At 49.4% G+C, this 144,179-nt stretch overlaps 1 protein-coding gene across 1 annotated transcript; it reads right to left on the minus strand.

The window, feature by feature from the left end:
* Positions 1 to 13,603: 13,603 nt before the first annotated feature.
* Positions 13,604 to 107,033, minus strand: laptm4b (lysosomal protein transmembrane 4 beta). The gene is made up of 7 exons (XM_072468471.1): positions 106,763 to 107,033; positions 90,092 to 90,203; positions 77,003 to 77,076; positions 68,499 to 68,621; positions 67,537 to 67,635; positions 39,875 to 39,967; positions 13,604 to 16,245 (listed from the first exon to the last, which is right to left on the minus strand). The coding sequence occupies exons 1-7, from the start codon at positions 106,859 to 106,861 to the stop codon at positions 16,171 to 16,173; spliced, it is 675 nt and encodes a 224-aa protein (XP_072324572.1). The 5' UTR covers positions 106,862 to 107,033; the 3' UTR covers positions 13,604 to 16,170.
* Positions 107,034 to 144,179: the final 37,146 nt, after the last annotated feature.

Raw genomic sequence — 144,179 nt, forward strand, 5'->3', positions numbered from 1 at the left:
ATTCAAATACGGTAGCTGTTGAACAAAAGTTGCAAAAATAACGTTGACAATTTAACTTGTTGAGGCAGCACACAATTTTCTAACCGTGCCAAAGAAGCCAAGCCAAGTTGTCAAGTAATTAGTTTTCCGTTGATTCTCTGGAGAAACCGAGGCATAATGCTTCTAGTATTTCGTGTATTTTTATAACTTTGAGGAGGAGGTATGATTTGCCAAATATTTCATTTCCATTCTGAAATTTTAACTTTTGAATGTTGATTCAATTGGCCTAACTCACAGGATCTGATACGCTATTGCGGGGATTCTGAATGGAAAGCAGTGCCTGCTCTTAGCTGAAACGTACTGATCCAAACACTCACAGTATAGGGTAGATTTTCCATGGTCATTGCGACCTTCTGGGAGCAAGCGTGCACTTGGGTAATCAGGAGGGTGTCCAGATCACTCAATTCCTTTGCTTTATTTATTTATGGGGTGGGGCAGCAGCATCGACGCACGCTCAAAGAACAAAGAACAAAGAACAAAGAAAAGTACAGCACAGGAACAGGCCCTTCGGCCCTCCAAGCCTGTGCCGACCATGCTGCCCGACTAAACTACAATCTTCTACACTTCCGGGGTCCATATCCCTCTATTCCCATCCTATTCATGTATTTGTCAAGATGCCCCTTAAATGTCACTATCGTCCCTGCTTCCACCACCTCCTCCGGCAGCGAGTTCCAGGCACCCACGATCCTCTGTGTAAAAAACTTGCCTCGTACGTCTCCTCTAAACCTTGACCCTCGTGCCTTAAACCTATGCCCCCTAGTAATTGACCCCTCTACCCTGGGAAAAAGTCTCTAACTATCCACTCCGTCTATGCCCCTCAAAATTTTGTAGACCTCTATCAAGTCAAGGTGGCAGCCCATATGATAGGTCCTGCCCTACACCCCGAGGACCTGCCAGCCATCAGGCCGGGGAGTGACCCAGAGTGGGAGGCTGGCAAAGACCCAAGGTGCACAAGCGTCGTTAGTCGTTTGGCTTACATTAACACTGCAATGAAGTTACTATGAAATTCCCCTCATTGCCACATTCTGGCGCCTGTTCGGGTTGTTGCAGGGAAAAATCCCTTGTAACAGAGCAGTCAAGAGGCCGAGTCTCAAGGCCAGGTTCAAAGCGTTGTTCCTTATTGTACAATTACTGAAGCCTTCAGGGAGACCCACGCAGCCAGCTCAGAAACAGTGGCTTGGCCACGTTGATCTCGACAATTAAGCATTCGCTCTGGATTTTTATAGGAATCCAAATTCGAGCGGGAACATTTGCTCATACATAATAGTTAAAGGGTAGTTTTGATTTAGATCTCTCAGACAGGTTTAAACTGAGAATATGCATCTTTGTCAATTTGCATCTGTATGGTATGTGTCCGTGTTGATGAGATTATCTGTGCTTGCTCCGAGTGTCCATCCCTTCTTTAATGTGTTTCCCATTATCTCCCTGATGTGTCTCCTTAACTAAATCGACCTCCGATGTCTGTGGCTGTGCTATGCTTTTGTTTCTGTGTTTGCTAGATGAGGTGTTAATGTCATCTTTGTCCTGCTGTGTGTGTAGGGGACGCTAATCTAATCTATACATTTCTTTTATTCCTCCTATTCTGGTTTCTTTGCTTGCCTTGGCCATTTTATTAATATATTATTTCATTCTTTCATAAGTCTTTGCAATACAGTTGTGCCATATATCCCACTGCCAGGGTCTTGACTCGCAGATATCCCGATCTCCTGGCCATGGGGCCGTTTTAAGATGCAGCTTTGTGCTATTGCTGGGCAGAACAAGTGTCTTCCATCAGTGCAGAAGAGGATTTGAACGAATGTCCATCCGGGTGTCCCCTTCTGCATTGTGGGCACATTATATTATAAACGGTGCCAATCAGTCCAATAAAACAGTCCAATAAATGTTAAATGGTGCCAATCAGTCCAATAAAACAGTTTCATAAATGAAGAATGTTTGATGAGATGAGATAAAAATATGGTCTTGGAAAATGGCCTACTTCAGGGTACACAGAGGGAGAATTCAGAATGTCCAATTCACCTAACAAGCACGTCTTTCGGGACTTGTGGGAGGGAACTGGAGCACCAGGAGTAAACCCACGCAGATAGGGGAAAACGTGCAGACTCTGCACAGATCGTGACCCAAGCCGGGAATCGAACTCGGTTCCCTAGCGCTGTGACACAACTGTGCTAACCACTGTGCTACCGCGCCGCCCTCCAAGACAACTAGCGGAGAAGGTTTCGATCCATTGACCTCTGGGTTATGGGCCCGGCACGCTTCCGCTGCACCACTCTGATCCCTGTGGATATCAGACAGCAAGGGCCTCAGCAAGGGCATGGTGCGGCACCTCTTCCATGTCTCGCGGTCTTGGCACCTGTGCAGGAGGAGGATGCTCGCTCCCGGTGGCCATGATGATCACAGTAGACCTGAACCTTTATGCCTCGGGTTCATTCCAGGGCTCGAGCAGAGATGTGTGTCATTTCATAACCTGGGCGGCATGGTAGCACCGTGGGGGGGGGGCATGCATGGGCGGAGCCCGCAGTGCCATCGGGGGCCACCGTGTAGCCCATGGAGCCTGGATGGGCACGGGAGTATGTGCCATGCTAACAATGAAAACCGCTTATTGTAACAAGTAGGCTTCAAATGAAGTTACTGTGAAAAGCCCCTAGTCGCCACATTCCGGCACCTGTTCGGGGAGGCTGGTACGGGAATCGAACCGTGCTGCTGGCCTGCCCTGGTCTGCTTTCAAAGCCAGCGATTTAGCCCAGTGTGCTAACCAGCCCCTGTTGGACTTTCACCTCCTGCAGAGAATGGCATTCGGACACCAACCCGCGAAGCTGGCCGCAGTGGCGATGGCCGCAGCCCTGCAAGATGCCCTGCGGCCGCGTGCGCGGGGGCCCGCTCAGGGAGGAGGGGGAAGCTGCAGCAGAGGAACGGGCTGCAGAGGGGCAGGTGGCGGCCACACAGGCTGGAGGGCCGGCCGCCAAACAGGCCGAGGAAGAGGAGGAGGTGCCAGGGGAGCGCCGCATGAGGCCCCGCGTGTACCGGCGCCTCTTGTCATTGGCATGCCGACGGAGACTGCGGATGAGCAGAGGGACTATGTAACACGCCTGCCAAATGATAGCATGCCTGGCACCCCAGTGGTATGGGGAGGACACCCGCTCCCGGTGACCGTCAAGGTGACGGTTGCCCTCAATCTTTACGTGACAGGGTCCTTTCAGGTGCCGAATGGGGACCTGTCCGGGATCTCGCAGGCCTCGGCACACAGTTGCATTGGCGCCTATACACCCAGGCGGACCAGTACTTCCAGTCCCATGTGGACCAAGCCCACCAGGATGCCCGGGCAGCGGGGTTCGCTGCCATCGGCGGGATGCCCCGGGTCCAGGGAGTGATCAACGGAATGCATGTCGCCTACGGGCATGGACGGATAACAGGCCGCTGTTTACCAATCCCTGCATGCACCAGCTCCCTGGCTGGTGTAGCACACTGGGCTCAATCGCTGGCTTTTAAAGCAGACCAAGGCAGGCCAGCAGCACGGTTCGACTCCTGTGCCAGCCTCCCCAAGCAGGTGCCGGAATGTGGCGACTAGGGGCTTTGTGTGGTTTTCCATGCACTTTATCCTTTTGCATTGATACATTGAAAGAAGTGAAGTGGGGGCCCAGACCTGCTGGGTTATACCAGCTTGGTGGCTCTTTGTGAGCTGGAATACATTGAAGTTTCTCCTTTGTTTTTACTCTAACTTGCGTGTGTGTTTGTTTCAAAAATCTCAGAACGAATAGGAATCACTCTCCTGTGCCTTATTAAAATGTGACACAAAGACGGAAGTCATCATTTGCAGCATTAAATGGCTTCTTCAGTTTTAAATGGTTAAGTGCTCAGCCCATCAAAAACACTTTCATGGGATCATAAATGATAGAATGATACCACAAGGAGGGAGGCCTTTCAGCCCATCCAGTCTAGTGCTGGCGTGTTGGCAGAGTTAACCGGGTAGTCTTGCCCCCCTTTCCCGTTTTATCCCTCAATCAACGTGACGAAACCAGGTTAGCTGGCCATTATCACATTGCTATTGGTGGGATCTTGTGTGTGCAAAATGGGATTAGGGCCGGGATTTTTCGACTGCCCCCCCCCCCCACCACCACCACCATAAATACAATCATTGGGAGGAAATGCGGGACTTTCCCGCCGACAGCATTTCCAGTCTAGCCGAAGGGGGGTAGGGGGGAGAGACATGTAAAACACTGTAGACTTTGGCGGTGGAAGATCCCACCGGCGGCCGCCTCTGCTGCTGGAAAACACTCGGGAAAATCCTGACCAGGGAATAGTGTGGCAAAGGAGGAGGCCACTCGGCCCGCCGAAGCTGTGCTTGCTCTTTCCAGAAGCCTTACTCCTTCGGACACCCACCCTTCTGGTGATGGAAAACTACTCTCTCCCTGTTTACCCAAACAAGAAGCTTCACGATTTTGGACAACTCCTCCGAACCAAATGTACATAAACCATTTATTCTCCGGTAAGAGGAACAACAACTGCCCTCCCCAGTTTGCATCGACACTTTGCGATCCGATGATACTCACTGCCCCCTCGCGACTTGTTGCTCTCACCTGGATGGCTTTGACCCAGGACCTGGACAATGCTCTTGTCCTTGCATTCAACAACGAGATCAAGAACGTACAAATGACGGCAAACATCTGCCAGCAAATTTGTTTTCCCAGTTAAATTTCAGGAATACAGCATCGCCAAATATTATTGAACAAACCTTGGCGGCAACCTGTTTGGACATTCCACTCGGCAAAACCCTTTTCCAAGATTGCCATCCATAACTGTGCAAAGGGGAGCTAACCGAGACAGGGGGGGAATAGTAAGAATGCTGTCATATTAAAGTCAGTCCTTAAGGATGAGCCTGATACAGTTTAAGGTGGTGCACAGAGTGCATATGACTCGGGTGAGAATGAGTGGGTTATTTCAGGGGGTAGCAGAGGAGTATGAGAGGTGTGGGCAGGGACCAGCGAATCGCGCGCACATGTTTTGGGGTTGTGATACATTGGGAAGATTCTGGGCAGGAGTGTTCGCGGTCTTAGCCAGGATAGTGGAGGAGGAGGTGGACCCGGACCCTTTGGTGGCGATATTTGGGGTCTCAGAGAAGCCGGAGCTCATGGAGAGGAGGAAGGCCGATGTCGTGGCCTTCGCCTCTCTGATTGCACGGCGATGAATTTTATTGAAGTGGCGGTCGGCATCGCCACCGGGGATAGCAGCTTGGCTGGGTGACCTGTACGACTTCCGGCGGTTAGAGTAGATAAAGTATGAGTTAAGAGGCACTTCAGGGGGGTTTGAGGAAAGGTGGGGGATGTTATGACCGTGTTGAGGGGCTGTTCGTTGCAGGAGAGGGGGAGGGTAATAAAGGGGAAAAGTCTGTACAGACTGTATGGTTGATCGCTGGGAAGTATGTTTCCCGAGGTGTTTATTCACTGTAACCTGTTTTGATACATGTTTGTAATAAAATACATTTAAAAAAAAGTCAGACCTTGGCAACTTCTCCCCTGATCTTTGGTGGAATGCGACCAGAGCAGGACACATATTGACGGGTGCTGGAGGGCTTGAGGAATCTGATGATATGATTTAAGGCTTACCCATCAATTTTCCATCAGCCAATATTACCACTGCTCCCTACTTGTGGCTGACGAAGGCTGGGTATTGAGCAATTCCAGTTCTGTTTTAACCTCAATCGTGGCAAAGTTCTTGGAAGATCACTTGCTGACCCATTATTTCATTGTATTTACAGCTAGGGTTGTCACCCCTCCTGGATTGTCCTGGAGTCTCCGGGACACTGGCGTGTGAGACCCTGGAGAAAGATCATCGGGACAATAAAAAAGATTGGTTTTTTTGTCACTTTAAAAAATATTTCTCCTCACCAGATATAAAAATATTAAAAGGAGTGTGGGGGGGGGGGGGGGGGGGAGGGGGGAGTGAGACCATTTAGCTGACAGTCAAGTATCATCTTGTTGGGTAATTGTCTTTTGCTTTCCGCCTGGCTTGGGACGGTGGCGTGTCACTGGGACGGATGTGTCTGCAGTGATATCATGGTTGTGCTGTAATTCACCGACTGACCACTAGGAGTCTCACTAGTATATAAGTGAATGTTAGAGTCGGGTGACCTCAGACTTGCTGGAGGAAGCTGGAGAGAGGTTGCTTGTACTTGATCATGCTGTTATTCATCTGTTGTTTTGTCCATATCTGACCCACGGTTAACGTTAATAAATTGTTTATAGCTTTAGCTACAAGTGTTCTTGTAATATAAATCAGGCCATCCAACAAGAACATTACAGTGTTGACTGACTAATGGCTGGAGTATGGGGGCAGGTCAAGTGATGAAAACTCCAGGAATACATTTAATCGCAGTTGGTAGAACAGAAACAGGCCATTCAGCCCTAAGCTGATGTTTTGAGGGCTGGTTTAGCTCAGTGGGCCAGACAGCTGGTTTTTGATGCAGAACAAGGCCAGCAGCGCGGGTTCAATTCCTGTACCAGCTTACTCGAACAGGCGCCGGAATGTGGCGACTAGGGACTTTTCACAGTAACTTCATACTTGTGACAATAAAAGATTATTATTATTATGCTCCACAGGAACATAGAAACATAGAAAATAGGAGCAGGGGGAGGCCATTCGGCCTGTCGAGTCTGCTCTGCCCTCCATTATGATCATGGCTGATCATCCAACTCAATAGCCTAATCCCACTTTCCACCCATTTCCTTTCACCCCCTTCGCCCCAAGTGCTATATCTAACTGCTTCGTGAAACTAATGTTTTAGCCTCAACTTCTTCCTTCCTGTGGTAATGAATTCCACAGGCTGACCGACCACTCTCTGGGTGCGGAGAATTCTCCTCGCCTCTGTCCTAAATGTTCCCACAGCCTCAGACTGTGCCCCCTGGTTCTGGACCAACCCACTGTCAGGAACATCCTTCCTGCATCTACCCTGTCCAGTCCTGTTAGAATTTTACAGGTTTCTATGAGATGCCCTCTCAGGGTTGAGTGGCATTAGATTTAAAACTGAGATGAGGAGGAACTACTTCTCGCAGAGGGTGGTGAATTTGTGGAACTCGCTGCCCCATAGTGCGATGGTGTCCGAATCATTAAATGGTTTCAAGAAGGTGATAGATATATTTCTGATAAACTAATCGGGTTAAAGGAATATGGGGAACAGATAGGGAGGCGGAGTCGAGACCAGGAAGAGATCAGTCATGATTTAACTGAATGGCTCAAAGGGCTGAATTGCCTACTCAGGTGCTTATCTAGCTTTCCCTTAAACATATCTATGATACTTACCTCAACCTCTCCACATGGTAATTAATCCCACATTTTAATATTTCTGAGTAAAAATGTTCCCCTTGTGTTTAGCCATTAATAAGCTAGCCTCAGTAATGGTGATCAGGAGCCTATCGGATTGGTGTAAAAATCCATTTGGTTCACTAAGATCCTTTAGAGAAGGAAATCTGCCGTCCTTACCCGGTCTGGCCCACATGTGACTCCAGATCCACAGCAATGTGGTTGACTCTTAGCTGCCCTCTGAATAGGCCTAGCAAGCGATTCAGTTGAATAGAGATGGTGTTGCTAATTGTGTTTCTCTTAATTTGGCTCTGAAGATGGCGGCCAATATGGTCGCCTTCCTTAATTCTAATGACGTTCACTCTAGAGTCACCAGGTATCTTTCGATACCGCCACAAGGTTCAAAACCGAATACTGATCAAAGACTTGATACACCAGTTAGTTCAAACTCAATGCTCATTTATTTACATAATAAATGCTTGCTCTTCATTCACCTGAGGAAGGAGCAGCGCTCCGAAAGCTAGTGACATCGAAACAAACCTGTTGGACTTTAACCTGGTGTTGTAAGACTTCGTACCATTTATTTACACACAGAGTCAAATATACTCATGCATAAAACTCTACAAACTAAACTATCACTACTGCTAAAGCCTATACTTAGCTTCGGGCGCCCACTCAGTCAGAGGAACAATGGCTGTTGTTCGGTTCTGAGGCTGCTGCGGTCGAACTGGTATGGAATAACAGCTAAGGTTGTCTGTCTGGTAGCGTGCGTTGACCTTGGACTTACTTGTTCAGATGTTGCTGCTGGGCAGGTCTCTCCTCGGTGAGAGCTGAAGCCAAGACAGCGATTCTCTCTTGGGGGATCCTTCTTATACCCAAAAGGGGCTTCGTGTGTTTTTGGGCGGGCCTTGAACTTGGCCTCAATTAATTGGGCCATTTCCCAATTGTCCCTATCGATTTCCTCCAATAGAGGGATGGGTGCCCTGATGGCTGGGCGTGTCCTAGGTGGCCGTTGGCCTGCTTTGTTCTGGTCTCCTCTGGCGCCTGGGTGTCTGCCTTGGTATCATTTACTTAAATGTTACTCTTTTGTCCCCGGAGATGGCTCATTAGTATGGTAGTGGCTTTGCAGTTTCGCTCTTGTCTGGGAGCTGTGGCTCCAATCAACAGACAAATCCTGCACCTGCTTGCTTTCTTAGTATTGTCCCTTTTCCCTGCAATCTTTGCAAAGTGTCCATTTTGTAATCGGGAAGTGGCATCCCAGATGGCGACAATGGGAACATGAGAGGGAGCTCAGATTGGAGGGAAACAAAACTGGTAACAGGAAGTATCAAAGTAGAAAGTGTAAATAGAAGTCAGAGGAAGCAAAGACAAGCAACAAGTAGATCAGAGTGGAGAATAACATTGAAAAAGCAGAATTAAAAGAACTGTATCTGAATGCACAGAGCATTTGCAAAAGGGTGATGATTTGAATGCACAATTTGAGCTAAGTGGGCACGATTTAGAACATAGAACATACAGTGCAGAAGGAGGCCATTCGGCCCATCGAGTCTGCACCAACCCACGTAAGCCCTCTCTTCCACCCTATCCCCGTAACCCAACAACCCCTCCTAACCTTTTTTTTTTGGTCACTAAGGGCAATTTATCATGGCCAATCCACCTAACCTGCACGTCTTTGGACTGTGGGAGGAAACCGGAGCACCCGGAGGAAACCCACGCAGACACGGGGAGAACGTGCAGACTCTGCGCAGACAGTGACCCAAGCCGGGAATCGAACCTGGGACCCTGGCACTGTGAAGCCACAGTGCTAACCACTGTGCTACCATGCTGCCCGTAACTGCTATTTAACTGCTATTTTGGAGATGTGGCTGCAGGGTGACCAAAATTGTGCGCTGAATATCCAAGAGCATACGGCATTTGGGACGGATAGGCAAAAAGGAAAAGGAGGTAAAGTAGCACTGTTAATAAGCAATGAGATCACTACATAGGTCAGAGAAGGACACAAGGGGAACATTTTTACTCAGAAATATTAAAATGTGGGATTAATTACCATGTAGAGAGGTTGAGGTAAGTATCATAGATATGTTTAAGGGAAAGCTAGATAAGCACCTGAGTAGGCAATTCAGCCCTTTGAGCCATTCAGTTAAATCATGACTGATCTCTTCCTGGTCTCGACTCCGCCTCCCTATCTGTTCCCCATATTCCTTTAACCCGATTAGTTTATCAGAAATATATCTAACACCTTCTTGAAACCATTTAATGACTCAGACTCCACCGCACTATGGGGCAGCGAGTTCCACAAATTCACCACCCTCTGCGAGAAGTAGTTCCTCCTCATCTCAGTTTTAAATCTACCGCCTCTCAACCCTGAGAGGGATGAGAGGGCATCTCATAGAAACCTGTAAAATTCTAACAGGACTGGACAGGGTAGATGCAGGAAGGATGTTCCCGATGGTGGGTGTGTCCACCAAGATGTAGAATCAGTTTGGGTGGAGCTAAAAGCAGGAACCATTGTTGGGAGTTGTTTATAGGCCACCAAACTGTAGCGGTAATGCTGGGTACAGTATAGATCAGAAAATTAGTGATGTGGGTAACATGGGTAATACAGTGATAATGGGCAACTTCAATTCACACACAGGCTGGGTTAACCAAATCAGCACTAATGCTGTGGAGGAGTAATTCCTGGAATGTGTACGAGACAGGTTTTTGAAGTAGCATGTTGAGGAGTCAATTAGGATCGGGCTATTTTGAATTTAGACTTGCGCAATGAGAAGGGGCTAATTCATTGCTGAAAAGGACCCTTTGGGAAATAGTGACCATAATATGATAGATTTTCACATTAAGTTAGACAACGATATAATTCTGAAACTAAGGTCCTACATCTGAAGAAAGGAAATTATGAAGGTATGAGAGACAAATTGCTACGGTGGATTGAGAAAATACACTAAAAGATTTGATGGTAGACAGGCAATGGCTTGAAGTAAAGAAATACTACACATATATACTTTCCCCTGAGCACAAGCACCCAAAAGGGAAAGGGAAATCAACTGAGGTTAGCAAAAGAAGTTAAAGATTGCGTTAGATGAAAGAAAATGACTCATAACGATGCCAAAGGATTGGGAACAATTTAGAATCCAGCAAAGGAGGACCAAGAAAACGATTAAGGGAAAAGGGAATATGAATGCTAACTAATGCGGAATGCAAGGACGGATCGTAAAGGCTTCTTTAAGTACGTGAAAAGGAAAAGATTAGCTGGAACAAATGTGGGACCATTAGAAGTGGGGACATGAAATTCTATAGCGGAGAACAGGGAAATGATGGAGAAACTAAACAGTTACTTTGCATCTGTCTTCATGGAAGGAGTTACAGAAATTCTCACACCAATACAAGGCAACCAAGGGACTTATGAAAGTGAGGAACTAAAAGAAATTAGTATTAGTAAAGAGGCAGAACTTGAAAAGTTAACTGGATTGAAGGTTGATAAATCCCCTGGATCAGATGAGCTTCATCCCAATGTGTTAAAACAGATGGTTAGGGAAATAAAGGATGCATTGGTGGTTATCTATCAAAATTCTATAGGTTTGGAAAGATTCTTGTGGATATAAAAATAGAAAATGTAACCCCCACACTATTTAACAAAGAAGGAAAAGGGAGAATGGAAAACTACAGGCCTCTTAATTTGACACCAGGAGCCGGGAAAGTGTTTGAATCTATTATGAAGGATGTGATAATGGGACATTTAGAAAATAATTGTGAAATTGGGCAGAGCCAACATAGATTTATGAAAGGGAAATCATTATAGACAAATGTTTTGGGGAGTTTTTTGAGGTTTGATAAAGGAGAACCAGTGGATGTGGTGTATTTGGATTTTCAGAAGGTTTTTGATAAGATTCCCACCCAGGAGGTTATTAAACAAAATTAGAGCACATGGGATTGGGGGAAATATACTAATATGGATTGAGAATTGTTATACAGAAAGCAGCGAGTAGGAATAAACAGGTCACTCTCAGGATGGCAGGCTGTGACTAGTGAGATACCCCAAGGATCAGTGCTGGGGCCACAGATGTTAACAATCTATATAAATGATGTGGATGTGGGGACCAAATGTAATGGTCCGGATTCAGCACTGGCTGATGCTGGCAGAGAGATCCGCAATCGGGTGGCGAATCCAGCGTTGTCAAAAAAACAGGATTGGTGCCAGGCCAATGCTCCTGGTGGCGGCGTTGAGGTTCGCACCCCGTGCCAGCGGGAGGAGACAAATCGGTCACATTAACCTATTTGCGTCCTATTAACGGGCTGGGCACCTGATTCTCCACGCCTCCGTGATTCTCCGGTTCTCTGGGCCTGGATTCAGGCGGGCGTGGATTGGTGCAGGTATTTGTCAGCCTGGCCCTTGCGCGGTAGATCTCGCGGTGGGCCAAGGGGACATGTCTTTAAGGAAGGTGCCCCCAAAGTCCTTCGGAGGCCCCTTCCTCCCAACAATGCAATCTTTCCCACCCCACCCCCACCCCAGATACTCCCACCAGACCCTCCCATCTGGGTCCCCCAACCAGAGACCCCCACCAGAGATCCCCCAAAACAGAGCCACGCACCGGAGCACCGGCGACCTCATATAACAGAGACACCCCTCCCCCAGAACAGAGGCCTCCACGTTACAGATACCTCTGCTTGGAAGCTAGAGAGCAGTCCAGGCAGAGACAGTGAAGGAAATCACTGCTTTAAAACTCACCTGTCCCCTACACCTGCTGCCTCAGGCAGAGAAAGCAACAGCTGTAAGTTCCTAGAAAGTGTAAACCATACCTCCAGTGTTTAAATCCCCTCAGATCTTTGATCTGTAAGGTTTTCGCTCACATCAATGATAAATTGCTTCTGATGCCCATAACATTGTAGCGGCCAATTTTAATGCGTGCTACAAGCTCATTTACCTTGTTTTGTATACTGCGCGCATTTAGGTACAACACCCTCAGTCCTGCATTGACCACCTCTCTTCTCATAGTTGTCCCCTTATCTGCTGTGCCTGAAGCTGTATTCCTGCTGCTTTCCGTACTCTCTGTTCTATTGCTTGTTCTGGACACTTTACTAACCTCTCCTGACCCCTCCACCCCTTTAACCAGTTTAAAGTCCTCATCGTTAACCTGCATTCCTACCTTCTCCTTTAACTTTCATTTTCTAATTTTCCAATCCAACTGAACCCCTCCCAGGACTCTGGGCCCAGCTTGATTCAGGTGAAGACCGTCCCCTCGACCACCTCGAAGAACATGATCAGCAGGTGCACGGGAAAACCACCAGCCAGGCGTTCCCCTGGAAACCACACACCATCCTGACTTGAAACTATAATCACAGTTCCTTCACAGTCTCTGGGTCAAAATGCCGGAACTCCCTCCCTAACAGCACTGTGGGTGTACCTGCAACACATGGACTGCAGCGGTTCAAGAAGGCAACACATCACCACCTTCTCAAGGGCAATTAAGAACGGGCAATAAATCCAGCAAACAACACTCACATGAATGAATAATGAAGAGAAATTGTGTATTGAAACAGCGCAAAGGACTGAATAGGCAATGTCCTATGCTCATATTTGTCGTCCCTTCGCCAGAAGATTGGTCCAATGCACTTATCAGTAATAATTTTAAAGAGAGCAGTGTTTATTAAAGGTGCAATGTAAATATTGAAAACAAACGCAACAAAAAAGCAATTAGTCAAAGGAGCAGAACAGCGTCATCAAAGTAAGCCCTTTTTATTTTTGTTTTGTTTTTGTTTTGAGCAGTGAATGAGCTGGAACAGACAATACGTCAGCACACAGCCATTGGGTAGCCATGGCTGAATCTTCCGTCCTCGTTCGTGCCTGGGATTTTCCGATACCGCTGAAAGTTAATGGCGTTTTGGCTGTAGCGCCAAATGCCCCCTTCTCGCTTACAACGTGTCCCGTCACAGACGGGATAGGGGAGTCCCGCCCCATATTTCTAAAATTTAGGTCAAATAAAAGCATCTCAATCTTCCATCCACAGTTTTTCTTCATCATGGGCAGAGCGTGCAATCCAATTTGGGCCGTTGGTGTATAACGTGGACACATCTGTTGACCGCACAGCTGCCAGCCTTGCACTCGCGAAGCGAGATGTAATAACGTGAAGAGGTCAATTGGGGCATCTCACAGCCGGAATTAATTACCTGTCCTTTGAAACGTTGCCGGTAAGGTTCATGAACTAATTACTGCGTCCTTCCTGCTGACTAAGGTAATAAAGTGACACAGGAATCAAACACCAGACGTACAGGGTCACCTTGCAGAGGATTTATTAAACCGGGAGTATTTGCAGGAAAGGCTACAGGTATACAGACAGTCTTCAGGTAAATGTGCTGCAAGTTCATTCACTCATGGTGAGTTGCACAGTGTGTTGACAAATGATTCATTTTTCTGCTTTATTTCGTGGATGTAAACAGTTTTTAAAATGCTCACAATTCTGACCTAGTTTGAACTTGATTCATTTGAATGTTTGGTACGTGAATCTACCAGGAAGGAAGAATCAGCTCTAAAGTGTGATGTACAAAGAAAAGGTGAATAATATTCATAGTCAAACTGGATAAAAATAGAAGCAACATATGGGCGGGGTGGGGTGGAGGGGGGCAGGGTAGGAGGGGAGGGGAATCAAAACAGGGAGCAGAATTCAGGTCAGAAGTTGTTTAAATCAACAGTCCAGAAGCAAAAGAAAAACAGGAAATGCTGGAAAAACTCAGCAGGTCTGGCGGCATCTGTGGAGATAGAAACAGAGTTCATGTTTCAGATCCGCACGGCTCTTCTTCAGAGCTGAAGAGAGGTAGAAACGTGAAGGGTTTTACACTGTTGAAGAGAATAGGGTAGAACGGGTGGAGCAAAATAGAAGGCCCGGGGTGGGTGGGGGGGGGGGTCTCAGGAGAGATTTGACAAGGACGTCACGGACACAAGACAAAGTGTTAATGAGAGTGTTAAAGACTAAGGCAGGTGCTAATAGTGGCACATCGGTCAGGTAGCAGAATGTGTTAATAGCAGAAGAAGGGTCAGCGCTCTCTGAAAGCAAAACTACGAACAGGTTGATCATTGGCCCTGTGGGGAGAGAGAGGTAGGAGAAAAATTACAGCAAAATGGAGAACAGAGTTTATGGTCTGAAGTTGTTGAATCAACTCAAGGTTAAGTCCAAAAGGTTGTTAAGTGCCTAATTGGAAAATGAGGTGCTGCTCCTCCCGTTTGCAATGGGCTTCACTGGAATATTGCAGCAGGACCAGGACAGAAATGTGAGCATTAGAACAAGGTGGTGAGTTCAAATTGCAAGCGACAGAAAGGTCAGGGTCGTGCGGACTGGGCGAAGGTGTTGCGCAAAGTGTCACCCAGTCTGGGCGAAGTCTCCCCACTGTAGAGGAGACCACATTGTGAGCAGGGAATACAGCTGACCAAAATGAAAGAATTTCTGCTTCATCTGGAAGGAGTATTTGGGGCCTTGGACAGTGAGGAGGGAGGGGTGGGGGTAAAGGGGCAAGTGTTACACCTCCTGCAATTGCCTTGGAAGGTGTTGTGGGAAGGGGACGAGGTGTTGGAGGTGATGGAGGAGTAGACCAGAGTGTCACGGAGGGAATGGTCCCTACAGAAAGGTGAGGGGAAGACGTGTTTGGTAGTGGCACCTTTCTGCAGTTGGCGGAAAAGGCGGAGGATGATTTTGGGGGAAATGAATAGATTTAGTAACAGTCTGAACACAGGGTCGTCAAATGGTTATACCCCAGTGAACCTTACTCACCCTCAAGGATCTGAAATCAGTAAGAACCTTCCAGAAATATCTTGGTTGTTTACTGTTAAAAGGACAGCCATTGAGTCGGGGCAGATATGGAAAATTTGATAGTCTCTAGCTCGGGAGAGATGACCCTGCTTCTACACCTCGTAGAAGGCCACCACCACAATGATCCTTTGACTGCGGAGGCTGGTGGGGGTGAAAAGTGAGGGCATTGGGAAGACTTTTATGGTTCTGGGGGGGGAGGGGAAGGGGTGGGCGCAGAATGATGACAATAGATTTATTTATTGAAGCACAATACCGGTGTTCAAAATCGTGGAGGGCTTTGGTAGAGTGATTGAGAAGTGACTGTTTCCAACGTCAGGACGGCCACTTACAAGAGGTTGTAGGTTTGAGGGGATTGGAGCAAGCTGTTGTGATCTGGAAGGTGCTGTCTGGCAGGAGGTGGGAGCAGATCCAACCGTACCTCTCAAAGGGAATTGGATAATTAGTTGAAGGGGAGGAGATTTGCAGGGCTGTAGGGAAGGAGTAGGGGAGGGGGAACTAATTGAGCAACTCTTTCCGAGTGTCAGCACTGTCAGGATGGGCCAACTGACCTCTCTTCGTGCTGCACGATTCGATGTAATTTTGCTCTGAGTAGATCATCAATGGCAGGTCAACCATTGGCCCTTTATAACGGAGGGGGGAAAGTGTTGAACGACAAAAATAATCCATTCAAAACTTGCAGCGAATCAAAAGGCTCGGAATCGTTGACCGCCTCCTCACACCGACAAACTAGTTTCTTTGTCAAGATTCCAACTCACTACAATCATCTCCAAAATAATCGGGCGGGATCACAATAGGATTCATAACCAATCTGTAATGAATGCTAAAACGTCGATAAATGTTCTTGAATTATATTTTAAAACTGAGCAACCACAATACACAGCAAAAAAAAAAACAAGTCAAACTTTCTAGAAAGCTTCACTCCCAGAATAATGCAAACACTTTTCACAATGGAATGAAGTCTCTCTTGGATAGTTTTTGGTTTGACACCGTACGTATGTTGTTTCAATACTTGCACAGGTTTTTGCTGCTATGCTGACCTTTAAGCTGACATGTAAGGTGGAGCTGGATCTTTTGTCGGCATCGCGGCAGCTTCCTCATTTGGTGGCAAAAGGATCTAAAAGTAAACCAAAGAGACAGTTTATTAGGAGCAAGGCCGCGTGTTCCAATCCTCATTTGCTTCTGCACCATTCTAATCGTCTTGGGTGAAAGGACAGCCTGCATGCCTGTAGAGCCTTTCACTAACTCTGGACTTCGCAAAGCGGAAGGACTTCAGTGAGGGAAGCAGTTTTCCAAGTGCAGTCACTGTTGTGACGTAGCAAATGTGGCAGCCAATTTGGACACATCAAGCTCCCACAAGCAGCAACGTGATAACTCGACAGCACTTTCCAAACCGGCGACCTTGCCCACCTGAAAGGTTAAGGGCAGCAAACACACCAGAACATCCCCAAGTCCCCTCCAAGTCACTCACCGCCCTGACTTGGAAATATATCTGCCATTCCTTCACTGTCGCTGGGTCAAAATCCTGGAACTCTCTCCCTAGCAGCACTGTGGGCGTACCTACACCAGATGGACCTCAGCAGCTCAAGCCCTTCCTAAAAATAACATCAATGGGATCATTTACATCCCCCTTGAGAGAGCTGCCAGGATCTCGGTTTAACCCCTCGGGCTGGATTCTCTGGTCCTCCAGCTGCCTGTTTCTTGGCAGTGTGCCATTTGCTGGCAACGGGATTCTGTATTCCCGCCGCTTGTCAATGGGATTTCCCATTGAAGCTACCCCAAGCTTCTGGGAAACCCTCGGGCAGGGGTAGGCTTCCGACGGGAGCAGAGAATCCTAACGGGCGGAGAATTCCAGCTCTCATCTGAGAGACGGCGCCTCTGATAGTGCGGTGCCCCCTTGCTGCTAGCATTGGAGCGTCAGCCTAGATTTCTGTGCTCAAGGGAGATAAATCATTTGGTTGCATGGTGCACCGAAAACAACTCTCTCTAAATGTTGGAAAGACCAAGGAACTGATCATCGACTTCAGGAAGCGTAGCACGACACACACTCCTGTCTGCATCAATGGCTCCGAAGTGGAGATGGTCGATAGCTTTAAGTTCCTGGGGGTCACCATCACCAACAGTCTGTCCTGGTCCACTCACGTTGATGCAACAGTCAAGAAAGCCCAACAATGTCTCTACTTCCTACAGAAGCTAAAGAAATTCAGCATGTCTGCATCAACTCTCACAAACTTCTACAGATGTGCGATAGAGAGCATCCAATCCGGCTGCATCACAGCCTGGTGTGGCAACTGCTTGGTCCAAGATCGCACGAAACTGCAGACTGTGATGAACTCAGCTCAACGCATCACACAAACTTGCCACCCCCACATTGATTCTGTCTACACCTCCCGCTGCCTCAGGAAGGCAGACAGCATTATCAGAGACCCCTCCCACCCAGGCATTGCCTTTTCCAGACCCTTCCATCAGGCAGAAGGTACAGACGTCTGAAGACTCGCACATCCAGACATAGGAATGGCTTCTTCCCCAGAGCTACAAGACTCCTCAACGACTCCCCCTCGGACTGATCTGTTCCCTGTAAGAACACTATTCACGCGCCTTTTGCTGCTCTTACTCATGTATTTGCTTTTTTTGGCCCCTTGTTCTGCACTGTAACCAACCACTGTTTGTCGATGTACCATTTGTCAATGTTCGCTGTTGATTCATCTTTTTTGTCTACTATGTACGTACTGTGTACATTCCTTAGCCGCAGAAAAATACTTTTCACTGTACTTCGGTACATGCGACAATAAAAATCAAATCAAATCAAATCAAGTCTCTGGAGCGAGATATAAACCCACAAAATTCCGATTCAGAGGAAAGTGTGCTAGCCACTGAGCTGTGCCTGACTGAACCCATTATGGTGCTTGAAACATTTTAGTTTCCAGATAGAAGTATTCATTTTCAACAATGTAAATGCAAACTAAATTCAAGAGATGCTATTCACAGCCAAGACAGGGGATGATTTAAAGTGGTGAATCGCGCCAGTTTCTGTCGGCATTCTCTTTGAACGGAGAAGAATATCTTACAGAGATATTCCAGTTTCCAGCTGAATCCAGTCGGAGTGAGGACAGAGTGACTGCTGGGTAAGTAGTAAAGATTTAAATTGTTTGCGCAGGCCCATAACAGCTGATTCCTGTTCTCGTGTGGGGCGCAGTGGTTGCTGGTTAAGTGTTTTATTTTTACCTGTATTTAAGTTGGGCAGTTTCTAAACTGTAGACACTACACTTGTAGTGTCCCTCACCCTTCCACCTCCTTTAACCTAAGGGGTAGAGTGAATAACAGGGAAGCTCTTTCTTTCTTTTTCTTTTTTTATCGAGAGGGGATGGCAGGGAAGGCAGTGCAATGTTCCTCCTCCAGAATGTTTGAGGTGAGGGACGCCGTCAGTGTCCCTGCTGATTTCACCTGTGGGAAGTGCATCCATCTCCAGCTCCTCAGAAACCACGTTAGGGAACTGGAGCTGGAGCTGGATGAACTTCGGATCATTCGGGAGGCAGAGGTGGTCATAGATAGTAGCTTCAGGGATGTCGTTACTCTGAACAATCAAGATAGATGGGTGACGGTGAGAGGGGCTGGGAGGAAGCAGTCAGTGCAGGGATCCCCTGTGGCCGTTCCCCTCAGTCACAAGTATACCGCTTTGGATACTGTTGAGGGGGATGACCTACGAGGGGTAAGCCACGGTGAACGGATCTCCAGCACTGAGTCCGTCCCTGTGGCTCAGAAGGGAAGGAGGGGGAGCAGGCGAGCAATAGTTATTGGGGACTTGATAGTTAGAGGGACAGATAGACGGTTCTGTGGCAGCGAAAGAGACTCACGGATGGTATGTTGCCTCCCAGGTGCCAGGGTCCGTGATGTCTCGGACCATGTTTTCAGAATCCTTAAAGGGGAGGGGGAGCATTCACAAGTCGTGGTACACATCGGTACCAACGACGCAGGTAAGAGAAGGGACGGGGATTTAAAACAGGAATTTAGGGAGCTAGGATGGAAACTGAGAGCCAGGACAAACCATGTTATCATCTCTGGTTTGTTGCTATCACATGCTAGTGAGGTGAGGAACAGGGAGAGAATGCAGATAAACACGTGGCTGCAGGGATGGTGTAGGAGGGAGGGTTTCAGGTACGTGGATAATTGGAGTACATTCTGGGGAAGGTGGGACCAGTATAGACAGGACGGTTTGCACCTGAACCAGAGGGGCACCAATATCCTGGGAGGGAAATTTGCTGCGGCTCTTCAGGGGGGGTTAAACTAATTTGTCAGGGGGCTGGGAAAACGAGCTGTAGTCCAGAAGCCAGTGTTGAGAGTGGTGAGGTACTGAGGAGGGTATCAAGGTCGCAGGAGTGTACCGGCAGACAGAAAGGTGGGTTGAAGTGTGTCTACCTTCAATGCAAGGAGCATCCGGAATAAGGTAGGTGAACTTGGAGCGTGGATTGGTACTTGGGACTACGATGTTGTGGCCATTACGGAGACATGGTTAGAACAGGGACAGGAATGGTTGTTGGAAGTTCCGGGGTATAGATGTTTCAGTAAGAATAGGGAAGGTGGTAAAAGAGGTGGAGGAGTAGCATTGTTAATCAAGGATAGTTTAACGGCTGCAGAAAGGCAGTTTGAAGGGGATCTGCCTACTGAGGTAATATGGGTTGAAATTAGAAATAGGAAAGGAGCGGTCACATTGTTAGGAGTTTTCTATAGGCCGCCAAATAGTAATAGGGATGTGGAGGAAGAAATTGCAAAACAGATTATGGATAGGTGTGGAGGTCTCAGGGTAGTTGTCATGGGTGACTTTAACTTTCCAAATATTGATTGGAACCTCTGTAGGTCGAACAGTTCGGATGGGGTGGTTTTTGTACAATGTGTGCAGGAGGGTTTCCTGACACAATATGTGGATAGGCCGACAAGAGGGGGGGCACATTGGATTTGGTACTGGGTAATGAACTGGGCCAAGTGTTGGATTTGTTTGTGGGAGAGCACTTTGGAGATAGTGACCACAATTCGGTGTCTTTCACTATTGCAATGGAGAGGGATAGGGCCATACGGCAGGGCAAGGTTTATAATTGGGGGAGGGGTAATTATGATGCGATTAGGCAAGAATTAGGGAGCATAAGATGGGAACAGAAACTGTCAGGGAAAGGCACAAATGAAAAGTGGAGCTTGTTCAAGGAACAAATACTGCGTGTCCTTGATCGGCATGTCCCTGTCAGGCAGGAAGGAAATAGCCAAGTGAGGGAACCATGGTTCACAAACGAGGTTGAATGTCTTGTCAAGAGGAAAAAGTAAGAGTATGTAAGGATGAGAAAACAAGGTTCAGTGGGTCGCTTGAGGGTTACAAGGTAGCAAGGAATGAGCTGAAAAAAGGGCTTAGGAGAGCTAGGAGGGGACATGAGAAGTCCTTGGCAGGTCAGATCAAGGAAAACCCCAAGGCTTTTTACTCTTATGTGAGAAATAAAAGAATGACCAGGGTGAGGGTAGGGCCGGTGAAGGACCGTAGTGGGAACTTGTGCATGGAGTCAGAAAAAATAGGAGAGGCGTTGAATTAATACTTTTCGTCAGTGTTCACAAAGGAGAGGGGCCATGTTTTTGAGGATGAGTGTGTGATTCAGGCGGGTAGGCTGGAGGAAGTAGATGTTCTGAGGAAGGATGTATTAGCAATTTTGAAAAACCTGAGGGTCGACAAGTCCCCTGGGCCAGATGGGATATACCCAAGGATTCTTTGGGAGGCAGGGGATGAGATTGCAGAGCCTTTGGCTTTGATCTTTGAGTCCTCGCTGTCCACGGGGATAGTGCCAGAGGACTGGAGAGTGGCAAATGTTGTTCCTCTGTTCAAGAAAGGGAATAGGAATGACCCTGGTAATTATAGGTCAGTTAATCTTACTTCGGTGGTCGGGAAGATAATGGAAAAGGTCCTGAAGGATAGGATTTATGACCATTTGGAAAGATGCAGCTTAATCTGGGAGAGTCAACATGGATTCGTGAAGAAGGGTAGGTCTTGCCTCACAAATTTGATTGAATTCTTTGAGGAGGTAACTAAGTGTGTAGATGAAGGTAGAGCAGTTGATGTCGTATACATGGATTTTAGTAAGGCGTTTGATAAGGTTCCCCATGGTCGGCTCATGAAGAAAGTAAGGAGGTATGGGATAGAGGGAAATTTGGCCAATTGGATAAGTAACTGGCTATCACATAGAAGACAGAGGATGGTGGTGGATGGAAAATTTTCAGACTGGAGACCAGTTACCAGCGGTGTACCACAGGGATCAGTGCTGGGTCCTCTGCTATTTGTGATTTTTATCAATGACTTGGAGGAGGGGGCTGAAGGGTGGGTCAGTAAATTTGCTGATGAAAACAAGATTGGTGGAGTAGTGGATGAGGTGGAGGGCTGTTGTAGGCTGCAAAGAGACATTGATAGGATGCAGAGCTGGGCCGACAAATGGCAGATGGAGTTTAATCCTGATAAGTGCGAGGTGATTAATTTTGGTAGAAAAAATTTGAATGCAGATTACAGGGTTCTGAGGAATGTGGAGGAACAGAGAGATCTTGGGGTTCATGTCCACAGATCTCTGAAGGTTGCCACTCAAGCGGATAGAGCCTTGAAGAAGGCCTATAGTGTGTTAGCGTTTATTAAAAGGGGGCTTGAGTTTAAGAGCCGCGGGGTTATGCTGCAACTGTACATGACCCTGGTGAGACCACATTTGGAGTATTGTGCGCAGTTCTGGTCACCTTATTATAGGAAGGATGTGGAAGCATTGGAAAGGGTGCAAAGGAGATTTACCAGGATGCTGCCTGGTTTGCAGGATAGGTCTTATGAGGAAAGGTTGAGGGAGCTAGGGCTTTTCTCTTTGGAGTGGAGGAGGATGAGAGGTGACTTAATAGAGGTTTATAAGATGATGAGGGGGATAGATAGAGTGGATGTTCAGAGACTATTTCCACGGGTGGATGTAACTGTTACAAGGGGGCATGACTATAAGGTTCAGGGTGGGAGATATAGGAGGGATGTCCGAGGAAGGTTCTTTACTCAGAGAGTGGTTAGGGTGTGGAATGGACTGCCTGCTGTGATCGGGGAGTCGGACACTTTCGGAACTTTCAAGCGGTTATTGGATAGGCACTTGGAGCACACCAGAATGACAGGGAGTGGGATAGCTTGATCTTGGTTTCGGACAATGCTCGGCACAACATCGAGGGCCGAAGGGCCTGTTCTGTGCTGTTAAATAAAATTCTGTTCTATAAAACAAAAAAAGATGTATAGAAAGCTGATTGACTATTTTGCACCGAAATGTGATCACTAAATTTACTTATGACAAGACTGGGGAAAAATACAAAGCAGCAATAATCCTCTCAGAGTGAAGTTTAAAGCTGTTAAAGAACGGGAATAACAGTGAAGGTGGGCGGAAAGCTACTTGCAATAAAGATACACTTCACCAACTCTGTATCAATAATCAGGGGCGAAATTCTCCGGAAACGGCGCGATGTCCGCCGACTGGCGCCCAAAACGGCGCAAATCAGACGGGCATCGCGCCGACCCAAAGGTGCGGAATGCTCCGCATCTTTGGGGGCCGAGCCCCAACCTTAAGGGGCTAGGTCGGCGCTGGACGAATTTCCGCCCCACCAGCTGGTGGCAAAGGCTTTTGGTGCCCCGCCAGCTGGCGCGGAAATGACATCTCCGGGCGGCGCATGCGCGGGAGCGTCAGCGGCCGCTAACGGCATTCCCACGCATGCGCATTGGAGGGAGTCTTTTCTGCCTCCACCATGGTGGAGACCGTGGCGAAGGTGGAAGGGAAAGAGTGCCCCCACGGCACAGGCCCGCCCGCGGATCGGTGGGCCCCGATCGCGGGCCAGGCCACCGTGGGGGCACCCCCCGGGGCCAGATCGCCCCGTGCCCCCCCCCCCCCCCAGGAGCCCGGAGCCCGCCCGCGCCGCCTTGTCCCACCGGTAAGGTAGGTGGTTTCATTTACGCCGGCGGGACAGGCATTTTAGCGGCGGAACTTCGGCCCATTCGGGCCGGAGAATCGAGCGGGGGGGGCCCGCCAACCGGCGCGCCGCGATTCCCACCCCCGCCGAATATCCGGTGCCGGAGACTTCGGCAACCGGCGGGGGCGGGATTCACGCCAGCCCCCGGCGATTCTCCGACCCGGCGGGGGGTCGGAGAATCTCGTCCATGGTCTTCGCTTCCTCTCTCCCATCAAGCAAGGGAACAGCTACAAACATGTATTTTGCAGGTACGTAGAAAACAGTTCAATATGGAATCTGGATTAGAATCTAACGTCAATCTCAGTGCTGATCCCAAACAGAAATGGTGTAAAATGTTGGTTAACGTTTTGAATCCGGATGACTCTTTTTCAGCCTTTTGAGGAATAGTCAAAGACCATACAGTGCAGAAGGAGGCCATTCGGCCCATCCAGTCTGCACCGACCCACTTAAGCCCTCACTTCCACCCTATCCCCGTAACCCAATAACCCCTCCTAACCTTTTTCGTCACTAGGGGCAATTTATCATGGCCAATCCACCTAACCTGCACGTCTTTGGACTGTGGGAGGAAACCGGAGCACCCGGAGGAAACCCACGCAGACACGGGGAGGATGTGCAGACTCTGCACAGACAGTGACCCAGCGGGGAATCGAACCTGGGACCCTGCCGCTGTGAAGCCACAGTGCTAATCACTTGTGCCACCGTGCTGCCCATAGGGACCATAGTCGTAGGGACTCCAAACGTTAACTCTGCTCCTCTCCCCGTTGTTGCTGAGTTTTTCCAGCATTTTCTGTTTTTATTTTAGCTTTACAGAACCTGCAGTATTTTCTTGGTATTAATAAAAGATTAACAAAATCGTAGACATTTACGAGGCCATTCAGCTCTCACCATCGTAATGTCCAGTAATCTCATAGAGCCTTATAAAATTCTAACAGGATTAGACGGGGTAGATTCAGAAAGAATGTTCCTGATGGTGGGGGAGTCCAGAACTAGGGGTCACAGTTTGAGAATAAGGGGTAAAACATTTACGACTGGAGGTGAGGAGAAATTTCTTCACCCAGAGAGTGGTGAATCTGTGGAATTCACTCCCACAGAAAGTAGTTGAGGCCAACACGTTGTGTAATTTCAAGAAGGAATTAGATATAGATTATCATAGAATTACAGTGTAGAAGGAGGCCATTCGGCCCATCGAGTCTGCACCGGCTCTTGGAAAGAGCACCCTACCCAAGGTCAACACCTCCACCCTATCCCCTTAACCCAGTAACCCCACCCAACACTAAGGGCAATTTTGGACACTAAGGGCAATTGATCATGGCCAATCCACCTAACCTGCACATCTTTGGACTGTGGGAGGAAACCGGAGCACCCGGAGGAAACCCACGCACACACGGGGAGGATGTGCAGGCTCCGCACAGACAGTGACCAAAGCCGGAATCGAACCTGGGACCCTGGAGCTGTGAAGCAATTGTGCTATCCACAATGCTACCGTGCTGCCCTATATATAGCTCTTGGGGCTAAAGGAATCAAGGGAATGGGGGGGAAGGCGGGATCAGGGTATTGAATTTGATGATCAGCCATGATCATAATGAATGGCAGAACAGATCGAAGGGCCGAATTGCCTCCCCCTGCTTCTATTTTCTTTGTTTCTATGCCCATCCAGTCTAATCCCACCTTCCAGCTCTAGGCCCCCGAGCCTGGTAGGTTTTCAAACATGTTAGAAACGCGGCGAGGATTGCTGCGTCAATCACTTTTTCAGGCAGTGAGTTCCAGATCTCGACCATCCTCCGGGAGATACGGCAGGATTCTCCGACCTCCAAATCCCGCGTTTCTCAGCTGCGGGAGGTGGCGAGCCGGCGGCGGGGTTCGCTGCTCCTACCGCTGGCAATGGGAATTCTCATTGAAGTCACCTCACACCGTTAGGAAACCGGCGGGCAGGTTGCGTTGCCAGAGGGACCAGAGAATCCTGCCAAGATCCTCTTGAATCCCCAGGAACCTCTCTTACCTGAAATCCATGCTCCCTGGTTATGGACCCCCTCAAACAATGGGTATTGGGTCTTCCTATCCACTTAATTAATTTCAATTATGTCTCCCCTCAGCATCTTCTGCTCCGAAGAAGCAACGTCAACCGATCCAATCTTTTCTCATAACTAAATTTCCCCAGTCCAGGTAATATCCTTGTAACCAACTCCTCCACCCTCTCGAGTGCAATCCCATCCATCCTATACTGCGATGACAAGGTCTACCCGCAGTGCTCCAGCCCGGTCACACTTGCATTTAATACAAGATGGCTCTGGCATTTCCTTCGCCTGGAACCACCTCCTACTCATTGAGCAGACCAATTACTGTTGCCAACCTCCCCAGTATTGCCCTGGAGTCACTAGGAATGTAAGATGAATCTCTAGGACACTGCTGGGAGAAATAAAAAAACAGGAGGAAAGTCACAGAGGCAATCTAAAAAAAAGTCATTGGCCGAGATTCTCGGTCCTCTCTGTGGCGTGATCTTTGGCGGTGAGAGGAGGCCTGCCATTGACCAGTGGTGGGATCTTCTGGTCCCACCACTGTCAATGGGATTTCTATTGAATTCACCGCACGCCACTGGGAAACGCGGCGGAAGATCTTGCCCATTATTTCTTAAATAGTATTTTTTGGACACTTGTGTTTATTATTTGTGGGTCTCTAGCCCCGTACAGGCTAGATTGGGTAAGGCCAGCAGATTTCCTTCCCTAAAGGTGTTAGGAATGGACGGTTATGCTTTAAAATGTCTCCTTTAAATTAAGGTGAAATGGAAATCTGAGAGCGGACAGAGGTTTAAGGAGAATTCAGAAGTTGGCTATTTCCAACAGCCCAGCGCTCCTCCAGAGTGTCAACATATATTTTGTGCGCAAACCGTAAGATGTAGCAGTGCAAGTAGATCATTCGGCCCACCCAGTCTGCTCCCCCTGGAGTGGGTCTTGAACCCACGACTTTATGACTCCAGGATGAGAGTGCTAGCACTGAACCACACAAAAATCTGTTAATTTGAAAGAGGATTAGCAAATGCCGAACGTAAATGGTACATTGTGCAATTGTTATGGTGATATAATTTAAATGACTTTACAAACTCTGCCCATGCAATTTGGAAATACATTCCATTAGTGGAAACATTCAATTTTAACCTCTGATAGAATTTGCAGCTTCCAAAAATCATATTTCATTTAAATGCGATACTTAAAAAGGATTTGACTCAATCCCATTCCTTGGCATTGAATTCTTAATTGGCTGGCAGCATTGAAATAAGTTTGTCATTTACCTTTGAAGTGGTTTAACAGCTCAGAAAAGGGCAATTGGCCAAACTGATCTGTGCCAATGCTCCACACGAACCTCCTTTTTTGAATTAATTCCTGGGGATGCAGACGTCACTGGCTCAGGCAGCATTTCTCCCAATCCCTAATTGCCCTTGAGATGGTGGTAGTGGGCTGAACCATTGCAGTCCCGGAGGTGTAGGTACATCCCCGGTGCTGTTAGGGAGGGAGTTCCAGGATTTTCACCCAGCGGCAGTGAATGAACGGCGATATATTTCCAAGTCGGGATGGTGAGCGACATGGAGGAAACCTTGGGGTTCCCAGGTATCTGCTGCTCTTGTCCTTCTAGATGGTAGCAGTCGTGGGTTTGGAAGGTGTTGTCTAAGGAACCTTAGTGAGTTACTGCAGTGCATCTTGTAGACGGTACACACAGCAGCCACTGTGCGTCGGTGGTGGAGGGAGTGAATGTTTGTGGATGGGGTGCCAATCAAGTGGGCTGCCTTGTCATCGATGGTGTTGAGTTTCTTGAGTGTTGTTGGAGCTGCACTCATCCAGGCAAGTGGAGAGTATTTCATTACACTCCTGACTTGTGCCTTGTAGATGGTGGACGGGCTTTGGGAAGTCAGGAGGTGAGTTACTCGCTGCAGGATTCCCAGCCTCTGACCTGCTCTTGTAACCACAGTATTTATATGGCTAGTCCAGTTCAACTTCTGGTCAATGGTAACCCCCAAGATGTTGATTTTGGGGGATTCAGTGATGGTAATACCATTGAATGTCATGGGGCGATGGTTAGATTCTCTCTTTATTGCTACAGTGGTTGCACTTTAAAAGTACTTAATTGTCTGTAAAGCACTTGTTAAACCTCCCAATGGTTAGGAATATCTAAATGTAAGTTATTCTTCCTTTCTGTCCCTGAAGGTGGGCAGTAATTGTATGGTGCAAATATTATGTGTGAAACACATTCAATTTCTCAAACTGCCGTGGCAGGATTTGATCTCTGTTGAATTGCCTGGTTCATTCTGAGTGATCCAATAAAAAAATAGGTTCTGAACTCGTTGCATTACTTGCCCTGAGATATTTTGGTGCCAATAATAAAAAAGGTTTAGTATTGTCAAAGACCAATATCCTTAACTAAATGAGAACAAACCTTGCTTGGGGGAATAAAAGGGGACCCACCCGGACTTACAGCCTTTCCAAAAGTATCCTAGTCATTTGATGGTACAGATCTTCAATACTGCTGTAACAAGAGACATGTTGCCGTCTTGCACTTATCAGGACAAATGCAAGAATACCAAATTTCAAACAATCACAACAATTTATACTGCAAGAGTGATGGGTGCTGGTTGGTTGACTGATTGGCCGAAGCATTTCATTGAAGAAAACAAAGAAAAAGGGTCCTCGCGCTCACGGGTAATTTAAAAAAAAAGGAACAAGGCTTGACCATTTTCTATTTTCGGAGAGAACAAGTGGCTGTGTATGATGTACATTGCTTCTAGCAAGAGTAAATGAGCCACTTGCTTTCCCTATGGTAACGCCACACCAATCAGGGTCAAGTTACTAACTAATCAGCATCAACAATCAGATGGGGGGTGGGGGGGCATGCCAATGATTCTGTGGGGGGGGGGGGGGGGGGGGGGGGGGGAGTGCTGTAACAGTATTCTGAGATTGGGGAGCTCTTTAAACACGATGCCCCGGTCTTGGAGCAGCGGGACCTGTCCGCAAGATTAGTTCCGCCCCACTCAATTCCAGCCAGGAACCCGGTGAGCCGTGGAATGGCACGGAAGGCACGCTCCGAGCGCGAATCGCTCTGGTTTTCCCGCTGGAGGGAGTATTCAGTCTCCAATCAGGAGACTTGCGCCCATCATGTCTCTCTGTTCAGCAATATTCCACATACTAGTCCTTTGGTAATTATTATTCTGAAGAATTAGGCACCAAGTTGGCTTTGCTGGAAGTACAGAAAAAGGGAGGTATGAGAATATAGCCCAGCCTTACTCCTAGTACAATCTGATGGTTAAAAAACAGACAGCTACATCAGAGAGGACTCCCCAGCAGCGGGGCGGGCGAGGCAAGCAAAGAGTGTTAGATATCGGTGGGACTGGGAGATCTTGCCGTTGGCCTCTGCCACCGGAATCACACGTGTGTGTGTGTGTGTGTGTGTTTGTGAGGGGGGTGGGGGGCCCCTTTAGTCTTTCAGTGTTCTGACCACACACACTAGAAACTTCAGAGAGTCGTGAACACAGCCCAGTCCATCACACAAACCTGCCTCCCATCCATTGACTCCATCTACATCTCCCGCTGCCTGGGGAAAGCGGGCAGCATAATAAAAGACCCCTCCCACCCAGCTAACTCGCTCTTCCAACTTCTTCCATCGGGCAGGAGATACAGAAGTCTGAGAACACACATGAACAGACTCAAAACAGCTTCTTCCCCGCTGTTACCAGACTCCTAAATGACCCTCTTATGGACTGACCTCATTAACACCCGATGCCAGTGTTTATGTAGTTACATTGTATACCTTGTGTTGCCCTATTATGTATTTTCTTTTCTTCCCTTTTCTTCCCATGTACTTAATGATCTGTTGAGCTGCTCGCAGAAAAATACTTTTCACTGTACCTTGGAACACGTGACAATAAACAAATCCAATCCAATCCACTACAGAAAGGCAATCGCGGAGCTGAAGGCTGGAAACTTAATCCATTCGCCTTCCCCGTCATATCCAACCCATAAGCTGGGATCAAAGTCCCCACTTGCTACTGCAGCCTACTTGTCTCCTCAAGTGCTCGACAACACACGTATTTCAGGGCCTAAGCATCAACTTCATTCCTCCAGTCTGGTTTAAAGCTGGCCAAAGACAATTCGACAAGCCCTTGAAATATTAATCCACATGTCTTAAGTTAGACACAGGCTGCATTTACACAGCATTGATTTGAGGTGTTTATAAACTCAGTAAGAACAGGGACAGGTCGCCTGTCATTAAATAAACCACAAGGAATGCGGACGTTTACATTTCAAAGGGGTTTAAGTAAAAAGTAACCGGTTTTGGTCTCCTTCTCTGAGGAAGGATGTTCTTGCTCTCGAGGGAGTGCAGCGAAGGTTTACCAGACTGATTCCAGGGATGGCGGGACTGTCATATGAGGAGAGATTGACTAGGTTGGGATTGTTCCTGCTGGAGTTGAGAAGAATGAGGGGGGATCTCATAGAGACTTATAAAATTCTAACAGCACTAGACAGGGTAGATGCAGGGAAGATGTTACCAATGGTGGGTGTGTCCAGAACCAGGGGTCACAGTCTGAGGATTCAGGGTAAACCATTTCGGACAGAGCTGAGGAGACATTTCTTCACCCAAAGAGTGGTGAGCCTGTGGAATTCATTACCACAGGAAGTAGTTGATGCTCAAACTTTGAATATATTCAAGAGGCGGCTGGATATAGCACTTGGGGCGAATGGGATCAAAGGCTTTGGGGAGAAAGCAGGATTAGGCTATTGAGTTGGATGATCAGCCATGATCGTGATAAATGGCGGAGCAGGCTCGAAGGGCCAAAAGGCCTCCTCATGCTTCATCTTCCATGTATCTATGTAACCGTTTGACTTCATAACCGTGTGTGTGTGTGTGTGTGTGTGTGTGTGTGTGTGTGTGTGTGCCAGGTTCTGCCAACCAAAGCCACCCACTAGCCAATCAAAAGAGTGTGGACAGCCAACAACGGAGTATTATTAATGTAGGTTTATTATATTGCTGAGATAGGGTTCGTTTAGGACATAAGAGCATAAGAAAAAGGAGCAAGATAAATGGCCCAACGAGCCTGCTCCACCATTTAATTCGGTCATGTCTGATCTTGGGTTTCACCTCCATTTTCCCGCCCAATCCCCATATTCCTTAATTCCCTGAGAAACCAAAATTCTGTCTATCCCTTAAATGTACACAACGATGAAGCTTCCACAATCCTTTCAGTGAAGTAACCTCTCCCCATCTCAGTCCTAAATGGTCGGTCTCGGAGAATACCAGGTCGGGTCCGCTAAACATAGGCCAACGGTGACTGCTGTACGTGCGTTCCGGAAGGCATTGACGCCTCTGTCGAGGTGGCGGAGAATTGCGATTTGATGTCAAATCCTCGCCCGCCGCGATTTTAGGGCAGGGCCTATTCTCTGCCCAATCGCGTCTGGCGATTATAGCGTCAGCCAGCGGAGAATCCCGCCCACTGTCTCCTATCACATCACATTCCTCGTCTCTCCACCCAGTTGAATGGCATCCATCACCACAGTGCCACCATCAGTCCCCCTCATCCACCTTGCCGTCTCTCCCCATCCGTACAGTAGCAAGTACCTCCTGTCTGTTTGACAAAGACAGGGGCTGAGGCTCTTCCATCACAACCTGCCTGATCCGGAGTCACACCCTCCTGTCCCTGACTATTGAACAACTCTAAGGGTCTGCCTTGCCCAAGGAATGTGACTTCCTCCTGAAATAAAATGTCCATAACTTTTGTTTTGGTCTCCATCTCAGTAACCCTGAGCCGAAATGTCTCCAGCAAAGCAATAGCAATCTTTATTAGTGTCACAAGTAGGCTTACATTAACACTGCAATGACATTACTGTGAAAAGCCCCTAGTCGCCACACTCTGGCGCCTGGCCGGGGACACGGAGGGAGAATTCAGAATGTCCAATTCGCCTAACAAGCATGTCTTTCAGGACTATGGGAGGAAACCGGAGCACCCGGAGGAAACCCACGCAGACAGAGGCAGACTCCGCACAGACAGCGACCCAAGCCGGGAATCGAACCCGGGTCCCTGGCGCTGTGAAGCAACAGTGCTAACTACTGTGCTACCGTGCTGCCTAAGCTGCAGACACTAACTGCAGCTGTGCTTGCCCAGGATCACACTGGTGTTCAGGAGATCCCACACTCTACAGTCGCAACACACCACTTGCCCGCCTTTATAATATGTTAATTAATTAATTACTTTCTCATTAATGAATTTATACTTAATACACCCTTCTACTCCCAATACCCTTTACTACTGCTAGTAAATCTTAATACTACCAATATCCTTACAATTATTCATAGCTTACACACTCTTTGCACACCAACCAATTGCTTACTTATTTCCTTGTGATCTTGCACTTTGATTGTGTTGTTTTTGAATGGATCTTCGCCGTGTTTTCATTCTCCCACTGCTCTCGCCTCTCACCCTGTTTTCAAATAGACCCTACCCTCTTACACTGGGCGGAATCTTACCAGAATTTGACAAACTGTGAGGCTCAAGCAGAAAACTGGGCTGCAGCTCTCCAGTGGCACACTTTCCCCTCCAGATCTCTAAAGAAAAACAATGAGTGGGCGTGGTTTGCGCCGTTACTCTGGCGGGGACGGAGCCTGACAGGGTCGGTAATCGGCTCCACAGAGATCAGGGCACCATCTTTAAAAGGCGCCCCCCTGTTGGAGGCCATTTTCTGATACTGGACTATGATATAAATTATAGGTGGCTCTGTAGCTACATTTGTGCTCCTATATTACTTTTGAATAGTTCTGATGAGACAAAAGATACTCATTGGCTTAGATGCCTGTTTAGAAGAGGCAATTTGTAGAAATAGATAGTGTATACACAATGCTTGTTAATATCAGAAAGGACACAAACTGACTGTTAGCTATTAAAGCAATACTAAAGACGCAAAATGGCCGAACTAGCCACATTCCTGAACAATAAGTTACAAACTGGGTAAATTACCTCATGAGAACCCAGGGAGTATCTCAACAGCTGCTGATGACAGCTTCACAGAACAAGGAATGCAATCTATAAGCTCAAGGTCCCCCGCTGTAGACAGGACATATCCTTGTGTTAGTTTTGATTGATTTCTGTATGAAATTAGGGGCGGGTAAGACAACACCCACTTTAACCATATATGTGATAACTGGGATGCTAAGAAACTTGATTGACTGCATGTAATGAATTGTAACGCGAATATAGTTGATTGATTGTATGTAAATGAGAATACAACTAATTTCGCCCCTTGAATCTGTATATTAACCCAATGCGAACCTTAGCTCAAGTGAGAGAGAGGATTGCGAGACTGCGTAGTCTCCAAATCTTTCTCCCAGATCTGAAATAATAAACTGCATCTTGAGACTCATCCTCAGGCCTTTGTGGGAATATTTTCACCTCTAACACCCCGATCAGCACTGAAACATACTAGCCAATAGCCCCCACCACGGGGGCATCGAGTCTCTCCTCACCCCCACTGACAATTATCGTCAGCATTCCCTTCGGCCCTACTTTCCCCTGACAATCATCGCCGGCATTCCCCCATCACCACCACGGACGTATTGCTGGCACTCCCCGCTAGCCCTCCTCAGTGTCCCCTGCTCCCCCCACCACACTAGGGCCCGCCCCTAGCACTGTCCTGGCAGAGGTTGGCACTGCCAGGCTGGCACAATGCCAACCTGTGCCATGGAGCAGTGCCATGGCGCTGCCCGGCCATGCCCCTCCACCCCCAGGATCTATACATACCCCTGCTCCCCCCCCGGAGGAATCCCCTCGACTGATTCACGTTTGGTCAATCCTGTTGTCAACCTCGCTGACGCGACCTGAATATTTTGGGAGGGAGGATCATGTGTCTTGAGGCCCATTAATGCTATTTAAAGCCATTAAAATCTATTTAAATTAGGGTGTGAACCTGGTGATGTTGTCAGCGAGGAGCTGGGAAAATCAGGAAATGCCACAAACGTTTCCTGATTCTCTCTAGATATTGCGTCCGTGTTTCCAATCCCAAGCAAGACCCGTAGTGGCTCTAAACTGCCCCCAGTGTTTTAAAATGGACACATGCCTCTCACACTGTCTTCACCTCTCGCCACATTTTCCCTACATTTACACTCCACATTCGACATTTAGGCTACATTTGCTTCACAGCTCCAGGGTCCCAGGTTCGATTCCCGGCTTGGATCACTGTCTGTGCAGAGTCTGCACGTTCTCCCCGTGTCTGCGTGGGTTTCCTCCGGGTGCTCCGGTTTCCTCCCACAGTCCAAAGGTGTGCAGGTTAGGTGGATTGGCTATGCTAAATTGCCCTTAAGTGTCCAAAAAAGGTTAGGTGGAGTTACGGGGATAGGGTGGAGGTGTGGGGATAGGGTGGATGTGTGGGCTTGGGTAGGGTGCTCTTTCCAAGGGCTGGTGCAGACTCGATGGGCCAAATGGCCTCCTTCTGCATTGTAAATTCTATGATAATTCTATGATTTATTTTAACAGTATGTTATAACCTGCCTACTTACCATTGGCAGGGGACTAATGACAATCCCACAATCCTGTGGCAGTATGAGCTTCCCCAATGAGGGGGGCGGAGAAACCATTAGTAAACTCCTAGTATAACTAAAGCTGGCCAGTTTAGGAACCAGCAGGAAGGAGTGTGCAGCAAGGGAAGTTGCTGCTGCTGTTATATATATATATGTTATTGTAAATAAATGTTATTACTTTGTATCCTTAAATCTCTTGTGCTGGATTCTTCGTGGCCCTCACAAAACAGTACAAGTTCTGTCTTTACAGAAAATAACTTCCAACTTAAAATATACCCATTCAGATGCCCTGTTCAATATTAAAAGCAATCGACTCATACTTATATTGATGAAGTTGATAAATGTTAGTTGTGTTCATGTAACATGCTAGCTAATGACTACAATATTCAATTAGCTATCAACCATAAGTAATTATTGATGAAATAGCTAATCGGATATGTCGAACATTAAATGATTGGTGCATTATATTTCTTTCAGGCAACTAATTAAAGATTAAAAATTTATTCGATCTCCTCTTTCCCCTCTCTCCCCCACCCGCTGAACACAATCTCCATTTCAGGTCACTTCTCTACACTGTTAACTATCACCCTGGTCACTATTTTTCCTTCAATCAACCTCAGAGATAAACAGATGAAGTAATTATTATCAGATGGCTGTTTGTGCGAACTTGCTGTGCACAAATTGGCTGCCACGTTTATAACCTTCTCATTGACACTAAGTTTGAGTTCCGGTAGGGCTCCTGACATTTTACAGCATTAGTCCAAAAATAGACAAATTTGCTGAACTCAAGAGGTGAGGTGAGAGTAACTGTCCTTGACATCAAGGTACATTATACTGCGTGTGGCATCAAGGAGTCCTGGCAATGAAGTCAATAGGAATCAGGGGAAAAGCTCTCCTCTGCCTGTTGGAATCATACCTGGTACAAAGGAGGATGGTTGTGGTGGTTGGAGGTTCACAGAATCGCAGAGTCACAGAATAATACAGCCCTTCAGCCCATCGAGTCTGCACCGATGCATGGAAGACACCTGACCTGCCTACCTAATGCAAGTGCTCATCCAGGTACATTTTAAAGGGTGTGAGGCAACCCGCCTCTACCACCCTCCCAGGCAGTGCGTTCCAGACCGTCACCACCCTCTGGGTAAAAAACAATTTTTCTCAAATCCCCCCGCTCCTCCCCTTGAACTTGTGCCCCCTCAAAATTGACCCTTCAACTAAGGGGAACAGCTGTTCCCTATCCACTCTGTCCATGCCCCTCACAATCTTGTACACCTCGATCAGATCGTCCCACAGTCCAGCGAAAACAACCCAAGCCTATCCAATCTCTCTTCATAACTTAAATGTTCCATCCCAGTCAACATCCTGGTGAATCGCCTCTGCACCCCCTCCAGTGCAATCACATCCTTCCTATAATGACCAGAATTGAACACCGTGCTCCAGCTGTGGCCTCACCAAAGTTCTATACAACTCCAACATCCCTCCCTGCTTTTGTAATCTGTGATGTGCCGGCGTTGGACTGGGGTGGGCACAGTAAGAGGTTTTACAACACCAGGTTAAAATCCAACAGGTTTGTTTCGAATCACTAGCTTTCGGGGCAGAGCTCCTTCATCAGGTGAGTCTCACGGGGGGCAATTTAGTGTGGCCAATCCACCTACCCTGCACATCTTTTGGGTTGTGGGGGCGAAACCCACGCAGACACGGGGAGAATGTGCAAACACCACACGGACAGTGACCCAGAGCCGGGATCGAACCTGGGACCTCGGCGCCGTGAGGCAGCAGCACTAACCACTGCGCCACCGTGTCGCCCTCAGACTGCTTTAACCCTAGGCTCCTTCCATTAATTACCTCACTAAGCTGAACATAATGGGCAGGATTCTCCGTTAGCCGACGGCGAAATCGGGAAGGGCGATTGGGTGGAGAATCGGTTCTGACGCTGAAACCGGGGCAGGCGTCAATTTGACGCTAAATCGCTACTCCGTCACCTCGACAGCAGAATCGGTTCCGGAACGCACATACAGTAAACACTGTTTGCATTTCGTTAGCGGGCCCGACCCGGATTTCTCCGGGGCCTCCGCCATTCTCTACCTCCGATGGGCCGAGTTCCTTTTTTAAAATTGAACAATGACCTTTGTAATGACAGTAGTAATCAGTAAGTTCTTTGATTGCCGTTACCGCGCCCTTTGACATTCCCATGTAAATTCTTTTTTAAGAGAGTATTTTATTGAGGCATTTATAATTTTAACATTTTAAACAGAGATCCAACACATGCAAAAACCCCGAAATAACGCACTAAACTCCCCCCATCCCTAAACCTTAACTACCCATACACTAGATTCCCTGCCCTTATCCGGCCCTTCCATGGCTCCCCCTCCCACGCAGCAAAATCCGTCTCCGGGCCACCAGGGAGGCAAAGGCCAAAACATCGGCCTCTCTTCCCCCCCCTGGGCTCCCGGATCTTCGGACACTCCAAATATTGCCATCTCTGGACTCGGAGCCACCCTCCCTTCCAGGGCCTCTGTCATGACATCTGAAAATCCATGCCAGAATCCCCTGAGCCTCGGACACGCCCAGAGCATAGGTACATGATTCGCCGGGCTTCCCCCACACCTGTCCTCCACCTCCTCAAAAACCCTGCTCATCAGGGCCACCGTCATATGAGCCCCGTGGACCACCTTGAACTGGATCAGACTGAGCCTGGCACACGTCGAGGATTCATTGACTCTCCTCAGGGCCTTCTCCCATAACCCGACTTCCAACTCCCCTCCCAACCTTTCCTCCCACTTCCTCTTCACCTCCCCAACTGGGACCCCTTCCCACTCCATCAGTTCCTTGTACATTTCCGAGACCCTCCTCTCCCCAACCCCTGTTTTAGACATCACCTTATGATGGGCCGAGTTCCCGACATAGATTATCATAGAATTTACAGTGCAGAAGGAGGCCATTCGGCCCATCGAGTCTGCACCGGCTCTTGGAAAGAGCACCCTACCCAAGGTCAACACCTCCACCCTATCCCCATAACCCAGTAACCCCACCCAACACGAAGGGCAATTTTGGACACTAAGGGCAATTTAGCACGGCCAATCCACCTAACCTGCACATCTTTGGACTGTGGGAGGAAACCGGAGCATCCGGAGGAAACCCACGCACACACAGGGAGGATGTGCAGACTCCGCACAGACAGTGACCCAAACCGGAATCGAACCTGGGACCCTGGAGCTGTGAAGCAATTGTGCTAACCACTATGCTACCATGCTGACTGCCCGGTTTGCTTGTGCTTTTAAAAATCGTGAAACCGGCATGGTGGCTGCTGAGGGAAAGAGAGGGGGGGGGGTACGGAAAGTGTCCAACGTCGGTATTGTTTGCTGACAGTTGTGCCGCTGGCCGGGGGGCTTCTACCAGGTAGAGTAGCGGGGGGTGGCCAGGAGGTGGGCTGTGAGGTCGGGGTGGACGGGCATGGAACACCATTGTATCAGCTGGCACAGTAGCCATGCGCCCGCAGCTAACAGCCCACTGTGAACTTAATGACACGGGTCGTATAGTTGTCCCCCCAGGGCAACACCCTGGGTGCCCTCTGGCCCCTGCCGACCCATCAGCTGTCTTGGCACGCTCCAGCATAACCAGTGCCATATTTTTGGCTGGGTGAGTGTGCGCGGGGAGTGTAATGTGTATGTGCTCCGAGTGTCAATCACGGACCCGGCGAATCCCACACCGTTTTTCATTGGAATCGATTGTGTTCCACGTGGCGCCGCCCCTCAACGGTCGCGGAATCGGTCCAGATTTGGCGCCAATTTTTCTGTCGTGAAAGTCCACGCATTCTGCGTTGGCGTCAACACTGAGTCTCAGAAACGGAGAATCCAGCCCAATGTCTCTAATTATCTACTCCGTAAGGAACCCTCTTAATATTAAAGTCCATTAGCCCAAACTTTTACAAAGCTTTAATTGCACCTCTGGATACTATACCCATGGCTGTCTTTCAAACCAGGATTTTTAAAAACATGACAGCAGCAGTCACACAAACGGTATCCCAGGCTTTTAACCCTTACTGTGCCAAATACATATAATACACATATCTGAAATTGCAACATTCATCACACTCTGCCATGAGCAACATCATTTGGAGCAAAACCAATGTTTACTTTTATACTTTCTTTGAGTACTTTTTTCCACTGTTTTCAAAAATATTATCAGTTGCTCGGTGATACAGAACATGAATATTGCTGAAAAGAGAGACATGTTGTTGAGGTCTCTTGCATTGCACTCATCAGCAGCCTTTTGTCCTGTGGAGTAAATTGTTGTGATCATTTGAAATTTGACATTCTTGCATTTGTCCTGATGGGAGCAAGATGAAATCTCTTTGTCGACATGCCTCTCCTCTCAGTAAAATCAAAATATCGTGCACGGGGTTAAAGGCTACTTGATCAAACGTCAAGAATCATCCAATTTTGTGCTGTGAGGATGGACATGTTAGGTGACCAATGGCGGGGTGTGGGGGCAGGGCAGTTTGAGGTAGGAGGTCATGTGACTTAGATTGACATCATTCTATGCCTTCATGTTTTTATAGGGAAAGGGCGGGAATGGGGAATTGAGGAAGTAGTTTCAACCATGATCTTGCTGAACGGCCCAACAGGCTCGAGGGGTTGAATGGGCAACTCCTGTTCCTATCCCATTCCTCGAGGAATATGGCCAAGCCGAGTCAAGGGACAAGTTTGTCCTCCAGGGAGAAAGGAGATACTTGCCATAAATGTAGCTGATAATAGTTCTAATTGTAGAATTAATGAATGTCATTGGTGGAACAAGGGGCTGGAGCCCGATGCCTTTGACACAGTCTACAATTTTCAAAGTGCTGACAGAGGGGAAGGAATGGGGAACTTGCTTGTCTTAATTCCATGAGGAACTTTGTAAATGGGCCCGAGGATTCCAAATCCAAACATAACTACATGGTGCATAGCTGTTGTGCTCAAAGTGGAGCACGTTGGCACAGTGGTTAGCACTGCTGCCTCACAGCACCAGGGACTCGAGTTCAATTCCGGCCTTCGGTGACTGTGCGGAGTTTGCACGTTCTCCCCGTGTGTGCGTGGGTTTCCTCCGGGTGCTCCGGTTTCCTCCCACAGTCCAAACATGTGCAGGTTAGGTGGATTGGCCATGATAAATTGCCCCTTTTTGTCCACGGATGTGCAAGTTAGGTGGGGCTGTAGAGATAGGGTGGGGGAATGATGCAGACTCGATGGGCCAAATGGCCTCTTTCTGCACTGTGGAGATTCTATGGTTTTATGGAGCAAAGGAAACATTTTTTTCTGATATGGGAATTATGGAGCTGTGGGGGAATCTCACGCCTGATTGAGTACATTATCATTCTCCTTTTGTTCCCTTATGGGATGTGAGCATCACTGGAATACCAGCATTGGTTGCTCCTCCCTAATTTTCCTTGAACTGAATGGCTTCAGCCATTTCAGGGGGCATTTAAGAATCAACCACATTGCTGTGGGTCTGGAGTCACATACATGTAGGCTCCATGTGGCAGATTTCCTCCCATACAGCACATTAATGAACCAGATGGGTTGTTACAACAATTAATGCTAGTTCCATGGTTACCATTACTGAGGTTAGCTTTTATACTCCAGAATCATCAATAGAATTTAAATTCCTTCAGCTGCCATGGTGGGATTTGAACCCGTGTCCCCAGAGCATTAGCCCAGGCATCGGGGAAACTAGTCTAGTGACATTACCACTGCGCCATCATCACCGCATTACCTGTGGCCTGGCTGTGTAGACATTGCTCCAAGGGTTTATGCTGCTGCCCTTTGAGGTGCTGCCTACTCTCTTTGGCAAGGCAGTGGCTGCTCCCATTGTGGCTGCCATCCACCATTACCACTGGCAGCAGGCTGGCAAACCCTGCATTCCAGAGACATTCTGAGCTACGAATTCGGCTCCTGCCCAATTCGGGCATTTACAGTTCAAAAGTGCCTCACAGGGGCGGCACAGTTGAGGCGTGGGGTTGGGACCCGGAATTCATTGCAAATCCGCCCCAAGAAATGTAATCGAGCGGATTGTCTGAATTTCAAACAACGTTTTGCCCCCTGGTAGGAAATCTGCAATTCACTTCACTTTCTAAGCTAAGGGAGGAGGCAATCAAACTAACTTTCCCCCGGAGGAAAACATATCGCAAAATGAAATGAAACGTAAACCTGAATATTAATGCTCACCGCAGTGTCATTGGTCATGTAGACTAGAACATCTGTCAAGTGTCTACCATTGATGTACCTGTAGCAGTTCCACACGCAGCCAATTAGGTATGCCTAGAAAATACAGAAGGTTAACCTTTTAATTTCTATTTCGATACAGATAGATTGTCCACATGTTATGTTACACAACTTTGACAACCCCATTGGAATAATACCAGCCATAACCGTGTATCAAAATATCTTCAACATTTTAGGCTCGGTTTCTGAAATTGTTACTTATTTATGTTTGTTAGCACGGAGGAGAAAGTCTGCTCGGTTTTGTGAGCGTCGAGTGTCACTGCCAGGGCCGCAGGCTTTAGCTTTCTCTGACAACAACTTCTGGTAAGAGAGGACGTCTACCCCAGAACCACTGGGAGTGGAGGAGGTGCTTAGATTGGGGTTTCTCTATTGGTACACAGCTGGCGGGATGTCTTCCTCTGCCACATTGCCAGGCAGTGGTACCCACTCCGCTTTTTCAGATTGCCTCTGCTTCCCTGCCTCCCCACCCCACTCATTCACACCTCCTCGAGGCCTACCTTTGGTTTCTCTACTTGCCGCAGGACCGTCACCTTCTGCCATGCATCTTCATCCTTCTTCTAATTTACTCTCTCCTGCCTTCCATCCTATCACAGACTTTCCCTCTATTTCTTTCCCGGCCTCTACCCTTGCTTAAAAAAAAACTAGCCCAATGTTTATTTTAAATCTGGCGCTATCCAACTAAGCATCAGATCGTCTGAACCCTACTTCATCTGTTAGCATCATTGTGGGTGTCCTGGGTCAGGATTGATAGAGGTTTTTGGAGGCCAGGTTGTTGCTAAACCTTACTTTCATTGTACTGTAGTACAACGCTTAGCAGGAGGCTCTACATAGAACTGTCTCTCGGCATACTCTGTTGTCATGTGATCTTACATCACTGATGATGTAGGCTCTCTATTTACATATTTCACATATAGATTTCACTGCTGCCATGGGGGAATTAAACCCACATTTCCCTGGAGTACAAGCCCACAATCACTACAATCCCAGATCATATAGGGATAGCATTTGAGTGTGGAGACATTATGCATCGAATCTTGATTAGGCGACACTTAGCAGTGATGTGCAGTGTTCTGCTCATCGATTGCAAAATAGATATCGAGGTATTGCACATGGAGCAATGAAATATGTACAAAGATAATATCCCAACTACTTATTAATAAAGGATTTTAAAAATTCACGCATGGAATGTGCGCGTCACTGGCTGAGAATTTACCACCCTCCCTTATCGCCCTTCAATGGAGGGGCTTTCTAGGCCATTTGAGAGTCGACCACATTATTGTGGGTCTGAAGTCACATGTAGGCCAGACCGGGTAAGGACGGCAGATTTCCTTCCCTACAGGACATTAGTAAACCAGATTCCCAACAATCGACAAGGGCTTCAGGGTCATCACTAAACTTTTAATGCCAGGTTCTTCGGAAGATACATTGTATCGGCAGAATAAGTGCCTTTTCCAGATGGTGTGCATCATAAAACGTAGACCAATTCAGAAATAAGGAGCACCCCTATGTTTCTTGTATCAGGACAGCTGTACTTCTTCAGTGTGTTCTCAGTGAGAGGCTTTATTGAACTGATCTGAAGGTGTCTGCTTCCTGAGGCAGCCTCAGCGCATAGTCACATGATCACAGGAAGCCAGATGTGTTAGTTAGGCCGATTACATTTCAAAACAACGTCCTATTCTTTAAATTAGTGCCATGATGGTATCGAGGCAGACATGGTCTTAGTTTAACATTTCAATAAAACGAACACACTTCGGAGGGTGAACGCCTCCACCCCGTGTGTGAGGTTGGGGCTGATAGAGCTGAAGGTGGTGTATAGAGCGCACCTTACAAGGGCGAGGATGAGCCGGCTCTTTGAGCGGGGAGAAGAAGTGTGTTAACGTTGCGGGGAAGGCCCCGCAAACCACCTTCATATGTTTTGGTCCTGTCCAAAGCTGGAGGATTACTGGAAGGAGAGGTGTTTAGGGTAATCTCTAAAGTGGTGCACGTGAAACTGGACCCGGGGCCCTCGGGAGGCCATGTTCGGGGTGTCGGACCAGCCGGGGTTGGAAACGGGCGCGGAGGCAGATGTCGTAGCCTTCGCCTCGTTGGTCGCCCGAAGGCGGATCCTGTTAGGGTGGAGATCAACCTCTCCACCCTGTGCCCTGGCGTGGCGGGGGGACCTGCTGGAATTCTTGACGCTTCAAAAAGGTCAAATTTGAACTGAGGGGAAGGATGGAGGGGTTCTACAATTCATGGGTGTTATTCATTATGCAGTTTCGAGAATTGGATCACATCGAACATTAGGGGGGGTTGGGGGCTGGGAGGGTTGTGGGGAGGGGGACTGTATGTGTTAATGGTGACTATGGGTGATTCCTGATTCCTTTTTGTCATTTGCTTATGTTAACACGTGGGCCAATGTCTGGGGGTTGGGTGGGAGGATGGGATCGTTGATATTGATATGGGGATTGACACATTCATTACTGATTATCGTTTATTGTTGGGTGTAAATTTGGGAGAAAATGGGAAAAAGGAGAAGCATAAAAAATATTTTTTTAAATGACCATACTTTGGACGAAGTGGCACTCCCTCAGTACTGCAGTGGTACCTTACTAGATTTTGTGCTATGGATTGCATCTTGATCCCATAACCACCCCGCCCAGGCGGGAGAGTGTTGCACACTGAACTACGGCTGCCTCCCCATAGTAAAACCCAATGTTCAGATGGTGGGTGTGAGCTGTTCAAAGAGCATCTGGCGGCACAGTGGCCCAGTGGTTAGCACTGCTGCCTCACAGCGCCAGGGACCCATGTTCAATTCTGGCCTCGGGTGACTGTCTGTGTGGAGTTTGCTCTTTCTCCCCATGTCTGCGTGGGTTTCCTCCGGGTGCTCCGGTTTCTTCCCACAGCCCAAAGATGTGCAGGTTAGGTGGATCGGACATGATAAATTGCCGCTTAATGTCCAATCGCTAGGTGGGGCTACTGGGTTGCGGGAGATTGGGTCTAGGTAGGGTGCTCTTTCAGAGGGTCGGTGCAGACTCGATGGACCGAATGACCTCCTTCTGCACCGTAGAGATTCTATGAAAGATCTCCTATTGAGATTGCTCCCTGTTACCCCCTCCCATTTACTCACCTTGGTTGCTTCATAATAAAACCACAAACTCTGTTTTCATCTTGGTCCAGAAGTTTTCTTCCGTGTATTTTTACAATCCCAACATGGGTAGGTCAATCTCTGCTGCTGTTTAATGAGCAGGGATGTACTTTTGAGGCTGTATAAGGCTCTGGTCAGACCCCATTTGGAGTATTGTGAGCAGTTTTAGGCCCCGTATCTAAGGAAGTATGTGCTGGCCTTGGAAAGGGTCCAGAGGAGGTTCACAAGAATGATCCCTGGATTAAGAGCTTGTCGTATGAAGAACGGTTGAGGACTCTGGGTCCGTACTCGTGGAGTTTAGAAGGATGACGGGGGGGATCTTATTGAAACTTGCAGGATACTGCGAGGCCTGGATAGAGTGGATGTGGAGAGGATGTTTCCACTTGTAGGAAAAACTAGAACCAGAGGACACCATCCCAGACTAAAGGGACGATCCTTTAAAACAGAGATGAGGAGGAATTTCTTCTGCCAGAGGGTGGTGAATCTGTGGAACTCTTTGCCGCAAAAGGCTGTGGAGGCCAAATCACGGAGTGTCTTTAAGACAGAGATAGATAGGTTCGTATTTAATAAGGTGATCAGGGATTATGGGGAGAAAGCAGGAGAATGGAGATGAGAAAAATATAAGCCATGATTGAATGGCGGAGCAGACCCGATGGGCCGAGTGGCCTAATTCTGCTCCTATGTCTGATGGTCTTATGGATTCTCCGGTCCCCCAGCCGCCTGTTTCTCGGTGATGTGCGGTTTGCTGGCGGTGGGGTTATCTACTGCCCCTGTCGCCAATGGGATTTCCCAATGAGGCACCCCCACGCCTTTGGGAAAGCCACGTACGGGGGTGCACTGCCGCTGGGAAAAGAAAGAATCCCAACAGCTGGAGAACCCGGCCGATGTAGATTCAAATTTGATGAACCCATCTTAGTCTGGCAGACAGCATCAATCTCCAATCCCCGACACGAGACTGTAGAAGGGCTTGAAGCCATTCACCAGGACAAGAAAATACATAATTCCAGCCAGCACTAATATTATGCCATGAAGTGTGCTTATTCCAGATCCTTTAACATCAGTTTAATCCATTGATTATTAATTTTCTTTGGCCGCTGCAAGTATATTTATGTAGAAATTTCCAATTCCTAAAACAAATCTACTGCCAGGCCAGGTAGGAAGAATAAAACAGCTCATTATGGAAAGCATGAAGAGGCGACCATTCAAAATACACAGAAATGTGTTATTTTGACCTTTGAAAATTACAGTAGCCTTTCTACGCGATTTCCCTGAATAATCTGAGAAATGAAAACATACTCGTTCCATTATCTACTTTTCCCCTCTCCTCGAATGCACTCAAATCGGAATTTGTGTTTCGAGGGTACAGGGGTATTATGCTTATGAATGATATGTCTCTAAAATTGTTTAGTTTTATTTGAATGGGAGAATATCCAGTGACATAAGAGATAAGCTGCAGTAGGCCATTTGGTGGTAATTTTATATTCATTGTATTTAATTGCATGCAGGTTTTTTGACATTAACTGGGGATTCACCTGTATCCCTTTTAGGAGGAACAGACTGAAATTGAGGTGTGTCTTTTTAATGCAGATCTCAGCAGGGGGTGGCATGGTAGCACAGTGGTTAGCACTGCTGCCTTACAGCGCCAGGGACCCGGGTTCAATTCCGGGTGACTGTCTGTGTGGAGTTTACAGATTCTCCCTGTGTCTGCGTGGGTTTCCTCCGGGTGTTCCGGTTCCCTCCCACAGAGCAGGTTAGGTGGATCGGCCGTGCTAAAATTTCCCCTTAGTGTCCCAAGAATGATGGGGTTATGGGGATGGGTCAGGGGATTGGGCCTGGGTGGGTGCTCTTTGAGAGGGTCGGTGCAGACTCTTCTCCACTCTTCCCGTAACAGCCTCCCCGAACAGGCGCCGGAATGTGGCGACTAGGGGCTTTTCACAGTAACTTCATTTGAAGCCTACTTGTGACAATAAGCGATTTTCATTTCATTTCATTTTTCACTGTAGGGATTTTACGGATCTCTGTAAATAGGTGCTTGGAGAGGTGTGTGAAGATTGGGTCCAGTTTTATCCTTCCTCAAGCCTGCTCTGCCATACAGCAAGATCATTAACTCCATCTTCCTGTAGCATCCCCACATCCCTTAATTCCTTAAGTATCCAAAAGTCTAACAACATTTGTCTTGAATATACTCAATAACTGAGAGCCCACAGCTCACTGGGATGGAGAATTCCAAAGATTCTCAACAGTGAGTGAAAATAGTCTCCTTTCAGCGCTAAATGAGTGACCGCCCCCCCCCCCCCCCCCCCCACCCCCCATATTCTGAGGCGGTGATGGAGCCTACCCAACACATTTCATATCCTGATGAGAATGTCTACAAAATTCCTCTGAAAAACAAATCTTTTTTTTTCTTTTCTTTAAAAAAAAATAAATTTAGAGTAGCCAATTCTTTTTTTTCCAATTAAGGGGCAATTTAGCGTGGCCAACCCACCTGACCTGCACATCTTTTGGGTTGTGGGGGTGAAACCCACGCAGACACGGGGAGATTGTGCAAACTCCACACGGACAGTGACCCAGGGCCAGGATTCAAACCCGGGTCCCCAGCGCCGCAGTCCCAGTGCTATCCACTGCGCCACTATCTTAAAATCAAATCTAATAAAAATCCAAAATTCCTGACAATCTTTGCATCGCAATTACCTACCCTTAATCCTGTTGCAAAATACATCAACCAAAAAAATAACACACAACATTCTCAGGGCGGCACGGTAGCACAATGGGTAAAGCACTGTTGCTGCACAGCTCCAGGGTCCCAGGTTCGATTCCCGGCTTAGGTCACAGTCTGTGCGGAGTTTGCACATCCTCCCCGTGTCTGTGTGGGTTTCCTCCGGGTGCTCCGGTTTCCTCCCATAGTCCTGAAAGACGTGCTTGTTGGGTGGATTGGACATTCTGAATTCTCCCTCGGTGTACCCTGAACAGGCGCCGGAGTGTGGCGACTAGGGGATTTTCACAGCAGCTTCATTGCAGTGTTAATGTAAGCCGACTTGTGACAATAAAGATTATTATCCCTATCTGCATGTTTTTTACACAACCTAGTCCCTGTCCTAACCAGACATTTGTTGATCTTTTATGAAAGGTGTTGAGTGGTGTCAGTAGTTACTTTAATCGCATCTGCCCCATCATTCAATGGCTGATCTGATCTGATAATCCTTAACTCCACTTTCCCACCTTATCCCCATAAACCTCGATCCCCTCACTGATTAAAATGCTGTCTCTCTCAGCGTTGAACATACTTAACGACCCAGCCTCTACAGCTCCCTGCGGTAAATAATTCCACAGATTCACTCCCCTCTGAGAGAAGAAATTCTTCCTCATCTCGGTCTTAAATGAGTGACCCCTAACTCTGAGATTGCGCCCTCTGGTCCTAGACTCTCCCACAAGGGGCAACATCCTCTCAGCATCGACCTTGTCAATCCCCCTGAGAATCATATATGTCTCAATGAGGTTTTGGTTTAATTGTTAACCTTGTACTCATGTCTTTTAGTTTTGTGCTCAGGCTAGTGGCCTGGGCCCAACCATCTTCAGATGATTCATCAATGACCTTCTTTCCAACGAAAGGTCAGAAGTGGGGATGTTTGCGGATGACTGCACAATGTTCAGCACCATTCGCTACTAGGGGCAGCACGGTAGCATTGTGGATAGCACAATTGCTTCACAGCTCAGGGTCCCAGGTTCGATTCCCGGCTTGGGTCACTGTCTGTGCGGAGTCTGCACATTCTCCCCGTGTGTGCGTGGGTTTCCTCCGGGTGCTCCGGTTTCCTCCCACAGTCCAAAGATGTGCAGGTTTGGTGGATTGGCCATGATAAATTGCCCTTAGTGTCCAAAATTGCCCTTAGTGTTGGGTGTGGTTACTGGGTTATGGGGATAGGGTGGAGGTGTTGACCTGGTGTAGGGTGCTCTCTCCAAGAGCCGGTGCAGACTCAATGGGCTGAATGGCCTCCTTCTGCACTGTAAATTCTATGATAATCTATGATAATCCTCAGATACTGAAGGAGTCCATCTCCAAATGAAGCAAGACCTGGACAACATCCAGGCTTGGGCTGACAAGTGGCAAGTTACATTTGCGCCACACAAGTGCCAGACAATGACCATGTCCAATCAGAGAGAATCAAACCATCACCCCTTGACATTCAATAGCATCACCATCCCTGAATCCCCACGATAAACATCCTGTGAAGTTGGCATTAACCAGAAACTGAACTGGACTAGCTATATAAATACTGTGGCTACAAGAGCAGGTCAGAGGTTAAGAATCCTGTGGCGAATAACTCACCTTCTCACTCCCTAAATCCTGTCCACCATCTACAAGGCACAAGTTAGGAGTGATGATGTGGAGATGCCGGCGTTGGACTGGGGTGAGCACAGTAAGAAGTCTTACAACACCAGGTTAAAGTCCAACAGGTTGTTTCAAACACTAGCTTTTGGAGCACTACTCCTTCCTCAATTTAGGAGTGTAATGGAATATCCTCCACTTGCCTGGACAAGCGCAGCTCCAACAACACTCAAGAAGCTCGACCCAATCCAGGACAAAGCAACCCTCTTGATTGGCACCCCTTCCACAAACATTCACTCCCCCCACCACTGGCACACAGTGGCAGCCATGTGTACCATCTATAAGATGCACTGCAGTAACTCACCAAGGCTCCTTAGGCAGCATCTTCCAAACCCACGACCACTACCATCTGGAGGGGCAAGGGCAACAGATACCTGGGAACCCCACCAGCAGGAGGCCCCCCTCTGTGATGAACGGTTACTGTACTACTGTACCCTTGTCATCATGTAAGGTGATGTCCCCTTTAAGACCGGGCTTGGAACCCTGGGGGACTCTGCCTCCGGCTCCTCCCACCTGGGAGCTGTATCTAAGGGGCCGTCTTGTGGGTGGCACCCAGTTAGCACCCGTCTCGGCACCAGGCTGGTTCTTAGCTTATTAAAGCTTTCTTTACCGTTTTACTCTCTAAGCATCGTTATTGAGGGTACAACAATTTAATAAACGAAACTACATCAGGATGGACGCAGGCCTAAAGCTAGAGAAGCTCAATTTGTAAGCATGGCCACTGGAGGCAAAAGACATTTTTAAATGCTGGCTCCGATGTTTCGAGGCCTATCTGGACTCCTCAGAGATTCCCATCCTGGGGCCACTCAAGCTGCGCTTACTCCACGCCTGGGTGAGTCACAGAATCTCCGCCACGCTCGAAAAGGCGACTACTTATGAAGAGGCGGTCCAGTTCGTCAAACCCATCAACGAGGTGCACGCCAGGCATCTGCTCTCTACCTGCCGGCAGGGTTCGGGTGAATCGCTAGACGAATTAGTTGAAAAACTCACCGCGCTTTCCAGGGACTGTGACCATCAGGATGTGACAGGGGAAACCCATATGAACTTGATGAACTTAGAGCTTGGATTACTACTTGGAACTATGATGTTGTTGCCATTACAGAGACCTGGTTGAGGGAAGGGCAGGATTGGCAGCTAAACGTTCCAGGATTTAGATGTTTCAGGCGGGATAGAGGGGGATGTAAAAGGGGAGGCGGAGTTGCGCTACTTGTTCGGGAGAATATCACAGCTATACTGCGAGAGGACACCTCAGAGGGCAGTGAGGCTATATGGGTAGAGATCAGGAATATACTATCAGGGGTATACTACAGGCCTCCCAACAGCCAGCGGGAGATAGAGGAGCAGATAGGTAGACAGATTTTGGAAAAGAGTAAAAACAACAGGGTTGTGGTGATGGGAGACTTCAACTTCCCCAATATTGACTGGGACTCACTTAGTGCCAGGGGCTTAGACGGGGCAGAGTTTGTAAGGAGCATCCAGGAGGGCTTCTTAAAACAATATGTAAACAGTCCAACTAGGGAAGGGGCGGTACTGGACCTGGTATTGGGGAATGAGCCCGGCCAGGTGGTAGATGTTTCAGTAGGGGAGCATTTCGGTAACAGTGACCACAATTCAGTAAGTTTTAAAGTACTGGTGGACAAGGATAAGAGTGGTCCGAGGATGAATGTGCTAAATTGGGGGAAGGCTAATTATAACAATATTAGGCGGGAACTGAAGAACATAGATTGGGGGCGGATGTTTGAGGGCAAATCAACATCTGACATGTGGGAGGCTTTCAAGTGTCAGTTGAAAGGAATACACGACAGGCATGTTCCTGTGAGGAAGAAAGATAAATACGGCAATTTTCGGGAACCTTGGATGACGAGTGATATTGTAGGCCTCGTCAAAAAGAAAAAGGAGGCATTTGTCAGGGCTAGAAGGCTGGGAACAGACGAAGCCTGTGTGGCATATAAGGAAAGTAGGAAGGAACTTAAGCAAGGAGTCAGGAGGGCTAGAAGGGGTCATGAAAAGTCATTAGCAAATAGGGTTAAGGAAAATCCCAAGGCTTTTTACCCGTACATAAAAAGCAAGAGGGTAGCCAGGGAAAGGGTTGGCCCACTGAAGGATAGGCAAGGGAATCTATGTGTGGAGCCAGAGGAAATGGGCGAGGTACTAAATGAATACTTTGCATCAGTATTCACCAAAGAGAAGGAATTGGTAGATGTTGAGTCTGGAGAAGGGGGTGTAGATAGCCTGGGTCACATTGTGATCCAAAAAGACGAGGTGTTGGGTGTCTTAAAAAATATTAAGGTAGATAAGTCCCCAGGGCCTGATGGGATCTACCCCAGAATACTGAAGGAGGCTGGAGAGGAAATTGCTGAGGCCTTGACAGAAATCTTTGGATCCTCGCTGTCTTCAGGGGATGTCCCGGAGGACTGGAGAATAGCCAATGTTGTTCCTCTGTTTAAGAAGGGTAGCAAGGATAATCCCGGGAACTACAGGCCGGTGAGCCTTACTTCAGTGGTAGGGAAATTACTGGAGAGAACTCTTCGAGACAGGATCTACTCCCATTTGGAAGCAAATGGACGTATTAGTGAGAGGCAGCACGGTTTTGTGAAGGGGAGGTCGTGTCTCACTAACTTGATAGAGTTTTTCGAGGAGGTCACTAAGATGATTGATGCAGGTAGGGCAGTAGATGTTGTCTATATGGACTTCAGTAAGGCCTTTGACAAGGTCCCTCATGGTAGACTAGTACAAAAGGTGAAGTCACACGGGATCAGGGGTGAACTGGCAAGGTGGATACAGAACTGGCTAGGCCATAGAAGGCAGAGGGTAGCAATGGAGGGATGCTTTTCTAATTGGAGGGCTGTGACCAGTGGTGTTCCACAGGGATCAGTGCTGGGACCTTTGCTCTTTGTAGTATATATAAATGATTTGGAGGAAAATGTAACTGGTCTGATTAGTAAGTTTGCAGACGACACAAAGGTTGGTGGAATTGCGGATAGCGATGAGAACTGTCTGAGGATACAGTAGGATTTAGATTGTCTGGAGACTTGGGCGGAGAGATGGCAGATGAAGTTTAATCCGGACAAATGTGAGGTAATGCATTTTGGAAGGGCTAATGCAGGTGGGGAATATACTGTGAATGGTAGAACCCTCAAGAGTATTGAAAGTCAAAGAGATCTAGGAGTACAGGTCCACAGGTCATTGAAAGGGGCAACACAGGTGGAGAAGGTAGTCAAGAAGGCATACGGCATGCTTGCCTTCATTGGCCGGGGCATTGAGTATAAGAATTGGCAAGTCATGTTGCAGCTGTCTCGAACCTTAGTTAGGCCACACTTGGAGTATAGTGTTCAATTCTGGTCGCCACACTACCAGAAGGATGTGGAGGCTTTAGAGAGGGTGCAGAAGAGATTTACCAGAATGTTGCCTGGTATGGAGGGCATAAGCTATGAGGAGCGATTGAATAAACTCGGTTTGTTCTCACTGGAACGAAGGAGGTTGAGGGGCGACCTGATAGAGGTATACAAAATTATGAGGGGCATAGACAGATTGGATAGTCAGAGGCTTTTCCCCAGGGTAGAGGGGTCAATTACTAGGGGGCATAGGTTTAAGGTGAGAGGGGCCAGGTTTAGAGTAGATGTACGAAGCAAGTTTTTTACGCAGACCCTAACCTCAAAGTTCCTCCAGACCGCCCGAGCCCTTAACCTGACCTATAACGAGAAAAAATGCGTTTTCCACACAACCGTGCTAGCCCTCCTCGACTATGTCGTGGAAAACGGGGTCCTAGGTCCCGACCCCGACCGCATGCGCCCCCTAAAGGAACTCCCCCTTCCCCGCAACCTCAAGGCCCTCAAACAGTGCTTGGGGCTCTTCTCCTATTACGCCCAGTGGGTCCCCAAATATGCGGACAAAGCCCGCCCACTCATAAAGACCACCATATTTCCCCCCTTGGCTGAGGCTCGATTGGCCTTCAACCGCATCAAGGCCGATATCACCAAGGCCGCTATGCGCGGTAGACAAAACTATCCCCTTCCAGGTAGAGAGCGATGCGTCAGACATCGCCCTGGCTGCTACCCTCAACCAGGCAGGCAGACCAGTAGCGTTCTTCTCCCGGACCCTCACCGCCTCCGAGATTCGACACTCTGCAGTCGAGAAGGAGGCACAAGCCATTGTGGAGGCTGTACGGCACTGGAGGCACTATCTAGCCAGTAGGAGGTTCACCCTCGTCATCGACCAACGGTCGGTCACCTATATGTTCGATAACACGCAACGGGGCAAAATAAAATACGATAAAGTTTTGAGGTGGAGGATCGAACTCTCCACCTACATGTACGATATCAAGTATTGTCCAGGGGAGCTCAATGAGCCCTCAGATGCCCTGTCCCGCGGCACGTGCGCCAACGCGCAAGAGGAACGCCTGCAAGCCATCCACAATGACCTCTGCCACCCGGGGTTTACCCGGCTCGTCCACTTTATGAAGTCCCACAACCTACCTTACTCAACCAAGGAGGTCAAGGCCATGACCAGGGCTTGCCAGATCAGTGCGGAGTGCAAACCGCACTTCTACCGGCCAGACAAGGTTCGGCTCGTGAAGGCCTCGGGGCCCTTTGAGCGACTGAGCGTGGACTTCAAGGGGCCCCTCCCGTCCACCAACCGCAATGCCTATTTCCTCACCATGATCGATGAGTTCTCCCGCTTCCCATTCGCCATTCCCTGCCCCGACATGACCTCTGCCACCGTGATAAAGGCACTGCACAGCATCTTCACCCTGTTCGGTTTCCCCGCTTTATATCCACAGCGACTGGGGTACATCATTCATGAGCGATGAACTGCGTCAGTATCTGCTCAGCAAAGGCATTGCCTCGAGCAGAACGACCAGTTATAACCCGCGGGGAAACGGGCAAGTGGAGAGGGAGAATGTGACAGTGTAGAAGGCTGTCCTTCTGGCCCTACGGTCGAGAAGTCTCCCAGCTGCCCGCTGGCAGGAGGTCCTGCCCGATGGCCTACACTCCATTAGGTCGCTCCTCTGCACGGCCACGAATGAGACCCCTCACAGCTGATTGTTTATCTTTCCCAGGACGTCTACCTCCGGGGTCTCGCTTCCACCTTGGCTGACGGCTCCAGGACCTGTTCTTCTCCGGAGGCACACGAGGAGCCATAAAACGGACCCCCTGGTTGAGATGGTCCGATTACTACACGCAAAACCCAGTTACGTGTACGTCGAGTACCCCGATGGCAGGCAAGATACGGTTTCCCTCCGGGATCTGGCACCTGCTGGTTCCCCCACTACAGATGCCCCTTCCCTCGTAGCTCCCCTGCAGGACCCGGCACCCACTACAACACACCCCCTCCCGCCCCAATCCCTGTTGGTGGGCACCTACCCCGCGCGCCCCCTAGCGCCCCCCCTCTACACACCCCGCCGGCGCCAGCACCGCTACCCCTGGCCCCCACCTATTCCCCCTGCGCCCCGATCCCCTACCCCGACCCGGGCCAAGGCTCCGACCACCGTGCTCCCGGACGTACCCTCAACTAAGACGTCCGTATCCGCCGCACCACCGCCCGAGCTGAGGAGGTCGATAAGGACGATCAGGCCACCGAGACGAATGGACTTATGATGGCACTTCACCCCCGCCGGACCTTTTTTAAAACAGGGGGTGAATGTGATGAACAGTTACTGTACTACTGTACCCTTGTCGTCATGTAAGGTGATGTCCCCTTTAAGACCGGGCTTGGAACCCTGGGGAACTCCGCCTCCGCCCACCTGGGAGCCGTATATAAGGGGCCGCCTTGCGGGCGGCACCCAGTTAGCACCCGTCTCGGCACCAGGCTAGTTCTTAGCTTATTAAAGCCTTCTTTACCATTTTATTCTCTAAGCGTCGTTATTGAGGGTACAACACCCTCCAAGTCACTCACCACCCTGAATTGGAAATATATCGGCCATTTCTTCACTGTCGCTGGGTCAAAAGCCTGGAATTGTCTCCCTAACAGCACAGTGGGTGTGTCTACACCACATGGACTGCAGCGGTTCAAGAAGGCAGCTAATCACCACCACCTTCTCAAGGGACAAATAGGAGTTACAACAAATGCAGGCATAGCCAGCGAAGCCCACATCTCATAAAAATTAATTTTTAAAAGAGTCTCATTTAAGCCATTCCCAGCAGGGGCTGGTTTAGCACACTGGGCTAAATCGCTGGCTTTGAAAGCAGACCAAGGCAGGCCAGCAGCACGGTTCAATTCCTGTACCAGCCTCCCCGAACAGGTGCCGGAATGTGGCGACTAGGGGCTTTTCACAGTAACTTCATTTGAAGCCTACTTGTGACAATAAGCGATTTTCATTTCATTTTTCACTTGTATCTAAATTAATTTGACCAAACTCTGCAAATCTAAATCTCAAAGCCATCTCAATCTTCTTTTCTGTATGGAAAGCAAATTCAGCACAAGAATCTGTCTCTCTATCTCTTGCATTGGAACCATGGTTGTTCTTTCTTGAACTTTCCCAATACTGCATTATGTTTCTGAAGCTAAAATCCCGGACATGGAGTCACCCATGATTGAAACAAGGTTAAAACAACTTAATTTGTAGCTAAGTCTCATTAAAATGGATCCCTATGCACAGTCAATAATACTATCTCATGGTTGAATATATTCACTGGATAGCTAACCTTTTTCTATTTTTGCTAATAGGCATATTTTTCATCTACTCTGGATATTTACCCAACATCAAAATCCATCCAGACAGAAATTCATTTAGTTGGCCCATATGCCTGGAAATAATAACAACTTCTAACATGAGCTTCATAGAATCAATCATAGAATTTACAATGCAGAAGGAGGCCATTCGGCCCATCGAGTCTGCACCGGCCCTCGGAATGAGTACCCCACTTAAGCCCACACATCCCTATCTCAGTGACCCCACCAAACATTTTTGGACACTAAGGGCAATTTATCATGGTCAATCCACTTAACCTGCACATCTTTGGACAGTGGGAGGAAACCGGAGCACCTGGGGGAAACCCACGCACACACGGAAAGAACGTGCAGACTCCACACAGACAGCCACCCAAGCGGGAATCGAACCTGGGACCCTGGAGCTGTGAAGCAACTGTGCTAACCACTATGCCACCGCTCATCAAGTCAGATAGCTTAGTACATAGAACATAGAAAATACAGCACAGAACAGGCCCTTCGGCCCAAGATGTTGTGCCGAACCTTTGTCCTAGATTAATCATAGATTATCATTGAATTTACAGTGCAGAAGGAGGCCATTCGGACCATTGAGTCTGCACCGGCTCTTGGAAAGAGCACCCTACCCAAGGTCAACACCTCCACCCAACACCAAGGGCAATTTGGACACTAAGGGCAATTTATCATTGGCCAATTCACCTAACCCGCACATCTTTGGACTGTGGGAGGAAACCGGAGCACCCGGAGGAAACCCACGCAGACACGGGAAGGATGTGCAGACTCCGCACAGACAATGACCCAAGCCGGAATCGAACCTGGGACCATGGAGCTGTGAAGCAATTGTGCTATCCACAATGCTACCGTGCTGCCCTTAAGAACAAATAAATCTACACTATATCATTTTACCGTAATCCATGTACCTATCCAATAGCTGCTTGAAGGTACCTAATGTTTCCGACTCAACTACTTCCACAGGCAGTGCATTCCATGCCCCCACTACTCTCTGGGTAAAGAACCTACCTCTGATATCCCTCCTATATCTTCCACCTTTCACCTTAAATTTATGTCCCCTTGTAATGGTTTGTTCCACCTGGGGAAAAAGTCTCTGACTGTCTACTCTATCTATTCCCCTGATCATCTTATAAACCTCTATCAAGTCGCCCCTCATCCTTCTCCGCTCTAATGAGAAAAGGCCTAGCACCCTCAACCTTTCCTCGTAAGACCTACTCTCCATTCCAGGCAACATCCTGGTAAATCTTCTTTGCACCTTTTCCAGAGCTTCCACATCCTTCCTAAAATGAGGCGACCAGAACTGTACACAGTACTCCAAATGTGGCCTTACCAAAGTTTTGTACAGCTGCATCATCATCTCACGGCTCTTAAATTCAATCCCTCTGTTAATGAACGCGAGCACACCATAGGCCTTCTTCACAGCTCTATCCACTTGAGTGGCAACTTTCAAAGATGTATGAACATAGACACCAAGATCTCTCTGCTCCTCCACATTGCCAAGAACTCTACCGTTAACCCTGTATTCCGCATTCATATTTGTCCTTCCAAAATGGACAACCTCACACTTTTCAGGGTTAAACTCCATCTGCCACTTCTCAGCCCAGCTCTGCATCCTATCTATGTCTCTTTGCAGCCGACAACAGCCCTCCTTACTATCCACAACTCCACCAATCTTCGCATCGTCTGCAAATTTACTGACCCACCCTTCAACTCCCTCATCCAAGTCATTAATGAAAATCACAAACAGCAGAGGACCCAGAACTGATCCCTGCGGTACGCCACTGGTAACTGGGATCCAGGCTGAATATTTGCCATCCACCACCACTCTCTGACTTCTATCGGTTAGCCAGTTCGTTATCCAACTGGCCAAATTTCCCACTATCCCATGCCTCCTTACTTTCTGCATAAGCCTACCATGGGGAACTTTCTCAAATGCCTTACTAAAATCCATGTACACTACATCCACTGCTTTACCTTCATCCACATGCTTGGTCACCTCCTCAAAGAATTCAATAAGATTTGTAAGGCAAGACCTACCCCTCACAAATCCGTGCTGACTATCCCTAATCAAGCAGTGTCTTTCCAGATGCTCAGAAATCCTATCCTTCAGTACCCTTTCCATTATTTTGCCTACCACCAAAGTAAGACTAACTGGCCTGTAATTCCCAGGGTTATCCCTAGTTCCTTTTTTGAACAGGGGCACGACATTCGCCACTCTCCAGTCCCCTGGTACCACCCCTGTTGACAGTGAGGACGAAAAGATCATTGCCAACGGCTCTGCAATTTCATCTCTTGCTTCCCATAGAATCCTTGGATATATCCCGTCAGGCCCGGGGGACTTGTCTATCCTCAAGTTTTTCAAAATGCCCAACACATCTTCCTTCCTAACAAGTATTTCCTCGAGCTTACCAATCTGTTTCACACTGTCCTCTCCAACAATATCGCCCCTCTCATTTGTAAATACAGAAGAAAAGTACTCGTTCAAGACCTCTCCTATCTCTTCAGACTCAATACACAATCTCCCGCTACTGTCCTTGATCGGACCTACCCTCGCTCTAGTCATTCTCATATTTCTCACATATGTGTAAAAGGCCTTGGGGTTTTCCTTGATCCTACCCGCCAAAGATTGTTCATGCCCTCTCTTAGCTCTCCTAATCCCTTTCTTCAGTTCCCTCCTGGCTATCTTGTATCCCTCCAATGCCCTGTCTGAACCTTGTTTCCTCAGCCTTACATAAGTCACCTTTTTCCTCTTAACAAGACATTCAACCTCTCTTGTCAACCATGGTTCCCTCACTCGACCATCTCTTCCCTGCCTGACAGGGACATACATATCAAGGACACGTAGCACCTGTTCCTTGAACAAGTTCCACATTTCACTTGTGTCCTTCCCTGCCAGCCTATGTTCCCATCAGGAAATGTTGTATTGTTGGCATGACACCTCCAACAATGTCGCAACTCCTCGGCACTGCACTGGGGTGTCCACCTGGATTATGCACTCATGTCGTAGAATAGTCTTGGGTCCACAATCATTCCAATGTGGAGACACGGCCGCTGTGTATTGAACATAGTTAGGACTATTGGCTTGAAAAATTATACCTCCGGTATTGCCTACCCTTTTGACACCCCACCAGAATAAGGCCAGGAGAGGAACAAAAAAGTACCAAATGGGTAACTTCCCAAGTCTTTGGGGAGCTTAGTTTGTCAGCAGTGAGATTGAAAGCACGACACAAAAAATGTTCGATAGAATCATCGAATCATTACAGCACAGGAGGAGGCCATTCAGCCTGTCGTGTCAATGCCGGTTCTACTAAAGAGCAATCATCTGGTGTCATTCCCTCGCCTTCTCCCAGTAACTCTGCACATTCTCCCTTTTAAGATAATAATCCAATTCCTTCTTGAAAGCGTTGATTGAACCTGCCTCCACCACACTCCCAGGTAGCGCATTCCAGATCCTGACCACTCGCTGCGTGAAAATGTTTCTACTCTCATGTCTGTAGTGATATCATGGTTGTGTTGTAATTCACTGGCTGACCACTAGGAGTCTCACTGGTATATAAATAGGTCAGTGTTAAAGTCAACTGACTTCAGACTGGCTGGAGGAATGTTGAAGAGAGAGGTTGGTTGGCATGATTTTAGTGTTTTTCATCCGTTGTCTTGTATATAGTTTACCCACAGTTAATGTTAATAAATCGTTCATAGCTTTAGCTACAAGTGTTCTTGTAATAAATTAGGCCATCCGGCAAGAACATAATAATGACGCTATTGCTTCATTTTGCCAACTAATTTAAATCTGTCACCTCTCATTCTCGATCCGTCCACCAATGGGAACAGTTTTCTCCCTATCTACTCTATTCAGGCACTTTGAACACCTCAATCAAAGCTTCCCTTCCACAAGGAAAACAGTGTTGACTTCTCCTGTAACTCCAGAACCATTCTCATGAATCTTTTCTGTATTCTGTCTAATCATTTAAATTAATATTTGGATGTAGAATCGGGACAGAGTGAATACAGATGGAAAGGTGGACAGGGTACAACAATACTGACTTATTCTTGGTGTACAATAACTCTCCACTCCCCGAAGGGTCTCCCTCCTCAAACTGCACTCAGATCGGGGTTGTTGTACTATGAGGGCTCCACCCATTAAAGGGGAAGCCCCACCCTATTACCAGGAAAGTTTGTATTCCCTGGGGGTCATGGGGAACTGGATGTTCCACACCCCTTGACCCCTGTGGGGGTTGTAACATTGGAAATCACAGCAAGTCTTTAAGTTTCGAATATGTGTGTCAGATGCCCAATGCGCCTTGTTAGGCCTGAAATCAGAACAATACTCCTTAAAAATATGTTTCCTAGCTTTGTACAAGTAGAGCTATTCAACTTTCAATTCCGTTTTCCCAAAATACACTTAGCTGGAGTGTATTGTTGAAGGATTACTTTCTTGAAAATGATGATCATGGGTCATTAATAAAAATGATGAATTATGGGGCTAGAGGCAGAAATCGCTGCCAACAGCATATCTGCCGTGGAATTAAACCATAATGCCAAGCAAGGGCAGTAGCATCAAGCACGCATCTCTCTTGCAGCTCAATGGTCACTTAAGTAAACGGGTGTTGTGAGCGTTTCACCAGTAGTTATTCAACTGTAGTGTACTTCACTCTCCAACTGACCAGACAACACTTTCAAACCTTTATTGCAAGCCATAGCAAGGGTGCTAAGCTACTACTAGATGGCTTGCCAGTGTCATGAGAATGTTGCTTTAAGAAATGGCTAGCTGCTCATGTTACTGCAGTGATGTCAGAGAGTGGGTGGAGCTGAGCTCTGGTTCTGTTTTTTAGTTTCACTTTGAGAAAAGCTTGGGTGTGTCTGTGTCTTTTTCGTTTCTAAAAGTGTTGCAGCTGAAGTCAAACAAAGCCGTTGTACTGCTGGTCTCTCTGCCATCCAAAGACTATTGGTGAATTCAGAATTATAAATGCTATCAGTAGTGAATGTAAACCTAATGTGCTCCTGTTTAAAGGTTTGTTAAGTCTTTTGGATGTGAAAAGGGACAGCTTACGGATTACTTAGTGTTGTATTCTTTGGGGGGTTATCTTTGATTTACTGATTGCTAAGCTGTTCACTGTTTGTTTTAGAAAGGTTAACTTGAGTTCATAGAATAAACATTGTTTTGCTTTTTAAAAAATACTTGTCCATTTCTGAAGTACCACCCCAATAGAGTGGGCCCTGTGCTACCCATACCACAATCTATTAATAGTTGTGGGTCAGATGAACTCCATGATACACTTTGGGGTTCTCTAAACTCTGCCCCAATAACAAATTGGGGGCTCGAAGGGGATAATAGTCTATCTATTGGATTGGCTTAGTGAACTTAAAGACAGTGAGGGGTGAGCATATTGTGGTTGCTTATCAGGTGTGGTATTCTAGTTTAAGTGGGGAGTATGTTGTGGACAATGTCTCTTTCAGAGGCTCTGAAGTTTTGGGGGGTGGAGACAGTCACACGCAGTACCTTACGGGCAGAGACTAAAAGCAGACTGTTAGATTTGGCAAAAACATTGCAATTAACATTACCTGACAAAATGCGAAAAGATGAGGTAATTATGGCGGTGGCTAAGCATTTAAAGTTGCCTGAGATACACTTTGACTCATTGGAAATGGCAAAAATTCAGTTACAAATTAAACAAATGGAACATGAGAAAGAATTAAAGCCTCTTGAATACGAAAGAGATAGTGAGGAAAAAGAAAGAGAAAGGGAGATACAGATCAGGGAAAAAGATAAGCGAGAGTTTGAACTTCAGAAAATGGCCATGAAACATGACAGTCAGGATAGTGAGAAAGAGCATCTAAGTTGAAGGCGTGGTGGGGATCTATTTAAATATGTTAAAACATTGCCAACGTTTGACGAGAGGAGGTAGAAGCCTTTTTCATTTCATTTGAGAAGGTAGCTAAACAAATGAAATGGCCACAGGACATGTGGGTATTACTGATTCAAACAAAGCTGGTAGGTAGGGCTAGTGAAGTGTTTGCATCACTACCAGAGGAGGTATATGAGTCATATGAGGAGGTGAAAAAATCCATCTTAGGTGCATATGAACTAGTGCCTGAAGCCTACAGACAAAGGTTTAGAAATTTAAGGAAATAATTCATGGTACAGTTGTATATATATTGCATAGGACTTTGGTTAGGCCACATTTGGAATACTGCGTGCAGTTCTGGTCGCCACATTACCAGAAGGATGTGGATGCTTTAGAGAGGGTGCAAAGGAGGTTCACCAGGATGTTGCCTGGTATGGAGGGTGCTAGCTATGAAGAAAGGTTGAGTAGATTAGGATTGTTTTCGTTGGAATGACGGAGGTTGAGGGAGGACCTGATTGAGGTCTACAAAATTATGAGAGGTATGGACAGGGTGGATAGCAACAAGCTCTTTCCAAGAGTGGGGATGTCAATTACAAGGGGTCACGATTTCAAGGTGAGAGGGGAAAGGTTTAAGGGAGATGTGCATGGAAAGTGTTTTATGCAGAGGGTGGTGGGTGCCTAGAACGCTTTGCCAGCGGAGGTGGTAGAGGCGGGCACGATAGCATCATTCAAGATGCATCTGGACAGATATATGAACGGGCGGGGAACAGAGGGAAGTAGATCCTTGGAAAATAGGTGACAGGTTTAGATAAAGGATCTGGATCAGCGCAGGCTGGGAGGGCCGAAGGGCCTGATCCTGTGCTGTAATTTTCTTTGTTCTTTGTTTTGAATTTGGTTAAACATACATGGAGTTTGAAAGGCTCAAACAGAGTAATTTTGATAGGTGGATAAGGGTTTTGAAAATAGACCAAACATATGAAGCTCTGAGAGAAATTATACTTTTGGAGGAGTTTAAAAATTCAATTCCTGATGTAGTGAGAACTCATGTGGAAGAGCAGAGGGTTAAAACCGCGAGATTAGCAGCAGAAATGGCAGATGATTATGAATTAGTTCATAAATCAAAGCTTGGTTTCTGACATCAGTTTCAGCCTGTGAGAGATAGAAACTGGGGACATGGGAAATACTCAAGTGGTAAAGGTAAAGGTGATCTGATGGGAGACAATAAAGAGAGTGTACCTCAGATTGAAAAAGAAATCCAGGAGGGTGGAAAAGAAATGAAAAGTTTCAAATGTTTTCACTGCAATAAACTAGGCCATGTAAAGTCACAGTGTTGGTGGTTGAAGAAAAGCACTGGGAAGGCTGATGTGGTAAAACAGGATAAGACAGTGGGGTTTGTTAAAGTGGTAAAGGAAAGCCCAAGTGAAGCGAAGGAGGTGCAAAAGATTGTACAGCCTGATCAAGAGATGATTGATAAGAAGGTGCCAGATCTCTTTAAAGAATTTACTTGTGTGGGTAAAGTTTACTCATGTGTATCAGGAGGAGCAGGCAAAGAAGTCACAATTTTAAGAGATACGGGAGCTAGTCAAACTTTTTTAAAAAATGTTTTTATTCAAGGTTTTCCAATAATTTTTACAAAACACTTCAAAAAGGAAAATAATACAAAGAAAACAGGGCACTATGCCAACAAAACAACTTAACCCTCTAAACGATTAACAATTTAACACCCATCTCAAAGCAAAATGGGGCATGCGTCCCGTACAAAAAGAAAAATAAATCAGCCCCCCCCCCCCCACCGCCCCCCGGGTTGCTGCTGCTGCTGACCTCCACCTAACGCTCCGCGAGAAAGTCAAGGAACGGTTGCCACCGCCCGGAGAACCCCTGCAAGGACCCTCGCAAGGCAAACTTTATCTTCTCCAACCTGAGAAACCCCGCCATGTCATTGACCCAAGCCTCCACGCTTGGGGGTTTCGCGTCCCTCCACATTAACACGAGCCTTCTCCGGGCTACCAGGAAGGCAAAGGCCAGGACTCCGGCCTCTTTCGACTCCTGCACTCCCGGATCGTCCGATACCCCAAATATCTCCCCCCCCCCCCCGACTGCGCTCCAAGAACAGCCCCTTAACCCTCGGGGTCTTATTTGCCCACACAAATTCCATAATGCTCCTGTTTACCCGCTTAAAGAAGGCCTTGGGGATGAGAATGGGCAGGCACTGAAAGACGAACAGGAACCTGGGGAGGATCGTAATCTTAACGGACTGCACCCCTGACACTTAGCTCCTCCAACATCTTTTCCTGGCTCCTCGCATGCACCACAAACAGCTCGCTCTTCCCCACGTTGAGCTTGTATCCCAAGAAGTCTCCAAACTCCCTAAGGGTCTGCATGACCTCCCCATCCCCTCCACCGGATCTGCAATGTACAGCAGCAGGTCATCCGAATATAGTGAGACACGGTGCTCCCCCCCGCCCCCCCCCGAGCCAACCCCTCCAGTTTCTGGACTCCCTCAACGCCATGGCCAGCGGCTCAATCGCCAGGGCAAAGAGCAGGGCACCCCTGCCTCGTTCCACGGTACAACCTAAAATACCCTGACCGCAGCCGGTTCGTCGATGCACTCGCTACCAGGGCCTGTTACAGCAATTTAACCCACCCTATGAACTCCTCCCCGAACCCAAATCTGCCTAACATCTCCCACAGGTACGCCCACTCCACCCGGTCAAAGGCCTTCTCCGCATCCATTGCCGCTACCTCTTGTGCCTCCCCCCCTCCGAGGGCATCGTAATCACATTCAGGAGCCTCCGCACGTTTGTGTTCAGCTGCCCGCCCTTCACAAACCCCGTCTGGTCCTCATGTATCACTCCCGGGACACAATCCTCAATCTTGGTGGCCAAGATTTTTGCCAACAGCTTGGCATCCACATTGAGGAGCGAAATCGGCCTATAAGAGCCACACTGCAGCGGGTCCTTATCCCGCTTGAGGATAAGCGAGATCAAAGCCTGCGACATCGTCGGGGGAAGGATTCCCTTTTCCTTCGCCTCATTAAAGGTTCTCAGCATCAACGGGCCCAACAGCTCTGAGAACTTCCTGTAGAACTCAACCAGGAACTCATCCGGCCCCGGGGCCTTGCCCGCCTGCATACTCCCCAACCCCTTAACTAGCTTCTCCATCTCGATCGGGGACCCCAAACCCCCTACCTCAGGGGCTGTTTAGCACTGCGCTAAATCGCTGGCTTTGAAAGCAGACCAAGGCAGGCCAGCAGCACGGTTCAATTCCCGTACCAGCCTCCCCGAACAGGCGCCGGAATGTGGCGACTAGGGGCTTTTCACAGTAACTTCATTTGAAGCCTACTTGTGACAATAAGCGACTTTCATTTCATTCCACCCTGGGGAACCTCAGTTGGTCCAGGAACTGCCACATCCCCCCCCTCCCCCCCCCCCCCCTCCGGGGGTTCTGACTTGTACAACTTACCATAAAAGTCCCTAAAGACCTCATTTATTTTTGCTGGACTCCGCACCGTTTTCCCCCCTCTATCTCTGACTCCCCCAATCTCCCCAGCCTCCTCCCTCCGCCACAGCTGATGTGCCAACATACGACACGCCTTCTCCCCATACTGATACACTGCTCCCTGTACCCTCCTCCACTGGGCCTCAGCTTTCCCCGTGGTCAGCAAGTCAAACTCCATTTGAAGGCTCTGGCGCTCCCTCAGCAACCCCTCTTCGGGGGATTCCGCGTATCTCCTATCCACCCCCACCAATCTCTCCCTCTCCATCCTCTCCCTCTTCTCCCTGTGAGCCCTGATTGAAACTAGCTCCCCCCGACCACTGCCTTCAGCGCCTCCCAGACCACACTCACCGACACATCCCCATTATCATTGGCCTCTCCATTTCTTTGGATGCACCCCCGAACCCGCCCACAAACCTCATCCGCCAGCAGTCCCACATCCATTCGCCACAACGGGCGCTGGCCCCTCTCCTCCCCCACCCCCAGCTCCACCCAGTGCGGGGCGTGATCCAAAATCGCAGTGGCCGAATACTCCGTCCCCTCCACTCTCGGGATCAGTGCCCTGCTCACCACAAAAAAGTCTATTTGCGAGTAGGTTTGTGCACATGGGAGAAGAAGGAGAACTCCCTCGCCCTTGGCCTGGCAAACCTCCACGGATCCACTCCCCCCATCTGATCCATAAACCCCCTCAGGACCTTGGCCGCTGCCGGCCTCTTACCCGACCTCGACCTAGACCGATCTAGTGCCGGGCCCAGTACCGTGTTGAAGTCCCCCCCCATTATCAGATTCCCCGCCTCTAGATCCGGGATCCGGCTCAACATCCGCTTCATGAACCCTGCATCGTCCCAGTTTGGGACATACACATTCACTAGCACCACCCGGGCCCCCTGCAGCCTGCCACTCACCATCACATATCGGCCCCCTTTATCCGCCACAATACCCACCGCCTCAAATGCCACCCGCTTACTCACCAGGATTGCGATCCCCCTTTTTTTCGCGTCCAGCCCAGAGTGAAAAACTTGCCTCACCCATCCCTTCCTCAGTCTGGTCTGATCCGCCACCCTCAGGTGCGTCTCCTGTAATGTGGCTACGTCTGCCTTCAGCCCCTTTAAGTGCGCAAACACCCGGACCCTCTTGACCGGCCCATTCAAGCTTCTCATGTTCCACGTGATCAGCCGGATCGGGGGACTACCCCCACCCCCCCACCCCCCCCCCCCCCCCCCCTGCCGACTTGCCATCTCCTTTTTTAGACCAGCCACGTGCCCGCACCTCCCGCACTCTCCAGCCCCCCAGGCGGAGGCTCCCCGCCCCGACTCTCCCTCTTACCTTCAACTCCCCCTCAGTCAGCACAGCAGCAACCCAGTCCCCCCCCCCACATTGCACTCCCGTATGCCAGGTGACTCCTGCTGACCCCGGTCGCTCCCGCCTCGGTCTCCAATCCCCCTATTGGATTCCCGCTCGAAGTCTCCAGCCCTCCCCCCACTAAAGTGGGGTGGCCAAAGTCCCCCCCTCTACCCCACCTATAAACCAATGTGGACACCAAGCCAGTACATCCCTCCCCCCTTTTCGCGGGAAAAAGCCCACACTCCCTGCCTGGGCCGACCCCGCCCCCTGTGGAGCAGCTCCTTCCACCTGCAGCCTCGCCCCAATCCCCAAAGGCCCAGGGCCATAGGCCCACACAACCCCAGGAAAACGCAGGGGACAACCCCCCCAAACAAGCCCATATAAAGAAAAAACATCGCTCCCTCCCATTCCCCAGCATCCCCCATAACATGCTACAAACCATTAATTTGAGTCCAACTTCTCATTTTTGGTAAAGGTCCACGCCTCGTCCGGCGTATCAAAATCGTGGTGCCGGTCCTGGTACGTGACCCACAGCCGCGCCGGCTGTAACCGCCCGAACTTCACCCCCTTTCCGCGGAGAACCGCCTTGGCCCGGTTGAACCCTGCCCGCTTCTTGGCCAGCTCTGCACTCCAGTCCTGATAGATGCCGATTTCGGCGTTCTCCCACCTACTGCTCCGCTCCTTCTTTGCCCATCGCAGGACACACTCCCTGTCGGTGGAGCGGTGGAACCTCACCACCACGGCCCTCGGCGGCTCATTCGCCCTCGGCCTCCTCGCCAGGACCTTGTGTCCAGCTCCAGGGGCCTCAGGGAGGCTCCCGCGCACATCAGCGTACTCCGCATTGTAGCCACATACGCCCCAGCATCCGACCCCTCCACACCCTCAGGGAGACCCAGAATCCGCAGGTTCTCCCTCCTCGACCTATTCTCTAGGTCCTCGAATTTCACCTGCCATTTTTTATGCAGCGCCTCGTGCGCTTCCACTTTGACCGCCAGGCCCAGGATCTCATCCTCATTATCAGAGGCCTTCTGCTGCACCTCCTTGATCGCCGTCCCCTGCACCTTCTGGGTCTCCACCAGCCTTTCAATTGATGCCTTCATAGGGGCCAGCATCTCCGCCTTTAACTCCGCCAGGCAGCTTCTCAAAAACTCCTGCTGCTCCCGAGACCACTGGGCCCACGCTGCCTGGTCCCCGCCCGCCGCCATCTTGCTTTTTCGCGCCCGTTCTCCTCTCTTCTCTAGTGCCACTTTTTTTAAATCGCTCCGCTCCTGGTCCACTCCCTACAATGCTGGGGGAACCTCACTGCTTCCTTCCCGCACCGGGAATCGTCGTCCAAGTGCCGCTGGAGCTCCTTAAAAGGGCCCAAAAGTCCGTTCTCGGCGGGAGCTGCCGACCATGCGACCTACCCAGGCATAGCCACAACCGGGAGTAGGTAGTCAATCTTTAATGGTAAGAGATGAGGAGTTATGTAGTTTGGGAAGAATGTTGCCAGATAAGGTGGTGATATGTGGAATTCAGGGTGAGTAGAGTAGTGTTCCATTACATAAGGTGAGGTTGGAAAGTCCAGTGAAGAGTGGTGAAGTGGTAGTAGGAGTAATAGAGAAACTATCTTGTCCAGGAATACAGTTTATCTTGGGTAATGATATAGCTGGATCGCAAGTGGGAGTGATGCCTACTGTGGTTGATAAGCCAGTGGAAAATCAGACAACTGAAGTGTTGACGGACGAATATCCTGGGATTTTTCCGGATTGTGTAGTAACAAGGTCGCAAAGTCACAGGTTAAGACAAGAGGAGAAATCAAAGAGTGAAGATGAAGTCGAAGTGCAATTATCAGAAATGATTTTTGATCAGATGGTTGAAAAAGAACAAGAACAGGTGGAGGATGAGGTGGATATTTTTAGCTCAGGAAAATTGGCGGAGTTACAACAGAAAGATGTAGAAATAAAATGGATGTATCAGAAAGCATACACAGAGGAGGAATCTGAGTGTATACCGGAGTGTTATTACTGTAAAAGTGATGTCTTGATGAGAAAATGGAGACCTTTACATATGCAGGCGGATGAAAAGTGGGCAGAAGTTCATCAAGTAGTATTGCCAGTAGGGCATAGAAAGGAGGTGTTGAGAGTTGCACATGACCAGTGGGAGGTCATTTGGGATTAAGGAAAACTCAAGCTAAAATCCAGAAACATTTTTATTGGCCTGGACTACATAAAGATATAGTTAAATTTTGTCCATCATGTCACACATGTCAAGTGATAGGGAAACCTCAAGCAGTGATAAACCAGCACCCTTAATACCCATTCTGGCATTTGAGGAACCTTTTACAAGGGTCCTAATCGATTGTGTAGGACCGCTTCCTAAAACAAAAAGTGGGAATCAATATCTTTTGGCTATAATGGATGTGTCTAATAGGTTTCCAGAGGCCATTCCAGTACGTAATATTACAGCTAAAAAGATTGTGGAGGAGTTACTTAAATTCTTTACTAGATATGGACTAGCCACAGAAATTCAATCGGATCAAGGATCAAAGTTTACCTCAAGGTTATTGAAAGAAGTTATGGATAGTTTAGGAATAAAACAATTTAAATCAACTGCGTACCATCCAGAATCGCAGGGTGAGTTAGAAAGGTGGCATCAGACATTAAAGACAATACAGTTGCAAATTAAACCTCCCTCTTTATACCTAAATCTACTTCTTCAATGGGGGTCGGATAAATTGGGAGCTCAAACTTACCTTAAAGGCCAGAATGATACTGACAAAGGTAAGAACAATAAACACCAGACATGTTGGGTTCATCGACATTAGATCCTCCTTGTGTGGGAGATTAGCAGGCTGTGGAAACAGAATGTTGAGAAAACAATGAGGTCTGGAACTGTGTGGACTTTGAGTTTTACTAAAACAGAAACAGGGCATGAGGTAAAACTGGTCTATACTCATGTTTACGCTCCATATGAACCCTCTCCTGCCAACTTCATCCAACCCTAACAATATAACTTCAGAGTCACAGAGGACTAAAGCACAGAAAAGGCCCACCACGTCAGCACCAGTCAAAAAAAAGACACTTAAATATTCTAATCATATTTCCCAGCACTTGGCCCACAGTCCTGTTTGCCTTGGCATCGCAAGTCCACATCTAAATACTTCTCGAAGGTTATCAGGGTCTCTCCTTTGATTTTGATTTTCTTTCCCCCCCCCCCCCCCCCCCCCCCCCCCGTGGATTTATCTAAATCCCCCTTGAATATATTTAAAGCTATCCCCTTCGAAACGTTCCCTGTGGCGGCGAATTTCACATTCTCACCACTCTCTGGGGTAAAGAAGTTTGTCTTTTTGTTATTTGTCCATTAGATGCGGGCATCGCTGGATAGGTCCGCATTTGTCGCCCATCCCGAAATGCCCTTGAGAGCAGTCGAGAATCAACCACTGGGTCTGGAGTCACATGTAGGCCAGACCGGGTAAGGGCGGCAGATTTCCTTCCCGAAAGGAGATCATTGAACCGGATGGGTTTTTACGACAAATCGATGATCGTTTAAGTGACAGCCATCACACTCGATTTAAAAGTGGAAACGTTTCGATTCCAGAGTTTATTAATTCACTGAATCTAAATTTGCACGTTGAGGTGTGAACCCTCCTCTCCTGTTCCCATGTTTCGAGATATAAATGAGAAATCACTTCACGTAAAATTGTGCATTTTGTACCAGCTGTCGCAAATAGTCTTGAATGGAGGTTGGATAGACGACCACACTGATGGCGACGAGAGTATTGAGGGCAAAATCAAAGATCTGGTAACAGAAGAAGGGGATGATCCAAGCACTGAGTTGCTGGAAAAATAGAAGGAAACAAAGAAGTGTAAGATTTGCAAAAGTCAACTCCGACACAGTTTGATGAGATTCCACCTCACGCATTTTTATTGGAACTAGAATCAGGAACTCTGGCATTTTTAAACATACACTGCAGAATGAGAGACTTGGCATTATATTCTGAGCACCATCAATCTTGCATTCCTGATCAGTAGCTTCCTAACTGATGTCTTTAGTATCTTTGTGCTGCTAAAGCATGTCACTTTATGTTATGGTGACGGTACTGCAACAGCTGAGTAAACCAGGGAACCCGTGCAAATTCATACCTCTTAACATAAAAGCCGAACACTGCCCACGAGATGAGTATTAAACTTTTCAAATATTTAGTTAAAATGAGAGAAGGGAGTTCTTTTTTCGTACCCTTGACTCAATTCTCATTGAGCATGAGCTTTATTTTCTTTATTCGTTCGTGGGATGTTGGCGTCGCTGGCAAGGCCAGCATTTGTTGCTCTTACCTAACAGCCCTTGCACTGCATGGTCAAGCTGCCTGGTTCTAATGTTCAAACATTGGAGTTTTGACTGAGCACCAAATTTCCCGTTCTCGCTGGCCGCGGGGGCGAGGAGAACACAGATCGGAGAATCCTGCCCGTTATAACAAGCCACTTAGAAAACTTCAGGGCAATCACGCAGTGTCAACGTGGTTTTGTGAAAGGGAAAACATATTTAACCAATTTATAGGACTTCTTTGAAGAAGCAACCTATGCTGTGGATAAAGGGGGACCGGTGGATGTACTGTACCTAGATTTCCAGAAGGCATTTGATAAGGTGCCACATCAAAGGCAATTATGGAAAATAAAAGCTCATGAAGCAGGGGAAACATATTGTCATAGATAGAAGGTTGGCAGGCTAACAGGAAATGGAGGGTAGGCAAAAACAGCTCTTTGTCTGGTTGACAGGATGTGGTGTGTCACAGGGATCAGTGTTGGGACATCAACTTTTTGCCATTTATATAAATGACTGAGATGAAAGGACCAAATGTTTCTAAATTTGCTGATACACAAAGATAGGTGGGATAGTAAACCGTGAAGAGGTCACAAGGATTCTGCAAAGGGATGTAGATGGATTAAGTGAGTGGACAAATACCCGGCAAATGCAGTTATTAAAGCAAATAGTATCCTGGGCTTTTATTAATAGGACATAAGGTACAAGAGCAAGGACGTTACGCTAAACTTCTAATGGACACTCATTAGACCTCAACTTGAGTATTGTGTCCAGTTCTGGGCCCCACGGTATAGGAAGGACATGAACACATTGGAGAGCGCGCAGAAGAGGTTTCCAAGAATGGTTCCAGGGCTGAGTAACTTCAGTTATGAGGATAGATTGGAGAGGCCGGGGCTGTTCTTCTTGGCGAGCAGAAGGCGAAGAGGAGATTTGATAGAGATGTTCAAAATCATGACTTTGGCCAGAGTAGATAGGGTATAACTGTTCCCGCTCGTAAAAGGATCAAGAACGAGAGAGCTTTGGATTTCGGCGGCAGCGGTGCGCAGGGGCCTTCTGGGAGGTGAGTAGTGAGTTTAAAAACCTTACCTTTACAGGAGCAGCCCTTTGGATTTCGGCGGCAGCAGTGCGCAGGGGCCTTCTTGGAGGTGAGTAGTGAGTTTAAAACCACTTACCTTTACAGGAGCAGCCCTTTGGATTTCGGCGGCAGCGGTGCGCAGGGGCCTTCTGGGAGGTGAGTAGTGAGTTTAAAAACCACTTACCTTTACAGGAGCAGCCCTTTGGATTTCGGCGGCAGCGGTGCGCAGGGGCCTTCTTGGAGGTGAGTAGTGAGTTTAAAAGCTCTTACCTTTACAGGAGCAGCCCTTTGGATTTCGGCGGGAACCGGAAGTTCGACCTCTGGCAAGTTTCCCCCCCCCCCAACCAATAAATTCTGGTGGAGAGGAAACCCGAGACACTACACGTGTAGTGTCTCCCACCCACCCTCCTCCTCTAACCTAATAATAAGACCCATTGGTGTAAGGTAAGTGCCATATTATATTATTATATTATTAGCATTGTGCAGGTCAAGGATTGGAGGTGGAGGAGCAGTCTCTGTCAGCGAGAGAACCTGAGAACATCTCAGAAGGTAAGCAAGTGATTTTTACTTTTATACCTTTTTTTCAAATTGTGTGTGTCGGGGGGAAACTGAAGTGACATCACAGAAAAGCTGTGACCTGAGTGGCTGGTTGGGATTCTAACCTAAATTTTTTTGAGTATTTGGGAACTAATTAAACATAATAACTTAATTATAATTTAGAGGATATCTAAGCCAGAGATCGGAGAATATTATAGTTAGCTATCGCATTTCTATTAGAAATCTAGTGCTAGGAAACAGATAGTTGACAGTAACTTTGTAATTTAAAAAAAAAAGTATTTTAAAAAAAAAAAGACAAATTTTAATTTTAATTAATTGACGCAATGTCAGTTAGAGGGGTGCTGTGCTCTGACTGTGAGATGTGGCAGGTCCGGGAGGCTTCCAGCGTCCCGGATGGCTTCATCTGCAGAAAGTGCACCCAACTGCAGCTCCTCACAGACCGCATGGTTCGGTTGGAGCAGCAATTGGATGCACTTAGGAGCATGCAGGTGGCGGAAAGCGTCATAGATCGCAGTTATGTAAGTGTGGTCACACCCATGGTGCAGGCAGAGAAATGGGTGACCACCAGAAAGGGCAGGCAGTCAGTGCAGGAATCCCCTGTGGTTGTCCCCCTCTCGAACAGATATACCCCTTTGGATACTGTCGGGGGGGATAGCCTATCAGGGGAAAACAGCAGCAGCCAGAGCAGTGGCACCACGGCTGGCTCTGATGTTCAGAAGGGAGGGTCAAAGCGCAGAAGAGTAATAGTTATAGGGGACTCTATAGTCAGGGGCACAGATAGGCGCTTCTGTGGACGTGAAAGAGACTCCAGGATGGTATGTTGCCTCCCTGGTGCCAGGGTCCAGGATGTCTCCGAACGGGTAGAGGGAATCCTGAAGGGGGAGGGCAAACAGGCAGAGGTCGTTGTACATATTGGTACTAACGACATAGGCAGGAAGGGGCATGATGTCCTGCAGCAGGAGTTCAGGGAGCTAGGCAGAAAGTTAAAAGACAGGACCTCGAGGGTTGTAATCTCGGGATTACTCCCTGTGCCACGTGCCAGTGAGGCTAGAAATAGGAAGATAGAGCAGACAAACACGTGGCTAAACAGCTGGTGTAGGAGGGAGGGTTTCTGTTATCTGGACCACTGGGAGCTCTTCCGGGGCAGGTGTGACCTGTATAAGATGGACGGGTTGCATCTAAACCGGAGAGGCATAAATATCCTGGCCGCGAGATTTGCTAGTGTCACACGGGAGGGTTTAAACTAGTATGGCAGGGGGGTGGGCACGGGAGCAATAGGTCAGAAGGTGAGAGCATTGAGGGAGAACTAGGGAATAGGGACAGTGTGGCTCTGAGGCAGAGCAGACGGGGAGAAGTTGCTGAACACAGCGGGTCTGGTGGCCTGAAGTGCATATGTTTTAATGCAAGGAGCATTACGGGTAAGGCAGATGAACTTAGAGCTTGGATTACTACTTGGAACTATGATGTTGTTGCCATTACAGAGACCTGGTTGAGGGAAGGGCAGGATTGGCAGCTAAACGTTCCAGGATTTAGATGTTTCAGGCGGGATAGAGGGGGATGTAAAAGGGGAGGCGGAGTTGCGCTACTTGTTCAGGAGAGTATCACAGCTATACAGCGAGAGGACACCTCAGAGGGCAGTGAGGCTATATGGGTAGAGATCAGGAATAAGAAGGGTGCAGTCACAATGTTGGGGGTATACTACAGGCCTCCCAACAGCCAGCGGGAGATAGAGGAGCAGATAGGTAGACAGATTTTGGAAAAGAGTAAAAACAACAGGGTTGTGGTGATGGGAGACTTCAACTTCCCCAATGTTGACTGGGACTCACTTAGTGCCAGGGGCTTAGACGGGGCAGAGTTTGTAAGGAGCATCCAGGAGGGCTTCTTAAAACAATATGTAAACAGTCCAACTAGGGAAGGGGCGGTACTGGACCTGGTATTGGGGAATGAGCCCGGCCAGGTGGTAGATGTTTCAGTAGGGGAGCATTTCGGTAACAGTGACCACAATTCAGTAAGTTTTAAAGTACTGGTGGACAAGGATAAGAGTGGTCCGAGGATGAATGTGCTAAATTGGGGGAAGGCTAATTATAACAATATTAGGCGGGAACTGAAGAACATAGATTGGGGGCGGATGTTTGAGGGCAAATCAACATCTGACATGTGGGAGGCTTTCAAGTGTCAGTTGAAAGGAATACAGGACAGGCATGTTCCTGTGAGGAAGAAAGATAAATACGACAATTTTCGGGAACCTTGGATGACGAGTGATATTGTAGGCCTCGTCAAAAAGAAAAAGGAGGCATTTGTCAGGGCTAAAAGGCTGGGAACAGACGAAGCCTGTGTGGCATATAAGGAAAGTAGGAAGGAACTTAAGCAAGGAGTCAGGAGGGCTAGAAGGGGTCATGAAAAGTCATTGGCAAATAGGGTTAAGGAAAATCCCAAGGCTTTTTACACTTACATAAAAAGCAAGAGGGTAGCCAGGGAAAGGGTTGGCCCACTGAAGGATAGGCAAGGGAATCTATGTGTGGAGCCAGAGGAAATGGGCGAGGTACTAAATGAATACTTTGCATCAGTATTCACCAAAGAGAAGGAATTGGTAGATGTTGAGTCTGGAGAAGGGGGTGTAGATAGCCTGGGTCACATTGTGATCCAAAAAGACGAGGTGTTGGGTGTCTTAAAAAATATTAAGGTAGATAAGTCCCCAGGGCCGGATGGGATCTACCCCAGAATACTGAAGGAGGCTGTAGAGGAAATTGCTGAGGCCTTGACAGAAATCTTTGGATCCTCGCTGTCTTCAGGGGATGTCCCGGAGGACTGGAGAATAGCCAATGTTGTTCCTCTGTTTAAGAAGGGTGGCAGGGATAATCCCGGGAACTACAGGCCGGTGAGCCTTACTTCAGTGGTAGGGAAATTACTGGAGAGAATTCTTCGAGACAGGATCTACTCCCATTTGGAAGCAAATGGACGTATTAGTGAGAGGCAGCACGGTTTTGTGAAGGGGAGGTCGTGTCTCACTAACTTGATAGAGTTTTTCGAGGAGGTCACTAAGATGATTGATGCAGGTAGGGCAGTAGATGTTGTCTATATGGACTTCAGTAAGGCCTTTGACAAGGTCCCTCATGGTAGACTAGTACAAAAGGTGAAGTCACACGGGATCAGGGGTGAACTGGCAAGGTGGATACAGAACTGGCTAGGCCATAGAAGGCAGAGGGTAGCAATGGAGGGATGCTTTTCTAATTGGAGGGCTGTGACCAGTGGTGTTCCACAGGGATCAGTGCTGGGACCTTTGCTCTTTGTAGTATATATAAATGATTTGGAGGAAAATGTAACTGGTCTGATTAGTAAGTTTGCAGACGACACAAAGGTTGGTGGAATTGCGGATAGCGATGAGGACTGTCTGAGGATACAGCAGGATTTAGATTGTCTGGAGACTTGGGCGGAGAGATGGCAGATGGAGTTTAACCTGGACAAATGTGAGGTAATGCATTTTGGAAGGGCTAATGCAGGTAGGGAATATACAGTGAATGGTAGAACCCTCAAGAGTATTGAAAGTCAAAGAGATCTAGGAGTACAGGTCCACAGATCACTGAAAGGGGCTACACAGGTGGAGAAGGTAGTCAAGAAGGCATACGGCATGCTTGCCTTCATTGGCCGGGGCATTGAGTATAAGAATTGGCAAGTCATGTTGCAGCTGTATAGAACCTTAGTTAGGCCACACTTGGAGTATAGTGTTCAATTCTGGTCGCCACACTACCAGAAGGATGTGGAGGCTTTAGAGAGGGTGCAGAAGAGATTTACCAGAATGTTGCCTGGTATGGAGGGCATAAGCTATGAGGAGCGATTGAATAAACTCGGTTTGTTCTCACTGGAACGAAGGAGGTTGAGGGGCGACCTGATAGAGGTATACAAAATTATGAGGGGCATAGACAGAGTGGATAGTCAGAGGCTTTTCCCCAGGGTAGAGGGGTCAATTACTAGGGGGCATAGGTTTAAGGTGAGAGGGGCAAAGTTTAGAGTAGATGTACGAGGCAAGTTTTTTACGCAGAGGGTAGTGGGTGCCTGGAACTCACTACCGGAGGAGGTAGTGGAGGCAGGGACGATAGGGACATTTAAGGGGCATCTTGACAAATATATGAATAGGATGGGAATAGAAGGATACGGACCCAGGAAGTGTAGAAGATTGTAGTTTAGTCGGGCAGTATGGTCGGCACGGGCTTGGAGGGCCGAAGGGCCTGTTCCTGTGCTGTACATTTCTTTGTTCTTTTGTTCTTTGTTCACAGACGGAAGGTGGAATTCTCCCATTTTGAGAGTAAGTGCAATGGCGGGTGGCTTCGTGACTTCGGTGGCACCTGTCCTGCTGATCCCGTGCCAGAGTCTGCCCTTGGAACCTCATGAATTACGCACAGCCGAGTTCTCCTTTGACTCTCCTGGTGGGCCAGTGCCTGGTTTGTCCGCCCTCTCTCAGATACCAAGACCAGCCCAGCACACTCCTAGCCCACCTGTCTTCACCAGACGCCGCAGGATGTCAGCTACCCAGAGGGAAAAGGCTGCAACCTCCAGAGGAAATTTCTTCCTTGAGTCAATCGTGTTCATCCAGAGCCCAAAGCCCATGCCCCACTTGGACCTCCACCCAACACATCTGGAGTCCTCATCCAAGTCCTTCCAGTAAACTATGTGGTCACCCTTTGACCCCCTTGTTTGTGAGCTTCTCAAACAGCCTTGTCGGAGGGCAGGAACCAGCCTGCCTCAGCAGAGGGGTGTTCAGGGCATCAGGAGGAGCCCAGAGCTATGGCAGAAAGACTTTGTTGCACTCACCTCAAAGTCTCTTTACCACCCTGTTCACGGCATTCTTTAGCAGTTAGATTTGACGCTGAAAAGATTTCCCACGGGCGTGCACAAGATTGAATGGCCTGCAGGAAACTGGCGGGTAGCTCATTTAATGAGCATCATGTGGCGTTCATGCCACCTGCCATTGGCAGAATTGCCATGGTAACTTTACTCTGACGGGTTTCAGACTTTTTGGTTCCCACCAGACCCCTCTGTCGTGATATGCACTCATGCACATAATGAGATACAGGCAGGCAGTGACAGACACCCAGTACAGCCAATCAACACACAGGACAGAACACAACCAATCACCAAGCAGAACACTAGAAGGTGGTCTCCCATTATAAAACACACGAGGCATCAGCACTCTGCTTCTTTCCAGTGGTGACAACTGTACTGACAGTCAGGGTGTATATATCAGTTCGCACCTTCTACAGGTGGCTCAGAGCTAGTCTGGTCTAGTTAGTTAGTCTGCACGCTTAGATTAGTGGAGTGTCAAACCCACAGCGAACTGTGTGCACTGCTCAACAAGTTCAATAAAGCGTATTGAACCAACATCACAGTTTGGAGTCTACTTTCAAGTACAACTGCATCCAGTTGCAGTCCGTGTTACCCCAGGGTGAATAACACGACACCCTCCATGCCCGCCTGCCGTCATACACGTCACGGGCTGGCTGAGGGAATTCCACCCGTAAAGATACTTGCAAAAGGAGCAAATGTGATGTGAGAAAATACTTTTTCACACAGCGAGTGGTTGGGGTCTGGAATGCGCTGTCTGGACATGTAGTGTAGTGGAGGCCGGTTCAATCGAGACATTCAAGAGGGTGTGAGATGATTATTTGAATAGAAACAATTTGCAGGGCAACGGGGAAAAGGCAGGGGGCGGCACTGAGTCATGATGCTCATTTGGAGAACCGGTGCAGACCTGATGGGCTGAATGGCCTCCTTCTGCACCGTAACAGTTCGGTGAGTGGCTCTTTACTCTGTTCGATGACATCACTGTTGCTAAACGTTTGGAAATCCCGTTGACACCAGATGCAAACTGAAGTCGGGATAGAGGGGGAGGGGGGAAATCCTCCACCTAGACTGGCAAACCTTTGTTGGGCAGCCTTCTTTGATGTCAATGGCAAGAGCTGTTTTCTTTCACTTCGCACAGCCAAACCCGGGCCAGCGGGATAGGGGATTTTACCTTTGACCTCTGACCAGCCTGGCACATTGCGGGAGATGTCAATCCTGTAACTTGCTAAACAAAACCTTCTGGAAAGCACCAAACAACTTTTAATTTCTAAATATATAGACTTGTGAAAATTGCAATTTACTTGCTCTAAATAGAAAATCTAATCAAAGGCAGCATTAAAATTAGTTATAATATCTTCATCGAAATAAAACCCAGCACATTTTAACTGCCACGTTTTCGATCATCATTCCCGTCATCAGGTTACACTACCTTATATGCTCCATAAGTGGCCATGCCACAGATCGTTATCATGAGGAGGGAAATCGCAGTGGCAATACAGATATCTGGAACAGAGAAATGGAAGGTTTACACACCATGAACAGCACATTAGGTGCTATGTAAATGCAAAGTATGCGAACAAACCAACCTTAGGACTGGTGGAATACTTACATTTCCCCACGAACCTATTCTGTATTAAGTAAGTTGATGGGCGGGATTCTCTGTCCCGCAGGCCCCGTTTTCCGGTCCGGCGCCCCCCCCCCCCCCCCCCCCCCCCCCGCCCCGGCAGCGAGATTCTCCGTCCCACCAACCCCGCTTTCCGACCCGACGCGCCCCCGCCGGCAGCGGGATTTTCCGTCCCGCCAGCCCCGTTTTCCGGCCTCGCGCACCCCCCGCCAGCAGCGGGATTCCCCGTTTCCGCAGCTGGCCCAATGGGGTTCCCCATTGTGGCCACCCCCACTCCGCTGGGAATCCCGCAGGAGTGGGTGCGCTGCCGGGAAAGCGGAGGATCCCGCCGACGGAGAATCCCGCAAGGTGTTTTTATAGGAACACAGGAGCAGGGGGGGAGGCCATTCAGCCCATCGAGCCTGCTCCGCCATTCAATACGATCGTGGTTATTCGTACACTTCAATGCCTTTTACACCCATAACCTTCTCTGTTATTGTTAATCAGATATCTGTCAACCTCTGCTTGAAACACACACAGATATTTTTCTGTTTCAGACCCCCAGGACACTCAGCTAGGAGCGTCGAGGAGCACTGAGAGGCAGAGGCTGGGTCAAGCGGACACTGGAATCTCTGCCTTGGGTGGCTTCAATCCACTTGAATTTGGGGCCCCTAATCTGATGACTGCTACGTTATTCTAGTTTGATCTTTCCACCATTCCACATTTTGCTCAGAATAATTGATCGGAAAGCTTGCGTCAATTCGGCCCCTCGACTGCGAGGGAAGTCATTTTTTAAGTAAATATAAGCCTTCTAAATAAAAATAAATAAATAATAAACCTCATTCACGGAACAGGAATGGAGAATAATCATTGAATAGTGATTTAAAAAAAAAAAATAAAATTTTTATTAAAGTTTTCACAAAATATCAACAACAAGATGTAAAAGGAACCCAATAGAATTAAATACCAAACAAAACAACCCCGTGCCCCCTTTCCCCTATACATAAATAATAAATTAACACCCCGAATTAACATAAAGCAAACATGGCAAATGTATACACCCCCTCAGATCCCCCAGTATAGACAAACAAAAATAACATTCTACCGTTCTGCCAGGAAGTCCAAGAACGGTTGCCACCGCCTGAAAAATCCTTGCACCGATCCCCTTAAGGCAAATTTCACCCGCTCCAATTTAATGAACCCTGCCATATCGCTGATCCAGGATTGCACGTTTGGGGGCCTCGCATCCTTCCACTGAAGAAGAATCCTTCGCCGGGCTACCAGGGGCTCAAAGGCCAGAATACCAGCCTCTTTCGCCTCCTGCACTCCCGGCTCCTCTGCCACCCCAAATATTCGAGCCCCCAGCCCGGTTTGACCCTGGATCCTACCACCCTCGACACCGTCCTCGCTACGCCCTTCCAAAATTCCTCCAGTGCTGGGCATGCCCAGAACACATGGATGTGGTTTGCTGGGCTCCCTGAGCACCTAACCCTCATCCTTGTCCCGGTCATGTGTGCCCTGTGCAGCACCTTAAACTGTATGAGGCTGAGCGCACGAAGAGGAAGAGTTCACCCTGCCTAGGGCATCTGCCCACGTCCCCTCCTCGATCTCCTCCCCCAACTCCTCCCACTTACCTCTCAGCTCCTCCACCGAGGCTTCCTCTTCCTCCTGCATCACCTGGTATGTTGCCGAGATCTTCCCCTCTCCAACCCACACCCCCGAGAGCACCCTGTCCTGTACCGTGCGTGGCGGCAGCAGCGGGAATTCCACCACTTGCCGCGTGGCAAACGCCCTTACCTGTAGATACCTAAAGGTGTTTCCCGGGGGGGGAGCCCTTACTTCTCCTCCAGCTCACCCAGGCTCGCGAACTTCCCATCCACAAACAGGTCCCCCAACCTTCTTATCCCTGCCCTGTGCCACCCCGAAAACCCTCCATCGATTCTCCCTGGGACAAACCGGTGGTTCCCCCGTATTGGGGTCCACACCGAGGCCTCCACTTCCCCCCTGTGCCGCCTCCATTGCCCCCAAATTTTGAGGGTAGCCGCCACCACCGGGCTCGTGGTATACCTCATTGGAGGGAGCGGCAGCGATGCCGTTGCCAGTGCCTCCAGACTCGTACCCTCACAAGACGCCGTCTCCAGCCTCTTCCATGCTGCCCCCTCCCCCTCCATCACCCACTTGCGCACCATCGCCGCATTGGCGGCCCAGTAGTACCCGCAGAGGTTGGGCAGTGCCAGCCCCCCCATCCCTACTCCGCTCCAGGAACACCCTTCTCACCCTCAGAGTCCCTCGCGCCCACACAAACCCCGTTTTGCTCCTGTTGACCCGCCTAAAGAAGGCCTTCGGGATAAGAATGGGGAGGTACTGGAACAGGGACAAAAACCTTGGGAGCACCGTCATTTTGATTGACTGCACCCTACCCACCAAGGACAGCGGCAACGCCTCCCACCTCTTAAACTCCTCCTCCATTTGCTCCACCAGCCTTGCGAAATTAAGTCTATGCAGGGCCCCCCAGCTCCTGGCCACCTGGACCCCCAAATACCTGAAGCTCCTCGCCGCCCTTTTTAGTGGGAGCTCGCCAATCCCCCTCTCCTGGTCTCCTGGGTGAACCACGAACAACTCGCTCTTCCCCATGCTGAGCTTGTACCCTGAGAAATCCCCAAACTCCCTGAGGATCCTCATTACCTCGGCATTCCCCCCACCGGGTCCGCCACATATAGCAGCAAATCGTCCGCATAGAGCGACACCCTATGCTCCTCCCCACCCTGCACCAACCCCCTCCAGTTCCTCGACTCCATCAGTGCCATAGCCAGGGGTTCAATCGCCAGTGCGAAGAGCAGGGGGGGACAGGGGACTCCCCTGCCTCGTCCCTCGATGCAATCGAAAGTACTCAGACCTCCTCTTGTTCGTGGCCACACTTGCCATCGGGACCTCGTACAACAGCCTAACCCACCTGACCCTGACGAACCCCTCCCCAAACCCGAACCTCTTCAGCACCTCCCACAAGTACCCCCACTCTACCCTATCGAAGGCCTTCTCAGCGTCCATCGCCGCCACTATCTCCGCCTCCCCCTCCCTTGCCGGCATCATAATAACGTTCAGGAGCCTCCGCACATTCGCGTTCAACTGCCTCCCCTTCACGAACCCCGTCTGGTCTTCGTGGATGACCTGCGGCACCCAATCCTCAATTCTCATGGCTAAGACCTTCGCCAGCACCTTGGCATCTACATTTAACAACAAAATCGGCCTGTAAGACCCACACTGCAGGGGATCCTTGTCCCGCATCAGGATCAAGGAGATCAGTGCCCGGGACATCGTCGGGGGCAAAGGCCCCACCCCCCCTCCCTTGCCTCATTGAAGGTCCTAACCAGCAACGGGCCCAACAGGTCCACATATCTCTTGTAAAATTCGACCGGGAAACCATCCGGCCCCGATGCCTTCCCTGCCTGCATGCTCCTTATTCCTTTGGCCAGCTCCTCCAGCCCAATCGGGGCCCCTAATCCCGCCACCAGTCCCTCCGCCACCTTCAGGAACCTCAGTTGGTCCAGAAAGCGGCCCATCCCTCCCTCCTCCTGTGGGGGCTCGGACCGATACAGTTCCTCATAAAAGTCCCTGAAGACCCCATTGATGCCAACCCCACTCCGCACCACACTCCCTCCCCTATCCTTAACTCCCCCAATCTCCGTAGCTGCGTCCCGCTTCCGAAGCTGATGCGGCAGCATCTGACTTGCCTTTTCCCCACACTCATAAATCATCCCCTGGTCCTTCCTCCACTGCGCCTCTGCCTTCCTGGTGGTCAACAGGTCGAATTCGGCCTGGAGGCTACGCCTCTCCCTCAACAGTCCCTCCTCCGGCACCTCCACATACCTCCTGTCTACCCTCACCATCTCCCCATCAGCCTCTCCCTCTCCCTCTGCTCTCTCCTCTCCTTGTGGGCCCTAATGGAGATCAGCTCTCCCCTAACCACTGCCTTCAGCGCCTCCCAGACCATCCCCACTCGGACCTTCCCGTCATCGTTGGCCTCCAGGTGTCTCTCTATGCTTTCTCGGACCCGCTCACTCAGCTCCTCGTCCGCCAACAGCCCCACCTCCAAGCGCCACAACGGGCGCTGGTACCTCTCCTCCCCCAGCTCTAGGTCTACCCAATGCGGGGCGTGATCCGAAATGGCTATCTCCGAGTACTCGGTATTCTCTACTTTCGCAATCAGCGCCCTGCTCATAACAAAAAAGTCGATCCGGGAATAAGCCTTATGAACGTGCGAGAAGAATGAAAATTCCCTAGCCCCCGGCCTTGCAAATCTCCAAGGGTCCACCCCTCCCATCTGGTCCATAAACCCCCTCAGCACCTTAGCCGCCGCCGGCTTCCTACCCGTCCTAGACCTGGAGCGATCCAGTGCCGGATCCAACACCGTGTTAAAGTCCCCCCCCATTATCAGGCCCCCCACTTCCAAGTCCGGGATCCGACCCAACATGCGCCGCATAAAACCCGCATCGTCCCAGTTCGGGGGTACACATTGACCTGCACCACCCTCTCCCCTTGCAGCTTACCACTTACCATTGCGTACCTGCCGTCATTGTCTGTCACAATACTCGACGCCTCGAACGACACCCTCTTTCCCACCAAGATCGCCACCCCCTGATTTTTGGCATCTAGCCTCGAGTGAAACACCTGGCCTACCCACCGCTTCCTCAATCTTACCTGGTCTGCCACCTTCAGGTGTGTCTCCTGGAGCATGACCACATCCACCTTGAGCCCCTTCAGGTGCGCAAACACCCGGGCCCGCTTAACAGGCCCGTTCAGTCCCCTTATGGTCCAGGTTATCAACCGGATCAGGGGGCTACCCGCCCCCCTCCCCCGCTGACTAGCCATGTCCTCTCCTCGGCCAGCCACGTGCCCGCACCCCACACCCGGCCCGTTCCCCACGGCGGCAGACCCCGTCCCAACCCCCTCTACTGGCTCCAGCTCCCCCTTGACCATACCAGCAGCAACCCCCCCCCCCCCCCCAAAAGCTAGGACCCCTCCTAGCTGCATTGCTCCCCCCATTGCACTCCCGCAAGTCAGCTGACTCCTGCTAACCCCGGCCGCTCCCGCCTCTCCTTCGACTCCTCCCATTGTGGGACATACCCTCCTCCATTGCCCATCAGCAGGCTCTCCGCCTCCCTCTTCCATCCCAAGCACGGGAAACAACCCTCACTTCCCCGGCCCCGCCCCCTCCAGCCTTCAGCACGGGAAAAAGCCCGCGCTTTCCACCTGCCCGGCCCCGCCTCCTCTGACGCAGCTCCTCTTACAGGCCCAGTCCCCTCACCCCTGACTCGGGCCTCAGCCTCCCCTGCGGGGCCCAATCCCCCCTACCGGCCATCCACTCCTACTTCATCTACTTACCCCCCTCCAAGAGCCCACCCGACAGACCCAACCAAAACTGTGCCCAACCCACCCTAACCACCCACACCGAACCAAAAATAAACAAGAACAAAGAACCCCCCCTCAAAATGTAACACAACAACAACAATCCCGACCATCTCCACACCCGACCCCCCCATCCCGACCCTCAGTTTGTGTCCAGCTTCTCGGCCTGAACAAAGGCCCACGCCTCCTCCGGGGACTCAAAATAATGGTGCCGGTCCTTGTAGGTGACCCACAGTCGCGCCGGCTGCAACATGCCAAACTTCACCCCCTTCCTGCGCAGCACCACCTTCGCCCAGTTGTACCCGGCCCTCCTCTTCGCCACCTCCACGATCCAGTCCTGATATATTCGAACCTCCGTGTTCTCCCACCTGCTGCTCCTCTCTTTCTTGGCCCACCTGAGCACGCACTCCCGATCAGTGAACCGATGGAACCTCACCAGCACCGCCCACGGAGGCTCATTAGCCTTGGGCCTCTTCGCCAACACTCTATGGGCCCCTTCCAGCTCCAGGGGCCCCTGGAAGGACCCCGCTCCCATCAGCAAGTTTAACATGGTGACCACTTAAGCCCCCACGTCCGGCCCCTCCAGCCCCTCCGGGAGGCCCAGAATCCGCAGATTCTCCCGCCTCGACCGATTCTCCATCTCCTCGAACCGTTCCTGCCATTTCTTGTGGAGCGCCTCGTGCACCTCCACCTTCACCGCTTGGCCCAAGATCTCGTCCTCGTTATCTGGGATCTTTTGTCGAGCCTCGCGGACCGCCACCCCCTGGGCCGTCTAGTTCTCCAGCAGCTTATCAATAGAAGCCTTCATCAGCTCCAGCAGGTCCGCCTTGAGCTCCCTGAAGCAGCGCTGGATAACCTCCTGCTGCTCTTGCGCCCACTGCATCCACGCTGCCTGGTCCCCGCCCGCCGCCATCTTGCTCTTCTTCCCTCGCACTTTCTTTGGCTTCACCACCACTTTTTTAGTCGCCCTGCTCCTGGTCCAAGCCATACACTATCGGGGGAATGTTGCAGTCTTCTTCCCACACCGGGAAATGTCGTAAAGATGCCGTGGGGGGCCCTGAAAAGAGCCCAAAAGTCCGTTCCAAGCGGGAGCTGCCGAACGTGCGACTTAGCTCCGCATAGCCGCAACCGCAAGTCTCATTGAGTATTGATGAGGGAGGGTGAGAAAATCCTCACAATAACAATAACAATTACAAGGACAGAGGCATTAAAAGCAGGGGCAGGCCATTCAGCCCCTCAAGCCTGCTGTACCATTTAATAAGATCATGGCTGATCTGATGGCCTCTATGATGACTTCTATGGCCTCAACTCCACATTCCTGTCTTCCCCCCATAGCCCTTGACTCCTTTGCCAGTCAGAAGCCTGTCTAATCCAGCTTTGAATAGGCTCAGTGACCCAGCTTCCGCTGCTCTTTGTGGTAGAGAATTCCATAGTTTAACCAACCTCGGAGTGAAAAAATACTCTCTTCATCTCAGACCTAAAAGTGAGACCTCCTCATTTTTAGACGGTGACCCCCTAAGTTCTAGACTCAAGGCAAAATATCTCTCCACATCCATTCGGTGCTCCAGTTCCCTCCCACAGTATAAAGATGCGAAGGTTAGGTGGATTGGTAATGCTAAATTGCCCCTTAGTGTCCAAAAATGTGCAGGTTAGGGGATAGGGTGGGAGATAGGGTGCTCTTTCAGAGGGTTGGTGTAGAAATGATGGGCCGAATGGCCTTCTTTTGCCGTGTAGGGATTCCATGATTGGTGAAAGAGATTTTTAAGGTTTTAAGGAGCATCTTAAAGGAGGAGAGAGGTGTGATGATATGTGAACTATTATCTGTGTATAGCACAATTGCTTCACAGCTCCAGGGTCCCAGGTTCGATTCCGGCTTGGGTCACTGTCTGTGCGGAGTCTGCACATCCTCCCTGTGTGCGTGGGTTTCCTCCGGGTGCTCCGGTTTCCTCCCACAGTCCAAAGATGTGCAGGTTAGGTGGATTGGCCATGATAAATTGCCCCTTAGTGTCCAAAAATGCCCTTAGTGTTGGGTGGGGTTACTGGGCTATGGGGATAGGGTGGAGATGTTGACCTTGGGTAGGGCGCTCTTTCCAAGAGCCGGTGCAGACTCGATGGGCCAAATGGCCTCCTTCTGCACTGTAAAATCTATAATTCTATAATAACCAAGCCGTATATAAACATTAGTGGCAGTATATATAAATTACAATTCTAGCATCCAGCCAGAGGTGGCGGGGCGGCAGGAGGACGTTACTGGAACACAGACACATGTGAGGCAGAACGTATTCCGGCATCCGACCACAGGTGGCGTGGCGGCAGGAGAATGTTACTGGAACACAGACACATGTGAGGCAGGATGTATTCTAGCATCCGACCACAGGTGGCATGGCGGCAGGAGAACGTTACTGGAACACAGGCACATGTGAGGCAGGATGTATTCCGGCATCCGACCACAGGTGGCGTGGCGGCAGGAGAACGTTTCTGGAACACAGACACATGTGAGGCCGAACGTGGATTGCAGGGATTGAGTCCAGTCACATATCGAGTAGCTCCTGAGTCAATAGTAATTAATCATAGTTATTTGTATTTAGCCATAGTATCCAACTGCAATCGTAGTAGACATCATAGAAACCTTTTAGTGTTTTAGTTAGTTAATCGTTTTGTTCATTTACAAAGCTGTATATTCTCTAATCACTTCAACTACAAAGGCATCGCCATCTGTGCATACTGAGAACATTACACGAGGGCTAGAGAGGTTTCGGGAGGGAATGATGGGGTTTAGGATGAGGCCCAGGCATCTGAAAACATGGCCATCAATTGGGGGTGAGCAAGTATTGTGGGGGATGTGATGGAGCAGAGATCAGAAGATAGGTGAGAAAAGGTTAGAGCCACAAGGAGTCGAACACGGAGGGAGCTATTCTGACCCAGCTTTGGCTGTCATTTGAGAGCTTATTGCGCATTTGCTGCCTCAAACTAGTGATTACTGTCAAAATGTACTGTTACTGGAGGAGGACACGAAATCACTGTGCCATTGTAAGTTTCTGAATTACAACAGGGAAGATTGTGAATCAGATATGAATAATAAACTTGATCTAACAGCCTTTGTGTACGTACAATAGGACTTTTCGCAGTCTCTTTTATAGCGGAACTGTAACAAACTGAACTCGTTTGCTCAGAAACGTTCTGCTTGACTTATTTCTTATATTTTTGATTTGATTCAATTGGGTCCACTGAATCCGCTCTTCATCTTCATTTTGACAGCTATATTTGTACGTACCCTGGATCCACGTGATGCTAGAATGTGAACGTGAGGAGGCTATTCAGCCCCTCTAGCCTGTTCAATCAATGATGATCTGGATCTTAATCCCATCAACCCATTTTGGTTCTGTAACCCTCAATATCCGTCCCTACCCGAAATTTATGGATCTAAGTTTTGAAAGGTTCAAAATTTTTGTGTGGAGAATTGCCCACCGACATCACCCCTGAACATGAAATGAAATGAAAATCGCTTAGTGTCACAAGAAGGCTTCAAATGAAGTTACTGTGAAAAAGCCCCCAGTCGCTACATTCCGGCGCCTGTTTGGGGAGGCTGGTACAGGAATTGAACTGCTGGCCTGCCTTGGTCTGCTTCACAAAGCCAGTGATTTAGCCCTGTGCTAAACATCCTAGCTCCAATTTTAAGTTCCTTGCCCTTGTTTTGGACTCCCACACCCCACATAGCAGAGGAAATGGTTACTGACCACCCTCTCGAATTCTTTGACCATCCTAGAATCTTAGAGGGATACAGCACAGAAATAGACCATTCAGCCCATCGTGCATGTGTTGGCTCTTTGGTACAGTTATCTGGTTTAATCCTACTCCCCTTTCCCCACAGCCCTGGCGATATGTCGCCTTCGACTATTCATCTAATTCTCTAATGGACGGGGTTGTTGAATCTGCTTCCACCGCATGTCCAGGCCGTGTACTCGCTGTATAAAGCAAAATGTTTCCTTGCATCACCTCTTGTGACTTTCCCGGTCCATCATAAATCTGTCTTTTCTGGTGTCCAACCCTTCTTCTACCAGAAACGCACTCCAGTGGCCACAGAGGAGTCCAAACAAGAGGCGTAAAGAAAAACGGTTTATTGACAAACGAAGTATTTACAGAGTACACTTCAGGTCCCAGCCGGGAGTGCACTCCTGCCTGGCTCTCATCTGGGGCGGCTTTTATCTAAAAGTCCATATACTGCGTTGATGGGGCCCCGCCATTGCTCCAGCCCCGTAGCCCTTGTGCAGGTTATAAAATCCCTCCCCGCCAAAGTCGGAGGAAGGCGAAGCAAGGGGACGTCTGCACTCCTTTGCCTACGGCTGTGCGTCCTGCGCCTGCAGTATTGGGTCAAGACGCGTATTTCTGGATGGTGAACGTCGTTTCCTTGCCGATCGCCGCGGTGGGGCCATTATTGGCGGCTGCTCTTCGGTTGTCTCACACGATTTCGGTGTCGGTAAGCGGAGAATCCCGCTCCAAGTGTTGACGGTGGGGCAGGATTCATGGAGTTCCATGGGGGGGGGGGGGGGGGGGGGTTAGCACGAGCGCCACGTGGAACACACTAGATTCCAATGAGAAACGGTGCCGGATTCGCCGGATTCGCGATTGACACTCAGGAGGCTGACAAGCTGCAGCCGCGTAGACACACTTCACTCCCCACACTCAGTCATCACAGCCAACAAGATGGCAGCGAGGCGAGCAGCCCCGAGATTTACAGAGGCTGCCACTGCCACCGTTCGCCGTGCCTGGGCACAGATGGCAGAGGTGGTCAGCACCACCAGCAACACCGTCCGGACCGGCCAACAGGGCCGGAACAAACTGCACGATCCCCTCAGGGTGGCCAGGTGAGTGGGCAGCACTGTGCCCCTGGCAGTAACCCTCATCCCACACACTCGCAACCCCATGCCCCCCCCCCCCCCAACCAGGAGGACGGCCAAACCCCTACCCTGCACCACTGCCAGCACCCATACCGGCCGCCATGGCCGAGTGCCCTGGCCACTGAGGCCACCAGCTACCCTCACCCTGGGCTGCATGCACCGGGCTGTCTAACACTTGTGTGTTTTCAGATTCCCCCCCAGGAGAAGATCGCTCAGAACCGCAGGGAGCAGGAATGACTGGAGGGGGACCGGCGGACCTGCGGACCCTCACCGTGGCAGCACAGTGGGCCCTGGACATGGTCGGTCAGCCCGAGGAAAGGGACTTCGCCGGGGTGGTGATCGGCCTCGAGCGAGGAAGTGACACCCCGATTAGTTGCGGTGCCCCATGACACATGCGTCAACACCCCCCTTCCAACACTACCCTCACCCCACACCACCCTCGCACCACCCCATCACCTCCCAGCCCACAGCTGTGTCCATCACCCTCGCACCACCCCCATCCCCTCCCAGCACACAGCTGTGTCCAACACCCTCCACCACCCCATCCCCTCCCAGCACACAGCTGTGTCCAACACCCTCCACCACCCCATCACCTCCCAGCACACAGCTGCGTCCAACACCCTCCACCACCCCATCACCTCCCAGCACACAGCTGTGTCCAACACCCTCCACCACCCCCATCCCCTCCCAGCACACAGCTGTGTCCAACACCCTCCACTACCCCATCACCTCCCAGCACACAGCTGTGTCCATCACCCTCCACCACCCCATCACCTCCCAGCACACAGCTGTGTCCAACACCCTCCACCACCCCATCACCTCCCAGCACACAGCTGTGTCCAACACCCTCGCACCACCCCCATCACCTCCCAGCACACAGCTGTGTCCACCATCCTCCACCACCCCATCACCTCCCAGCACACAGCTGTGCCCAACACCCTCCACCACCCCATCACCTCCCAGCACACAGCTGTGTCCAACACCCTCCACCACCCCATCACCTCCCAGCACACAGCTGTGTCCAACACCCTCCACCACCCCATCACCTCCCAGCACACAGCTGTGTCCAACACCCTCCACCACCCCATCACCTCCCAGCACACAGCTGTGTCCAACACCCTCCACCACCCCATCACCTCCCAGCACACAGCTGTGTCCAACACCCTCCACCACCCCATCACCTCCCAGCACACAGCAAATTCTATCACCCTCCACCACCCCATCACCTCCCAGCACACAGCTGTGTCCAACACCCTCCACCACCCCATCACCTCCCAGCACACAGCTGTGTCCACCATCCTCCACCACCCCATCACCTCCCAGCACACAGCTGTGTCCATCACCCTCGCACCACCCCCATCCCCTCCCAGCACACAGCTGTACCCAACACCCTCCACCATCCCAGAGACACTCACCTTCGTGGGGCACTTTAGTGGAGAGGCTCCAGTCCCAGTCCCGTGGAGAGTCACCCCAGCTCCATAGCCTGTTCCCCTGTCAGCAACCCCCCGACCCCTGTTAGGGCCACCCCTCACCCCAGCCAGCCCAGCCAATGTCCATCCCGGCAGCCCATGGTCACACCTCTCCGTGACCTACCTCCTCTCTCTCTCCCTCATCAATCAAGCACAAGTGAACGTGGTCGTCGGAAAATCGCCCCAGTGGAGGCGGAGAATCACGGAGGCCCCGGAGAATACCGGGTCAGGCCCGTGAATGATGTGCCAACGGCGTTTACTCCACGTGAGTTCGAGCACGCAGACGCCGCTGTCAAGGCCGTGGAGAATTGCGATTTTAGAACAGAGGATTTACAGTGCAGAAGAAGGCCATTCGGCCCATCGAGTCTGCACCGACCCTTAGAAAGAGCACCCTACTTAAGCCCACCCCTCCACCCCATCCCCGTAACCCAGATTCTATCCCTCCGGATAATGGGAACACGGACACCGAGATGGAAGCTGTGAAAGTTGGTGCGCCGACTGATGCGGACCCCGAAGAGGAACCCGGGTCCGAAAATCCTGCCTCACAGCGCCAGGAACCCAGGTTCGATTCCCGGCTTGGGTCACTGTACGGAGTCTGCACATTCTCCCCGTGTCTGCGTGGGTTTCCTCCGGGTGCTCCGGTTTCCTCCCAGAAGTCCCGAAAGACGTGCTCGTTCGGTGAATTGGACATTCTGAATTCTCCCTCGGTGTACTCGAACAGGCGCCGGAATGTGGCGACTAGGGGATTTTCACGGTAACTTCATTGCAGTGTTAATGTAAGCCTACTTGTATCACTAATAAAGATTCTTATTATTACATCGGACAAATGAATCCCGGCTATTGGCGGCCACTAGGTTAGGTCTTTAGACACACGGTCGAGGAACATTCCATGAGCCAGTAGCTTCCAAGATGCCCAAAACCTTTTTTGAGTGAAATGGCAAAGAACAGAGAGCAGAGATCTGGGACGTCTTAGCAAGCACAAAAAAGTTACGGAGTTTGGAGCAAACAGTCTGCCAGTCAAATTGAGCGAGATGAGTTTAAAAAGACGCTAAGTTAGTGAGAAGGGAAGGGTGGGGGGAGGAGGGGGGGTGGGGGGGGGAAGAGTGTATGGGGAGTGACAATGAACCAATGTATGGACTTACTGGCATCTTCGGTGAAGTCAATGTCATTGCCGAGCTCGGCGTGGGGAAGATGGTACCGTGCTGGGTCACTCAGAGCCGACAGCAAAATCAGCAGCACCACGCCATTGATCAACTGGTGGGAGATAAACAAAAAACAGTGAGCAACGCAAAGCAAACCTTCTTTCAATGCACAAATACCTTTGACCAGAATACAGATTGGTTTGAATAGTCTTAACCCAACCAATATATTTAATCATCTGGAAATCTGGGAATGTTACGTGGTACAGCTAACTATCGTCTGTCTAAAAGTTATGGAATTGATCACAGCTGAAAAGAGACATTCAGAGACTTGCTTTAATACAGATATCAGGACCCTTTATAAATCACTGCTCAGGCCTCAGCTGGTGTACACTTTAGGGCGGTCAAGGCCTTGGAAAGGGCGCAGAGGCCATTTACAACAATGTAGCAGAGATGAAGGATCTCAGTGACATGGAGGGACTGGAGAAGTTTATCTCTTTCGAGCAGGGAAGGTTAGAATGACGGAGGTCGAGGGGTGACCTGATGGAGGTCTACAAGATTGTGAGGGGCATGGGTAGAGTGGATGGGCAGGCACTCTTTCCCAGGGTGGAGGGTGTCAGTCACCAGGGGGCATAGGTTTAAGGTCCGTGGGGCAAAGTTTAGAGGAGATGTGCGAGGCAGGTTTTTTACGCAGAGGGTGGTGAGTGCCTGGAACGCGTTGCCAGGGGAGGTTGTCGGAGCAGATACATTAACGGCGTTCAAAAGGCATCTCGACAAACACATGGATAGGATGGGTATCGAGGGATACGGCACAAGGAAGTGCTGAGGGTTTTGGCAGAGCTTGGTATCATGACTGGTACAGGCTTGGAGGGCCGAAGGGCCTGTTCCCGTGCTGTATTGTTCTTTGTTCTTTGTTAAGGGGCGAATTAATAGAGGTTTTGATAGAGTAGATGGTGAAAAACTCTTCCCACAGGCCGCAAAGTCGGTGGTCAAAGTTCACAAAATCGCAGGCTACTTCCGGTTGCGGCTATGCCTAGGTACGTCGCACGTTCGGCAGCTCCCGTTGGGAATGGACTTTTGAGCTCTTCAGAGGGGCCCCAACGGCAATTGTTCGACGGCTTCCAGTGTGGGAAGGTGACAGCAAGGTCCCCCCGACATTATATGGATTGGACCAGGAGTACAGCGGTTAAAAAAGTGACCTTGGTGCAGCGAAAAGTGCGAGGGAGTAAAGCAAGATGCCGGCGGGTGGAGACCAAGCAGCGTGGGCGCAGTGGTCGCAGGAGCAGCAGGGGTTTCTTGAACGCTGCTTTGAGGAGCTGAGGACAGAAATGCTGGCACCAATGAAGGCAGCGATTGAGAAGCTTGTGGAGACCCAGAAGGCCCAAGGGGCAGCGATCCGAGATGTGCGGCAAAAAGCCTCGGAGAACGAGGATGAGATCTTGGGCCTGGCGGTGAAGGTGGAGGCGCACGAGGCGCTGCACAAGAGGTGGGCGGAAAAATTCGAGGACCTGGAGAATAGGTCGAGGAGGAAGAATCTTCGAATTCTGGGTCTCCCTGAAGGAGTGGAGGGGCCCGATGCCGGGGCATATATGAGCACGATGCTCAATTCGCTGATGGGCGCGGGAGCTTTCCCGAGGCCCCTGGAGCTGGAGGGGGCTCATCGGTCCTGGCAAGGAGACCCAAAGCCAACGAGCCGCCAAGGGCTGTAGTGGTGAGGTTCCACCGCTTTATGGACAGAGAGTGTGTCCTGAGATGGGCCAGAAAAGAGCGGAGCAGCAGGTGGGAGAACACGGAGATCCGGATTTACCAGGACTGGAGTGCGGAGGTGGCTAAGAAGAGGGCTGGTTTTAACCGGGCTAAGGCGGTGCTACATCGGAAGGGGGTGAAGTTCGGGATGCTGTAGCCAGCGCGATTGTGGGTCACGTTCCAAGATCGGCACCACTATTTTGAAACGCCTGATGAGGCATGGAACTTTATACGGACTGAAAAGCTGGACTCAAATTGAGGGTTTGTCGTGGGGGGAGATGTTTACTGTGTTTGGGGAATGTTCTTTTTGTTTTGGTGCTGGGTGGGGATGGGTGAATGGATTTGATGTGGGGGCTGTGGGAGAGTGTGGGCGTCGGTGTTGGAGGGGCAGGGCCCCACGGAGGAAGAGGGGGGTGGAGGCCCGGGGATGGGGAATTGGGATAAGGCCACAAAAGGAGCTGCGCCAGAGGGGGCGGGGCCGGCTCAGGAAAGCGCGGGCTTTTTCCCGCGTTAAGGAAGGATGGGGGCGGGGCCAGTCATTTTGAGTAGGGCGCTAATCCTGAAAGTGGAGGGAACGGAATACTCGGCAATAGCCATCTCAGACCACGCCCCGCATTGGGTGGAGCTGGAGTTGGGGGAGGAGAGGGACCAGCGCCCGCTGTGGCGCCTTGATGTGGGACTGTTGGCGGATGAGGAGGTGTGCGGGCGGGTGCGGGGGTGCATTGAAAGAGATTTGGAGGCCAACGACAACGGGAGGTGCAGGTGGGGGTAGTCTGGGAGGCGCTGAAGGTGGTGGTCAGGGGAGAGCTAATCTCCATTAGGGCCCACAGGGAGAAGAGAGAGGGGAGGGAGAGGGAGAGGTTGGTGGGGGAGATTTTAAGGGTGGACAGGAGTTATGCAGAGGCCCCCAAGGAGGGGCTACTCAGGGAGCGACGGAACCTCCAGACGGAGTTCGACCTGTTGACCACGGGGAAAGCAGAGGCACAGTGGAGGAAAGCGCAAGGGGCGGCGTATGAGTATGGGGAGAAGGCGAGTCAGATGCTGGCACATCAGCTTCGTAAGAGGGAGGCAGCGAGGGAGATAGGTGGAGTTAAGGATAGAGGGGGGAAATACGGTGCGGAGTGCGGTGAGAATAAACGAGGTATTTAGGGACTTCTATGGGGATCTGTACAGATCTGAGCCCCCAGCGGGGGAGGAGGGGATGCGACGATTCCTAGATCAGCTGAGGTTCCAGAGGGTGGAGGAGGGGAAGGTGGCTGGTTTGGGGGCGCCGATTGGGCTGGAGGAGCTGGTTAAAGGATTGGGGAGCATGCAGGCAGGGAAGGCCCCGGGGCCGGATGGGTTCCCGGTTGAATTTTACAGGAAATACGTGGACCTGCTGGGCCCGTTGCTAGTGAGGACTTTTAATAAGGCGGGGGAGGGGGGGACCTTGCCCCCAACAATGTCCAGGGCGCTGATTTCTTTGATCTTGAAGCGGGACAAGGATCCATTGCAATGTGGGTGGTATAGACCAATCTTTTCCCCTGACGGCCGAGGCCCAACAGGCCTTCGCCCGGATCAGAGTTGATATTGCCACGGCCACAATGCACGCTGTAGATGAGACACTGCCCTGCCAAGTAGAAAGCGACGCATCAGACGTCGCCCTTGCCGCCACCCTCAATCAGGCAGGCAGGCAGGCCCGTGGCATTCTTTTCCCGCACCCTTCATGCCTCAGAAATTCGGCATTCATCCATCGAAAAGGAGGCCCAGGCTATCGTTGAAGCTGTGCGGCATTGGAGACATTAGCTGGCCGGCAGGAGATTCACCCTCCTCACTGACCAACGGTCGGTAGCCTTCATGTTCAACAACACACAGCGGGGCAAGATCAAAAATGATAAAATCTTGCGGTGGAGAATCGAGCTCTCCAACTATAATTATGAGATTATGTATCGCTCCGGCAAACTCTACGAGCCCCCAGACACCCTATCCAGGTGCCAGCGCACAAGCAGACCGACTCCGGGCCCTGCACGACAGCCTTTGTCACCCAGGAGTCACACGGTTGCACCACTTCATTAAGGCACAAAATCTGCCCTACTCCGTCGAGGAAGTACAGACAATCACCAGGGACTGCCATGTCTGTGCGGAGTGCAAGCCGCACTTCTACCGGCCGGACCATGCGCACCTGGTGAAGGCCTCTCCCCCCTTTGAACGCCTCAGCGTGGACTTCAAAGGCCCCCTCCCCTCCACCAACCGTCACACATATTTTCTCAGTGTGATCGACGAATACTCCAGATTCCCCTTTGCCATCCCATACCCCAACATGACGTCTGCCACCGTCATTAAAGCCCTCAACACAATCTTCACTCTGCTCGGTTTCCCCGCCTACATCCACAGTGACAGGGGATCCTCATTCATGAGTGATGAGCTGCGTCAGTTCCTGCTCAGCAGGGGTATCGCCTCCAGCAGAACGACCAGCTACAACCCCCGGGGAAACGGACAGGTAGAAAGGGAGAATGGGATGGTATGGAGGGCCGTCCAGCTGGCCCTACGGTCCAGACACCTCCCGGCCTCCCTGATGCACTCCACTCCATTCGCTCATTACTCTGAACTGCCACGAACAATACACCCCATGAACGTCTTTTTGCCTTCCCCAGGAAGTCCACATCTGGGGTGTCGCTCCCGACTTGGCCCGCAGCTCCGGGAACCGTGCTTCTCCGTAGGCACGTCCGACTCCACAAGGCGGACCCGTTGGTGGAGAGGGTGCACGTGCTCCACGCAAACCCCCAATACGCCTACGCGGCGTTCCCCGACGGCCGCCAGGATACTGTTTCCCTCAGGGACCTGGCACCAGCAGGTTCCACCCCCACACCCCCTCCGCCCCCGGCGCCACCCTCCCCTCTCCCGTCGCTCCCAACAGCAGCCCCCCCAGGACCATCCGTCACCCCCCCTGCCCACGCCCGACGATGAAGAAGATTTCGGCACGCTCCCGGAGTCACCATTGACCAGATCAGCACCAACATCGCCGACACCACTGCGTCGCTCCCAGAGGAATATCAAGGCCCCGGACCGGCTAAACCTCTGACGGGTCCACCGGACATCAAAGGACATTTGTTTGCTCAAATCTTTTAAATATTAACTCATTGTTGTATATAGTTATCCACCATCCCCACCGGACTCAATTTTTAACAGGGGGTGAATGTGGTAAACCACTGTTGCACCTGTATTAGGTGATGTACGGTAGGACCTGTACTACAGGTTCGCTGGTAGTCCCTGCTTGTATAAATATGCGTGTCCTCCAGCCAGCAGCCAGTTCGCCAGCTGCTGTGGGAGGCCACACATCTGATAGCAATAAAGCTTCAGTTGGATTCAACTATCGTTTTTGCCCAATTGATTGTGCCTCAGGCACGATTTAATAAATAAACAGAATCTGCTCTGGGTGGGATTAGCGGGGTCATTTCCGGCATAGATATAGTTAAGTGGGCTTTTAAGCTCACTTAAAACTCACTATGTGAGTCTGGGTCCCGTCCATTGTGAAAGGGTAGCCCGATCTCTAAGTGGGCTTGAGGGTCTCCCACACACCCTCAGCCACGGGCAATGCCACCCCCTCCCCCGCACACATGGGTATTACCCCCCACCCCCTAAGTGAGGACGTCTCACTATGGGGTCGCTGCGGCCCACCCCTTTTCAGGTCTCTCCACCTCCCAGTTTTTGCCCACCCCCCCTTTCAGGACCCTCATCCTTCACCCCCCCCCTCAACCTTTCTGAGGCCCCTTCATACCTGCCCTTCACCTCCCACCCTTCATACCCCCCTCATCTCCCTAATGGCCTTGGAGACCTCCCAGGTGCTGTTCCACCAAGTCAATGATTGCGTGGACCAGTGGACCTGGCGAGGCCTCGCTGGGGAAGCCGTTAGTTCCCGGGAGGCCGGAGAATCTGGCGCATGCATATTTAAATGAACCTAGTGGCACATTTAAATATGCTGACCTGGACCTCCCCTCGCGTGGGCGAGATTCAGATTGCCACACCTCGTGAGGTTCGGTTCAATCCCGCGGGACGTCTCGAGCGTCGCAAACCTGGCAAGGGGACTCTGGCGAGATTCAACGGCCTCGTCGCGTACACCAAGTCGACGGTGACCAGGCCGGTAAATTGTGCCCAAAATCTGGTATTGAATAGCTAGCCTGTGAAACTATCATCTAGTTCACTCATGTCCTGTAGGGAAGGAAATCTGCCGTCCTTACCCGGTCTGGCCTACATTTGACTCCAGACCCACAGCAATGCGGTTGACTCTTAACTGCCCTCTGAAATGCCCGAGGAAACCACTCAGTTCAAAGGTAACTAAGAGATGGACAGCAAATGTTGGCCTTGCCAGTCACACCCACATCCCATGATAGAATAAAAAGGCATTGGAGGATATATAGGCTTGGGGGGGTGGGGGGGGAGTGAATGCTGAGCATAGCACCACACAATATATTGGTCTTGGAGAGAATGTCGTGCAGATTCACCAGGATGATAACAGAGCTAAAGGGCCTGGGTTATGAGGACAAGCTGCAGAGACTTGGCTTTTAGATTGAGTACGGAAGATTAAGGAGTGATCTAATTAAGTTTTTTGTCCCGATGATTAAAGGGTTTGATAGGAGAGATGGAAAGGTTGCTCTGGTGTGTTACGTCCATCACTGTATCACCTGAAAATGAGAGACAGTCTGAGCAGGGGTGATGTCAGGAGGCATTTTTTTCACGCAAAGTATGGTGGAAATCTCCCTCCTCCAAAAAGGTTGGGGGTCAATCGAAAATGTCTAAGATTGATGGATTAATATTAGGCAGGGGTGTTAAGGAAAAGGGGGCCAAAGGGGATAATTGGAATCGAGATACAGAGCGGTGCTGGGCTGATTCAATAGCGGAACTGGCTCAAGAGTGCATAAAGACGCGCAGGTTAGGTGGGGTTACGAGGATCGGGCGGGGGAGTGGGCCTGGGTAGGGTGCTCTCTCAGAGGGCTGGTGCAGACTGAATGGGCCGAATGGCCTCCTTCTGCACTGTAGAAATTCTGATTCTGTGACTTCCCCTTGTCCACCGTCACGTCGCGGAATGGTGAAGTAATGAGAAAACCTTTGGCAACGTTAAAGATGTCAGCAGAGGAGGGAGGTTACTCGTGTTGTGGGCGGCACGGTAGCACAGTGGTTAGCACTGTTGCGTCACAGCGCCCGGGTCCCAGGTTCGATTCCCGGCTTGGGTCACTGTCTGTGCGGAGTCTGCACGTTCTCCCCGTGTCTGCGTTGGTTTCCTCCGGGTGCTCCGGTTTCCTCCCACAAGTCCCGAAAGACGGGCTTGTTAGATGAATTGGACATTCTGAATTCTCCCTCTGTGTACCCGAACAGGCGCCGGAGTGTGGCGACTGGGGGAGTTTCACAGTAACTTCATTGCAGTGTTAATGTAAGCCTACTTGTGACACTAATAAAGATTATTATTATATAGAAACTGGCGAGGACACACAAGCAAAGTGGTGAAAGAAGCTGTGGTAATAATCAAAAGAAAAAGTCTATTGTGACAAGGGGGTGAAAGGTCATGGGGGGCAGGGGTCGGCAGGGATGTGGGCTTAAGGTTACAATCAGATCAGCCATGTTCTTATCGAATGGGTGGAGCAGGCTCGAGGGGCCGAGTGGCCTACACTCACTGGTCATCTTAAAAATAGCTTGTGGCTGCCTTTGTATAGGGCCAGTACCTAACAACGAAAATACGATTCATAAATGGTTCTGTGTGAAAGTGTGCTTTAAAGGCAGAATCAAATTGGCCCTTACGAATTCAGTGCTTGACAGATTGTCGATTCAATGAAAATATGACTAGTTTATTGCCTCTTTCGAGTGTGTCAGTTATCTTGCCGAGCTTAAGGAGCTACTGAAAATTTAATGAGATTTGTGTGTTTCAGTTTCCTTGATCATCTTTCCGAGTGATTCATGTCCGGTGAGACATATCTTTTGTGGGTCGACATTTCCATTCAGATGTTATCGCTTTTTCCTCAATCGCTGGATAGCTACTTATGTTGCCAAAGAACCATCTGAAGATACAAAGCAGTAATGGATACCAGGCAATGAATACAATCTCCCTCGCGGATCAAATTCAAGTCACTTGCAGTTCCCACACAATTGCAGCTCATGTAGCAATGTTTCTGACGTTTAAAGACCCGGCCAATCATTTGTTGACCTGTCCTAATTAACCAGCGTCGGAGATATCGTTTAATCGAATACTTTGCTGTTGGACGACCAAAGGCAGTCCCTGCGACTGAGGGGAAAAAAAGAGCAAAATACCCACAGGCCCTCAAAATCAGAAAGATAAACAGAAAATGCTGTGGACGCAAAGTCGGTCACACAGCATTGGTCAAGGGGAAACTCGATAAACACATGAGGGAGAAAGGAATAGAAAAATACATTGATGGAACGAGGTGAAGGAAGGCGGGACGGGGTTTCCGTGGAGCATAATCGCCAGTATGGACTAGTTGGGACGAATGGCCTGTTTCTGTGCTGAAAATTCTACACAACATTATACAAAGGCTGTTAACCGGATCGCTGCCAATTGGTGAAGTTAAAACTAAGACAGGGCTGCTTTCGTTACTGCAGAGACTTTATTGACTTTGTTCGCAGTCAACACTATCCCACGGTAGCAGCATGGTAGCATTGTGGTTAGCACAATTGCTTCACAGCTCCAGGGTCCCAGGTTCAATTCCGGCTTGGGTCACTGTCTGTGCGGAGTCTGCACGTTCTCCCTGTGTGTGCGTGGGTTTCCTCCGGGTGCTCCGGTTTCCTCCCACAGTCCAAAGGTGTGCAGGTTAGGTGGATTGGCCATGATAAATTGCCCTTAGTGTCCAAAATTGCCCTTAGTGTTGGGTGGGGTTACTGGGTTATGGGGATAGGGTGGAGGTGTTGACCTTGGGTAGGGTGCTCTTTCCAAGAGCCGGTGCAGACTCGATGGGCCGAATGGCCTCCTTCTGCACTGTAAATTCTATGATCCCAAACCTCCACCCCCAACTCCGGCATTCCCGATGCCCCCCCCCCATCATTCCCGATGTCCACCCCCATCATTCCCGATGCCCACCCCCATCATTCCCGGTACCTTGGTCAGCCTCTGGGCAGGGTGGAACCCTGGCACTGGTGATGCCACCTGGGCACCTGGGCACATCCAGCCTGGCACCCTGTTAGTGCCACTTGTGCACCTTGATAGTGTCACCTGGGTGCCAGCCTGTCACTGCTGAGTGCCCAGGTGGCACTGCCAGGCTGCCAGGCTGGCATTGTGCCTGTGCTGGGTGCCCTGCTGGTATGTGATGGGGTGTAGGGACCCACAATTGGTGAGTTAGGGCATTGGGGACGTCCAGGGGTTGCATCGGGGGGGGGGGGGGGGGGGGGGGGGGGGGGGGGACATTGGGGTGCCATTTAAATATGATGCCCCGATCTCTTCCTGAACAGTGCCAGAGGACTGGAGGATAGCAAATGTGGTGCCATTGTTCAAAAAGGGGAGCAGAGACAACCCCGGCAACTATAGACCGGTGAGCCTCACGTAAGTAGTGGGTAAAGTCTTGGAGGGGATTATAAGAGACAAGATTTATAATCATCTAGATAGGAATAATATGATTAGGGATAGTCAGCATGGCTTTGTGAAGGGTAGGTCATGCCTCACAAACCTTATCGAGTTCTTTGAGAAGGTGACTGAACAGGTAGACGAGGGTAGAGCAGTTGATGTGGTGTATATGGATTTCAGTAAAGCGTTTGATAAGGTTCCCCACGGTAGGCTATTGCAGAAAATAAGGAGGCTGGGGATTGAGGGTGATTTAGAGATATGGATCAGAAATTGGCTAGCTGAAAGAAGACAGAGGGTGGTGGTTGATGGGAAATGTTCAGAATGGAGTTCAGTTACAAGTGGCGTACCACAAGGATCTGTTCTGGGGCCGTTGCTGTTTGTCATTTTTATCAATGACCTAGAGGAAGGCGCAGAAGGGTGGGTGAGTAAATTTGCAGACGACACTAAAGTCGGTGGTGTTGTCGACAGTGAGGAAGGATGTAGCAGGTTACAGAGGGACATAGATAAGCTGCAGAGCTGGGCTGAGAGGTGGCAAATGGAGTTTAATGTAGAGAAGTGTGAGGTGATTCACTTTGGAAGGAATAACAGGAATGCGGAATATTTGGCTAATGGTAAAGTTCTTGGAAGTGTGGATGAGCAGAGGGATCTAGGTGTCCATGTACATAGATCTCTGAAAGTTGCCACCCAGGTTGATAGGGTTGTGAAGAAGGCCTATGGAGTGTTGGCCTTTATTGGTAGAGGGATTGAGTTCCGGAGTCATGAGGTCATGTTGCAGCTGTACAAAACTCTGGTACGGCCGCATTTGGAGTATTGCGTACAGTTCTGGTCACCGCATTATAGGAAGGACGTGGAGGCTTTGGAGCGGGTGCAGAGGAGATTTACCAGGATGTTGCCTGGTATGGAGGGAAAATCTTATGAGGAAAGGCTGATGGACTTGAGGTTGTTTTCGTTGGAGAGAAGAAGGTTAAGAGGAGACTTAATAGAGGCATACAAAATGATCAGGGGGTTAGATAGGGTGGACAGTGAGAGCCTTCTCCCGCGGATGGAAATGGCTGGCACGAGGGGACATAGCCTTAAACTGAGGGGTAATAGATATAGGACAGAGGTCAGAGGTAGGTTCTTTACGCAAAGAGTGGTGAGGCCGTGGAATGCCCTACCTGCAACAGTAGTGAACTCGCCAACATTGAGGGCATTTAAAAGTTTATTGGATAAACATATGGATGATAATGGCATAGTGTAGGTTAGATGGCTTTTGTTTCGGTGCAACATCGTGGGCCGAAGGGCCTGTACTGCGCTGTATCATTCTATGTTCTATGTTCTATGTTCTATGTTCTATGAACTGAGGAGCCCGCTCGTTGGAGGTAATGAAGCTAAAATGCAGCCTTGGGAGGCGTTCTAAGCCGGGTTAAAAAACCAAGACGGAGGGCCGTTATATAGCAGGGTCTATCCTGGTGCTACAAGTGCCGGGAATGGTCCCGCTAATCCCGCCAAGAACTTACTCTGTTTTATTTTGGTTAGATAGCGCCGCAAGAGTTTGGGCTAAAGTGCTTTGGGCACAGGATCAGAAATACCCGTTAATGTTTCAGATCTAAATGCACTGAGATGTTTGATTATGCACAAGAACTCAGAAATAGGCCATTCGGCCCCTCAAGCCCGTTAAGTAAGATCATGCCTGCCTTCCTCCTCAGTTTCTCATGTTGTCCCAGTGTCCCTTGATTTAGTTAGAGTGTAAAGTGGAATGCTGGCACACCAACTGCGAAAGAGGGAGGCGGCCAGGTAAATCGGGGGAGTAAAGAATAAGGGGGGTAACGCGGTCTTGGATCCGGGGGGGAGTGAACGGAGTCTTTAAGGAGTTCTATCGTAAATTATACGAGTCGGAGCCCCCGACGGGGGCGGAAGGGATGAGGCAATTCTTGGACCAGTTGAGGTTTCCAATGGTGGAGGAGGACCTGGTGGAGGGACTGGGGGCCCCGATTGAATTGGAGGAGATTGTCAAGGGTATAGAGGGCATGCAATCGGGTAAAACCCCGGGGCCGGACGGTTACCAGGTAGAATTTTCGGAAATATTGAACCCACTCCTGATGAGGACCTTCAATGAGGCTAGAGAGAAAGGAACCCTCCCACCAACAATGCCACAGGCCTTGATCTCACTCATTCTTAAACGAGGGAAGGACCCGGAACATTGCGGGTCATACAGGCCGATTCTGCTTTTAAACGTAGATGCCAAACTGCTAGCTAAGATTCTGGCCACAAGAATTGAGGATTGCGTCCCGGGGTGATAGACGAAGACCAGACTGGGTTTTTTAAAGGCAGACAACTCAATACCAATGTCCGGAGACTTTTAAATATTATTATGATGTACTCAGAGGGAGGGGAGGCAGAGGTGGTAACAGCGATGGAGGCAGAGAAAGCCTTTGACCGGGTGGAGTGGGAGTACCTGTGGGAAACGCTGGGGCGGTTCGGGTTTGGTGAGGGCTTTATTGGCTGGGTGAAATTGCTGTACCAGGTGGCTGTAGCAAGTGTATGTACAAACCGGCTGAGGTCAGGGTACCTCGAGCTTCACCGGGGAACGAGGCAGCGGCATCCCCTCTCCCCGTTACTATTTGCCCTAGCTATAGAACCGCTAGCTATGGCACTGAGAGCCTCGAGGGACTGGGGGGACTGGTTCAGGGGGGGGGGGGGGGGGGGGGGGGACATCGGGTCTCGCTATACGCGGATGATTTGCTCCTGTACATTTCGGACCCTGTGGAGGGGATGGGGGAGGTTCTGCGGATCCGGAGGGATTTTGGTAGTTTTTCAGGGTACAAACTGAACATGGGAAAGAGCGAGTTGTTTGTGATCCAGGCCAAGGGGCAGGAGGAGAGACTGAAAGAGCTGCAGCTCAGGATGGTAGAGAAAGGTTTTCGTTACCTGGGTATACAGGTGGCCAGGAAATGGGATGCACTGCACAGGCTCAACCTGACCCGGTTGGTGGAGCAAATGGAAGGGGACTTTGAAAGGTGGGACATGCTCCCGCTGTGACTGGCAGGGAGGGTGCAGACCGTGAAAATGACTATCCTCCCCAGATTTTTGTTTGTCTTTCAGTGCCTCCCCATCTTCATCCCTAAGGCCGTTTTTAAGCGGGTGAGTAGGATCATTACGGGCTTTGTGTGGGCGAATAAGACCCCGCGAGTAAGGAGATCAAGGAGATCGCTGTTGGAGCCCAGTCGGGGGGTTGGCGCTGCCGAACTTTCGCAACTACTACTGGGCGGCCAATATAGCTATGATTAGGAAGTGGGCGATGGGGGAAGGGGGCGGGGGGGGGGTGCGGCTGGAGGTGGCAGTGTGGGAGCAGCTGGAGGCGGCGTCATGTAATGGTACTAGTCTGGGAGCTTGATAACTGCTCCTTTGCTGTTCTCGCCGACCCGTTACTCCACAAGTCCGGTGGTGGTGGCGACACTGGGATCTGGGGACAGTGGAGGAGGTACAAGAAGGTGGAGGGAGCGTCGGTCTGGACCCCGATATGTAAGAACCACAGGTTTGTCCCGGGTCAGATGGATGGTGGGTTCCAGAGCTGGCAGAGGGCAGGCATCAGAAGGATGGGAGATCTGTTCATAGACGGAAGCTTTCCCAGTTTGAAGGCGCTAGAGGACAAATTTAATCTGCCGCCAGGAAAAGCCTTTAAATACCTGCAAATACGAGCCTCCCTGAACAGACAGGTAATGGCCTTTCCGACGCTGCTGCCACTGAGGATACAGGACAGGGTGGTCTCCAGCACCTCGATGGGGGAGGGGAAGGTGTGGGATATCTACCAGGAACTACAGGAGGCGGAGGAAACCCCGGTGGAGGAGCTCGAGGGCAAGTGGGAGGAGGAGCTCGGTGAGGAGTTTGAAGCAGGTCTGTGGGCAGAGGTCCTGGGCAGGGTTAATTCCTCCTGATCATGTGCCAGGCTCTGTCTAATTCAATTTAAGGTGGTCCACCGGGCACACATGACGGCAGCGAGAATGAACAAGTTGTTTGGGGTAGAAGACAGTTGTGTGAGGTGCAAGGGCAGCCCTGCAAACCATGTCCACATGTTTTGGGCATCCCCGGAGCTTAGAGAGTTCTGGCAAGGGTTCGCGCGGGCAGTGTCCAAGGTGCTTAACACACAGGTGGTGCCGAGTCCAGAGATAGCGATCTTTGGAGTGTCAGAACACCCAGGAGTTCAGGGGGCAAAAGAGGCCGACGTCTTGGCCTTTGCCTCCCGAGTAGCCCGGAGACGGATTTTATTAATGTGGGGGGACTCGAAGCCCCCGAGTGTGGAGACTTGGGTTAACGACATGGCTGGGTTTCTCAGCCTCGAGAAAATAAAGTTTGCCTTAAGAGGGTCTACCCATAACTCCGCCATTAAATGGCGGAGCAGGCTCGAGGGGCCAGATGGCCTACTCCTGTTCCTAGTTCTTATGTTCTTATGACTGAGTTGCGTGGGGTAATGTCTATTTAATTGTTATTGTATATTCTCTTTTTGCACTATGTTAATGTTCACTCTAGTTAGTTTTGTTATTATTGTTACTACTGTTTTATTATGAAAAGTTCTGCAAAACCTTAATGAAAATACTTTTTAAAAAAGATTTAGTTACAGTGTAAAGGTCTATCGACTTCTATTTTGAGTCAAAGGCATCAACAGCTCGCCGGGAACGAGAATTCCAAACATTCACAACCCTGTGCATGAAGAAATTTCTCCTCATCTCAACCCCACGTGGATGACCCTTTATCCTGAGTCCATGACCTTCAGTTCCAGATTGTCCAGCCCAGGGAAACAGCCTCTCAACATCAACACTGCCAAGCATTTGAAGAATTGTACATGCGGCGGGGTGGCGGTGGTGGTTTCGATACCCATTCTGGCTGGGGTGGATTTGGGGCTTGCTTCTTTACCCTACTTGTGCTGGAGGTTTCAATGCTGTGGGTTGGAACAGCCTTCAGGCAAAGAACTGAAGGAGGAGGTGAGGAAGCCAAAACTGTGCACACAACCCCAAATGGCCATAATATGTAGAAGCAGAAGTTGGCCATTCGGCCCACTGAGTCTACTCCACAATTCAACAAGATCGTGGCTGATCTGCTACAATCCTCAACTCCACTTTCCCGCCTTATCCCCATAACCCTCGGTTCCCTCACTGATTAAAAAGCTGTCTGTCTCAGCCTTGAACATCCTTAATGACCCCAGCCTCTACAGCTCCCTGCGGTGAAGAATTCCACAGATTCACTCCCCTCTGAGAGAAGAAATTCCTCCTCATCTCTGTCTTAAATGGGTCACCCCTTACTCTGAGATTGTGGCCTCTGGTCCCAGGCTCTCCCACAAGGGGGACCTTTGATTGCAGTAATGTCTGGCAGCAGATTATTATTATTAATAATAATAATCATGTACTTAAGGTCAAGGATAAACAGGTGGAGGGTGTTGATTGATTATATATTTTGAGCACATCTAAAAAGGGACTGCCCTTTAAGACACTGTTAACTTGTTTCTTAGTCAATTTGTCAATTACTTTATTTTTATTTGTACTCAAAAGAGTATAAAGCCATTGTGGGCAGTGCATCATCAGTCCTGGGAACATTATTTTGATTTAATTTAAGTTTCCTTCAAAGAATTCTTTGGTGCAGTGCTCCTTCAACTATTATTTAACAAGGTTGATTGTTCTGGTTTTCTCTAAAGAGTATAAAAAAAAGGAACTGAAGGAGTTCTTTTGCCTCAGTTTGTGATGCCCCTTCCCCCTGAGCGGGAGACTCCCTGCCCCACTCTAGGACTCATTGGGTCACGGAAGGATGAAGAGGTACAACCGGTTGATAATCAGCCTGCAATTCCTGCCAACTATCACCCAAAAGCAAGAAAAGGAAGGGAAGGCAGCTTCTGATTTGTGAAGTGTGCTTACGTGATTGGGCAGCACTTGCCGAACAATCCTGAGTGGGCTAATAACTAAACTGACAACCAATTTAGAGCAATCAGTCGAGCTTGTAACACGGCTCATTCACACTTGCTAGAAGTGACGGGGATTCACAAGCAGGGACTCGGTCTCTGCCAAATGGGGACTCCTGGGACACTGGTAGATAGAGGGAAGAGATCTGTAATGCTGCATTCTGTGAATCAAGCTACTATCACGGCTGGCTGGGACAGCATCAATTGCCCGTCCCTAGTTGCCCTTCAGTGTTAGAAAAAGTGTAGGGAGGTTCCTTTGCAGAATTCAATGCGCATAAGTTACTGAAAATGTAGCTCATCCAATCTACATGAAATCAACCATTGCACTGTGCTTATATCTACAAATAGGAGAATAATAGGGCTTAAAACCAGTTAGAATAATTACTCTGCTCGGTGGGAAAATCACAAGAAATTCAACTCCAAAGCTATACTTTAACTTCCATCTTTTAGAATTATTTTTAAAATGAAGTTGGTGTTTACACCGGATTCTGTGAAGCAAATTGGGAAACACCCGCATACTTGATAAATTAGTATTTTCTTTATCCACTTTTGTTCGAAGGGCTTCAACTATTGCACCTTTGACACAGTCATGTTTATCTAACCTTTTTGCAATACATTGCAGGATGTTCTCTGACTCAAGCAACAGCTTAGAGAAAGTGTCTCGCCTAAAGTATTATCTTACTAAGACTGGAGATATAAAGCCATGTGAAGGTTACACAGTTCCAGAAATACCCTCCCAAGGTCACTAATAGCCCTGCGTTTGGCATGCTGCAGGCCCACCAATTCGCTGAAAGGGAGTAAATTGTACAGAATGTACAATCACAATGTATCCCGATAGTGAAGGAGTTTTCACCAGGGAGATTTGACCTGTTTGGAAGTAGCATTGGGCCTCAATACAAGCAGTAACCTCCGGCCTTTCTGTCAGCAGACAAGAATCATAAACATCACAACCATATGAGAGGGGTTCGCCATCTCTCGGTGTTTATCACAATTAGACTGGATGAGTCTCACAAAGCACCCAGCTTGCTCAAAGTGTCCCATGATAACTCTTCTGTCTGGCACTCATTCATTCCCTCCCTCACACTCCCTCTCCACAATCACTCTCCTCCTCAGTCCCCTCCTCTTCCCACCCCTCCTCCACTCTCATTACTTCCTCCTTCACTCCCACTGCTCTCTTCTTCCCTCACCAACCCCGTCCTCCTTACACAGTCCCTCCGTCACACTCCTCTCTTCCTCGCTCACACCCACTCCTCTCCCTCGCCACCTCACCGCCCTCTCCTTTCTCCCACCCTCGCTCCAAATGCCCTCTTGCTCCCTTACCACCCACCCTCCTCTCTCACTCCCCCCCCCTCCTCAATCCCCCCCTCTGCTTGCCCCTATCTCTTGCACACTGCCTCATTTCACCCACTCCCCTCCCCCAGCTGTCCGGCATTCCCTCACACCATCCCGCACTCACCATGTACCAGACTCCCAGGATTATGGTTCCTGTTCGAACGTGACAGCAGAAACAGCAGCTGTTGGACTGCCAGCCCCCCAGAGGCGAGAGGGTCCTCATGGCTCCTGAGAAAACACACAACGGAGCCTCGGAGAGAGAGACACAGAGAAAACAAAATGAGAAAATAAAACAAAAAGGAAAGCTACACAGCCAATCAGTGCGCCGAGCTGGGAACGCGGAGTCTATTCCTGCAGCAACACTAACGCTGACTGCACTGCAACCCTGTCACTGATCCTGTTCCCAGGCTGCCTATTGGGGGGGGGAGGGAGGTGAGAATTTAACCCTCTCTCTACACACACTCACACGCTCCTGCTGTCTAAGCTGCAGAGCCACGCACTGGAATCTAGCTGTTAAACAGAACAAACCTCCAAGGATTGTGTTCCCCCTTTCTTCTCCAATTGTCAAGTATTTTCTTGGAAATGTGTCAGCAATTGGAAATATTCCCGGAGCCAAAACCCTTAGTTTCCTTTTTAGACCGTAGGGGCTGTTTAGCACCGGGCTAAATCGCTGGCTTTGAATGCAGACCAAGGCAGGCCAGCAGCACGGTTCAATTCCCGTAACAGCCTCCCCGAACAGGCGCCGGAATGTGGCGACTAGGGGCTTTTCACATTTGAAACCTACTTGTGACAATAAGCGATTTTCATTTCAAGACCCGTGAGCAGAATTAGGCCATTCGGCCCATCGAGTCTGCTCCGCCATTCAATCATGGCTGATATGCTTCTCGTCCCCATTCTCCTCATAACCCTTGATCCCCTTATTAAGCAAGAACCTATCTATCTCTGTTTTAAACACACTCAGTGATTTGGCCGCCACAGCCTTCTGCAGCAAAGAGTTCCGCAGATTCACCACCCTCTGGTTGAAGAAATTCCTCCTCATCTCAGTTTTAAACTGAGTTTTAAACCCAGTTTTAAACTGGGGTGGCATGGTAGCACAGTGGTTAGCACTGTTGCTTCACAGGGACCTGGGTTTGTGAATCACGATCAATCACTACTGAAGCGAGATTGTAGGCCAATTGAAGGCTTTAATGAACAAGTAGTTACCCCAGCAGCTCCGGTACAGACTGACTGCTGTGGGTGAAACACAGACTCTTATACTCCGCCTGCTGGGCGGAACCAGCAGGTAGGTTCCACCACTCATACTACAGTATAAGGTACATCCCACCTAGGTACCGCGATACCCCTAATATAGCCTACCACATTCACCCCCTGTTTAAAAAAGAGTCCGGCGGGGGTGGTGGCCTTGCTTTTACAGTGGTAGAGGTTATAGCGGTACCCTTCGGTGCCTTTACATGCAATACACATATTTACAGACAATTATTTACAAGTTAATTTTACAATGAAACTATCAGCCGGTCGGGAGCCCTGATCGTCCTCTGCGATTGTCGCAGTCATGGCGGTGATGCTGGCGTCGGGTCGGGCATCCGTGGCTCTGGGAGCGTGTCGGCTTCAGCTTCATCGCATCCGGATGGGGCCAGTGGGAGGACGGATCCTCCTGGGAAGGGGGCTGCGGTGGTGTGCGCCGGGGGGTTGGTGGGGGGGGTGAGGGTGGGATCCAGCGGGAGCCAGATCCCGGAGGGAGACCATGTCTTGTCGGCCGTCGGGGTGCGCCACATAGGCGTACTGGGGGTTAGCATGGAGGAGATGTACCCTCTCGACCAGTGGGTCCGACTTGTGGACCCGTATGTGTTTGCGGAGTAGGACGGGTCCGGGGCTGCCAGCCATGTTGGGAGCGAGGTCCCCGAGGAGGACTTCCTAGGGAAGGCAAGGAGATGTTCATGAGGTGTTTCGTTGGTAGTAGTGCACAGTAGTGATCGGATGGAGTGACGTGCATCAGGGAGGACCTCCAACCATTGGGACACTGGGAGATTCTTGGACCGTAGGGCCAGTAGGACAGCTTCCAGACCATTCCATTCTCCCTTTCTACCTGCCCGTTTCCCCGGGGGTTGTAACTGGTCGTCCTGCTGGAGGCAATGCCCTTGCTGAGCAGGAATTGACGCAGCTCGTCACTCATGAAGGAGGACCCCCTATCGCTATGGATGTAGGCGGGGAGACCGAACAGGGTAAAGAATCTGTGGAGGGCTTTAATGACGGTGGCAGCCGTCATGTCGGGACAGGGGATGGCGAAAGGGAACCGGGAGAACTCATCAATCACATTTAAGAAATACGTGTTGCGGTCGGTGGAGGGAAGGGGCCCTTTGAAATTCACGCTGAGGTGTTCAAAGGGGCGGGGAGCCTTCACCAGGTGCGCTTTCTCTGGCCTGTAGAAGTGCGGCTTGCACTCCGCGCAGATTTGGCAGTTTCTGGTTACGGTCCTGACCTCCTCGATGGAGTAGGGCAGATTGCGGGTTTTAACAAAGTGGAAGAACCGGGTGACCCCCGGGTGGCAGAAGTTGTCGTGGAGGGCTCGGAGTCGGTCTACTTGTACACTGGCACAAGTACCGCGGGACAGGGCATCGGGAAGCTCATACAAGATCACGTAATTATAGGTGGAGAGCTCGATCCTCCACCGTAAGATCTTATCATTCGTAATTTTGCCCCGTTGTGCATTGTCAAACATGAAGGCTACCGACCGTTGGTCAGTGAGGAGAGTGAACCCTCTGTCAGCCAGCTAACGCCTCCAATGCCGCACAGCTTCGGCGATGGCTTGGGCCTCCTTCTCGACGGAGGAATGGCGGATTTCTGAGGCGTGGAGGGTGCGTGAAAAGAAGGCCACAGGTCTGCCCACCTGATTGAGCGTGGCAGCCAGAGCTGCGTCTGATGCGTCGCTCTTGACCTGGAAGGGGAGGGACTCATCGATTGCGTGCATCGCTGCCCTGGCGATGTCTGCTTTGATGCGACTGAAAGCCTGGCGGGCCTCTGCCGATAGGGGAAAAACCGTGGACTGGATTAGTGGGCGGGCCTTGTCCGCACAATTGGGGACCCACTGGGCGTAATAAAAAAAGAAGCCCAGGCAACGTTTTAGGGCCTTGGGGCAGTGGGGGAGGGGAATCTCCATGAGGGAGCGCATGCGTTCGGGATCTGGGCCTATGACTCCATTGCGCACTACGTAGCCGAGGATGGCTAGACGGTCGGCGCTAAACACGCATTTGTCCTTGTTATAGGTTAAGTTAAGGATTTTTGCGATATGGAGGAATTTGCGGAGGTTGGTGTCGTGGTCCTGCTGGTCGTGGCCGCAGATGGTGACCTTGTCGAGGTACGGGAACGTGGCCCACAGACCGTACCGGTCAACCATTCGGTCCATCTCCCGTTGGAAGACCGAGACCCCATTTGTGACACCAAAGGGAACCCTTAGAAAGTGGTAGAGCTGCCCATCTGCTTCGAATGCAGAGTTGATCAAGGCGGTCGTCAGGGCGAATGGGGAGCTGGTGGTAGGCTGATTTAAGGTCTGCTGTGGAGAAACCCTTGTATTGCGCTATCTGGTTGATCATTTCAGATATGCGGGGGAGAGGGTACGGGTCGAGCTCCGTACACCTGTTGATGGTCTGACAGTAGTCTATGACCATCCTATGTTTCTCCCCGGTCTTTACAACCACCACTTGAGCTCTCCAGGGGCTGTTGCTGGCCTTGATAATGCCTTCCTTTAGTAACCGTTGGACTTCCGACCTAATGAAGGCCCAGTCCTGGGCACTGTACCGTCTGCTCCTGGTGGCGACGGGTTTGCAATCGGGGGTAAGGTTTGCAAACAGGGAAGGCAGGTCGACCTTGAGGGTCGCGAGGCCGCAGACAGTGAGGGGGGGTATGGGGCTACCGAATTTGAACGTTAAACTTTGCAGGTTACACTGGAAGTCTAGTCCCAGGAGTGTGGCAGTGCTGAGATGGGGGAGGACGTAGAGTCAGAAGTTATTGAACTCCAGGCCCTGGACCGTGAGGTTGGCTATGCAGTACCCCCGGATCTCCACAGAGTGGGACCCAGAGGCCAGGGAGATCTTTTGTTTAACCGGGTGTACAGCGAAGGAGCAGTGTCTTACCGTATTGGGATGGATGAAGCTCTCTGGTTGAAAGCGTTCGGGGCTGAGACTTGTCGAGTGTCGCAGCGGCCGACCCAGAGACCTTCCCCGTTTCCCCGCAGGTCTGCGCTGTAAGGCAGCCTGCCAACCTTCAATGCACGATCAATAACTACTAAAACGAGGTTGTAGCACAACTGAAGGCTTTAACAGACTAGAACTGTTCCCCAGCAGCTCAGGTACAGAATGAGGGCTGCTGGGACGGCACTGACTCTTATACCCTGCCTATCAGGGCGGAGCTACATACTATACAGCCAATGGTAAACCCCCAGGTTTACCCAATGGAACTTCAGCCTCTCGGGTACTGCAATACCTGATAATACCACATTCACCCCCTGTTAAAAAGGAGTCCGGCGGGGGTGGTGGCCAGCGGCTACAACTGTATTCAACATGGTATGATCAGATATGGAGGTACTGTGATACCTCCTTACAGTGTTTAGAGGATATTTACAGTCACGGCAGATATATACAGTCAGTGTTTATCAGTCAGTGTTTATTATTTACAGTTACAGATCGGTTAAAATGAAGCAATCAATCGGTCGGGTGCCCTGGTCGTCCTCTGTGATCGTCGGAGCCTCGGTGGTGACTCCAGTGGAGGCTCGGGCGTCTGCGATTCCGGGAGCGTGGCTTCGGCCTCCATGGCAGCTTCGTCACCCCTAGACGGCGCTGGTGGGGAAAGCGGTTGACCTGGGAGGGGGGCGCCTGTAGGGGGCATCGGTGGGTGGGAGGGCCCAGGCAGGGGCGGCGGGAGGACTGACCCTCCTGTGAGTGCTGTGGAGTGGGGGGGTGGGGGTGGTGGTTGGGGTGCGCGTGGGGTTCCGGCGGGGCTCCACGTAGGCGTACTGGGGGTTAGCGTGCAGCAGATGGACCCTCTCGACCAACGGGTCCGACTTGTGCGCCCGCATGTGTTTTCGGAGCAGGATGGGTCCGGGTGTTGCTAGCCAGGTTGGGAGCGAAGTCCCGAAGGAGGACTTCCTGGGGAAGACAAGGAGACGTTCGTGAAGTGTCTGATTGGTGGTCGTACAGAGCAGTGACCGGATGGAGTGGAGGGCCCCCGGGAGTACTTCTTGCCAGCGGGAGACTGGGAGATTCCTGGACCGTAGGGCCAGTAGGACGGTCTTCCAGACCGTTCCATTCTCCCTCTCTACCTGCCCGTTTCCCCGGGGGTTGTAACTGGTCGTCGTGCTTGAGGCGATGCCCTTGCTGAGCAGGAATTGACGCAGTTCATCGCTCATAAAGGAGGACCCCCTATTACTGTGTATGTAAGCGGGGAAACTGAACAGTGCAAAGATACTATGGAGGGCCTTGATGACGGTGGTTGCGGTCATGTCGGGGCAGGGGATGGCGAATGGGAACCGGGAGTACTCGTCAATCACGTTCAGGAAATACGTGTTGCGGTCGGTGGAGGGGAGGGGGCCTTTGAAGTCCATGCTGAGGCGTTCAAAGGGACGGGAAGCCTTAATCAGGTGCGCCCTCTCTGGCCGGTAGAAGTGTGGTTTGCACTCCGCGCAGATTTGGCAGTCCCTGGTGGCCGTCCTGACCTCCTCGATGGAGTAGGGCAGGTTGCGGGTCTTAACGAAATGGAAAAAGCGAGTGATCCCCGGGTGGCAGAGGTCCTCGTGGAGGGCTCGGAGGCTATGCCCCCTAGTTCTGCTTTCACCCGCAAGTGGAAACAACCTGCCCGCATCTATCCTATCTCTTCCCTTCATAATTTTATATGTTTCTATAAGAACCCCCACATCCTTTTAAATTCCAACGAGTGCAGTCCCAGTCTACTCACATTCTCCTCGTAATCCAACTCCCTCAGCTCTGGGATTAACCTAGTGAATCTCCTCTGCACACCCTCCAGCGCCAGTATGTCCTTTCTCAGGTAAGGAGACTAAAACTGAACACAATACTCCAGGTGTGGCCTCACTAACACCTTATACAATTGCAGCATAACTTCCCTAGTCTTAAACTCCATCCCTCTAGCAATGAAGGACAAAACTCCATTCGCCTTCTTAATCACCTGTAAGCCAACTTTTTGCGACTCATGCACTCGGACACCCAGGTCCCTCTGCACAGCAGCATGTTTTAATATTTTATCATTTAAATAATAATCCCTTTTTCTGTTATTCCTACCAAAATGGATAACCTCACATTTGTCAACATTGTATTCCATCTGCCAGACCCTAGCCCATTCACTTAAACTATCCAAATCCCTCTGCAGCCTTCCGGTATCCTCTGCACTTTTTGCATTACCACTAATCTTAGTGTCGTCTGAAAACTTGGACACATTGCACTTGGTCCCCAACTCCAAATCATCTATGTAAATTGTGAACAATTGTGGGCCCAACACTGATCCCTGAGGGACACCACTAACTACTGATTGCCAATCAGAGAAGCACACATTAATCCCCACTCTTTGCTTTCTATTAATTAACCAATCCTCTAATCATGCTACTACTTTACCCTTAATGCAATGCATCATTATCTTATGCAGCAACCTTTTGTGTGACACCTTGTCAAAAGCTTTCTTGAAATCCAGATATACCACATCCATTGGCTCCCCATTGTCTACCGCACTGGTAATGTCCTCAAAAGATTCCACAAAATTGGTTCGGCACGACCTGCCCTTTATGGATACATGCTGCGTCTGCCCAATGGGACAATTTCCATCCAGATGCCTCGCTATTTCTTCCTTGATGATAGAAGATGATAATGTAAGCCTACTTGTGACAATAATAAAGATTATTATTACACCATTAGTCACTGGCTGTCATCCTGAAAAAGACCCCTTTATCCCCATGCTCTGCTTTCTGCCAGTTAGCCAATCCTATATCCATGCCAGTATCTACCCTTAACAACATGGGCTCTAAAAGGTTTTACATACCTGCAACATGATTTCCTAACTCCTGTACTCAATGCCCCGACTGATGAAGGCAGGCATGCCATATGCCTTCTTAATCACATTGGCCACCTGTGTTGCCACTTTTAGGGAACTGTGGATCTGCACGCCCAGATCCCTCTGTATGTTAATGTTCCTAAGGGTTCTGCTATTTACAGTATAATTCATACCTAGATTTGATCCTCCAAATGCATCACCTCGCATTTGTCTGGATTAAACACCATCTGCCATTTCTGTGCCCAAGTCTCCAATCTATCTCTATCCTGTTGTATCCTCTGACAATCCTCGGCACTATCAGCAACTCCACCAATCTTCGTATCATCCGCAAACTTACTAATCAGACCACATCATTTTCCTCCAGATCATTCATATATACTACAAACAACAGAGGTCCCAGCACTGATCCCTGTGGAACACCACTGGATTGGATTGGATTGGATTTGTTTATTGTCACGTGTACCGAGGTACAGTGAAAAGTATTTTTCTGCGAGCAGCTCAACAGATCATTAAGTACATGGGAAGAAAAGGGAATAAAAGAAAATACATAACAGGGCAACACAAGGTATACAATATAACTGCATAACACCGGCATTGGATGAAGCATACAGGGTGCAGTGTTAATGAAATCAGTCCATAAAAGGGTCATTTAGGAGTCTGGTAACAGCGGAGAAAAAGCAGTTTTTGAGTCTGTTCGTGCGTGTTCTCAGACTTCTGTATCTCCTGCCCGATGGAAGAAGTTGGAAGAGTGAGTAAGCCGGGTGGGAGGGATCTTTGATTATGCTGCCCGCTTTCCCAGGCAGTGGGAGGTATAGATGGAGTCAATGGATGGGAGGCAGGTTCGTGTAATGGACTGGGCTGTGTTCACGACTCTGAAGTTTCTTGCGGTCCTGGGCCGAGCAGTTGCCATACCACGCTGTGATGCAGCCAGATAGGATGCTTTCTATGGTGCATCTGTAAAAGTTGGTCAGAGTTAATGTGGACATGCCTGATATGTTGGGTGTTCTGGATCACAAACAGGTAACCAACACTGGAAGTGGTGCAACTCTATTTTATTATAAGGTTAACTATATTAACATACTTGAACTGTGGGTAAATGCGATACCAGCTTTATCTGTTGACCCTTGCCTAGTCCTAACCAGGTGATGCACTCAACACATGGTGAATGTCTGTGTTGCAGGCTGTGAGCTCTGTGCTCCGAGCTGACTGCTATTAGAATGAGCGGGAACTCTCCTGTCCCCTGTATTTATAGTGCGTGTGCTCTCACTGGTGATTGGCTGCGGTGTTGTGTATGCTGATTGGTCCCACTACATGTCCATCCGTGTGTGTGTGTGTGTCTGCACCATGATATACTGGTGTATATTATGACAATGCCGAATTTCCTTAGTTTCCTGAGGATGTATAGGCACTGTTGTGCTTTCTTGGTGGTAGTGTCGACGAGGGTGGACCAGGACAGGTTTTTGGAGATGTGCACCCCTAGGAATTTGAAGCTGCTAACCATCTCCACCTCGGCCCCGTTGATGCTGACAGGGGTGTGTACAGTACTTTGCTCCCTGAAGTCAATGACCAGCTCTTTAATTTTGCTGGCATTGAGGATAGATTGTTGTCGCTACACCACTCCACTAGGTTCTCTATCTCCCTCCTGTATTCTGACTCGTCATTATTCGAGATCCGGCCCATTATGGTCGTATCGTCAGCAAACTTGTAGATGGAGTTGGAACCAAATTTTGCCACGCAATTGTGTGTGTACAGGGAGTAGAGTAGGGGGCCTTGCGGGGCCCCGGTATTGAGGACTATGTGGAGGAGGTGTTGTTGTTCATTCTTACTGATTGTGGTCTGTGGGTCAGAAAGTCGAGGATCCAGTTGCAGAGTGGGAAGCCAAGTCCTAGGTTTTGGAGCTTTGATATGAGCTTGGCTGGGATTATTGTGTTGAAGGCGGAGATGTAGTCAATAAATAGGAGTCTGATGTAGGAGTCCTTGTTTTTGAGATGCTCTAGGGATGAGTGTAGGGCCAGGGATATGGCGTCTGCTGTGGACCGGTTGTGGCGGTGTGCGAATTGCAGTGGATCAAAGCGTTCTGGGAGTATGGAGGTGATGCACTTCATGACCAACCTCTCGAAGCACTTGATTACGACTGAAGTCAGTGCCACCGGACGGTAGTCATTGAGGCACGTTGCCTGGTTCTTCTTTGGCACTGGTATGATGGTGGTCTTCTTGAAGCAGGTGGGGACCTTGGAGTGGAGTAGGGACAGGTTAAAGATGTCCGCGAACACCTCTGCCAGCTGGTCCGCGCAGGCTCTGAGTGCACGACCAGGGATCCCGCCCGGGCCTGTCGCCTTCCGAGGGTTCACTTTCAGGAAGGCCGATCTGACTTCGGAAGCTGTGATGGTGGGTATGGGTGAATTATGGGCTGCTGGGGCACTCAACAGCGGATTGTTGGTTACCTGCTCGAACCGAGCATAGAATGCATTGAGTTCATCGGGGAGGGGTGGGCTGCTGCCGGAGATACTGCTCGGCTTCGCTTTGTAGCCCGTTATGTTGTTTAGTCCTTGCCACAACCGCCGAGAGTCTGTCTGTGACTCTAGCTTGGTTTGATATTCTCTCTTGGCATCTCGGATGGCTATGCGGAGGTCGTGTCTGGATTTCTTGTATAGGTCAGGGTCGTCTGACTTGAACGCTTCAGACCACTCGCTACAGATCTCTATTTTTAAAAACACCCTTCCACCGCTACGCTCTGTCTTCTATAACCAAGCCATCTAGCCAACCCACCCCGAATCCCATGTGATTTTAGTTCTTGTACCAGTCTGCCATGTGGGACCTTGTCAATGCCTTACTAAAGTCCATATAAACTACATCCACAATCCTTTCCTCATCAATTTTCTTTGTCACCTCTTCAAAAAACTCATTCAAGTTGGTGAGGCACGACCTTCCCCATACAAAACCATGCTGCCTGTCACTAACTAGTCCATTTTCTTCCAAATGTGCCTTTTTCCTGTCCCTCAGTATCTTCTCCAAAAGCTTCCCCACCACTGATGTCAGGCTCACCGGCCTATAATTTGCTGGATTATCCCTGCTTCCTTTCGTAAACAAGGGAACAACATTGGCTATTCTCCAGTCCTCTGGAACCTTGCCTGTGGCCAAAGAGGATGTGAAGGTATCTGTTCAGGCCACAGTTATTTCTCCCCTTGCCTCCCACAATAATCAGGGATAGATCCCATCCGGCCCCCGGGACTTGTCTACCTTAACGCAATTTAGGATACTCAACACTTCCTCCTTTGATATATTGATGTTCTCAAGAGCGTTCACACACCTATCCCTGACCTCAACATCCGCCATGTCCTTCTCCCTGGTGAATACCGATGGTGCTCGTTAAGGATTTCACCCACTTCCTGTGGTTCCACGCATAACTTCCCTCCATTGTCCTTGAGTGGGCCTACTCTTTCTCTTGCTACCCTCTTGCTCCTAATATATGCATAAAAAGCCTTGGGATTCTCCTTGACCAAGTTTGTTTCATAAAGACATTTCATTTAGTGGCCCCTTTTAGCCCTCCTAATTCCACTTTTACGTTCCTTCCTACTTTCGCTGTACTCCTCAAGGACTTTGTCAGTTTTTAGATGCCTAGACTTATCGTATGCTTCCTTTTGACTAAACTTACAATTTCTCTTGTCATCCATGTTTCCCGGATCCTGCCATTTTTATCCTTCATTTTTGCGGGGACAAGCCTGTCCTGCACTTCAATCAACTGGCCTTTAAAAGTCTCCCACATGTCAGACGTGGATTTGCCCTCAATTGGCCGCTCCCAATCCACATTCCCTAGTTCCTGTCTAATTTGGATGTAATTGGCCCTCGCCCAATTAAGCACCCTCACCCGCTGGCCACTCTTGTCCTTATCCATGACTACTCAAAAGCTTAAGGAATTATGGTCACTAAGCCCAGAATGCTCCCCTACAGAAACATCAATCACCTGTCCTGGCTCATTCCCCAATACCAAGTCTAGTATGGCCCCCTCCCTGGTTGGATTGTCAACACACTGTATCAGAAAGCCCTCCTGGACACATCTAACAAATTGCTCTTCGTCCGAGCTCCTGGCTGTAAGGGATTCCCAGTCAATATGGGTGCAAGTTAAAGTCACCCATCACAACTACCCTGCTTTTTTCACACCTTTTCAGTATCTGACTGCACAACTGTTCCTCTGTCTCCTGCGGGCTGTTGGGAGGTCTACAATACACTCCCAACATTGTGATTTCACCCTCCTTATTCCCGAGCACCACCCATAATGCCTCACGACAAGATCCCTCCAATGTGTCCCCCCCCCCACCTCTTTTGTTTCCCCTTCTGTCCTGTCTAAAACAACGATATCCTCGGGCGTTAAGCTGCCAGTCCAGTCCCTCATTTATCTATGTCTCTGTAATTGCAGCTACATCATAATTCCAGGCTCTCAGTTCTTACCTGCCTTTACCTTACTTCAGAGGGTCTCTGTGGGGTTCTCCTTATTTAGGAGTTTCCCCATTTAGGGCGTCTGTGGGGGGGGGGTCTCCCTATTCAGGGCATCTGTGGGCGATCTCATTTAAGAGGTCTGTGGGGGGTCTCGTTATTTAGGGGGTCTCTGATGGGGAGTAGTGGGTGGGGTCTGGTGGGAGTGGGGTGGGCCAGTCTGACATTGTGTGTGTGGGGGGGGGGGGGGTAGCCCTCCGATGCATTTGGGGGCAACTACCTTAAAGACTTACCCCCTTGACCCACCGTGAGGTCCATCACGTCAAATGCATGTTTGTCAGGACTAGCACCAATTCCCTCCCACATTATTCCTGGTCCATTGGACCGGCCGAGCACGAGAGCCCGGAGAACATGGTGCTCGACCCGGGCTATTGGCGATGTGAAGCGGAAAATCTAGCCCAATAACCCCTCAGCCCTTTTCCCTGAGCTCTGTAAAATCTGTTGTCTTCAAATACTCATCCACTTTCCTTTTGAAAGTCATTATCGAATCTGCACCCACCATCCTTTCAGGCGGTTGAATTCCAGATGTTTGCAGCTTGTTACATTAAAAAAAATCCTCTGGTTCTTTTCACCAATCACCTTAATTCTCTTTCGTCTGGCTGTCAACCCTCCAGCAAGTGGAACAGTTAGAACATAGAACATAGAACATTACAGCGCAGTACAGGCCCTTCGGCCCTCGATGTTGCGCCGACTTGTGAAACCACTCTAAAGCCCATCTACACTATTCCCTTATTGTCCATATGTCTATCCAATGACCATTTAAATGCCCTTAGTGTTGGCGAGTCCACTACTGTTGCAGGCAGGGCATTCCACGCCCTTACTACTCTCTTTGTAAAGAACCTACCTCTGACATCTGTCCTATATCTATCTCCCCTCAATTTAAAGCTATGTCCCCTCGTGCTAGACATCACCATCCGAGGAAAAAGGCTCTCACTGTCCACCCTATCCAATCCTCTGATCATCTTGTATGCCTCAATTAAGTCACCTCTTAACCTTCTTCTCTCTAACGAAAACAGCCTCAAGTCCCTCAGCCTTTCCTCATAAGATCTTTCCTCCATAGAACATAGAACAATACAGCGCAGTACAGGCCCTTCGGCCCACGATGTTGCACCGAAACAAAAGCCATCTAACCTACACTATGCCATTATCATCCATATGTTTATCCAATAAACTTTTAAATGCCCTCAATGTTGGCGAGTTCACTACTGTAGCAGGTAGGGCATTCCACGGCCTCACTACTCTTTGCGTAAAGAACCTACCTCTGACCTCTGTCCTATATCTATTACCCCTCAGTTTAAAGTTATGTCCCCTCGTGCCAGCCATATCCATCCGCGGGAGAAGGCTCTCACTGTCCACCCTATCCAACCCCCTGATCATTTTGTATGCCTCTATTAAGTCTCCTCTTAACCTTCTTCTCTCCAACGAAAACAACCTCAAGTCCGTCAGCCTTTCCTCATAAGATTTTCCCTCCATACCAGGCAACATCCTGGTAAATCTCCTCTGCACCCGCTCCAAAGCCTCCACGTCCTTCCTATAATGCGGTGACCAGAACTGTACGCAATACTCCAAATGCGGCCGGACCAGAGTTCTGTACAGCTGCAACATGACCTCCCGACTCCGGAACTCAATCCCTCTACCAATAAAGGCCAACACTCCATAGGCCTTCTTCACAACCCTATCAACCTGGGTGGCAACTTTCAGGGATCTATGTACATGGACACCTAGATCCCTCTGCTCAGCCACACTTTCAAGAACTTTACCATTAGCCAAATATTCCGCATTCCTGTTATTCCTTCCAAAGTGAATCACCTCACACTTCTCTACATTAAACTCCATTTGCCACCTCTCAGCCCAGCTCTGCAGCTTATCTATATCCCTCTGTAACCTGCTACATCCTTCCACACTATCGACAACACCACCGACTTTAGTATCATCTGCAAATTTACTCACCCACCCTTCTGTGCCTTCCTCTAGGTCATTGATAAAAATGACAAACAGCAACGGCCCCAGAACAGATCCTTGTGGTACTCCACTTGTGACTGTACTCCATTCTGAACATTTCCCATCAACCACCACCCTCTGTCTTCTTTCAGCTAGCCAATTTCTGATCCACATCTCTAAATCACCCTTAATCCCCAGCCTCCGTATTTTTTGCAATAGCCTACCGTGGGGAACCTTATCAAACGCTTTGCTGAAATCCATATACACCACATCAACTGCTCTACCCTCGTCTACCTGTTCAGTCACCTTCTCAAAGAACTCAATAAGGTTTGTGAGGCATGACCTACCCTTCACAAAGCCATGCTGACTATCCCTGATCATATCATTCCTATCTAGATGATTATAAATCTTGTCCCTTATAATCCCCTCCAAGACTTTACCCACTACAGACGTGAGGCTCACCGGTCTATAGTTGCCGGGGTTGTCTCTGCTCCCCTTTTTGAACAAAGGGACCACATTTGCTGTCCTCCAGTCCTCTGGCACTATTCCTGTAGCCAATGATGACATAAAAATCAAAGCCAAAGGTCCAGCAATCTCTTCCCTGGCCTCCCATAGAATCCTAGGATAAATCCCATCAGGTCCCGGGGACTTATCTATTTTCAGCCTGTCCAGAATTGCCAACACCTCTTCCCTACGTACCTCAATGCCATCTATTCTATTAGCCTGGGGCTCAGCATTCTCCTCCACAACATTATCTTTTTCCTGAGTGAATACTGACGAAAAATATTCATTTAGTATCTCGCCTATCTCTTCAGACTCCACACACAATTTCCCATCCCTGTCCTTGACTGGTCCTACTCTTTCCCTAGTCATTCGCTTATTCCTGACATACCTATAGAAAGCTTTTGGGTTTTCCTTGATCCTTCCTGCCAAATACTTCTCATGTCCCCTCCTTGCTCGTCTTAGCTCTCTCTTTAGATCCTTCCTCGCTACCTTGTAACTATCCATCGCCCCAACCGAAACTTCACACTTCATCTTCACATAGGCCTCCTTCTTCCTCTTAACAAGAGATTCCACTTCCCTGGTAAACCACGGTTCCCTCGCTCGACGCCTTCCTCCCTGTCTGACCGGTACATACTTATCAAGAACACGCAGTAGCTGATCCTTGAACAAGCCCCACTTATCCAGTGTGCCCAACACTTGCAGCCTACTTCTCCACCTTATCCCCCCCAAGTCACGTCTAATGGCATCATAATTGCCCTTCCCCCAGCTATAACTCTTGCCCTGCGGTGTATACTTATCCCTTTCCATCATTAACGTAAACGTCACCGAATTGTGGTCACTGTCCCCAAAGTGCTCTCCTACCTCCAAATCCAACACCTGGCCTGGTTCATTACCCAAAACCAAATCCAACGTGGCCTCGCCTCTTGTTGGCCTGTCAACATATTGTTTCAGGAAACCCTCCTGCACACACTGTACAAAAAACGACCCATCTATTGTACTCGAACTATATCTTTTCCAGTCAATATTTGGAAAGTTAAAGTCTCCCATAATAACTACCCTGTTACTTTCGCTCATATCCAGAATCATCTTCGCCATCCTTTCCTCTACATCCCTAGAACTATTAGGAGGCCTATAAAAAACTCCCAACAGGGTGACCTCTCCTTTCCTGTTTCTAACTTCAGCCAATACTACCTCGGAAGAAGAGTCCCCATCTAGCATCCTCTCCGCCACCGTAATACTGCTCTTGACTAGCAGCGCCACACCTCCCCCTCTTTTGCCTCCTTCTCTGAGCTTACTAAAACACCTAAACCCCGGAACCTGCAACATCCATTCCTGTCCCTGCTCTATCCATGTCTCCGAAATGGCCACAACATCGAAGTCCCAGGTACCAACCCACGCTGCCAGTTCCCCTACCTTGTTTCGTATACTCCTGGCATTGAAGTAGACACACTTCAAACCACCTACCTGAACGCTGGCCCCCTCCTGCGACGTCAAATCTGTGCTCCTGACCTCTATACTCTCATTCTCCCTTACCCTAAAACTACAATCCAGGTTCCCATGCCCCTGCTACATTAGTTTAAATTAGTCCATACCAGCCAACATTCTGGTAAATCTCCTCTGCACCCTTTCCAATGCTTCCACATCCTTCCTATAATGCGGCGACCAGAATTGCACGCAATACTCCAAATGCGGCCGCACCAGAGTTTTGTACAGCTGCAACATGACCTCATGGCTCCGAAACTCAATCCCTCTACCAATAAAAGCTAACACACCGTACGCCTTCTTAACAACCCTCTCAACCTGGGTGGCAACTTTCAGGGATCTATGTACATGGACACCGAGATCTCTCTGCTCATCCACACTGCCAAGAATCTTACCATTAGCCCAGTACTCTGTTTTCCTGTTATTCCTTCCAAAATGAATCACCTCACACTTTTCTGCATTAAACTCCATTTGCCACTTCTCAGCCCAGCGCTGCAGCTTATCTATGTCCCTCTGTAACTTGTAACATCCTTCCGCACTGTCCACAACTCCACCGACTTTAGTGTCATCTGCAAATTTACTCACCCATCCTTCTACACCCTCCTCCAGGTCATTTATAAAAATGACAAACAGCAGTGGCCCCAAAACAGATCCTTGCGGTACACCACTAGTAACTGGACTCCAGTCTAACAGGGGTGACCTCTCCTTTCCTGTTTCTAACCTCAGCCCATACTACCTCAGTAGACAAGTCCTCATAAGACCATAAGACCATAAGACATAGGAGCCACCGCCCTTTGTCTTCTTCCAGTTCTTCCTGATTTACTCGGGTGAAGCACATTCAAGCCTTTGAACGCCTCTTCAAAAGAAAATCTTCCCTTCACCGTCTCTGGTTATTGTCAATTTGGAACAAACGTCTTCTGGTTCATTTCATTTGTCTTTAACATCAGTGAAACAACATAAATAATACATAATACAAGGCAATTAGAAACCTCCAGATACAATACACTGCAGTCCCACGAGAGCTTAGTTAGTTGACTGAATACTACGCATCCTAATAAATCGTCATTGATGAAAAATTACTCATTTACTAAAGTTTTCATCAATGTTTGTATTCCCACACAATAATAATAATAATAATCACTTATTGTCACACGTAGGCTTCAATGAAGTTACTGTGAAAAGCCCCTAGTTGCCACATTCCGGCTCCTGTTCGGGGAGGCTGGTATGGGAATTGAACCGGTGCTGCTGGTCTTGTTCTGCATTACAAGCCAGGTGTTTAACCCACTGTGCTAAACCAGCATCAGTAATCAGTAACAGCATCGGTAAATAGCTCAGTAATTTTATGAAGAAAGTGTATCCCAAGCCTTGCAAAATTAGTTACAGAAGCAGTACATGTCCAAATGCAACAACATCCGACAATATCCAAGCTTGGCAAATGGCAAGTGACATTCATATCACACTGTGGAGGTCAACTGTTTCCCGACACACCTAATAGGTAGAGGATAGTTATTTCGGGTAAATATTAAGCCCCAGTTTTGCCCATTTTATTTCAACACTCTCATAACCTCAGGTCATCTCAAAACATAACATTTTACAAAACAGCATAACACAGCATAATTCACTTTACTAGATTAAAACAAACACTTTAACTGATTTAATGAATACATTTTTCAAGACAGTGTCCAAGGACAGGGCAGGATACCATAGCAACAGCATGGCACGACAAGGTAACATGAAGGCTCTATTGTTATAACAGCTAAGCCAGCAAAAGACCAGTTCAAACTGGCCTTGATAACAGCACAATATTGCATTCTTTAACATACACAAGTATGCAGATGCGAAACAATTAGAACTAATGTTGCATATTCTTACCTCGAGCCATAGTGGTGAGATTTCTCCGATATAATGACAGAGAGATGGTCCTCAGATGGGCGAAGAAAACTCGGAGCAGTAAGTGGGAGAACGCGGTGATCCGCGTATATCAAGATTGGAATGCGGAGGTGGCGAGAAGGAGGGCAAGTTTTAATCGGGCCAAGGCGGTGCTTCGCAAAAGGAAGGTCAAATTTGGAATGTTGCAGCCGGCAAGACTGTGGGTCACACACCAAGGGAAGCACCACTACTTTGAGACGGCAGAAGAGGCGTGGACATTTATTGTGGAGGAGAAGCTGGAATAGGCGGGCCAGAAAAAGAACGTTTGGGACAAAGTGGTGGGGTGATTACGTGGAGTGAAGGGGGGGAAAAAAGGGAAGAGATGATCTCTCAAGTTGTTAATCTTGCGACCCTGTAACATTTCTCTCTTCCCCATGTCGTGGGGGAGAGGGGGGAGGGAGGATGAGGAATTGTGGGCGCCGGCCATTAGGGGTGGGGCCAAGTGGGAAACGCGGGCTTTGTTCCCGCGCTATGGTAATCATGGCGGGAACAGGGAAGCAGGAAGGAGGGGGCCTCGCACAGTGGGGGCCGAGGTCACTGGGGGAAGCCGAGGTCAGCCAGAGTTTGCTGACTTCTGGGAGCAACATGGGGGGTGCAATTACGCTAGAAAAGGATCTAGCGGGGGGGGGGGGGGTTAACTGGGTTGCTGCTGCTGGGGAGAAGGGGGAGCTGGTACGGAGTGGGGTGGTCGAGGCGGGAGGGCGCCGTCGGGGGGAGATACGGCTACGTGGGAACCGGGTGAGGAGCTGGATAAAAAAAGGGGATGGCTAGTCGACAAGGGGGGGGGGTAAAGAGCCCCCCAACCCGGCTGATCACGTGGAACGTGAGAGGGCTGAATGGGCCGATTAAAAGGGCACGGGTACTCGCACACCTAAAGAAATTAAAGGCAGATGTGGTTATGTTGCAGGAGACGCATTTGAAACTGATAGACCAGGTCAGACTACGCAAAGGATGGGTGGGGTAGGTGTTTCATTCGGGGTTAGACGCAAAGAACAGGGGGGTGGTTATATTAGTGGGGAAACGGGTACTGTTTGAGGCAAAGACCATAGTGGCGGATAGTGGGGGTAGATACGTGATGGTGAGTGGCAGATTGCAAGGAGAGGCGGTGGTCCTAGTGAACGTATATGCCCCGAACTGGGCTGATGCCAATTTTATGAGGCGTATGTTGGGACGTATCCCGGACCTAGAAGCGGCAAAGTTGGTAATGGCGGGAGACTTCAATACGGTGCTGGACCCAGGGCTGGACAGATCGAGGTCCAGGACCGGGAGGAGGCCGGCTGCAGCTAGGGTGCTCAAGGACTTTATGGAGCAGATGGGAGGAGTAGACCCCTGGAGATTTAGTAGGCCTAGGAGTAAGGACATCTCGTTTTTCTCCTATGTCCATAAAGTATATTCACGGATAGACTTTTTTGTTTTGGGAAGGGCGCTGATCCCGAAGGTGACAGGGACGGAGTACACGACTATAGCTATCTCGGACCACGCTCCACATTGGGTGGACCTGGAGATAGGGGAGGAAAAAGAACAGCACCCGCCCTGGAGAATGGACATGGGATTATTGGCAGATGAGGGGGTGTGTTTAAGGGTGAGGGGGTGTATTGAAAGGTACTTGGAGCTCAATGACAATGGGGAGGTTCAGGTGGGGGTGGTCTGGGAGGCATTGAAGGCAGTGGTTAGAGGGGAGCTGATATCTATCAGGGCACATAAAGGAAAGCAGGAGGGTAGGGAAAGGGAGCGGTTGCTGAAAGAACTTTTGAGGGTGGACAGACAATATGCGGAGGCACCGGAGGGGGGACTGCGCAGGGAAAGGCAAAGGCTACATGTAGAATTTGACTTGTTGACTACGGGTAATGCAGAGGCGCAATGGAGGAAGGCACAGGGTGTACAGTACGAATATGGGGAGAAGGCGAGCCGGTTGCTGGCCCACCAACTGAGGAAGAGGGGAGCAGCGAGGGAGATGGGGGAGTGAGAGATGAGGAGGGAGAGATGGAGCGGGGAGCGGAGAGAGTGAATGGGGTGTTCAAGGCATTCTATGAAAGATTATACAAAGCTCAGCCCCCGGAAGGGAAGGAGAGAATGATGTGCTTTCTGGATCAGCTGGAATTCCCTAAGGTGGAGGAGCAGGAGAGGGCGGGACTGGGAGCACAGATTGAGATGGAGGAGGTAGTGAAAGGGATTGGGAGCATGCAGGCGGGGAAGGCCCCGGGACCAGACGGATTCCCGGTGGAATTTTACAGGAAGTATATGGACTTGCTGGCCCCGCTTCTGACGAGAACCTTTAATGAGGCTAGGGAAAGGGGGCAGCTGCCCCCGACTATGTCAGAGACAACGATATCGTTCCTCCTAAAGAAGGAAAAAGACCCGCTGCAATGCGGGTCCTATAGGCCCATTTCTCTTTTAAATGTGGATGCTAAGATTCTGGCCAAGGTAATGGCGACGAGGATAGAGGACTGTGTCCCGGGGGTTCATGGGTTTGTGAAGGGGAGACAGCTGAACACGAACATACGGAGGTTGCTAGGGGTAATGATGATGCCCCCGCCAGAGGGGGAAGCGGATATAGTGGTGGCGATGGATGCCGAGAAAGCATTTGATAGAGTGGAGTGGGATTATCTGTGGGAGGTGCTGAGGAGATTTGGCTTTGGAGATGGGTATATCGGATGGGTACAGTTGCTGTATAGGGCACCGATGGCGAGTGTGGTTACGAATGGACGGGGGTCTGATTATTTCCGGCTTTACAGAGGGATGAGGCAGGGGTGTCCCCTGTCTCCGTTATTGTTTGCACTGGGGATTGAGCCCCTGGCCATAGCACTGAGGGGTTCCAGGAAGTGGAGGGGAGTGTTCAGGGGAGGAGAAGAACATCGGGTATCTTTGTATGCGGATGATTTGTTGTTATATGTGGCGGACCCGGTGGAGGGGATTCCAGAGATAATGCGGATACTTGGGGAGTTTGGGGATTTTTTGGGGTATAAATTGAACATGGGGAAAAGTGAGTTGTTTGTGGTGCATCCGGGGGAGCAGAGCAGGGAAATAGAGGATTTACCGCTGAGGAAGGTAACAAGAGACTTCCGGTACTTGGGGATTCAGATAGCCAAGAATTGGGGAACCTTACACCGGCTTAATTTAACACGATTGGTGGAACAGATGGAGGAGGACTTCAAGAGATGGGACATGGTGTCCCTGTCACTGGCAGGTAGGGTGCAGGCAGTTAAAATGGTGGTTCTCCCGAGATTCCTCTTTGTGTTTCAGTGCGTCCCGGTGATGGTCACGAAGGCTTTTTTTAAGAGAATCGAGAAAAGCATTATGAGTTTTGTGTGGGCCGGGAAGACCCCGAGAGTGAGGAGGGGGTTCTTGCAGCGTAGTAGGGATAGTGGGGGGGGGCTGGCACTACCGAGCCTAAATGATTATTACTGGGCCGCCAATATTTCAATGGTGTGTAAGTGGATGGGAGAAGGGGAGGGAGCGGTGTGGAAGAGATTGGAGAGGACGTCCTGCAAGGGGACCAGTTTACAAGCAATGGTGACGGCACCGTTGCCGTTCTCACCGAAGAAATACACTACAAGCCCGGTGGTGGTGACAACATTAAAAATTTGGGGGCAGTGGAGACGGCATAGGGGAGGGACGGGAGCCTCGGTGCGGTCCCCGATAAGAAATAACCATAGGTTTGTTCCGGGGAGAATGGATGGGGGATTTGGAGCATGGCAAAGAGCTGGGGTAGTACAATTGAGAGATCTGTTCGCAGATGGGAGCGCTGATGGAAAAATATGGATTGCCCCAAGGGAATGCATTTCGGTATATGCAACTGAGGGCTTTTGCGAGGCAACAGGTGAGGGAATTCCCGCAGCTCCCGACGCAGGAGGTGCAGGATAGAGTGATCTCAGAGACATGGGTGGGGGATGGTAGGGTGTCGGACATATATAGGGAAATGAGGGACGAGGGGGAGATCATGGTAGATGAGCTGAAAGGGAAATGGGAAGAAGAGCTGGGGGAGGGGATTGAGGAGGGGCTGTGGGCTGATGCCCTACGTAGGGTAAACTCATCGTCCTCGTGTGCCAGGCTAAGCCTGATACAATTCAAGATTCTGCACAGAGCGCATATGACTGGAGCACGGCTCAGTAAATTTTTCGGGGTAGAGGATAGGTGTGGGAGATGCTCGAGAAGCCCAGCGAATCACACCCACATGTTTTGGTCATGTCCGGCATTACAGGGGTTCTGGGTGAGGGTGGCGAAGGTGCTTTCGAAGGTGGTGGGGGTCCGGGTCGAGCCAAGCTGGGGGTTGGCTATATTCGGGGTTGTAGAAGAGCCGGGAATACAGGAGGCGAGAGAGGCTGATGTTTTGGCCTTTGCGTCCCTAGTAGCCCGGCGCAGGATATTGCTTATGTGGAAGGAAGCCAAACCCCCGGGCGTGGAGACCTGGATAAACGACATAGCGGGGTTTATAAAGTTAGAACGGATCAAGTTCATATTAAGGGGTTCGGCTCAAGGGTTCACCAGGCGGTGACAACCGTTCGTCGACTACCTCACAGAACGATAGAGGGAATGAAAAGGAAGAAAGACAACAGCAGCAACCCGGGGGGCGGGGGGGGGGGGGGGGGGGGGGGAGGACCCAGGCGGGCTCTCAGGGATGTCATTGTATATGTATAGGCATTTGTTTTAGGTAATGTATATTGGACTGTTGGATTGTATCTTTGGAGAGTAACTATTTTTGACAAGGCAGTTGCCATTTAGTTTTGTTTTTGTTTCTGTTTATATATAATTTATTTATTTGTTTAAAATTGGCTACTTATTTATATTGCTTTATTGTTGTTTGAAAGAAAAACTATGTACTGTTATGTTTGGCCAAAAAAAATCTTGAATAAAATATATAAAAAATTTTTTTAAAGATAGACGGCTTGCCGTCAAATCAGATGTGTTTGAGTCTAACCCAAACCAATTAGGATTATATTGGGGTGTAATTAGATATGAAACAGTATCGCTGTAAGTTTCGTTCGGCCATTTTTAGTTGAAGCTGGAGCTGGGCTGGATCATTAACTGGATTCTTTCTCTCTCTCTTTTCCATGAATCACCTCTACTTTGATCTGAACTATTCACTGTCTCCCCGTATTCATATTTCATTTTCAGACTTTGACTTTCAAAGTTATTGCCAGCTGTTTGCCTAAGCAAGAAGATAATTTCTGTGATTCTTTGAAAGCTTCAAATTGTCTACGAATTGCCTTTTTAAATGACTTGCAAATTGTAATCAATAGAAGACAAATAAAACAATTCCTATTTGCACCTGAGAAGTTTTAACTTAAATTTCTACTGAGTTCCAGTAATCGCAAAGTGCTGCTGAAACCGAATGGTAGGTCTATCAACTTGGCGTAATCGGCAGGATGGGAGGAGTTCTGAGACGAGATTGGACGACATCGGAGAGGTTCGGGAGCTTCGGCAATAATTGGAGGAGACAGGACCCATGGCTAGACTAGGGTAAGGAATATCTTTTTCACCCATTAAAGCCGCATCAACAGGGTGCCTCGACCCTTGAAAAGGACACTTTTATAGACTGTGTTAAATCAATCAGGTGCCGGTCATTGAGGCTAACACAGCCTACACGCAGTCAGCGACCTAGAAAAAGTTAGGTGAAAGGTTGAATTTATGGCTGATCCAGATCAAAGTATAGATTCAGAGCCTTTAGCAGGCAGAAAATTACTCCCTACGACATCCAAAGGAGGTTATGGGATACCAGGGGCGTCATTCTCCGACCCCCCGCCGGGTCGGAGAATCGCCGGGGGCTGCCGTGAATACCGCCCCTGCCGGTTGCCGAAGTCTCCGGCACCGGAGATTCGGCGGGGGCGGGAATCGGGCCGCGCCGGTTGGCGGGCCCCCCTGCTCGATTCTTCGGCCCGGATGGGCCGAAGTCCCGCCGATAAATTGCCTGTCCCGCCGGCGTAAATTAAAGCACCTATTTACCGGCGGGACAAGGCGGCACGGGCAGGCTCCTGGGTCCGCGATCGGGGCCCACCGATCCGCGGGCGGGCCTGTGCCGGGGGGGCACTCTTTCCCTTCCGCCTCCGCCACGGTCTCCACCATGGCAGAGGCGGAAGAGACTCCCTCCACTGCGCATGCGTGGGAAACTGTCAGCGGCCACTGACGCTCCCGCGCATGCGCCGCCCGGCGATGTCATTTCCGCACCAACTGGCGGGGCAACAAAGGCCGTTTCCGCCAGCTGGCGGGGCGGAAAGTCCTCCGGCGTCGGCCTAGCCCCTCAATGTTGGGGCTCGGCCCCCAAAGATGCGGAGCATTCCGCACCTTTGGGGCGGCGCGATGCCCGTCTGATTGGTGCCGTTTTGGGCGACATTTGGGTGATGTCGGCGGACATCGTGCCGTTTCGGGAGAATTTCGCCCCAGATGTCTCTATTGAAGATATGTTGGGAGATTTTGGGTCTTTCATTCGTACACAATTTGATCAATGCGAAATCTCAAGAAAAATTGAATTAAAGTATGATATCCCCAGCGAGACTGTGGTCTTTCGATAATATCAGGAGAGCATGGGGAAAATGCACACGATTGCACGATGCAGAACGTGCAAAATGGTCCATAGCAATTATGGGACAAATACGCAGACAGCAAGAAATAACTATTAAAAATAAAAGTGATCATGAGCATAGGTCCTCTAAAGATCAACTAATTGCAGTTGTTGGGGAATTGTGAGATGCAAAATCCAAACTTGAGCAATATGATGAAATTAGAAAACAAAACCTCTGAAGTCCAGCAGCTATCTTTTCAAATAGCAGAATTGCAACATCAAGTTTTTGAAGTGGAGTCAAAATATCAACAGTATAGTGGAGTATATGGAGTCTATATGGAGTATAGTGTTCAATTCTGGTCGCCACACTACCAGAAGGATGTGGAGGCTTTAGAAAGGGTGCAGAAGAGATTTACCAGAATGTTGCCTGGTATGGAGGGCATTAGCTATGAGGAGCGGTTGAATAAACTCGGTTTGTTCTCACTGGAACGAAGGAGGTTGAGGGGAGACCTGATAGAGGTCTACAAAATTATGAGGGGCATAGACAGAGTGGATAGTCAGAGGCTTTTCCCCAGGGTAGAGGAGTCAATTACTAGGGGGCATAGGTTTAAGGTGCGAGGGGCAAGGTTTAGAGTAGATGTACGAGGCAAGTTTTTTACGCAGAGGGTAGTGGGTGCCTGGAACTCGCTGCCGGAGGAGGTGGTGGAAGCAGGGACGATAGTGACATTTAAGGGGCATCTTGACAAATACATGAATAGGATGGGAATAGAGGGATACGGACCCAGGAACTGTAGAAGATTGTAGTTTAGTCGGGCAGCATGGTCGGCACGGGCTTGGAGGGCCGAAGGGCCTGTTCCTGTGCTGTCCATTTCCTTGTTCTTTGTTCTGGTTGCAATCAAAAAACTGAGCGAGTTGAACTTGAAAATTGCAAGTTAATCGAAGAAAGATGTGTTTTAGAAGGAGACATAAACAATTTAACAGGACACTGCAAAGTCCTGACAGACATTCTTGCAGCTCAGAAATTAAAGCAAAGCACAGCTCAGAACCATCCAGCAGCTGAACAAACAGCACAACCTCAGCAAGCAGTCCCTGAAGGTTTCATTTTCCAACAATGTTTTAATCTGATCACATTGTTCAAATTTAGAAAACAGGAAACAGTTGACCTCCACACACACAAGCGCCAGGCAATGACCATCTCCAACAACAGAAAATCTAACCACCCCCTTGACATTCAATGGCATTACCATCACTGAATCCGCCACTGACAACACCCTGGGGGTTACTATTGACCAGAAACTGAGCTGGACGAGCCGTATTGTTACACAAGGGAGATGTTAGGGATGTGGGTCCAGAAATGAGATCCAAGATGTAGCAGGCACTTTAGGGGTAAAACAGACAGAGGGGGAAAAAAACTCCTGGCACAGAGTCAGAGGGATACACCCACGCCCGACTGAGTTACATTGTCCCAGTCAGACCTAATCTCATTACTGGGAATGCACAGGATGCCCCAGATCCATTGCCCTTTGGGACACTCCTGTACGGCAAGCCATTAGCCCATTACTGTGTCTGAGGTTAGTTGTACATCAATAGGGGAAGGCAGTGGCTTAGTGATATTGTCGCTCAACTAGTAAGCCACAGATCCAGAGTCATTCTCTGGGCACCCAGGTTCGAATCCCGTCATGGCAGATGGTGAAATTTGAATTCAATAAAATAATTTGGAATTAAAAGTCTAAAGAAGAACATGAAACCATTGTTGTTTGTCGTAAAAACCCAATTGGTTCCCTAATGTCCTTTAGGGAAGGAAATCTGTTGTCCTTACCTGGTCTGGCCTACGTGTGACTCCAGACCCACGGCAATGGGTTGACTCTTAAATGCAATCAGGGCTGGTCAATCAATGCTGGCCCAGCTAGTGATGCCCACATCCCATGAACAAATTTTTAAAAAGCGTGGTTCTGTTCTTTTGTATAAACGGGAGTGGCCATCAAATAGCCAAGATAACAATGATAGGTTCAAGTCTGGAAAGAGCTTAGAGAGAGAAAAAAAAGAAACCTGTTTTGAACAGTTTCAGGGGGAAGGCTTTGGAAATCGAACAAGATAGGTCATGAAAGTTACCACCGAGGCAGGCTTTAGAAAAGGGTTCAGAACGCATGTCCCTAACAGAAGAAAAATTGCTTTGTAAATTCAAGTATTCCTGCGTAAGTGGCATGAGAGCAGCATGTTCTATTAAATTACTGTTTAATGGGAACTAGTGTGTTAAGGTTAAGAAACTACATGTAATCTATTATTATTGGGGTTGAAGTTGAAAAATTTAAATATTGGTTTTTTTCTCCTTTTGTTTTAATAAAGTTTGTTTATAAAATAACGACGTCTTAGTTCTTATTTTATCACTCCTGGAATGAATCGATCTTTCCACAACGCATTAAAGTTTTAAAAAGTTATGGTTCTGGACCAGTATCTTAGCCACTGTTGACAGATGACCAGGTGTCCATAACAATATAAATACTGTGGCTACAAGAGCAGGTCAGAGGCTAGGAATCCTGCAGAGAGTAACTCGCCTCACGACCCTCCCCAAAGCCCATCTACAAGGCACAAGTCAGGAGTGCAATGGAATACTCTCCACTTGCCTAGATGAATGCAGCTCCACCAACATTCAAGAAGCTCGACACCATCCAGGACAAAGCAGCCCGCTTGATTGGCACCCCTTCCACAAATATTCACTCCCTCCACCACCAACACATAGTAACAGCCGTGTGTACCAGCTGCAAGGTACACTGCAAGAACTCAAGGCTTTTTAGGCAGCACCTTCCACACCCATGACCACTGCCATCTAGAAGGACAAGGGCAGGACATACATGGGAACCCCACCACCTGGAGGTTGCCCTCCAAGTCACTCACCATCCTGGGTGGGTCAGAATCCTGGAACTCCCTCCCCATCAGCACAGTGGGTGTATCTACACCACATGGACTGCAGCGGTTCAAGAAGGCAGCTCACCACCACCTTCTCAAGGGCAATTAGCAATGGGCAATAAATGTTGGCCTAGTCAGCAACAGCCTTGAATTAATAAAAACAAATTGATTTTAGTTATGGAATCACAATTTGATCAGGGCACAGAAAGATAATTCCCTTTTGAAAGCCACAACTGGATCTGTCTCTGGCACACTGCATTCCAGATTATAAACAATTAGCTGCATAAAAAGTTTTTTCTTCACATCACCTTTTGGTTCATTTGTTGATCAGTTGTTACAGATGTGAGGTGTCAGAAGATGATTATGTTTTGGACTGCCTTTTTAAATCAAGGTATAATGAAGCAGTAAATAGAGTCATGAATTCTGCCCGACAACAAGCCTGGGTAGTTTACTTACCATGGGTACAGGGGCAGCCCAGGTCGTGACTACTAAGAATAAGGTGCAAAATGTTCACTTATGAAAACAAAAGCAGGAGCAACTGGGCTAACAGTGGACAGACAACTAGGGCACCATTTACCGGCTGTGTGCCGCTAGATTCGGGACAAGCTGGTAGATCCTGCGAGAGGCCTCTTCCGGGGTTCCTGACTGTCACTATGCCTCGCGAGATATAATGAGATCATGCGAGACGTCACGATCTGGATCCCGCCCACAATGGGCAGCACCCAAACCTGCAGAGATAAGAGAGCAACTCTGCCGGCGCCAGATCTAACCGGCCCCTGGGTTCTACCGGACTCACTGAGGAGACCCCAGCCTGGTGCCATTTAGCACTGGTGCCCATAAACGGGACCAGGCAGATTGACAATTCGGGGTGTCCTAGGTAATCAGAAGCCTCAGGGTGTTTGGTATCTGGTAGTGCCATGTGGGCACCCTGGCAGTGCCAAGTTGCCCAGGTGGCAAATTGCCCACACCAGGGATGGGGCCCAGGGTGCCCTACCCCTATGAGGTGGGGTGTTGGGGGCTGAAGTGTTAGCTGCTGTTGTAGAAAGATCAAAAGTTCGACTCCTTCTCACAAACACCTTTATTTTCCTTTAACACAATTCTGTACACAAACTCTATCACCACATCACATGCCCCAAAGGCCACCTGCAGCTTCTTTACACATGTTAATTACTGGATACTTAACATAAATGAGACATTTAATTGGAATGTCTCTTAACCCATTCCTTAACAGTCTCCACTTCCTTGGAGAAAAAATAATAATTTGGTGAAAACAAAATTGCAAGAAACTCAAAAACACACTTTCTCCCCTTCTCTTTTTTTTGATGTGGAGATGCCGGCGTTGGACTGGGGTGAGCACAGTACGAAGTCTTACAACACCAGGTTAAAGTCCAACAGGTTTGTTTCGATGTCACTAGCTTTCGGAGCGCTGCTCCTTCCTCAGGTGAATGAAGAGGTCTGTTCCAGAAACACATATATAGACAAATTCAAAGATGCCAAACAATGCTTGGAATGCGAGCATTAGCAGGTGATTAAATCTTTACAGATCCAGAGATGGGGTAACCCCAGGTTAAAGAGGTGTGAATTGTGTCAAGCCAGGACAGTTGGTAGGATTTCGCAGGCCAGATGGTGGGGGATGAATGTAATGCGACATGAATCCCAGGTCCCGGTTGAGGCCGCACTCATGTGTGCGGAACTTGGCTATAAGTTTCTGCTCAGCGATTCTGCGTTGTCGCGGGTCCTGAAGGCCGCCTTGGAGAACGCTTACCCGGAGATCAGAGGCTGAATGCCCTTGACTGCTGAAGTGTTCCCCGACTGGAAGGGAACATTCCTGCCTGGTGATTGTTGCGCGATGTCCGTTCATTCGTTGTCGCAGTGTCTGCATGGTCTCGCCAATGTACCACGCTTCGGGACATCCTTTCCTGCAGCGTATGAGGTAGACAACGTTGGCCGAGTCGCACGAGTATGTACCGCGTACCTGGTGGGTGGTGTTCTCACGTGTAATGGTGGTATCCATGTCGATGATCTGGCACGTCTTGCAGAGATTGCCATGACAGGGTTGTGTGGTGTCGTGGTCGCTGTTCTGAAGACTGGGTAGTTTGCTGCAAACAATGGTTCGTTTGAGGTTGCGTGGTTGTTTGAAGGCAAGTAGTGGGGGTGTGGGGATGACCTTGGCAAGATGTTCATCGTCATCAATGACGTGTTGAAGGCTGTGAAGAAGATGACGTAGTTTCTCCGCTCCGGGGAAGTACTGGACGACGAAGGGTATTTTGTCGGTTGTGTCCCATGTTTGTCTTCTGAGGAGGTCGGTCCGGTTTTTCGCTGTGACGCGTTGGAACTGTCGATCGATGAGTCGAGTGCCATATCCCATTCGTACGAGGGCATCTTTCAACGTCTGTAGATGTCTGTTACGCTCCTCCTCGTCTGAGCAGATCCTGTGTATACGGAGCGTTTGTCCATAGGGGATGGCTTCTTTAATGTGTTTAGGGTGGAAGCTGGAGAAGTGGAGCATCATGAGATTATCCGTAGGTTTGCGGTAAAGCGAAGTGCTGAGGTGACCGTCCTTGATGGAGACCAGTGTGTCCAAGAATGCAACTGATTTTGGAGAGTAGTCCATGGTGAGTCTGATGGTTGGATGGAACTTATTAATGTCATCGTGTAGTCGTTTCAGTGATTCTTCGCCGTGGGTCCAAAGGAAAAAAATGTCATTGATGTATCTGGTGTATAACATCGGTTGAAGGTCCTGTGCGGTGAGTAGGTCCTGTTCAAACTTGTGCATGAAGATGTTGGCGTATTGGGGTGCGAATTTGGTCCCCATGGCTGTTCCGTGCGTCTGGATGAAGAACTTGTTGTCGAAGGTGAAGACGTGATCCAGAATGAAGCGGATGAGTTGCAGAATTGCGTCTGGAGATTGGCAGTTGTCGGTGTTGAGTACTGAGGCTGTTGCAGCAATGCCGTCGTCATGGGGGATGCTGGTGTAGAGTGCCGAGACGTCCATTGTGACGAGGAATGTTCCTGGTTCAACTGGTCCATGGGTGCTGAGTTTCTGTAGGAAGTCCGTCGTGTCGCGACAGAAGCTGGGTGTACCTTGTACGATGGGTTTCAAGATGCCCTCGATGTAGCCAGAGAGGTTCTCACACAGGGTCCCATTGCCTGATACGTTAGGGCGGCCTGGTGCGTTGGCCTTATGTATTTTCGGGAGGCAGTAGAGATCTCCAATGCGGGGAGTACGTGGGATGAGAGCACGTAGGGTGCTCTGAAGATCTGGATCCAAGGTCTTGATCAGTCTGTTAAGTTGGCGGATGTGTTCCTTGGTCGGATCTGCGGGTAACTGTCTGTAGTGTTCTTGGTTGTTCAGTTGTCGGTATACTTCTTTGCAGTAGTCCGTTCTGTTCAGTACGACAGTGGCCCCCCCTTTGTCTGCTGGTTTGATGACGATGCTGTGGTTGGTCTTGAGAGCGCGGATGGCATTGCGTTGTGCTTGGGTGACGTTCGGGGCTGTTTTGTGAATGCGACTGATGAATCTGGCATTGACGCGACTCCTGACGGCTTGAGCATACATGTCGAGTCTAAGGCAGCGGCCTTCCGGAGGGGTCCAATTCGACTCTTTCCTCTTCGGTTGCCGCACCGCAGATCTCTCGGTCTGCTGTTCCGGTTCATTGGTAGTCTGCTTGGGTTCGCTGTTGGCCTCTTGGGGTCTGTGGAAGAATTCCCGGAGCCTCATTCGCCTGATGAATTCCTCCGTGTCTGCCGCGAGACTGATGGGGTCCATTTTGGTGGTGGTGCAGAAATTGAGCCCTCTGCTGAGGACTTCGATTTCATCTGGTTGAAGGGTGTAGTCTGGCAAGTTGACAATAGATTTCCCTGTATTGTTTTCTACTGTGACACCGGGGGTGGCTTGGTTGCTGCCGGTGGTGATGCCAAGTTTCTCAAGCTTTCTGTTCTTGGTATGCATATAGGTGGCATAGTATTGTTGTCTCATCTGTTTGGCGGTGTTCCGCAGCTGGTCTGCTGCATCCTGAGCGCAAGTTGAGAATATGGCCTCTATCTTGGTTTCCAGGTTGCGTCGTCTGCTGTAGAGCTGGCGGACGAGGTGGTTGAGGAGTGTGAGAGAGGTGCGACGGCAGAGTCTCTCAGCGAAGTCTGTGTTGTAGGTCGACTTGAGTGTGTTTGTGATCTGTAGCCCTTTCAGGATCTTGTCTGCTTTCTTGCATTTTTGTAGAAACTTAATGTCAGTGTCTATATGCGCGATCTTCCTGGAGATCCTCTCCACTTTGAGCCGGCAGTTTGCGGGTGTCGTTGGTAGCCATGATGTGGAGATGCCGGCGTTGGACTGGGGTGAGCACAGTACGAAGTCTTACAACACCAGGTTAAAGTCCAACAGGTTTGTTTCGATGTCACTAGCTTTCGGAGCGCTGCTCCTTCCTCAGGTGAATGAAGAGGTCTGTTCCAGAAACACATATATAGACAAATTCAAAGATGCCAAACAATGCTTGGAATGCGAGCATTAGCAGGTGATTAAATCTTTACAGATCCAGAGATGGGATAACCCCAGGTTAAAGAGGTGTGAATTGTACCAAGCCAGGACAGTTGGTAGGATTTCGCAGGCCAGATGGTGGGGGATGAATGTAATGCGACATGAATCCCAGGTCCCGGATGAGGCCGCACTCATGTGTGCGGAATTTGGCTATAAGTTTCTGCTCGGCGATTCTGCGTTGTCGCGGGTCTCTTTTTTTTAGTTTTGGAAGGAAAAGAAACAAAGTCACAGAAACAGGCGCCCTTCATTAACAATATCCAAAAGATTCTGTGCACTCGCCTCTCTTTTTGTAAAACAGTCGGACAATTGATAGCCACTGTCGACACATTTAATTTTTGCTATCTCCCCTCTGTCCAACATCTGCTTCAAACTTTCGATGTCTATCCTTAACCTTTTCTCATTGACACTTTTTGTGAGTGCACATTTTCCCACAGGGATTTATTGTCAATGTGACACTCAATGGGTATGTTACCCAAATCCCTTAATCCCCAACTTTCTGTCAATATCTGAGATATATAAAATGCCATATCCACCGCCTCTACGTCTCAGCAGCCAAAGTGCTTTTGACCACCCTCCTTATTTTCTTTGCTTCCCACATAAGAGGGCAACATTTTCCATTGTTCCCCAAAAGGAAAATTATAAAACCTCCTGCGCTTGAAACCCCATCACATAAATTTGCATAGGATGCATCACTATAAATTATGAGTTTAATTTGCCTAAAGGTCACCTAAAACCGGGAACCTCAAAACACACTCCTGCATTTTTAATTTGATCAACACTTTATTTGCTCTTATTATGTCTTCCACCTTGGGATCATTCATTGTCCTACTCAACTCTAAGACATCAAAACTCACGTCCGGTCTAGTCTGTCTACCTAACCAATTCAGTTGCCCAATTAAACTTCGCAGTTGCTCTTTTTCCATCTTTGAAACCACTGCATCTTTTTGTGAAACTCAGCCACGACTAATTGCTATTGGGCTGATGCTTTCCAAATAAGATTGCTGACATGAAGTTGCCCCTAACGTAGTCTGTCCGATTTCCAGTCCAATATATTTAAATACACCCGAAGCCTCACTTCCAACCCTGAATTCTTTCCTCAAACCAGAGATTACAATAGCTTCGAAATCACTAGTCCCACCCCACAAAAAATCACCGATATGCATCATAAAGATGCCAGAAAGGTTCCCTTTATAGTGCCAGTAAAACATTGCAGGATCTGCTTTCAGCTGGGAACAGCCTAACTTTAACAAAACTGACCTTACCGAAAAATACCAGACTCTAGATTTAGTCCAGATACACATTTGTTCAACTTCCAGAGTACCCCTTCTCTGTTAGCTGCCTCGTTAGGAGGACAGAGAAAAATGTCTCTCTGGAGCTGATGCCCCAGAAAAAAGGCAGCTTTTATATCTATAGATTTGCATTCCCCTGCCTTTGTGGCTAATAGAACCAAGAAGACCTTTAAAATAATCTTTCCCATCGTAGGTAAATCTACCCTTAAATCCTGATCTTCTAAGTTTTCTTCAAATCCCCTTGCTACAAGCCTGACCTTTGCCTTATAAGTTCCACCCGGAAGAACCTTTTCTGTGCAAATCCATCTGTGGGATAGAGCTCTTTGTCCCCTACCGGTACTTCCGTGTATACCCAAAATTCACTCCAACTATGCTCTTTTATAACTTTTTCATCTAATTTATTAGAAGCCATCAAAATCTCACGTGCATGTGGGCTTCTACTCCTATTAATATTCGTAGTCTTACTCATGTTCCGAGACCTTGATAAACTACGTCCCCTCTCCCGCCTGGTATCTCGTTCTGTACTGCTACTACTTGATCTTTCCCTTCTGCTATGGGATGTCCTTTCAATAGTTCTCGATCTTTTCCTGCAAACCTGTTCACTATCTGATGTACTATCTGAACTGGCACTGCGTTTCTGTGCCCTCCATTTTTGAATTTTGTGTTCCCAATCCATTGTCTTGACACCCTCCCCTGAATGCTGTCCATTCAACCAATGTTTATACTTTCCAGTGGCCTTCCCTGCTCTATTAATAACAGTTGAATCCTTTCATTGACTAGACCCTTCAGGCAAGTATGTTACTTTTGTACCAACTTTTGGCAGTTGTCCTTTCGGAAAAATGGCCTGTTCTAATTCATCAGAAGTATTGTGTTCCTCTACAGAAACCCTGTCCAGATGACCCTGGTTCCTCGTCATGTCTGTCTGCTCTGTCTAAATTTTAAAATTTGTAATCTGTACCCATTATCCTTGATGAATGTACCCTAACAGTTTGATTAACATGTTGCAAAATAATTGTTTTGCCATCTATGCCAATGATCTTCCCTGGGCCTTTCCTTTCATTAAAATTGTCTCTCTTATAGTATACTATGTCTCCTTGCTGAAAAACGGTATCTGATGGCCGTACATTATGTCTTAAAGCTCTGCGAATTCTTTCAGAGACTTCTGCTTCCAAAAAAGCTTTTCTACTGCTATGTAATGCATTTAAATGCTCAGCAAAGGCAGAGCTAATCATAGTCCCTTTCCAAGCTGGAGGTTGGTCATCCAAAATGGACGGAATTTTAGGATTTCTACCAAACACTAATTGATAGGGACTACAGCCCCCAACCATCTGCAATGAATTATTTTTGTGTACCGCCCATGCTAAAGCTGAATTTAACTTGCAGTTTGGTCTATCTGCCAAAATGTTCCGGGGCATGTCTTCTATTACGGCATGGTTTCTTTCACACACACCATTACCAAATGGGCTTTCCGCAGCCGTATTCATAACTGTGATATTCACGATTTTGCACATATCCCTAAACTCAGCATTAACAAATTCTCCCCATTGTCCGTAAGGAATTTTGCCAGTGGGCCCATTCCTGCCCCTATCCATTTTTCCACGGTTTGATCCAGAATTACTCTTTTCTTTACTTCGTATAATAGTTGATTGACTAAATCTGGTTGCTAAATCTACAAATTGCAAAGTAAATATATTGTTAGCTTTATCCCAGATCTTAAAGTCCATGGCCACAATGTCGTTAAAATCCCTGGCTAAAGGTAGGGTTACTATCGGTCGTGCTGGTGTCCCTCTGTGCTTCCTACAAATTTCACAGCGTTCACTAACCTGTTCGATCAGCTTAGTATAGTCTTCATCCCTTACTCCTGCACCTTTAATAAATTTTTCAGCCTCCGAGGAGATGGATGCGCAAATTGCCTATGCAGTTTTTTAATACAACAAGCTTTTTATCAGCTGAAGTCCCATTTTCAACTGCCATTAACACATCCTTAAGAACTGCACCTGAAATATTATTTGCAGTTTCATGTGTGCTTTCTCCATCGACGGTCTGCTCAGAAGCAAAGGTATCTCACTTGATACGACATCCGTGCGAATGAAATGATTCACTCCGGCAATATTGCAAGGGATCACCACTCTTTTCAGCGACTTCAGAATATTATCATCCCCAAACCTGAAACTTGTGGAACTTTCAAATTCCTTAACCTTGTTACGATTTTCAGCATTCAAAGAATCCGGGTAACATTTTAACCAGTCTATTCCACACACAGTGGATGTGCAGCCACTGTCCAATACAGCACAATTGAAGGATTCTGGAACCAACACCCTCATTACCGGCGTAAAACCACTTGTTAATAGGACAATTCCTTCTTTCTGGTCACTATCTTTTTCCTCTTCTGACTCTTCCGTGTCATGTGTCGCTTCAAACACTCTATTATAACATGTTGGGCAGTTGAAAGCATAATGGTATTGAGAGTCACATCGGAAACATCGATTTATCATGCCCCGTGCATTTCTGGGGTTCATCTTCCTATTTCCATTCTCCATGTCCCTCCTCCTATTATAGGTTCTAAATGGGTTTCTGTCCTCATAATTTCTGGGTCCCGATCTCCTTCCATACTCTTGGAACTTGTTCGTAGCCGTACGATTTCGCCATCCTGTTAGTAGTGTATCTTCCATAGTCTGCTTTATTGCAGGCTGACTGATTTGGGTCATCAGAGCCATCGGAATCGAATGTTTCCCCAGAAACCTTTATAAGGCCTCTGTCATCTGATCGAATAAGGTACCCTTATCCGCAAACTGAACTCCTGTCAAAACCAGGAGCCTATCCATGTTGCTGACTCTAGCGCAGTCAAATAATTTAAATGCCAACACAGATTGTGGAAATTCTAGGTTGTGTTTCTGCAGCCTTTTATATAGTCTGCCAAATTCCATTATATAGTCTTCAATGGAGACATCCTCTGTTTTCCGTAATCTATCAAAATCTGACCATGCTTCATACGCACATAACAAGTCATCCTTTTGATAACTCTTATCCATATAACGTCATAGAGTCTGCAGACCTTCTTCTGAGTCTATCTCTTCCAATTCCAGCTCAGAAAGCACTTTGCTCCGGATTTTACTGCCATAAGGTAGAGAAAGAGCCAATGCCATACCTTGTTTTCTCTTTCCCAAGGCAGTTACCTTAGTCCACATAACTACTGCACGTCTCCATTGGCCTATATTGGTCTATGATCCCCTTTCAGAAAATAAGGGGGGATTGTCATATCCGGCCATCTTTATCCTAGGTTCAGACATTATATATACTTTTTTCTTCTCAGTCACGGCTTGGTTTGGTCTGGAAAAGTTTCAACCCTTCACTTTTGCACAGCAACCGTCCTCTGCTACCATTTGTTAGACTGCTGCTGTTGTATAAAGAGTCAAACGTTCTTTTCCTTTATTTTCCTTTAACACAACTCTGTACAAAACTCTTTATCTGAAGCTTCTTTACATATCAGTGCCAATTACTGGATACTTAACATAAATGAGACATTTAATTGGAATGCTTCTTAACCCATTCCTTAACATCAAGGATGCCCCAAAACATGAGTTGGGGCACTGGGAGGACCCAGAGATCGTATCAGGGGGTCGGAGATTGGGGCTCCATTTAAAAATGGTGCTCTGATCTCTTCCTGCACTGACTAGTGGATCTCCTCAGTGCAGGAACTGTGACTGAGTTCGACCTCGGCGGGGGCGGGGTGGGGCTGGGGCGGAGGGGTGGGGGCTGGAGGGAGGGCGAGGGGAGGGGGCGGCGTCTCCACTGAGCCCCCCAAAAAGTCCAGAGTGCCACTGGATAGCAGGATCGTTCCTGGCATTACAAGCATAGTCAGGAAGGTAGTCAGAAGCTAGGGGGCAGTCGGATGTGGGGGATAGTCAGGGGTTGGGGATAGGTCAGGGATGTGGGGGATAGTGGGACAGCACGGTAGCATAGTGGCTAGCACCACAGCTTCACAGCGCCAGGGTCCCAGGTTCGAGTCCCGCTTGGGTGACTGTCTGTGTGGAGTCTGCATGGGTTTCCTCCGGGTGCTCCGGTTTCCTCCCACAGTCCAAAGATGAGCAGGTTAGGTGGATTGGCCAAACTAAAATTGCCCTTGCGTTAGATGGGGTTGCTGGGTTACGGGGATAAGGTGGAGGTGTGGGCCTAAGTAGGGCGCTCTTTCCAAGAGCCGGTGCAGACTTGATGGGCCGAATGGCCTCCTTCCGCACTGTGGATTCTATGGTCCTATTCTGTGGGAAGGGTAGGCAGGGGCCATGAGGACAGTTGGGCAGTCGGGAAGGTAGTCGGGGGACAGGGAGATCTGACGCAGCGTTGGGAGGCGAGTCTGGGGCTCAGGAGGGTAGTCTGGGGCTTGGGAAGGCAGTTGAAGTGTCGGGAGGGTAGTCGGGGAGGTTCGCTGGGGAATCAGGAGCGTAGACGGAGTGTCATGAAGGCAGTCTGGGTGAGGGGGGTCGGGGGGGGCAGTCGGGGTTCGGTATAGGAGTCAAGGAGTCGGGAGGGTGGCCATGGGGTTAGGAGAGTAATTCAGGTGTTAGGGAGGGTAGCTGGGGGGGTTGGGAGGATAATCAGGGAAGAGGTGGCCATTCAGGAGTTCGGGTGGGTAGTTGGAGGGTCGGGAGGGAGTCGGGGGTTGGGAGGGCAGTTGGAGGGTCGGGAGGGAGTCGGAGGGTTGGGAGGGCAGTCGGAGGGTCGGGAGGGAGTCGGAGGGTTGGGGGAGGGTCGGGTAGGCAGTCGGAGGGTCGGGAGGGAGTCGGGGGTTGGGAGGGCAGCTGGAGTGTTGGGGAGGGCAGTCGGAGGGTTGGGGGAGGGTCGGGAGGGCAGCCGGAGTGTTGGGAGGGAGTCGAAGGGTCGGGAGGGCAGTCGGAAGGTCGGGAGGGCAGTC

This window comes from Scyliorhinus torazame, chromosome 11 (genome assembly GCF_047496885.1).
Source record: "Scyliorhinus torazame isolate Kashiwa2021f chromosome 11, sScyTor2.1, whole genome shotgun sequence".
NCBI classification, from domain to species: Eukaryota; Metazoa; Chordata; class Chondrichthyes; order Carcharhiniformes; family Scyliorhinidae; genus Scyliorhinus; species Scyliorhinus torazame.

Bases quoted from the DNA above. Each gene is read 5' to 3' on its own strand.
- laptm4b (XM_072468471.1), bottom strand. From the start codon at position 106,861: ATGAGGACCCTCTCGCCTCTGGGGGGCTGGCAGTCCAACAGCTGCTGT. The intron at 77,077-90,091 runs GTAAGTCCATAC...TCTCTGTTCCAG, and splicing joins TGACTTCACCGAAGATGCCA to ATATCTGTATTGCCACTGCG. The intron at 16,246-39,874 runs GTGAGCATTAAT...GTTTACTTTTAG, and splicing joins ACATGACCAATGACACTGCG to ATCCTTTTGCCACCAAATGA.